Source organism: Callorhinus ursinus, unplaced genomic scaffold (assembly GCF_003265705.2).
Source record: "Callorhinus ursinus isolate GAN/ISIS: 27379988/994484 unplaced genomic scaffold, GSC_fseal_2.0 scaffold41, whole genome shotgun sequence".
NCBI classification, from domain to species: Eukaryota; Metazoa; Chordata; class Mammalia; order Carnivora; family Otariidae; genus Callorhinus; species Callorhinus ursinus.
The window spans coordinates 1,235,188-1,371,797 of record NW_027397103.1 but is presented as its reverse complement, the minus strand read 5'-3'; the positions used below and the strand labels follow the sequence as shown (position 1 = coordinate 1,371,797).

General features: G+C 50.2%; 1 protein-coding gene and 1 long non-coding RNA gene across 11 annotated transcripts in view; both read right to left on the bottom strand.

The window, feature by feature from the left end:
* LOC141370634 (uncharacterized) overlaps window positions 1–7,884 on the bottom strand; it is a 38,039-nt gene extending 30,155 nt beyond the window's left edge. The window contains exon 1 of the long non-coding RNA XR_012374831.1: window positions 7,795–7,884. This is a non-coding gene — a long non-coding RNA (uncharacterized lncRNA). The remainder of the gene's footprint in view (window positions 1–7,794) is intronic.
* An 8,822-nt stretch (window positions 7,885–16,706) lies between these two features.
* Window positions 16,707–76,974, bottom strand: CMKLR1 (chemerin chemokine-like receptor 1). Of its 10 annotated transcripts, none has more exons than XM_025889309.1 (5): window positions 66,173–66,504; window positions 60,309–60,413; window positions 45,106–45,224; window positions 22,937–23,012; window positions 16,707–22,405 (listed from the first exon to the last, which is right to left on the bottom strand). In XM_025889309.1, the coding sequence occupies exon 5, from the start codon at window positions 22,400–22,402 to the stop codon at window positions 21,308–21,310; it is 1,095 nt and encodes a 364-aa protein (XP_025745094.1). In that variant the 5' UTR covers window positions 22,403–22,405; window positions 22,937–23,012; window positions 45,106–45,224; window positions 60,309–60,413; window positions 66,173–66,504; the 3' UTR covers window positions 16,707–21,307. The 10 variants fall into 10 exon arrangements, with proteins under 10 accessions (XP_025745094.1, XP_073737095.1, XP_025745099.1 ...); XM_073880994.1 differs by lacking the exon at window positions 66,173–66,504 and adding an exon at window positions 61,567–61,790; XM_025889314.1 differs by lacking the exons at window positions 45,106–45,224; window positions 60,309–60,413 and adding an exon at window positions 64,160–64,249.
* Window positions 76,975–136,610: the final 59,636 nt, after the last annotated feature.

Here is a 136,610-nt window from a genome sequence, read left to right as displayed (position 1 = left end):
AAAAAAACAGCAAATAAAGCCTAAACCCAGCAGGAGAAGAGAAATAATAAAGATCAGAGCAGAAATCAATGAAATAGAAACCAAAAGAACAGTAGGACAACGAAACTAGGAGCTGGTTGTTTGAGAGAATTAAGAAGATTGATAAACCCCTGGCCAGACTGATCAAAAAGAAACATGACCCAAATCAACAAAATCATGAATGAAAGAGGAGAGATCACAACCAAAGAAATACAAACAATTATAAGAACATAGTATGAGCAACTCTATGCCAGCAAATTAGATAGCCTGGAAGAAATGGGTGCATTCCTAGAGATGTATCAACTACCAAAACTGAACCAGGAAGAAATAGAAGACCTGAACAGACCTATAACCACTAAGGAAATTGAAGCAGTCCTCAAAAATCTCCCAACAAACAAAAGCCCGGAGCCAGATGGCTTCCCAGGGGAATTCTACCAAACATTTAAAGAAGAATTAATACCTGTTCTCCTGAAACTGTTCCAAAAAATAGAAATGGAAGGAAAACTTCCAAACTCATTTTATGAGGCCAGCATTCCCTTGATCCCAAAACCAGACAAAGACCCCATCAAAAAGGAGAATTACAGACCAATATCCTTGATGAACATGGATGCAAAAATTCTCACCAAAATACTAGCCAATAGGATCCAACAGTACATTAAAAGGATTATTCACCACGACCAAGTGGGATTTATCCCTGGGCTGCAAGGTTGGTTCAACATCCACAAAAATCAACGTGATACAATACATTAACAAAAGAAAGAACAAGAATCATATGATCCTCTCAATAGATGCAGAAAAAGCATTTGACAAGGTACAGCATCCTTTCTTGATCAAAACTCTTCAGAGTATAGGGATAGAGGGTACATACCTCACTATCATAAAAGCCATCTATGAAAAACCTACAGCGAATATCATTCTCAATGGGGAAAAGCTGAGCGCTTTCCCCCTAAGGTCAGGAATGCGGCAGGGATGTCCACTGTCACCACTGCTATTCAACATAGTATTAGAAGTCCTAGCCACAGCGATCAGACAACAGAAAGATATCAAAGGCATCCAAATCGGCAAAGAAGAAGTCAAACTCTGTTTGCAGATGATATGATACTTTATGTGGAAAACCCAAAAGACTCCACCCCAAAACGGCTAGAACTCATACAGGAATTCAGTAAAGTGGCAGGATATAAAATCAATGCACAGAAATCAGTGGCATTCCTATACACCACCACCAAGACAGAAGAAAGAGATATAAAGGAGTCGATCCCATTTACAATTGCACCCAAAACCATAAGATACCTAGGAATAAATCTAACCAAAGAGGCAAAGGATCTGTACTCAGAAAACCATAAAATACTCATGAAAGAAATTGAGGAAGACATAAAGAAATGGGAAAACGTTCCATGTTCATGGATTGGAAGAACAAACATTGTGAAGATGTCAATGCTACCTAGAGCAATCTACACATTCAATGCAATCCCCATCAAAATATCATCTGCTTTTTTCAAAGAAATGGAACAAATAATCCTAAAATTTGTATGCAACCAGAAGAGACCCCAGATAGCCAGAGGAATGTTGAAAAAGAAAAGCAAAGCTGGCGGCATCACAATTCCGGACTTCCAGCTCTATTACAAAGCTGTCATCATCAAGACAGTATGGTACTGGCACAAAAACAGACACACAGACCAATGGAACAGAATCGAGAGCCCAGAAATGGACCCTCAACTCTATGGTCAACTCATCTTTGACAAAGCAGGAAGGAATGTCCAATGGAAAAAAGACAGTCTCTTCAACAAATGGTGCTGGGAAAATTGGACAGCCACATGCAGAAGAATGAAACTGCACCACTTCCTTACCCCACACACAAAAATAGACTCCAAATGGTTGAAAGACTTAAATGCGAGACAGGAGTCCATCAAAATCCTGAAGGAGATCACAGGCAGCAACCCCTTCGACCTCAGCCGCAGCAAGTTCTTCCTAGAAACATCACCAAAGGCAAGGGAAGCAAGGGCAAAAATGAACTATCGGGATTTCATCAAGATAAAAAGCTTTTGCACAGCAAAAGAAACAGTCCACAAAACCAAAAGACAACTGAAGAATGGGAGAAGATATTTGCAAATGACATATCAGATAAAGGGCTAGTATCCAAAATCTATAAAGAACTTATCAAACTCAACACCCAAAGAACAAATGATCCAATCAAGAAATGGGCAGAAGACATGAAGAGACATTTTTCCAAGAAGACATCCAAATGCCCAACAGACGCATGAAAAAGTGCTCAACATCGCTCGGCATCAGGGAAATCCAAATCAAAATCTCAATGAGATACCACCTCACACCCGTCAGAATGGCTAAAATTGACAAGTCAGGAAACAACAGATGTTGGCGGGGATGCGGAGAAAGGGGAACCCTCCTACACTGTTGGTGGGAATGCAAGCTGGTGCAAACCCTCTGAAAAACAGTGTGGAGGTTCCTCAAAAAGTTGAAAATAGAGCCAACATACGATCCAGCAGTTGCACTACTGGGTATTTACCCCAAAGATACAAATGTAGGGATCTGAAGGGGTACGTGCTCCCCAATGTTTATAGCAGCAATGTCCACAATAGCCAAACTGTGGAAAGAGCCAAGATGTCCATCGACAGATGAATGGATAAAGAAGATGTGGGGTATACACACACATACACACATACACACATACACACACACACACACACACACACACACACAAATGGAATATTATGCAGCCATCAAAAGGAATGAGATCTTGCCATTTGCAACAATGTGGATGGAGCTGGAGGGTGTTATGCTGAGTGAAATAAGTCAATCAGAGAAAGACATGTATCATATGACCTCACTGATAGGAGGAATTCTAATCTCAGGAAACAAACTGAGGGTTGCTGGAGTGGGGTGGGGTGGGAGGGATGGGGTGGCTGGGTGATAGACATTGGGGAGGGTATGTGCTATGGTGAGCGCTGTGAATTGTGCAAGATTGTTGAATCACAGATCTGTACCTCTGATACAAATAATGCAATATATGTTACGAAAAAAAAGAAGAAGATAGCAGGAGGGGAAGAATGAAGGGGGGAAATCGGAGGGGGAGACGAACCATGACAGATGATGGACTCTGAAAAACATACTGAGGGTTCTAGAGGGGAGGAGGTAGGGGGATGGGTTAGCCTGATGATGGGTATTAAAGAGGGCACGTTCTGCATGGAGCACTGGGTGTTATGCACAATGAATCATGGAACACTACATCACAAACTAATGATGTAATGTATGGTGATTAACATATCAATAAAAAAATTTTAAAGAAAAAAAATTGCAAAAAAATAAATAAAATCAGGAGGATTCTCAGAGACCACATGTGTTACATTATTTAAGATTTCATTTATTAGACAGAAAGAGCAAGCGAGCAAGCAAGCTTGCAAGCAGGGGGAGGGGCAAAGGAGAGGGAGAATCTCAAGCAGACTCCACACTGGGCACAGAGCCTGATGCAGGGCTTGATCCCAGGACCCTGAGATCACGACCTGAGCCAAAATTCAAGAGTTAGGACGCTTAACTGACTAAGCTACCTAGGCTCCTCTGTGTTATTTTTTTTAACGCCATAGTTTTTCACCTCTCCTTATACATGTCACCACGTGACTTTGAAGCACCCTCCCACTCTGACTCTGGGCTTAGCCACGTAATTTGCTTTGGTCAAAGAGATGTTAGTAAATATGATGTAACCAGAGGTGGGAAATGTACTTGCATAGACTTGACCTCCCTCTTGCATGTCTGCCACCCCTGCTGAAGGATGCGAGCAAAGCTTAGTGACCCCAAATGCCCAAGCATAGGCCATCCCAGATCAACCAGCCATCAGCCATCCCCACGTATGTGAGTGAACCCAACCAAGATCAGCAGAACTGCCCAGCCAACCAGCTCAGAGGAGTGAGCAACAAACCCTGATTGTTATACGCACTGAAATTTGAGGTTGTTAGACAGCATTATGGTAGTAGGTAACAGAATGGTAGTACCATTCTAAGGGTTTGAAAATAGGGTTCCTTAGAGTTCTAAAGGTCTATAGAAGTGTCCAGAGGGAGGTGAGTATCAGGGGGTAGTACAAACCCCCAATTTAGTTTTAACTAGAATACTATTAGTTTTCTGTTTTACATATTGAAGTTTTGTGTAGGGTTTCATATGACAAAACAATTCCTTGCTCTATCAGTTTGGAATGCTTTGGACAGTAAGTACTAGACTATATCTCATAGTGTGTGTATTATAGTAATATATAGCTTTATATGCCTATCTGTATCCTATATGACATATTTAAAAGGCAAGAAAAATCTTATAGAGCTAACTGCCTCAAGCTGCTACCTAACTTATTTCTAGGAATTTGGTGATCCTCATTGGTAATGATGCCTTTTACTATATTTGTCATTGCTCTCTTTAGCTCAGTTATCATAGAATCCTTCTGAGCTTTCCTACTTCCCATATAGTTCACTTCAAATATGCCGAGATATTTGATGATTCACAGCAGCTCTACAAGGGAAGTGTTATTCTTATCCCATCTTACAGACTGGAAATGAAAAACCTAACGCCCAGGTGGAGGAGGGAGACTTGCCCAAAGTCACACAGCTTAGAGGTACAAGGAATTCAGCCTTGGTCTGCCTGACTCCAAAGCCTAGATTTGTAGTACTTTATACAGTAACTATTATCCCATTTAACAAGAGGGTTGGAGGTAGAGTGTTCCAGGCCCAATTCAATGTCTCAATAATGACACCAAGGATCTTTTTTTTTTTTTTTGCCATTCTTACTGTGTTCATCTTTTGATGAACTCATGCATGTTGCCTCATGGCCTCAAGATGGCTGCCACAGCCCAAAGCATAAATGCCTGCATTTGGGGCAGGAAGAAAGTGGAGAGGGGCTGCCAGCCAACTCTTCCTACTCTCATGCCTGTCCCTTTTAATTAGAAAACAAACGATCTTACTCAGAACCACACTGCCCTGTCCCTGCAAACTTCCCCTTATCCTCTATTGGCCAGAACTGGACTCAGGTAAACCACTGCTGGCTGTGAAGGAGGCTGAAAAAAGTAAATATGTGGTACAGGAAAAGGGGAGAGGCATGAGAGGCTTAATAGAGTCAGGAAGCATCCCAGGGGCTGGTCATGTTGCTGTCCCAAACAAAACCAGAGTTTTGTCAGCAAGGAAGAGGTTAAGAACGGCCATGGGGTAGTGAGGACACTGGAATCTGCTGCCTCCCCTTCAATATACTCCTTCAATAAAGGCCTTGACCTCAGTGGTCAACCTCTTTAAGGACTGATTCAGCAGCAGAGAGCCTCCTCGCCCAAGGCCACGCATCCCCTTCCCGGGGCAGCCCACACCCAACAACTGACTGCCATAGGGTTTAAAGGCTTGAACACCTCAGGCCAACTTGGGACAACCCCCAAAGGCCATCTTATTTCTCTATGGGGTCAGCTGGCTGTCATCAAGCCTGGCTTTGCAGATCAACTTCTACTTCCTTCCCCACCCTCCCCAAGGGCGTGCCCTAAAGCATGTCCTGCACATTCAGCTCCATCTCAGAGCCTGCTTCTCTGAAAATCTGATGTGCAACGAGAGGCAACTAAAAATGTCCCCTCCATCAGCTAATAAAAGTCTGCAACGCACTGGAGATCAGTAAACATTTTATGTCAATGGTCAGATAGCAAATATTTTAGGCTTTGTGGCCATAAGGTCTCTGTTGAGACTGCTCACCTCAATCTTTGTGGCAGGGAAGCTGCCAGACAGTATGTAAAGAAGGGGCGTGGTCGTGGGTCAACAAAACTGCACGGGTCCACTTAGACGTAGATTTTTTTTTTTTTAACAGCACAGTACTGTAGATTTAATTTCTCTGATGATTTCCCTAGTAATATTTTCTTTTCTCTAGCTTCCTTTATTGTGAGAATACAGGGTATAATGCATAGAACACACAAATATGTGTGAATCACTGTTTATATTACCACTAAGCCTTCCAATCCTATTAGAAGTTACTTTCTGGGGAGCCAAAAGTTACATGCGGAGTTTCGACCCTGCACCCCAAACCCCTGATGTTTTATATTTGCAAAAATAGGCTGTGTGCCAACCCCTGGACTAGATCAGTGATCCCATTTTATAGTTGAGCAAACTGAGCCCGCAGAGAGGAAAGAACTAACATTTGCTGAGTGGTAACCAGCTGCTAGACAGTGGGCTTTTTGGTATAAATTAACTTCATATCTGCATATCGGGCTAAGCATGTCAATGAAAATCACATTTAAGGCACTTAGATACCCTGGACACAGGTATGTTCAAATTGTGGTAATATGTTTAATGAGCACTTACAATGAGCAGGTGTGTGCTCAGTCCTGTATCCCCCTTTTTCACTTAGGCCTCATAGCAGAGCCCCAATTCACAGAGAAGGTCAGAAGCACAGTGGGGCACCTGGGTGGCTCAGTTGGTTAAAGGCTCGACTTTTGGTTTCGGCTCAGGTCATGGTGTCAGGGTCGTGAGGTCCAGCCCCCGCACTGGGCTCCGCACTGGGCGTGCAGCCTGCTTAGGATTCCCTCCACCTCTCATTGCTCTCTCTCTCCTTCTCTAAAAAACAAACACATTTTCAACCAGAGAAATGGTGCTGGGATTTTCCTATAGAACATCCTCCATGCCGGATTCCTGCATTAACAAAACCCACCGCATGTGTCTCAGGACACACATCTCCAGGAGTTAATATAGTCAGGCTGAGACGGGGCCCAGGACAGACTGTACCGTGCCAGGAAAAGCCAGTAAACGGGTGCCCAGCCCAGCAATCACTCATGACCACCACTTATCAGAGGAAACGAATGGGGGAGTTGCTGCTTCCTGGAGCATCCATTTTACTAGAATCTAAGAAGACTCTTCAGGGAGGGGACTGTGATTTTTGGTTCTAGATAGTTTTGCCAAATGCATCTTTGCCATAAACGTTTTCACTACGTAACTCCTTAGCAGTAAGGCAATTTGGCTGTAAAAAGTTAAAAAAAAAAAATCTGGTTGACTGTTGACTTCACTTCTCCACCAACACAGTGCTCCCATTTGTATATTCTATAAATCTTAGCCCTCCTAATGGTCTACACGCTGGCGCAGAGTTTGGAACCCACATTTCCCACGGAACTTTAAAAGGTCTATCAGGGAACATGGGAAAACGTGCCAAGAACAAACAACGGTCTAGATGGCTTTCACGACGCAGATGAAGCTCAGTTACAAATACGCATCCTGGTATTTGGAAGAGGATAGATACCTCTCTTAACAAAGGAAGAAATTTTAGTGAAAAAAGTTAAAGTGTGATGTGGAATGAGACGAACCAAGAAAAAAAGTATAATGCTATGAATGAAAGACTTTGAAGTCAAGTGCTTAGGTACAGCCCCCCAAATAAAATCCATTGTTTCCATAGCATTGCCGTGAATCTACACACACTTAAGATGCACTCACATATTTTGTTATTTTGCAATAGATCCGTTTTAATTTTGTTATTCATTTTTTATGTTTCACGATGTCCTTCTTAAGAATGCCCTCTTTTATTTCTCGTGATTTTATCTTTTACTGCAAAATTGAGCTATGGCCAATTAGTTATATGGCAAAAAATATATATATATATATATGCTTGCAGTGAAAACACACGACACGGTTCTTTTTTATATCATAAAAGGCTCGAACGCAGCGCATAGTCAAATGCAAATCAGCCGTAGAGGTTCAAGATAAAATAAAGCAATGTCAAACTACAAGCATCCCTGGCCCACCTCCCCTGCCAGACGCCCCCACATACCTGCACCCCCTCCTCCCAGTGGGCTCACGAGAAGGCGGGTTTTGAGGTCAGACTGGCTCCAGAGCTGGGCCCCATCAACCCTCTGGCCTCTTGCTGTTCAAGGCGTGGTCCTCTGAACAGTGTCCTAGCGTCACCTGGGAGCCGATCAGAAACGTGAACTCAATCTCAGGCTCCACCTCGGACCCATGGAATCAGAATCTACATTCTAACAAGAAAATCGCCCGGATTTGCACATGCAGTCAAGTCTGGGATGCATGATTGCAGGCAACTCCTATTCATTCCTCAAGACCCACCTGGAAGCTGTGAAAAGTGAAATAAAGTGGGGTCACTTATGTCAAGGGATTTTTAAAACAGAGCCGGGAGGCCATAAGGAGGTGGGCCTCATGCACGTCCTCCCCCGGTGGATCCATGAACCAGGCCAAACCACAACACCTGCAACTTGCTACAGCTAAAGAGACTTTGCTTTAAAACCGATTATATTCAGCCAAGATGAGTTTTCTGCCACCGACACCAATCAGAATTCTTTGTGAACAACATACACAAAAACCAGTGTTCCCTTTCATCTTTAAAAAGCCTTGACTTTTGTTCTGGAGGTGGGTGGAGAGAAACACTATTTGGGTTGCTGCCCAAATCTGCGCTCCCCGAATCCCAATTGTGAGACCCCAAAGAAATGCTTTTTTTGCTTTAGCTCTCTTCTCTCGGTCCACAAAGCTGTCCCCTGGACCCCCTAGGCTGGGTTAGGTGGCCCTCTATTTAGCAAGAGTCATACCCTCGGGCGGCTGCTTCTTTCCTTGGCTGGTGACAGCAGGGACTGTGATCCCTCCCTCATCCTGACTCTGGTGAGCAGAGGCTACCGTTTTCGTGAACCTTTTCAGTAGCAGGTCATTTACCAGCGTGTAATTCTCACACTAACCTTGCAGGATATAAACCAGCACGATCCCCTCTTACAACTGAGGAGATTGGGCTGACAGGATTCAACGCATTGCTCAAGATGAACATAGAACAGGCAGGGTAGGACTTGAACTTCAGGACGTCTGAGACCAAGCCGGAGGGTGGCAGCACCTGGCACAGGGCACACAGCAGGTGGGGAAGGACGCGTGGGAGGGGAGGACCTGTGCCACGTTATGGAACAAGGCACGGACGGACGCAAACATGCCAGCACACAGTTCCTGAGAAGGAAATCAGCGCCTTGTGCAGAGTGCTCGGGAGGTCCAAGGAAGCAGAAAATCTGAAACCTGAGTCCTTTTTTCTCTAGCTCTTCCACGGTTTAGCAGTCCCCAAGCCAAGGCTTCCCTTAATCCAATTAAAACGGACTTATTTATGCTTATCAGCTCTTTATTTGGTTTGTTAGAAACGTGCAAATCACCCAGAAGCCTCTTTGTCCCCTGAACCAAAAGGCATCAATAAAACTATTAAGTTAAATCCAATTAAATGCAGCTGCTGGAGCTGGAGTGTGGCAGAGCAGAACAGAAACGAGGGAGGGGTGGGCCTCCTGGCTTATGTGGCTCCTCTCAAGCATCCCCTCGAATGTGGGCAGGGAAAGGGCAGAGAGAGCCACTACCTAACTGTGAGCCTGAGAGTGGACTTGTAGCAGATCCTATAATTATTCCAGTAACTCCTCAAGGTGGACCCTATGGACCCCTTTTGCAGATGAACGAACTGAGGCTCAGAGAGGTGAGGCAATTTGTCCAGAACGTCACAGCTGGGAAGTGGCAGAGGCAGGGTTTGAACCCTGATCTGTCTAAACCCTCTGCCTGGAATCTTGGAAACCCAGATCTTATGGGGTCCTCAGAGGCTGTCCTGTCCAAGAGCAAGGCTCTGCAAACACACAGACCTGAGTCTCTGCACCTGTAAAATGTGCAGAACCATGCCGGGCGGCTGACCAGGGCTTGGGGAGGGGGTCTGTGAAATGCTGTGTGTCTTAAGCACCTTAGGCACATAGTAGGTACTTGTTATACGCTAACTTCTGATAACCGCACTCTTGTCAAAACCCATCATCTCCCACTCCTCAGAAGGGAAGGCGGATACCCAGAAAGGGAACGAGACCTCAAGGTTACACAGAGACCCTGTAACAGAGCTGGGACTCAAACACGAGTCTCTTGCCCCCTGATTTGGCATCTCGTTTCAGATCCCAAACTGCCTCTCCATTTTGCAGATGAGACAACTGAGGCACACAGAGCAGCAGGCACTCAGTGGCCAAGGTCACCCAGTAGGGTGCTGAGCACAGGAGCTCCACAGCCACCGTGCCCCGGACTCAGGTCTTGGCACCCACTGTTCTTCAGCATTGCTTGGGCACATACCTTGACCTCCCTGAGCCTCTGGTTCGTCCTCTTTAAAAGTGGGGCCCATCAGGCCATCCCAGTGGACCTCCAGCGTGGTGTGAGGTCAACAGGTGGTGTGAAAGCCCCGTGGTAGACAACACAACTGCCCACAGGCAGCACTGCACGTGGAATGTTTAGAGGACGGCTTGAGCGTCTGTTCCTGTAGCTGCAAAGGCCCAGGGTGGGTTCCTCATTCCTGGTAACCCTCAGACCCAAGGGCCACAGGCCGCTCAGGAAGGGAGGGCAGACGCCCAGGATTCCAGGCAACCCTAATCCTATTACAGATACATTATGAACCTTAGGGGATCGCACGAAGCACCACCCTCCCCACGGAGCTTTTCCAACCCCGTTGCTGGCCCATCCCCAGCTTCCCAGAAGTCTGGTGAACAACTCGACATCAGCGAGGAGAAACAGGGCGTGCAACTGGGCACAGGAGCTGCTCACAGCCGTGCCGACGCCCCGCCGGGCTGCCACGGCACAGCCTTCGAGGTGCAAAGAGAAGCCCTCTGAAGTCAAAGGTGGCTTCCACGCCCGTCTCCACCGCAGGTCCCAGCCGGGTCACCTTAGGCGGGTGACTCACCTCCTCCCCATCTGCGAAGCATGGAATCCTCATCAGTAACCACTGAAGGGTTGTTAATCCTCATCGTAATAGTATCATTCTGACTTTCTCATTCCAATTTCTAAGCCCCAAAGCCTGTTGGGAACAGCAGAAGGTGTCGAGGAGTAATGGTAATGGGTGGCTTTTCTGGAAATTACGAAGAAGCTGTTCTTGTTAGTGTTCTGATGAGCCCGTGTGCAGGGAAGGAGGTCAGACTCTGTTACAGAAGAGGGAGGGTGGGGGGAAGGAGGATGCTCTGCACTGGGGGGCTATGAGGGGTTGGGCCGCAAAGCTATGGACTCAAGTCAGGCCACTGTCTTGAGGGAGGATTTTCCAATTTCCTTTATTCTCCTTCTCCGACACACAAAAGCCGTGCCTGGAAGCCCAGCTCCCGGATTCTGCCCGGGCAAGCAGCAGACCCCCTTCCCTGTACAACTCTGAGGCTGACCACTGGATGATGGGAACACAGAGCGCAGGCAGAGGAGAAGAAAAGCTGCTTCTTTCCCAGAACCAGGATTTGTAGAAGGGGAGAGGGATTCTGGAGAGAGGATTGGCCAGGCATTTGCTTGGTACACGAAGGATGTACCTGGTACACGAAGGATGCTCATCCCCATCCCAGCTGGGAGGACGGCAGAGCCCTGGGGCATCAGGGCTGGGGCGTTTGCATGGGGTGGGGGGTGGAGGGGAGCAAAGGGGAAACTAGTCAGCCACGCCCAGGGCCAGATCCTCTTTCCACGAGTTTCCACCTGCACGTGCAGGACACCTCTCTGCACCAGGAGGCAGAGGACCCTGGGGACCTCCATGCTCTGCGAGGCTCCAGAGACATCAGAGCAAACCCTGCCCGCCACGTGCCGCAACAAGCCCAGGAGAAAGGCAGGGGAGGGCAGCGCCTGGGAGAGAATGAGTATGTTTATCCAAGGGAGACTTAGCTCAGGAACCTCAGGAACCTGTAAAGAACCTCAAGAAGCTCAGGAACCTGTAAAATTAACATTTGAACGAAAATGCTAGAACTGGCTATTTCAGTTTGCTAGGGCTGCTATCACAAAGCACCACAGAGCGGAGGGCTTAAACAACAGGAACGTAAGGTCTCACAGTTCTGGAGGCTGGGAGTCCAAGGTCAAGGTGCCGGCAGTGTTGGCTCCTTCTGAGGCTCCTCTCCTTGGCTTGTCGATGGCCTTCTTCTGCCAGTATCTCTTCATATCACCTCCCTGTACGTGTCTGCACTCAAATATCCCCCTTTTCTAAGGACACCCGTCATACAGGACCCACTCTAATGATCCGATTTTAACTCGATGACGTCCGTAAAGGGTCTCTCCAAAGCAAGTCACATTCTGAGGTGCTGGGAGTGAGGACGTCAACACACGAATTTCAGGGGGGCCCAATTTGACCCATAACATGGGTGAAGCTTAATTTTTTGTTTTCTGGTTTTTGTTTTGTTTTCTGCCAATGTGGGGTCGGGGGTGGGAGGGGTTGGGAGAGACGTCATAAGTCAGACCACGAGGGCTACAAAGAAATTACATTTTTTTTCACACAGCCAAATAGTAGCAAGCATTCAATGTGCAACCCCAATATATAATTTAGGCAGATTTGCACAGTCTCCTGAATCACTGGCCTGGATTAGGCCTGGCCCCCAGAGATAACAAAACAAATGCAGTCTTGTAGCCCTGGTAAGAGGGAAAACTGGAATCGAACATTACAAAAGCAAGCTCTAGCAACTTTTTAAGCACCTAATATTTTTCAGGTGCCGTGATAAGCTCTTTACATGGATTATTTTATGGAATCCTCCTGCAGCCCTACAAGGCTTTTTCTATTACACTCCCGATCTCACAGATGGGTAAACTGGGACTCATAGAGCGACAGGGTATTTGCCCCGATCAACCTGGCCCGAGTCCAGAGCCTGTATGTGAGGTCACTGCCCACCCCGCCGACCCCTCTTTCCTGAGCCGGCTGACATCTTAAAGCCTCAAGAACTCTCCCCTCCACTCTGAGGGGAGATGAGAGTGCAGGGACCCCAGAGGCTGGGCTGGTGGGCAGAAAGCTCAGCGTAAAGAAAAACAGACTAGACTGTAGATGCTAGTAATGATGATAACTGGGTGATCTCTGGGATCGTAAGTGATTTTCCTTTTCTTTTTGCTCGTTCATATATTTTAAGTTTTTTTGCCAAAGATTATGCTTTACTTAATATAAAGAACAGGAAGGAATCATTAGTCTCAAGGGATAAAGCATGCTGTTTCCTAAGAAATAAGTTCTTAATTTCTAAGGGCTGCCCCCCCCCGACCCCCACGCCCCTCTGTAGTTTTAAAACGCTCCCATCTGAGAATTTCTGTTTCCCCAGGAGAAGAAGGCAAATCTGCAGGCTGAGCAACTTAGAACTCCTGCCTCCTCTGTAGCAGACACCGCTGGACGCCTGTCCCTAAACCCCTCCCCTTCTTCGGGGTAGAGCCCTGATTGTGTTCCAATGTCCACTCCCCTCGCCTGTGGTTCCTGGGTGGATCCTGATTGGTCTAAGCCATCTCCTTTGCCTGCCAGTGATTGGTTCAAGAGTAGCATGTGACCCAATTCTGGCCAATGAGATGAGGGGGGAGCTTGCTGGGGGCTCTTGCAACATTCTGAAACCATCTCTCCCTTCTGCTTGATGTCACATACGTGGAAACTGTCTTATGACCCCGGGGGCATGCCATCCCGGGGACAAACCCTAACCTCTGAAGATCACAGAGCAGAGAGAAGAGAACACTCTGGGCCCTTGACATCATCACCCAGCTGCTGAATTCCCAACCTACAGGCATTCTTATCGGGTGAAGGAATGTGCTTTCCTTGTTGCGTCAGACACTTTGAGTTGCGGTTTCTGTTACTTGCAGCCAAATGCATCCTGATTGCTGTAATCTTATGTCTTTCAGGCTTCACTTGGTTTATTTCACATGGTGAGTCCAAAGATGAATGCCAACCGGCACGGATTATTAGGACTCTTACTTGTGTTATTTATATTGCGGGCCTTGGAAGATACACTGATTGTCTGTTTCTCTGCTTCTCAAGTTTACACGGATTGATGTGTCCGAACCAGAATGTGACAAAAGACCGAGCCGTTGAAGGGCGCCAATGATCACATGCAAGAGCTGGGAACAAGATCACTGGGCATGGGGACCTCTGGATTCCTGTCCTGGCTCACCTCTGATGGATTGTGGGACTAACCTTCCTCCCCTGGACAGGGCTTTGACTGGACTGACCATAAGGACCTGGTCATCTGACATTAAGACTGAACAAGCCATTTCCATCGATCTATCCGCATCCTTGACGATGCTGCGGCCAGGAGATCAGGACGAGGCTTACAATCCGGGATCTAGAAAAGGTGACATTTCAGATGAAAACCCTATTGATCCTATAGTGAGCCTGGGAGGGGACCGTGGAAGCCATTCCATTCCCAATTTCATGTTCTGTCAGTCTGCCCCAGTTCCTGCAAGTCCAGCTGGAGCATGCCATTCTCTTGGGTTAAGTGGTGCTATCTCCCTGCTGGTCTTTCAAAGGAGGGAAAGAGCTGGGGGATCAATCACTGTCCTATTTTGAGGAGTCAGGGAGGGAAGAGCAGTTGCTGACAGTGGCTTCCTGGTTCCCAGAATCGATCTCAGTTCCCAGCCAAGATGTGAGTTTTCTCTCTCTAACTCCCGAGAGGTTTCAGGCGTTGCAACAGAAAGCTTTTCTCTCCACTCCGTACCGATTCCTCTGTACCTAGGTTCTGCAACTCAAGAAACAGCGTGCCTAGTGGAGGAGTAGAAGAAGCCACAAAGCTACCCAGACGTGGGTTCAAATCCCAGCTTTTGTACATACTAACATGTCGTGAGATTCATGAACGTTAGGGCAGTGCCTGCTCAGGTGTCCCCAGAGCCCAGCACAGTCTGGGGCACATAATAGGTGCTCAACAAAAAAATCAATGGGTGGCTATCAGTGTGGTTCTGGGAAACGTCCTTGACCCCTTTGAACTTCAGCGTCTTCACCTCTGAAGGGAAGGTGGTTTTTTGCCAGCAGGTTTTTAATGAGGATGAGATGAGATGATGAATGTGGCATTGCCTCTGGTTGCTTGTCATGGTGCCTGAAATGCCATCAAGAGTCAGCTCTTCCCAGTCAAGCACCAGGGTCTCAGCCGTGGCCTGGGCATCATATTAGCTGCCTTCCATCAACCAGGGGCTCACCAGCTATTACCACCCACCAGCCACAGTGGAGAGCCCCCTTTTCCACCTCCCCGTGTGTGTGTGTGTGTGTGTGTGTGTGTCTGTCCTTCCTCCACAGCTCCAACGTCTGGGCGCCAACCAGAAACTCATTCAATCATCCCGATATTTGCTGCACGGACGCCAAACAGCTGCATGGTGGAAACCAGGGAAAAGAAGATCCTGGGGTCCACCTCTGGGCTCCAAGGGTCCTTGAGCATCAGGTGTCTAGCTGGACTTTCTGCCGTAGCTTCGCCCAGTGCCCACCACAGACCTGGCACCCAGCTGATTGCTTCATCCATGATTTCTAAAGGGAAGGATAAACACAGGAAGTTTGTGGTCACGGTAGTACCAGCCAAATCCTTAACAGAGTCCTGGTCCGGAAAAGAACTACAAAACAATGCAAGGGGTGGGGGGTGTGGTGGGTGGGAGGGGAGGCATCTGGTTCCTTTATTTTCAGGCTGCAATTAATCAGACAAAGGGGAAAGGAAAAGGCCAGGGGAGATAAAAGCACTGAATGGAAACCTCCTTGGTTTGGGAGCACTCCTGATGGTACCGGGGCAAGACCTCCATGCTGGCTTCTCCACTTCTGAACCAAGCGACCCTGGGTTGGGGCAGGGAGGGCTCAGTATCCACGTCTGTGAAATGGGCGATAGTCCCCTCCCGCAACTTTCCTTGGGATAGGAAAAGAAAAAAGTGAAAACACTTTGGAAACAGCGTATTGTAATAGTGATCGTCTTGAAACTCGATGATGGTGATGATTTGATCAAAGGAACGTCCACTTATGGTTATTTCCCCACTTGTACAGCAAAGGATCGTGAGCACGTTTCCTGGGCTGAGCTCCGCTCTGGGTGCCAAGGATACAGAGGCGCACCAGACAGACAAGGGCTCCTCCGCCCAGCAGAGGGACAGACTAAAGGCAGCTAAACACAAATATATAAACTTCCAGATGGCAGGAAGTAGCGTCAGGGATGGAAAACAGGGGATCTGATAGTGAATAGGGATGGGGCTGCTTTACCCGCGGGGAGGGGTCAGAGGGATCAGGAAGGGCCTCGCTCAGGAGAGGCTGGGGCAGGAAGGAGGAGGGGGGCCCAGTCATGCCATCAGTGGTCTGGGAACAGCAAATACAAAGGCAGGGAGGGACGCCTGGATGGGGAGCAGCACGAGCTGAAGATGGAGGAGGTAGTGTCAATCCTCTAGGACTTCGCAAGCCCCTGTAAGGGGTTTGGATTGCTGGGCTCCATGATGGAAGCTCACTCCCGCTGCTTCATGGAGGGTGGATTGTGGGGGGCAAGGCCGGGAGCACGGAGACCAGGGAGGAGGCTGACGTGCTTCCAGATGAAAGTGGGTGGCGTATGCAAGCCCGGCACCTGCTAAGTGCTTCTGTGTGACATCTTGAATCCTTACGGCAACCCCGTGAGCTGCAGATTCTTCTTATACCCATTTTACAGATGAGAAAACTGAAGATTTGGAGATGTTGAGCTGCTTGTCCAAGTCATAGAGCCTTAACCGAAGCCCTAACCCTAGCCGATGTCAATGGTGGAACTGGGATTCAAGCCTGAGCATTCTGACACCTGAGCCCACATGACCCTGTCGTAGCCCTCAAAGGCTATGGGGACAGGGCTGGGGTGACCCCTGGGAAGGCTCAGTCCTTCCTGAGATGCTGCCTCCCTGGATGGACCCTGCTGAGACTACATAGTCTCCCCCTGACTTGCTCTCTTGAATCTGATTCTGTTCAGAGTGCCAAAGGGAGTGGGGAGTCCCTCCTGAAGGCACCATGAATTAGTTCATAAATTTTACATTTTAAAATTTATTTTTCAAAATACTTTTATTGAGGCCTAACTTACTACAGTAAAGTGCAATAATCATATATGTATAGACAAATGACGGATGTTTGATGAAGATAGCCACGTACCTACCACCTAGATCCAGATAGAGCGCATCGTCACCCCTATGCAGGACACCTGTGAGGGATAACAAACATGGCCTGTCTCTGCCCTGTACCAGGGTTTCCCAAGGTCCCCTGCTTTCCCTTTATAGGATTCCACTGGAAATGCCCCAATGACGCCCCCCCCCCCCCCCCCCAGATCCCGAGCAGGGGTCCTTCGGGGCCGCTCAGCACCAAAGCCCTGACTGACAAACTGGCAGCTCGGTGAACGCCCAGGTCTGTTCTAGAACAGCGGTGCTCAGAAAAGTGGCTCACGTGGGCATTTTCCCATGCAGCTCATGTCCCAACAGTCAGGGAGGTGGGAGGTCCCATTCTGATCTGCAAAGAACCTCAGTTTCACTGTCTGTAAAAGGAGGGGGGGGATGGGAAGGGATGTGGTTTTTAAGATTCCTAGGGCTGTGAGGAAATGACAAGCCCATCCAGACACCATTTCCTTCCTCCGAGAGGAAAAAGCAATCCGTCAGATCCCCCCCACCCCTGGTTTCCACCTCCTTAAAATCTGACACTGGACAGAGAGCGTATGCTTGCCTACCTCTCTCCAGGGAGGAGTCTTGTTAGAGGACAGTCTGTGTTTCCAAGTTGCTTTCGAGTCAAACACACTTGGGTTGGAATCCTAGCTCTGTCACTTATTAGCTGTGTGACGCTGGGCAAGACACTGCACCTCTCTGAACCTTCATTTCCTCACGGCGAATGGGGCTAGGAATGGCTGCTACCACAAAGTTTGTCGTAAGGATTCAATGAGATAATGAGACCAAAGCACTTGGAGGATACCCAAACCCCGGGCATGCTCAATTAATATGACCTACTATTATTATTAGGGGTCGTGCTTTCTTGAAGCTTTGGGCACAAGATAAGCGTCCAATGCACCTGTGCTTCCTGCACCCTTGACTACCTGTCTCCTTGCCTGCACCTGCCCATTGACCAGGCCTTTGGGCAGTAACTGGCTGCCCCCCCGGGGGGAGAGACTTCCGGAAGCTCCCCGGGACAGAGCTCGGGTGACCTCCAAAGTCAAACCCTAGTCCAAGCACTTAGCGTCTTGTCTGCCTAAATTCACCCCAGCCGCCGCCCACAAGTGCACATTAATATGCCTCTGTTCCTCTTAGGTTAATATATGTATTATTTATAGGGCTTTATTATGTGCTCAGAGGGCTCCCCTGAGAAATGTAATTGTGCACTGGGAGGTAAATTTGAATAATATTTACAATTAATTTCCATCAATAAAGCAATGCTCCGAGGTCTCTGTGCAGCTGAAATGGGCCCTGGGTTGGCTTCCCGCTCACGGCTCCCCTGAGAGAGCTTGGGTAGCTTTTAGGTATCTCTTGAATAGTCCACTTCTCTGGAGCTCTACCTCTGCTCCCATCCTCCCGGCTTCCCCTTCGGCCCTTCCCATCCTGCCCTGCCCAGAGCAGCCCCGGGCATTGGGCATCATGGCAAGATGCAGATCGGAGCGTGGCCTGCCCTGCCCACGGGCCCCCCTGCTCTCTTCTCCATCCTATCTGCTCTGGGCTCATTCTACTCCCTGGGCGGCAGCCCCCATCCCCTTCAGTCCCTCGCCATCACTCTCTCCTCCCGTGCTGTTCCGGCCACCTGGAGCACCCTCTCCCACTCCCCCCCCTCCACTCCTGCCACCGAATCAGCACCTACCCATCCTACACGTCGCAACTCAAGCGTCTCTTCCCCGAGGAGGTTTCCCTGGTCTTTGGACAGGCTCAGATCTCTCTCTAATAGGTGTGTAGCGCTTAGCGTGGCAGTTTTCTATTAAGGGTGCGGTTTTTAAAAAACTATTGGCTGTCTCTCCCACTAACCAATGGAGGAGCTCCTGAGGACAGAGGCTGTGTATGCCCTGCTCACCCTTGCATTCCCGGTGCCTACCACAGCAGTGGCAAAGAGAAGGTGGTAAATAGATTTTTAGGGCATGGATGAATGGGTGGGTTTAGAAATGGTTATGTAAATGACTGGCTGGGTGGGTGTGGTTATGTAAATGGCTGGCTGGGTGGGTGGGTGGGGGCTATCTTGAGTCAGTTACTAACAACCTACTGTCCTTGGCTGCTAAGAAATTGAAATAAGTGGAGGGAATGCTTTTCAAAATGCAGATTCTTTGAAGTCCTAAATTTGGGGACTGGTAGGGAGGTTCAGGCTTCCTCCTGCTGCTGCCTCCCAGCACTGCTATGTGACTTTGGACAGCACGCTGCACTTCTCTGAGCCTGGCCTGCTGTTCTGACGTAGAGGAGGATGGCAAAGGGGTTTGGGGGGCAGGAACGTCCAGCTCAGCGCCCCACTCTCACCTCAGTCTCTTTATTCAAAAGCAACTTTGTCCTTAACAAGGACAAGATGCAGGAGGATGTCATGGTTGCATTTCAGGATTTAATGAGAAACTCCTGGTGGGGCAGCCAGGAAGCGGCCTGACCCTAAGGAGGAAACAGCTGGTTTGAATTTTACTCCTGTTCATCAGCTTTTCCAAGGACAAAATGAGTTCCTGGCTCCCTGGCCCGGCCCGGCCAGCATGCAGCCCAGGAGGAGCGAGGGCCCCAGCCCGAGCAAGCAGCACCTGGGGTTCAGAGCCTGGGTGGTTGAGGACCGTCTCTGGGGCCTGACGTCCCATGCAGTCTCGTGCCTTAGCCACTTCACCTGTGCCGCTGCGGTGGGAGGTGACAAGAAGCACTGGGCAAGCTTTCAAGCTCCGTTTTTTGCTCTCCGATGGCCCAAGTTTAGATTTCTTGAAGCCACCGGACGCCCAGACTTGGGGTCAATTCCGAGCTGCCTCATCATAAGCGCAATGACCCACGGAGGGAAGGAACAGTCTGTCTCTTAATGAGGTGTGATTTCCAAACAGCCCATGGCCTCGGGAACCTGCCCAGCGCTGTGTAGACATCACATCTGTTCCTTGCATCTTGTCAGGGAATTGGCTTCACAACGACAACACGTGGAAGACAAGAGAATGTGGACACTGGGAGGCCAGAGGGCCTCGGGCCCACCAGAGACTGCCTCCGGCCCAGCTTTTGTACCCCCGCCGCCTTCCCTGGAGGTCTCGGGGGGTGCAGCAGATGGGAAACATGGTGGGCACGAGTGGACGGGCATCAGGGGACTGGAGGCCGAGTGTACTTTCTTTGCCATGTTGGGTCACTGTGGAAAACTGTTTGCAAGGCTGGCTTATGGGTTATTAAGAGGTTTATATTAATCTGCCGAGGAATCAATATTTATGGTCAAAACCCCAAGTCTCTCTCCAAACCCTGATTCTGCAGCTTTCTTTGAGCCAGGCCGACCTAGTTTCAAATCCAGGTTCTGGCAGAGACCTGCTGGATGCCCTCAGGGAAGTTACTTAACCTCTCTGAGCTTCAGCTATCCCTCCTATGTAGAAGGGCAGTACTAACGTGTACCGAACTCAGGCCTGCCAGGGGGAATACACGAGATAATACATGGACAGTGTTTAGGGTAAAGGGTGCTAATAAATGCAGGCTATCATGAGAGTCTAGAATATTCTCAATGGATACAATCGTCATTAAAAAAAAAACCAGAGGATCTGGAGCCAGACAGAGCTGGGTTCACATCTTAACTCTGCTTCTGGCTAGCTGCGCGTCGCTGGGTGAGTTACTCCCCGCCCCACCCCCACGGAGCCTCGGCTTTGTCATCTCTAAGTGGGACGATGACACTGTAGCACAGGAAGGTGTCAGTCCTCGTTGAGAAAAGGCAACAGGGCTGCACGTGGAGGGGTTCCACGCCTGTGGCGTCCCCACGGCCTGCATCTCAGAGGCACACGACAAGGGCCCAGGCTGCAGGCTCTGCTGAGTTCAGTGACTGAGCCCTTGGACCTTCTCTTCAACCTGCAGGATGCTCCCAGGTTGCTTCCTGAAGCTGATTTTGGCAAGGCTTTGAGGAAGCTGAGGAGGACAGGCCCTCCTTCCCTGGCCCCCTGACCTGGTGTGCTTAATTCTGAGCACCGGCAGTCAGAGCCAGTGGGCCAGGGAAGGAAGGGACAGTCCCCGGGGACGGGGTGGAAGCTGTGGGTGGCGCTGCCCGCCATGGCCCGGACCTCCGGCAACAAAGGCAAGGGGAGAGCGGGGGCCTGGGGCGAGGGGCTGGCACCACCCTCATCCCCCAAATAGCTGTGGCCCCCAAAGCACCATCACCCTGGGAAGTTCGAGGGTGAGCACCTTCAGGCTGCCTCCTTTGAGGGCCTTAGCTCTTCTCCCTCCCCCGCCTCCCCCAGGCCCCAGGTCCTCACAGAGAGAGTCCAAGGTTGAGAGGACACGGCATGCCCTGTCCACCGGGCCACTCAAAGAAAGGAGTTCCAGGCCCTGGACTCCCAGCTCAAAACGCAGGTCAGCACCGTGCAGACTACAGCGGGCATCAGTGGGTCCTGAAGAGGTTTCTGCCATGGTCTTGAGAAGGCAGAGCTCGGGGCCTCCAAGGCCGGAGTGTCTGTCCATCGGGCCTTCCCAGATGAGCCTCAAAGCATGCTGGTCTCCCTCTCGTTCATCGACGACATCTTGGTAAAGCTCCTGTGGCTGGGGTAGGAGGAGTGGCCCGTGTCCTCACTCAGAGCGTTGACCAGGCGGGAAAAGAGGGCCACCTTGAACTTTCTGAAGTCCTGGCCCATGAAGACGTACAGAATGGGGTTCATGCAGCTGTTGGCAATGGCGATGGCCGTGGCCAGGGGCAGACCCAGGCTGAAGACGGAGCCGGGCACGGCGGCGTGGTGGAGCTCCAGCAGGTAGAGCGTGTGGTAGGGACACCAACAGAGGAAGAAAGTGATGATGATGGTCACGATGATCTTGAAGGGCTTCTTGGTCTTGGCCAGGCGGTTGCGCCGCAGCTTGCAGACGATGGTGAAGTAGCAGGCCGTGATGATGAGCACGGGGACCAGGAATCCACAGAGGAAGCGGGTCACGGTCACCACCATGTGCCGGCCGAAGCCCACGGGGTCCAGGCGGGTGTGAGTGGGCCACGGGGCAGAGCCGGCCGCGGACAGGCTGAAGTTGTTAAAGCAGGATATTTTCCCATGCACGTGGGCCGTGTCCCGGAAGACCAGGGACGGAGAGCTCAGGAAGAAAGCCAGCACCCAGATGACCATGCAGGCCACGTAGGCCAGCCGCACGCTGCGGTGGTTCTGCGACCAGACGGGGAAGAGCACAGAGATGCAGCGGTCGAAGCTGATGACGGTCAGCAGGAAGACGCTGGTGTACATGTTGTGGATGAGCAGGAAGTTGCTGATCTTGCACATGGCCGTCCCGAAGACCCAGTGGTAGTCCATGGCGGCGTAGGCGATGTGGATCGGGAGGAAGATGTTGAACAGGAAGTCCGCCACGGCCAGGTTGAGGAACCAGACGGTGTTCACCGTCTTCTTCATCTTGAAGGTGGCGATGATGATCACCAGCCCGTTGCCCAGGATCCCGAGGAAGCAGACGATGCTGTAGACCACCACCAGGAAGATCCTGGCCACCTTGCCTTCCAGGGGAGAAGACTCCTCCAAGACCATAATGGGGTCAAAATCATCCGAGTAGTCATCATAGGCGAGGGAGGTGTTGTAATCCTCGTCGCCCATTCTCTGTGAAGGGAGACAGGGGTCAGTAGAGGACGCGTGAGGGGACTGGCTCTAAGAGCTTGGCCAACTCCAGCAAGGCCGACAGGGTTCTGCCTGACTCTGAGCCAGGCCAGTTTGGTATCTTGACGGCTCAAGTACTTACTTAACTACAACCCCCATTTTACAGACAGGGAAGCTGAGGTGGAGACAGCCTGAGTCACTTGCCCGAGGTTATACAACGGAGAAGAGGCGGAGCCGGGAGCCACACCCCTCCTTCAGAGTCTGTTCTCGCGACAACCCTGTTTTGCTGCCTCTCTGGGACCCTCCCCTTCCCCTTACAGTCTAGTGAGGGAAACGAACATTCATCAGATTCCTCAATTCATGGTAAAATCGCAATGATGGTGCAATGAAGGAGGGGTGCGGTAGTGCTGGGAACTTGGTTCCAGCCATGTTTCCCAAACCCCGTGCTGGCATTCTCCAAGTGCTTCCACCTCGTCACGGGTCCCCCACCAGTGCCCTTTGGAGACATTTGTTCAGACCACAGAAGACCCTCACCGTTCACTGTTGGGGTGTCCAAGGCTCTCCGACGGGGGTCCTTGGCCAGTCAGTCCCTGGGCACAGCCAGAAACACCTGCAGGAAAGGACAGAGAGGTAGCGGTTCGATCCAGGGATAGAGCCAGAGATCGGATCTGTTGTCACTGCTCCCAGTTTACAGAGGAGGAAGCAGAGGCTCAGAAAGGCTAAGTGATACTGGGTATTTACCACAAAGATACAAATGTAGGGACCCGAAAGGGTATGTGCACCCCGATGTTTATAGCAGCAATGTCCACAATAGCCAAACTGTGGAAAGAGCCAAGATGTCCATCGACAGATGAATGGATAAAGAAGAGGTGGTATATATACACAATGGAATATTATGCAGCCATCAAAAGGAATGAGATCTTGCCATTTGCAACGACGTGGATGGAACTGGAGGGTGTTATGCTGGGTGAAATAAGTCAATCAGAGAAAGACATGTATCATATGACCTCACTGATAGGAGGAATTCTTAAATCTCAGGAAACAAACTGAGGGTTGCTGGAGTGGTGGGGGGTGGGAGGGATGGGGTGGCTGGGTGATGGACATTGGGGAGGGTATGTGCTATGGTGAGCGCTGTGAATTGTGCAAGACTGTTGAATCACAGATCTGTACTTCTGAAACAAATAATGCAACATATTTTAAGAAAAAAGAAAAAGAAGATAGCAGGAGAGGAAGAATGAAGGGGAGTAAGTCAGAGGGGGAGACGAACCATGAGAGACGATGGACTCTGAAAAACAAACTGAGGGTTCTAGAGGGGAGGGGGTGGGGGGATGGGTTAGCCTGGTGATGGGTATTAAAGAGGGCACATTCTGCGTGGAGCACTGGGTGTTATGCACAAACAATGAATCATGGAACACTACATCACAAACTAATGATGTAATGTATGGTGATTAACATAACAATAAAAAATTAAAAAAAAAAAAGAAAGGCTAAGTGATGCCCAAGGGCGGAGGCTGGGGAGTGGTGGAGCCCCTCAAACCCAGATGAACTGCCGGCGCCTTCACCCCAACGCCTGCCCCACCCAAGCACATCCACAGAGGAGGGCCTGCATCAGGGGCAGGGGTAGGGGAAGGCACGGGGGGAAGGGGGTGTGGGGCGGGGCGGGAGTGTGCGGAGAGCTCCATGCAAGTCTGCTGCCAGGACAGCCCCAGAAAGCACCATTCCAGTCACTGGGAAGACAGAAGAGGAATGGCCCTGAACACCCACTACTCCCCTCGTCTTGTCTTCCCAGGGCCTCTTTGAGGCAGGTGTGGTGACTCCCGTTTTGGATCTGGGGAACCGAGGCCCAGAGAGAGAAGCCTCCTTCCCCCTGGGTGTTGCCCGGGCCCTGTGGGGGCTGTGGATCACACGCAGACCCGCCGGCGCGACAGCCTGGGGAGGAGACGGACATGAATACATTCACCGAGCACCTACCATGTGCCAGGCAACTTAAGTGGTACTTGGGCCAATTCCCAGAGCAACCTTGTTGGGGATTTTCCCAATCTAAGGAGGAATGCACTGAGATTCCGGGGAGTTGGCAAGCTTGGGAGGTCTTGGAGGCGCGCCTGCGGGCATGGTTCAAACCCAACCTCAACCACCTGCCAGCTATGTGGCTTTGGATCCATGACTCCTCTCTGAGCCTTTGCTTCCTCATCAGTAAAATGGGGATACTCACTCCTTTGCAGAATGGATGTAAAAATCGCAGGCCCCGGGAATATGGCGCATCAGTTCGGTGCTGGCGCACAATAAACCCTCAAAAAATATTAGTGATTCCGTTACGGCCCGGGTTGGGGAGAGGGGCAGAAACCACTGAATTCCAAGATGGGATTTGAACACGGGGCTCTGACAGCCCCACGCCCAGGCACCTCCCACCACCCAAGCTCTTCCCATCCTGACACATGGCCTCCAAACCAGATGTTCAGCTCCCGAGACTGCTGATCGATGCTTCATTATAAATAACTCAACTTCCACTGTGGAAATGCCCTGCTGGTCCTTAATGGCCTTGAGGTTGTATTTTATGGCAGAAAAGTCATCTTTTGCTTTTATTAAATAAAAGCCACTTGGACAAGCCCCTTGAGCATCATTCTGGGTTCAAGGGACTCAGAATTCAAGTGTCACCCCACTTGGGTATCATCCTACTTCTGCAGGCTGGGAAGATAGTCCAGATGTGCCCAGTGAGGGGTCCCCCGGGGCTTCCTGTGACCCCTGGAATGCAGAGAGCAGATGGGAACAGTGTGCCCCACCCCCATAACTGGGGGGAAATATGATTGGTGGTCATGACCAGGTCTGCGGAACAAGGGCTCTCACCAACCCTACATGCTGCCCCTGAAATCATGGTTCAATGACAGTCACCAAGCGTCTCCTTGAGAACAAGATGACTATGTCCTCATTCCCTACGCCGGGCCGTGCAGGCTGCAGGGATGAGGAAATGGCTTCCCGAGGGTCCCTTCCCACAGGAGCTCACAGCCAGTCACAAGGCACAGGACAGAGGTGCCCTGGGGCCGGAGCAAGGCCAGGAAGCCCGGAGCGGGCTGGAGGGGGTGTCCCCCGGCCTGGGCATCAGTCCTACGCTTCTTGGGGCAGGCAGGATCGTCTCCCTGGGCCCAGCATGCCTCCTTCATTGGCTGTCGGTGGTGGCGATGGGCGGCGGGGGGGGGGCGCGTCTGAGCCCCGAGAGGAGAGTGAAGAGGAGTGGGGATCCAGCACTTTGCACAGCATCTGTAGAGATGCCCTAGACACAAATAACGTCACGTCTGGCTCTCTGGCTGGGCCGGGAGCAGCTCGGGGTCAGAGGCCATGTCTTCTCATCTGTGAGCAGGGCGGGGGGCGGGCAGGCTGAGGCGGCACAAGGTGGCGCTGACATCCTCTGGGCATGTCCATCCGTCTACCCCCTCGGCCAACTAGGAATCGAGTGAGTCAGTGTCCCCAGTTGGCTTGTGCCCTCCCCCCGAGCCCCCTGGCCCTCCCGGGAGAGTGTTTCATCACATACCCGCCCTCGGCCTGTCCCGACCCACATCCCTCCTGCCTGAGCCCATTTCTGCGCTAGCCCTGGCGGTACAGCGGAGGGGTCAAGGACACAGACGCTGGGGCCTGGCCAGGCTGCCAGCTCCCAAATCCTGGGTCTGCACGAACCTCCTGTGAGCACGGGCAAGTCAGTTAGCTTCTCTGCACCTCAGTTATCTTATCTGGAAAACGGGTGTGATCCTCACAGTCTCTTAACTCATGGATGGCTGTGAGGCTTGAAAGTCACGCGTAAAGTTCTTAGAACAGGGCAAGCACCGCGCTGTTCCCGTGGTTGCTATGCCCCAGGATTCTACTCTTAAGGCCCTCCTAAAATGAACTTGGCCTGGGAAGGGAGGAGGGGCCGGGAAGGCCGCAGGACCAGCTGAGTCCTGCCCACTTATCTCCCACTTCTGGGTTCAAGGGCGGATCAAGGGTGACACAGGCGAGGATTTTGCTTCTCTAAGCTGCTCTGACCTCTTCGCCTCTCAAATAGGGGTAAGAATGCCTCCCTCGTGTTGTTGGGAAGGGTCAGGTAAAGCGACAACGAACCCTTGGCCGGCTGTCAATTAAAAGGAAGTATAAAGTTCTAGTTATTTGTGTTCCTTAAACAAGGAAACAGGAAGCTCCTGAAGAAAGTATAACTGTAGACCCATTCTATGTGTATATACACATAGCCAACATTTATTTGAGGGCTCAGTCCATGCCCAGCACTGCTCCGCCAGGCTCCAGGCAATGCTCCCGACAGCCCTGAAGGGGTAACTTTAACTTGCAGGTGCACAAAGTGGAGGTTCAGAGAGGTGAAGCAACTTGCCCAAGGCCACACAGGTGGGAAGTTTGGACCTCCAAGGACCCCAAGTGAGCAGTGTCTTGGGGTCCCCCTGCTTCCCTGAGGGATTAAGCGGTCCCCAGTCCCGCCACTCACCCCTTGGAGCTCTCTAAGCCTTAGCTTTGAAGCCGGAGAGCTCAGACCTTCGTCATATTCTTGATGCTCCTACAGAGCTGCCTTCCCTGAGCCACCCTGCCAGGTTCCCCTTCATCTTTCCTTCAAGATGCCTAGACTCGGCTCCACGTGAAAATCATACCTGCGATGCCGTGTGTATCCCGGCCCATGAGCCACGGCCCACCCACTGCCTCTCTCCGGTGCCCTTTGTGAAGCCCCCTGCTCAGTGAGAAATGCCCAGGAGAATTCAGGGTAAAGAACAACATTGCTTCCCCTGAGGCACTGGGCTGTTTCCTCATTCTTAATAATTCAAGTTCAACAACTGATCACATTTCCCTTTTTGACGTGGCCACAAGGAAGCTCAGAGTCACATTTGCAGGTCAAAGGCAGCAATGGAGTCCACCCTGCTGCCCCCCCCCCCACCCCGCCAGCCTTCTGCACTGGTTCCGGCTGCTTCTTAGGTCTGCAGCGAGTTATACTTTCCAATGGTTTTAATTCCGGGTGATAAATAATAATTGATTGGGTGCACACAAGAGCCCAAACGCTATATAAATACTTTCACTGCATTAGCTCACACGTTCCCAGGAAGCCCCGGGAGTGGTGCTGCTGTGACCCCTCCCCCCCATGTGAAGGCGAGGGAGTGAGGCTATTGTCGAGGCTGGTGACCAATTCACACCCAGGATCATCAGACCTTGAGCCCTGCTCTTAACCACTGTGCTTTCCAGAAGGCGGAGCACCTCTTGCTACATCTGTTCTCAGGCCTCCTCATGCACTAGGGCGTCCAGCTCCATCTTCCCGGGCACCTACTCATTGCTCTCCTTTTCCTAGCCCCTCAAGGAGTCCGCCTTCCCCGGTTCTCAGGACCAGTGAACCCTGAACTTACACCCATTTGGAACGGGGCCTTGAGCTGGGCTGCTCTGAGGCCGCTAGGACAGACTGCCCAGGCCACGGAGACAGCACCCTGCCTCGGTGCCCCCTCCTCCCTGGCATCCCCTCCCGGAGACCTACAGGAAGCGCATGAAGGAAAGGATGGCTTTCTATTCCTTTATGGCCTCAGCTCACCCTCCCAGCTGCCCTGAGAAGCAGGCAGGACAAGTGTTCTTATCATCCCCATTTGGCAGGTCCCGAAACGGAGGCCCAGAGAGGAGAAGCAACTTGTTCAGGTGTGGTCTTGGACCTCGCAGCCTCCAGAACTGTGAGAATGAAGGTTTGTTGCTTCAGCCCCACAGTCTCGGGCATCCTGCTACAGCAGCCTGGACGGGGGCTGAGCCCTCTCAGGGGCTCCACTGCGATCCCAGCGCAGCGGGGCGGATCCCGAGGACTAACCCCCGGGCTGCTGCGAGGCTTGAGTAGGTGGGGTGTGTTTTGGGGCACTTGGGCGCTGCCTGGGGCACGAAAGCTCAGCACTGTAACTAACAGAGCACCTCCCGCGTGCTGGACAGCGGGCCACACGCTTCACACCCCCCCTTACGACAGCCCTCCGGGGCCGGGACATGAGCGTACCCATTTACAGATGGGGATACGGAGGCACAGGGAGGCAAAGTAAGGTCTGTGAAGCACTGTACACACACCCTGTAGAGCCTAAGGCCACTGTTGTCTTTGTCACTGTTGCTGGTGTTTGTGGCATGGGGGTGGGGGCGGCCAGAATCAGCATCCTCTAGAGTTTTCTACTGGTACCCATTTCTGACCCCACCGGTCCCTTCATCTCCACTCTGGCCAGCGCCCAGTCCTCTCCTTGCGATGCCGCCCACGTCCTACCCACTGCCCCCCAGCACCCCGAAAAGGCCTGCCGGACGTCAGACGCTCATTCTTCACCAGTCCCCAGCTCCGTGCCTGGCACAGCGCAAGTGCTTAAGAGGTACGTGTGGTATTCATTACCGGCTTCGTCATTTACCGGACACTTCTGTGTGGCAGGGGCCAAGCCCATTAGAATTGCTGTCCCGGGCAACAGTCCTGCAAGGAGGCAGGTGCCCTTCCCCCTGAGGATTTGGGAACGTGGCGCGTCATGCCTACTGTAGCAGTCGGCTCGGGCTGCTGTAACGAAGGACCCCAGGCTGGACGGTTCAGACAACAGATGTTCATCTCCTTACAGTTCTGGGGGCTCTCAGTCCAGGATCGAGGTGTTGGCAGGATTGGTTTCCCCAAGGGTCCCTCTCCCTGGCTCATACACAGCTACCTCCTCCCTGCGTCCTATATGGTCTTTGCTCTGTATGGGTCTGCATCCCGATCTCTTCTTATAAGGAGCCCAGTCAGGAGGGATTGGGGTCCACCCTAATGACCTCATTTTACCCTACAACCACCTCTTTAGAGGCCCTGTCTCCAAATACAGTCACATGCTGAGATATTGGAGGTTAGGACGTCAAGATATGAATTTGGTGGGGGGGGATACAATTCAATCTATAACACCTACATGTTGGCATTATCGTTATAACCTAGCATTGCTATTTGTGGTTCCTCCAGATGGCTCACACTGAGTGTGGGGGATCTTATCCCCAGCTCTCTGCCTCATGGCCTCACCCATGCTGGGGCCCAAGTCCCATCCTTACAATGGGTTACACACACACACACACACACACACACACACACACACACACACAGGCCCTGCCTCCAGGGCTGCCTGCCTCCCTGGTATTTATAATTTCCAAACCCATCAAGGGATTGTCATCTACAATGTATAAGAAACTCCTTCCTTCAAATCCAAAAAGAGAGCAATCCCAACAGAACAAAGGTCAAATGATATGAACAGGTAATTTACCAGAGGGAAACTTCCAAATGTCAGCATATGACAAATTCATGCTCGAAGACATGCAAATGAGAACCACAGCCAGATGACACTTTGTGCCCACTGGACTATGGCACGAATACAAAGCTGGCATGTCTACCCCTCAGGCTGGCAGGGTGGGGGCGCACGGGCTCTCCTGCCACACGGTGGGTACCCGTGAACCCCTGTGCACCTTCCAGCCCCGGGAGGCACCCAACACCAGGACGCTCATGGGCAGTGTTGCGGGGGCTGGGGGGGGGGGGTGCGGCACATGACTTAGCTTCGGCTCTCCAGAAGCAAACCCCAAGTGAGGATCCCTGCAAAAGTGATTTATCAAGGAAATGTTCCAGGAAAAATCAGTAAGGGAGTGGAGAAATAAGATCCGGAAGGGGAGGAGGCTGGGCAAGGGTGCAGAAGGTGCCCTTGGCTTTTGCTTGTGCTCAGGGAACAATGGAGGTCATGGTCCAGGAGGCTGAGTATTTGTATCCCTCTGCCCTGCCCATGTGCATTCCCAGGCACTCCCAGCCCCTGAGGTCAATCCTCCAACAAAGAGCGAAGGTCTGGCTGTCAGGGGCAAGAGACCACGGGGAGACCATGTGCACAAAAACAATCAAGATTCCGGGGCGGGGGGGGGGGGCGCTGGGGGGGGGCAAGCACACAGAGGCGTCCACTGATGGCTGGAAGCTGGAGGCCCCTGAATGTCCATTGTGGGAGAGGGGACCAGTGAATGCCGTGCAGCTGGTAAAAGCAACAGATCATCCAGTGTATACACAGCAGCGGTATTCGGGGCATCTTAAAACCACCTAACCGTAACAGCACTTAAGTGCACTGAAAACACACACGCAAAAGCAGCGATGCACACAAAACAGTAACAAACATTTTGCAAGAACACCGCCAAATAACAAGAGGCACATGGAACAGATTATGATGGCCCCGTGGGAGCAGCGGTGGGAGGGAGACGGAGAGAAAACGGGGCTAGGAGGAAATGAACGCCGTGAAGAAAGAGAGGTCAAGTGCGGGGGCTTCCGGAGGCCGGCGATGTGAGCGAGGATGGATGCAGGGGTGTCATTGTGTCAGCCCTCTCTCGTCTCCTGAGGTCCAGGAAAACCCAGAGCAAACAAACGGACACCCTAAATCCTTGGCTGGTGTTCATGTTCGGGCAGTGCCCAGCCCACGCCTGCATCCCTGAATCCCCGATGAAGCCACGCTTGGCCGGCTGAGGACGAAGTGAGCAGCCTTGGCCCTGCCCAGGGCCCTTCGGTGCCCTACCCTGAAGCCTCCTCTCAGACTGGGAATGAACTCGGATGCGCCGCGGGATGCCCTGGCCCAGTGTAAGCCGGCTCTGTGGCACCCAAGGCCTCGTACCTCCTTGGCAAGCCCAGCTCCTGCCCAGGACGGATGCGGGCTCGAGTTCACATCTGATTCCTTCTGCCACAGAGAGCAAAAACCTCAGGTGGATGTTACTGGCTTCGTTTTTATTAAGCAAACATGTATTTAGCCCTCACTACATTCTAGGCACCGTCCTAGGCACTGTGACGAAGAGGAAACTGAAGCCCAGAGAGGGTGAGTAATGTGTCCAAGGTCACACAGATCGCTCAGGTAAGCAAGGTAGGTCAAGTGAGGTACTGTGGATGGAGGAGGAAGCTTCAGGCAGGTAGGTGTCGTGTTGGGCTTCAAACTCAGCCTGCCGAACTGCCAAACCCACTCTCTTTCCTTGTCTACCACCTCGCCTGCCCAGAACATTCTGGAATTCTCTGGTCTTTGCTCCAGTGGAACCGCCTAAGAGCCCCCACAAGGGTCAGTTTGGCAGGGTTCATGGTGTGCGTTTTATAGATGGCGCAAAACGAGGTTCCAGGTTCCCCGCGAGTTTTCTGCTGGGCCCCTCTGCCTCTAGTGAATGGTCTGAACGGGAATGTGTCATGATCCCAGGTGCTGCAGGAAAAGTCTTTTGGAGATGTGGGTGCCTTCGTGCATCCATCCTGCAGGTATGTGTGGAGGCTGCTGCCCCCGGCCCGGGCTTGGAGGCTGGGATGCCCCACTGAGGCCTTTCCCCACCTGGACCTCCCCCTAACACTGCAAGGGTGGCTGTCACCAATCCTGCTTTCTCAAGGGGACGGCTGAGGCCAGAGGGGGTGGGGGTGGGGTTGCCTGCCTGAAGTCACACATCTGGCGAGCGGCAGCGCAGGGATTTGAATCTGGTCCGTCCGAGTCCAAGGCCCCACCTTCTCCAGCTACTGCCTGCTGGCCTGTGTCCCCACGGGCTCAGGGGACAGCAGAGCCGGGAGGCATCTGGGCAGCAGCCGTGTGCCTTCAGCTTCCCCTCTGTGTCTTCGTTCACGCCCCTCGGCTAAACGGGCGCCCTAAGCCTGCAAAGGACTCAGCTCCCTTTCCGTCTGTGTCCGTCGGTCGGGGTCTCCCCCTGCTTGCTCGTCCTTCAGCCCCTCTCTCTCTTTCTCCTCAGCTGTGCGTGTGCGTCTCCCTGTCTCTCTCTCCTGGTCTCTCTCTCCTCCGTGTCGTCTCCCTGTCTTCTGTCTACCCCCGCCGGCCCCCGTCCCTCCCCCGTGAGAGGCTCAGCCGGCCCCCACTCACCTCTGCGCCGACCCGGCCCCCCACTAACCAGCGGCCCCTCGCTCTCCCACCCCACTGCCTCTCCAGCCACAGCCGGCCTGCCACTAACCTCCTGGCCACGGGCCCAAGGCAGGAAGCGCTTCCCTTGGAGGGGAAGGTCTGGCCTGGCTGACGTCCTCCTCTGCCACCTCCCCCACGGCCCACCCTGACGGGCCTGACGGGCCAGACGGGCAGCCCTGGAGGCCTCTCCTCCAGCTCCCTGCAACCTTGGGAAGGGGGATGCCTCTCCCTCAGCGGGCACCCCGTTTCGTGGCTGGAGAAACTGGGGTCCAGACCAAGCAAGTGACCCTCCCTAAGCCACAGGGAAGAAGAGGGGCTCAGTCTGTCCTGTGTGTAGCGTGTCCCCGGAGCCCAGAACTCTGCCTGGCCCATCACAAGCCCCTCACGCCTCACCCCTCTGGAGCCTCCCTGCAGAGATCTGCAAACGGAGGCTCACTCAGAGAGGTGAAGTGGCCGAGCCGGGCTCCCGTGACCTTTAAGCCTCAGCCTAGGATTTGAACCAAGGATGCTCTGACCCCCAAATCTTTGCTATTTCTCCTTGCCCAAGATCACAGCCTTGGCCCGCAGCTGAAGTGTAATGAGGCCTTCCACGCACCACTCCTTCACAAAAGGCCCTCCTCAGCTGCATCCTCGCCTCCCATCGGCTCCGACAGCCTCTGTAGGTTCTGACGTCTGTCTGCTGCAGAGTTCCCTGGCTGCACCCGCCCCGCCCGCCGCCAGTTGCCCACCTCCCAACAGATCGGTCTCCAAGAGACACCTTAGGGGTTACAGCTCAGAGGGACTCGGGAACCTCGAAACCACACTGCACTGCAGATATTCCCACCGCAGGCTGGCCCGCCAGCCCCGGGACAGAATTAGCTCTGTGTCGGGAGAGAATTTCCTCCCTGGTCCCACGCCCACACTTAGGAGCTCACGCTGAGTCACTGCAGTGAAGCTAGAAAGTGCTGGCTGCCTAACAGCCTGTCCCATTTTCTTTTGGTTTGAATGGGGCCCTGTTTGAGCTTAGGACCCTGTAGGGGCGGGCCACAGCGTGGAGCTTACAGCCCTGGACCTGGATGAGCCCCTTGCTCAGAGACCAGAGGCCCCAGGAAACCTCCAACAGTGATGAGGGCCCAGAAGCAGGAGACCCCCAAAATATCCACCCCACTGCCTGGTATCCCCCCCATTGGAGTGCCCCCTTTCTTCCCCAGTGTGCTCTGTCTGTCCCCAGATCCACTCCCCCACCCCCCGCTCTGTGTCCTAGGGTCCCCCATGACATCACAAGGCTCTTTGCCCTCGGACCTCTAGTTGAGTTTGAGCCACAAGAGACCCAGCTGGGGGAAGAGGGAAGAGGGGGTCAGCCTCCCTCCCTGCAGTGTCTCCTGAGTCAGCCACAGTTATACAACCTGGATGGAAGTACAGATCCCTCCTCTGACCCCCGGCCTGGGGCAACGAGGTCCCCTGGCAGGGCTGCACCTTGGTCTGCTGCATGTCCCTTATACTGTCCCCCCACGCACCCCCCGCGCCCTCCCTGCCCAGGCTGTCCTCAGTCTTCCCTGTTTGAGCTGGTCATCCGTTTCCTGCTACGACCCTAACCAGACTCTCCCGGCCTGCCTCCCACGTCTGTCAGATCCTACCCATTTTGTTCCCGAACAGCTCCCGAATCTGCCCATGACTTCTGCCCACCAGACGCTGCCCTGGCCGGATGATGAAGCGTGGCCACTGCCTAACCAGCCTCTTGTTTCAACTGTGATTTCGTTTTCTACCTGGTGGCCAGGGAGAGCTCTTCAAAACTCAAACCGTATCGCAACACTCTGCTTAAAAGCCCGCCTTAAAAGCAGCACCAAGTACTTCCCGGAAGTCCCCCAGGCCCCTGCCTACCCTGGGACTGAGCCTGGGCTGGATCCCCAGCCCCAGATGAGAGCCTGACTTGGTATCAGGTTCCGGGGCCCAGGGAGAGCACAGACACTTCCTTGCAAACCCGGTCTCCACTCTTGGACGGCAGACCTAGCAGCGGTGCCTGGCCGCAGAAGGCCCCTAGTGACAGTGTTTGGATGGACGTCCCTCCTTCCAAGCTCAGAAGCCACTCCGGCCCCATTAGTGGGTTCGATGCACAAACACTGCATGTCCTCGCAAGCACTCAGCTCGTGTCCAAAGCCCCCAGGCAGATAGCCTGCGCCTCTTCCCATAAATACTGCCCCAGCCCCTGGAGGTGGCCTGTAAACAAATTCCCCCCTGCCTAGGTCCCCCGAGACTACGAGGCCCAGCACTCGACCCACCTAATCCCTGACTTCAGAGTCAGCCTTGAGTCCGCTCACGCAAGCAATCCCCGAGCTATGTACATAGCTTATCCGGAAGGCCTCAGGCTCTGGGGGCGTTGACAGGAGCTGCTCAGGATGTGGTCTGAGAGGGCTGCCAACGGTGGTAGCCATCTCCCCAGGCCAGGCGCCGGCTGGTGACATATGCTCAGGGTCGTCCTGCTCACAGCGTGGGCTTGGAGCCCAGACTCCCAGGGGCTCTTGGGTGCTCCTCAAGAAGTCATCATCTCAGCCCCTGCCCCTCACCCCCTGCCCCTCGTCCAGGCCAGCACAGCTCAGCTTCAGCCCCGAGAGCCAGACCGCATCAGCCCCAAGCGTAGCTTCTCCCCCGCCTCCTTGAGACCCCTGGGAGCTGGCAGCCAAAGGAACTTTCTCCATCAGCAGGGCCCCAACCTGCTGTGGGAGAGAAGAACAAGAAAGATGAGCCCCAGGCTCCTGCTTCTGGAGCCCTTGTTTTCAACCCCCAGGCTCTGGTCCCTCCTTCCTTCTTTAGAGCTCCATTGGATGCATGAGAACTGGACCTTACCAGGCCCCTGAAACTCACACCAGGGCCCCAGGCTGGGTATCTGAGACCAAGCAGACCATCCCGGTAAGGAGCTCTGGAGCCCAGAACATCAGGGCTATTATTAAATAGTATTAATAATCATCAAAATAACAATATTTTATTGAGCACCTACTATGTGTGCCAGGATGCTGAGAGGCACTTACGTACATCCCCTCACACAAACCCCATGGGATGGCAGGCATTATTATGGCCATTTTAAAGTTGAAGAAGCAGAGGCCCAGCGAGGTTGAGTCTTACCCAAGGTCACAGGGCTACTGAGAGGCAGAGGTCTTTATACTTTCACAGGCTCTGCGTGGCACATGTCCTTGGATAAATCCCGGACACTTTGGGGGCCTTAGTTTCCCCATCTGTAAAACAAGGAGGCTGGAGTTGATGGTGTCAAAGCCTCCCTTCCAACTTTAAAAAAAAAAAATGCCATAGTTGAATGGGCCATGTGTCTGTCTATTGCCAATCCTGTACCGGCAAAAAGACAGTGTGGCTCAGCTCCATGCTGTGTGACCCTGAGCAAATTGCTTTACCTCTCTGAGGAGCCGTGCTTGAGGTGCCTATGAAATGGCAATACTAAAACCTTCCCTTCAGGGGTGCCTGGGTGGTGCAGTCGGTTAAGTGTCTGACTTCGCTTCGGTTCAGGTCCTGATCTCAGGGTTGTGGGACTGAGCCCCGTGTCTGGCTCTGCGCTCAGCATGGAGTCTGCTTAAGACTCTCTCTCCCTCCCTCTCCCCGCTCCCCACCACATTGTCTCTCTCAAATAAATAAATCTTAAAAACAAAAATAAAATAAAACCTACCCTTCAGAAAATCAGGGCGTCTGGATAAAGTGATCTCTTGCGACCCCTTGCAGTTCTCAGATTTCTGGCCCAGGGATTGAAGGCCTCTCACCCCACAACCCGTGAGCAAGTCTGGGGTCCTTCTTCACTGTGACAAGGTGGTCTCCCGAGCTACCCAGTGGCTAAGCCAGCAGGTTCAAAGGCCCTTCCTAGTTAAGCAACCAGGAACAAATTCTCTCTTTTCCAAGGCTCAGTGTTCCCATCTGTAAAATGGGGCTGATATTACGACCTCCCTCCTACGGTTCTCATGAGCGGGTCACGAAGCAATGACGTGGGCGGGCACAGTGCCCCCCGCACAGTAGGTGCTCAGCAAACGTTGATGGTGACTTATCTGGGAGAACCAGCAGCATCCCTGTCCCCGGGTGAGGAGAAAGCTGGGGGGCATCCAGCTAGCAGATTCTGAACCAAAGCAAAGAAACCAGCGGAACTCGAAGACGAGCCTGGAATGTGTCTGGGGGCAGAGGAGGGATGGAAGCCAGGCCTCAGCCAGGGGTTCCTCTGAGCCTCCTCCCCCCAGACCAGACGCTGCCCTGGCCACGGCCATCCCCGCCCTCAGCTTGGCCCCACCTCCCTTCCCGCAACCCCACGTCCTCTGCAGGAGCCTTTGCAAAGCAGTCTTCCACTTAGTGAAATCCCTCAGCTGAACTCAGGCTGCGGCCCCGCCTCCATCCACACAGAGCCGCACGGTGTCACCAGGAGGTGGCCCCAGCTGTCAGGGTTCGGACCCACTCCCCACATCTCTGACCCTCCATTTTTGCTTCTGGGATGTGGGGATCGCCCAGCGGGCGATGAAGATCAAGAAGGACCGACCGGATGCACCTAGCAGAACGGCCAGCCTCTCAAAGGGTCTCACGCGATGCCAATTCCCCCTTATTCCCACTTGACAGATGGGGAAGCTGAAATTCAAACCAGTTTCATGATCTTTCCCCAGGTTACCCCCACCAGTGAGCCAAGGGTAGAATTCGCCTTCTCTTCCGATTTTTCCCGGAACGCGGTTCCCTACCACTTAGAGCTAGGACTGAATCCCAGCTCCGGCACTTGCAGGCTGCGGGACCTGGTGCGGGTTACTTCACCTCTCTGAGCCTCAGGCTCCTCATCCCTAGCATCTGCCCCCCGGGGCTGTGAGCGTTCAGCGCAACACGGTTGACGCAGCCCTGGGCAGAGTGCCTGTCACAACCACGAGGACTTACGGATATTACCGTCAAGGGGGAGAACCTGGGAAATGCATTCCCACTGCTCCCTCGGCAGAGCTACTCTTTGAGGGTCCACGGAGTTGGCAGGGCGCGGGCCTTCTCTGGAACCCCTCAGTACAGGGTCAGATGATGGGGAGTGTGGCTACATGGGAGACACCGGCAGGCCACAGCGTCAGAAGCCGGGCCCCTCTCCGGCCTTCTCCTCATGTCCTGTCTGCTTGTCCCCCTGAGCCGCGCTGAGGCTCTCAGCACATCTGGCTGAGGACAACCCTGCCCGGCCCCTCCCTGGCCGCCCAACAGCCCCGTTCTCTCCAGGCCACCTTGTTTCCGAGACTTCCTGCCTCCGGCCTGGAACGTTCTCCCCCGTGGTCTCGTCACAGGAGGAAGTGTGCTCAGCATGGGCCTGGGGTTCCAGGAGTACGGTTTGGCACCTTTGCCTGGGAGAGGTCAGAAAACAGAGGCCCTATTGGAGGGTGAGGGAGGGCGAGGGAGGGCGAGGGAGGCTGGGCCGGGGCCTCTCCCAGACAGGCTGACTCAAACCCTCAGGGAGGCTGAGAAACTTCCGGCAAGATGGCCTTGACATTGGGCTAACGGAAAGCTCTGAAGGCCAGGGATTCCCTCCAGTTCTCTGATCCTCCCATCTCCTTTGCTCTCCCCTTCCAAGAAATAGTTATTAAACATCTATTAGGCCCCAGGTCTGGATCTGGGAACTGAGGGGGCTGGCGTTCTCCAGGGGTGGGGGAAGATAGGAACAAACAGATAAAGAAAGGCGTAAAGAGAGGCGAGAGGAATAAGGCCATCACCGCTGGAGCCAGACAGCCTGGGTTTGAGTCCCTGCGCTGCCACGCACCAGACGTGTGACCTCAGGCAAGTCACCACACCTCTTTGTGCTTCAGCTTCCTCATCTGAAAAACAGCAGGGACAGTAGCTCCTCCCTCACAGGGCGGTTTGAAGGATCAAATGAGTTCACATTGCTGATGTTTTAGAAGCATGCCTGGTTCATTGGAAGCACTATGTAAATGCTGGGAAAATAAAATGATTACAGTGGCAGGTGGTGGGATGTGCCACAGATAAAATATAAAGAGGAACGGGGCATAGAGATGGGGGAGGGGGTCTTATTTTAGGTTGAGTGCCCAGAGAAGGCCTCTCTGAGAAGGTGACCTTTCAGCAGGGAAGAGGGAGACACGTGACTATCTGACTGAAGGCAGCACGGAGAGCAAGTGCAAAGGCCCTGTGGCAGGAGCACGTTTGACAGGTTCAGGGAACAGCACAGACCTGTGCCTTCAAACATCTATTCAGAACGCCACTAGCAAACACCTTCTAAGTGCCACACTCCCTGCTAGAAGCTGTGGGTGTGAGATGGCCCAGTCTCTGCCCTTATGTAGGGGAGGCGGGTGCCGGGGCATGGTCGATGCTCCTCAGAGCACCTGAAGTCCAGACTTCCAGCGAACCAGCCATATGGGCCTGCATTACAAACAGGATGGGGTTATCTGCCGTCTCCACCTCTCCCTAATAGTCCCTGGACTGTGCGGCCATGAGTCAGGGGCAGTTCACCACAGAGCGTGCCCTGGGTCCTGCTGGTGTAGAAATCAGAGCGATCTGGTAAGAAAGATGGGCCAAGTCATTCTCACTTTTAGCTGTAACGAGAGAGTGCAGATCTCTTTGCAGAAGTGACGACATAGTCCCTACATTACTCACTGTGTCCCCTTCCTGGCCACTGGCAGCCGAGTTTGTGACCCTGGCTCTGTACAAAGCAAAGAGAAGCTGGTTGGAGAAATCAGGGGCATCTTCTTGGTGGAGGTGACATTTGGGCTGAGCCTTGGAGGGTGCAAAGCCTTTGCTAAGTGGAGCCATGGAAGGAGGAGGCATCCATGCAGAGAGAACTGTGTGCCAAGGCACAGAGGCTTGATCAAGTGTGGTGAAAGTGTGTGTGGAATGGGATGGCAGGAGACAGGGCTGTAAGAAGAAGACCCCCGCAAGGCACCGACTTTCCTCTGGGGGCAATAGGGAGCCATGGGTGGTTTTTGAGCAGAGGGGTGTCCATCTTTCTGAAATGACCCCAGTTCTAACTCATATGGCTGAAATGGGGGCTGTGTTGGAGGAGGAGAGACTGAAGGCAGGAGATGGGCAAGGGGCCGTGTGAGCTGGGTGAGGATCCGTCTGCCGGTTCCAGGTCCATTCAGAAGCAGCAGTCTTTGGAGGCTCCAGGAATTGGGGCCCCCTCAGCAAGCTGGGGAATCTGGCAATCTCCCCATTTTCTTGAGGAATTTTTCCACAGCCCAAGTGGGCCATTTTGCCTCAAGAGCTGTTTCTATGGCAACTGCCAATGCTCTAAGAGAGGTCTCAGATGGGCAGACAAGTGGGGACCAGAGATACCCAGATGAGGCTTCATGGGAGAAGCCAGGTCACGGAGAGGGGCCATACTGGCCAGTGCCAGGGACTGCGACTCATCTACTGCTCCCAGAGCCCCTGAAGCCACAGATGAAGTCTGGTTGCCATGACAATGCTGATTCCTCATCTCTGGGTCTCACTGACCTGGGGCCTTTCAGCATGGGGGGCAGGGGGAGAGAGAGAGAGAGAGAGAGGCAAGGCCAAGGGGCAACCAGAACCAGCAACTTATAGAATATGCACATCCTAGGACAGGTGTGCAAGGCAGGTAAGTCTGAAGACCCCCAGGAGATGAGCAGGGATGCAGCTAAAGGAGCCGCCTCTGGGTCTGATTTTTGGATTCCAGAAAGGCATCCTCTAACCTCCCCAAACTGATGCCTGGTAAACCCTGCTGCTATGCCTTGAATTCCACCATAAGAGTTCTACTTTCTATCCCCTTCCCCCAATTAATTGCAGTAAAAGTAGTAATGATAACGAGTGGCGTGAACTGTGTCCCCCCCTCAAATTCCTATGTTGGAGCCTCATGGAAAGCTTGGGGTTTGCGGAAGGCTACCAGGAAGGGGTGCTGGCCCAGGAATGGGATGAGTGCTTTCATAAGAGACCCCACAGAGAGATCCCCAGCTCCACCGTCTGCAGAAACATGACGAGAAGACAGCCATCGATGAACCAGGCAGCAGGCCCTCACCAGCCACCACATCTGCCAGCACCCTGATCTTGGACTTCCCGGCCTCCAGAACTGCGAGAAGTCAACTTCTGTTGTTTATAAGCCACCAGTTTATATTTTTGTTATAGCCACCAAGACAGACTGAAACAATGACTACCATTCACTGGAAGTTTACAATGCACCAGATGTTGTCCTAAGTACTTCAACCCGTTAGCTCATATAATCCAGACCGGAACAGCGCAGCGGGTATTACTGCTCCCATTTTAAGATGAAGAAGCTGAAGCGCAGAGAGGTCAAGCAAGCTGCCTGAGGCCACGTAGTTAGGAAGGGGCGGAGCGGGATTGGGAAGTGGGCATCCACTCTCTTCCTCCTTGCTTACCTCTCGGAGTTTCCTTCCAAAACCCATGCTTGCTTCCGGCGTCATGAAGCACACGGAGCTTAGCCCAGCGTGTGGCACAGAATAGGGGCCCAGCGACGTCTGTTCCCTTCTTCCTTCCTGGTGTATGATCCCAGAAAGGAATCCAAATATAAATCACTCCCTCAACAACAGAAATGCTGGCCTTCTCTCCAGAAGCACCCCTTCCTGGTAGCCTTCCGCAAACCCCAAGCTTTCCATGAGCAGCCCCAGGAATCCAGAGACACCTTCTGGACTTCCACTTGCTCCCAGGTGGGGTGCATTCATGTGTCCCTCTGGGGAGTGGCCTGAACATCTCTTCTTTGTGGAAAGCCAACCCTCCCCTCCCTCGTCAGGCTGCAGGGCTTAGAAGGAGATGACCTCGCCCCTGCTCTGAGCCTGGCCAATGAAAATACCCCATCCCCCTGGCCACCGATGACCGCTTCAGGAATTGGGCACAGGGGCCTGAAGTGGGCCAATGAGAGCCTTCCCCGAGACTCCTGCCACCACTTGGGCAGATTCTAACAGAGAATGAGACCAACAGGAAGGAAGCAGACCTCAGAGATGGAGCGAGACCAGCCATGCCTGAAGCCCTTGCTGGACAGATGAGTTCCCCCCAGCCAATGAATTTCCTTTCCTGCTTTAGCCAGTTTGAGTAGGGAGCATGTCCCCTGCAACTGAGGGAACCCTGCCTCACACGGAGCTGTTCCAGCTCTGCTATCCCAACGGTGAGGAGGGACCTCACCGCAACAGTGCTCGGGGCCGTCCAAAATGGCAGCAGCTTGGGAGAGAGAGAGGGAGGCTGAGGCCCCCAGACTTGCTTGCCTGACCTTACAAGGTCCACTGCTGAAGGAAGGGGCTCCCTCAGGTGCAATAAACTCTCCAGGGAAATCAGGACCACCAAGGGAATCCCCAAATCGGAGAGCTGCCCTTCCCTTCACCAGCAAGACCAGGCCCTGAGTTGGCTGTCTGACGCGGAGATGAATTAGACACCATCCCCATCCTTGCGGGGAGGCGGGAAAAGCAGTCATGCAAATAGATCCCTAAATCAGAGCTGACATTTACTGAGGGCGGAGGCTGTGGCCTGTTCTGGTCACTGCTGCACCCCAACCCCTTGAATCGTGTGCGACAAACGGTGGGCGCTCTATAAAAAATTTGTTCAATAAATGTGAAAGCTTCTTATGTGTGTGGCGTTTACCTGTTATTAGCTCAGTCTCCACGTCAGTCTCGGGAGGTTAGAACTATTATTAGCCCCATTTACAGATGAAGAAGGAGAAGCTCAGTGAGGTTAAGTGACTTGCCCGAGGCTGCACAGCCAGGAAGCTGCAGAAAGGGGATTAGAATGAGGGCAGTTTGGACCTTACAGGGCTTGCGGCAGACATCTGTATGGAGCACTTCCAGCTGGGGGGGAAATCGCAGAGGGCATTCCAGGGGACAGCAGGAGGGAAGGCAGGGAGGCGGGACCCAGGGAGATGTGGGAGCTCCGCGGGCAGGGAGTGCTGACCTGACAAAGCTCCAGGGAAGGGGCGCCGAGGGGGGCCAGGCAGCACAGAACAGGAGACCAGGTACAGAAAAGCCACAAAGAGAGGAAGAGGGGGTCCCTGAATGTGCGACCGGTATCTGTTCCCCTTGGCCAGCCTGGGCAATGTCAGCAACCGAGGGCCACTGACCCAGGACAGGGCTGCAGGGCCCAGGGTCAAGGAGGGCTACCGGGAGAGTGGGGAGGGATCGCGGAGCCCAAGTCCTTCCAAACCCACCTGCTCCCTTGTGCACTGGGAGCCCAGTGCCCCCTGGCACGGTGTTCAAGGCCTCTGGGGCCCTTACCCAGGTGGATCCCTCTGCCTGGGGTGGCCCTGTCTCGTTCCCGCTGCTCCTCCCAGCCCCACTGGGCACTGTGTAGGAATCCGGGAAGAACAGCCAGCAGTGATAAGGAGAAGAAAGAGAACACTCATGCTGGGACGGCCAGGCGTCTGGCTGGGCCTGGCCTTCCTTATCTCCCCGTCTCCAGACAAGGCCCCCAGAGGAGGGGGGGATTACTATCCCCACTTAACAGGTGTTGAAACTGGGACTCTGGAAGGAACCGGATCGGGATCACCAGCTGCGCCTGAAACTCAGGTCTGTTCTAACGGACCCCAGCCGCAATCCACAAGGCTGGCTAACATGTCCCTCTGTCCTGTCACAGCACGTCCAAGCATGTGGAGGGGCAGACGGCCCTTCCACTGCAGGGCTGTGACGAGCCCTTCCTGTCCGTCCGACTTGCCTCGCGTCTCACTAGCAAGCTTCTCCGCGGGGACTCAGAAGCCCTCTCCTGTCTCCGGGGCTCGGGGCACAGCCCTGGGCCAAGAGTAACAGAAACCAAGAGGCTGGCGTGACACCATTAACTCCCACGTCTCAGGTGCCAACTGGGTACCCAGTGCCTCCACTCAGAACAACCCGTCCGGGTGGGCTTTTTCATTCCCATCTTGCAGATATGAAAAACTGAGGCACAAAGAAGCAAGACCACTCACCCAAGATCCCGTAGCGAGGAAGGGACAGAGATGGGGTTTGAACTTGGGCTGCCCTGACACGAGGCTCACATTTCGGGTCCCTGTGACTGTCCCTGCTGTTCTGTGACTTGCCTGTTGGAGACTCCTCTGGGCACAGAGCCCTGTGTTCTTATGCCTGCTGACCTGCATCCGGGCCCGGGGCTGGCAGGGTCACCGCATCTCACACGTCCCCAACCCCACCTCCAAGAGCCCTCGGTGACAGTACTCACCCACCTCTGGACAACAGTTGCCACTCATCAGGTTCCTGGGCAGGCAGGGGCTGGAGAGGCCCATCCAGCTGACTGGCGCCCTCTGAGATCCCGGAGCCCTGAGCCACCCAGCGGCACTCTGCCCAGGCCGCCAGCCCCGGACACAGGGGCCCTGGGGCATCTAGGCAGGTTCTGGCCCCTTGGAATTCCCTGGCTCCAGCCCAGGCAGCTGACCAAAGAGCCGGGCGCCGCTGCCGGCAGCCAGGACGGTGGAGTATGAGATCCCACCCTGTTCCCAGGCGTGGGGGGAGGAGGAATGGGCTGCCCTCCCCCTCGACCCCGTCACTGCACTGTCACCTTTCCCAAGGCAAAGCTCAAGCCTTGCCCTAAGGAAGGGTCTTGCTGGGAAAACTGCCCCTCCACCCTCAACGGAAAAAACAGCTGGTTGAAGCCCAGAGGAAATTCCAGGCTCTCCGAAGCCGTTGCTGGAGAGGCTTTAGGATGGAGGGGTCTGCCACCCTCAGGTTACAGCTTAAGCCCCACCGGGGGGGCGGGGGGGAAGGGGGCAGCAAAGCCAGATGCCCAGGCCAGCCTGGCCCCGCGCCCGCCCTGCAACCTCCGGCCACGGAGCCATCTCCTCCTCTGCAAGGTCTGTTGATGCAAAAACTACGTGGGATCCCCAGTGCAGGGTGTAGAGGGGCCCAGTCATCCAGTTTGGGGGTGTCCTGTGAGGCGGGACTTCCAAAACATTCCAGGCAAATCGGGATGGGTCGGTCGGCCTCCGTAGGTAAAGATCCTGGCCCCAACACACGTGCCCCTGGGCTGTTCTGTTTACAGAGAGCTACTTCTGGAGGCAGATAATACTGAGTTGGAATTCTAGCCCCACCACCAGAAGCTGTTTTCTTCATTCGATTACTGTGACAAATCTCTGCGGTGTGCCGGGCGCCGGGCTAGGTGTGGGAATGCCGCAGAGAGCATGGGGCGCCAAGACTCGTGTCTGGCAGAGCTCACCTTGCGGGGGTACGAGAGGGGCAGAAGGAACCAGCGCACAGGCAATGTCGTGCAGGAGTGCCCTGCGGCCGGTCACGTTGCCTGAGTCTTAGCGTTGACCTTCCCTCGGGCATTCCCTGGGCCCTCAGGTCCACGCTCAGGAATAAGAGAATCAGAAATAAACCCGCCCTGGGTTCTGCCATGTTCCAGAGCTGGTCACTCCTCTTTCTCCTCCCCACCCCCACCCCCTGGCAGACCTTCTAGAAAAACCCATCGAGTCATTAGAAAATTGCCTTTTTTGACTAAACTGAACTCTGAACAATCTGCCATATTCACCTCAAGCCTGGTTCAGCCCCCCAGGGTCACACAGGATAAGCGGCCACCTCCTTCCCACCCGCCCCCCAACAAGGGCCACTTCCTCACTTCTAATGTGGGCCAGTACTTCCTCTGCATCGTTCTTAACCCCTTGCCTTCTGGCCCCCACCAGCTGGGACTGTTCTCTCTCCAGGCAGAAGGAGGAGTGCTACAGGATGTTTTTGCTCGCAGGTTTGTCTGTTCATTTGCTTATATTTTGACTTGGTCCAGAAGGGAGGGGAAAAAAAAAAAAATCTCAAAAGACTCACGTATACAGGGGAACATAAATTAAAAAGTGAGAGTGTAAGGAGGAAGGGAACGTGGGTGGAGACAGAAAGCAGAGCCAGGGCTGAGGGGAAAAATGCAGACGATAAGTAATGTCCTACATGCTGAGCTTGGGTGGGCCGTACCACGGACTCCCAGACTTACAGTCTCGGAAAGGAAAACTGGTCCCAGCGGTCACGTGCCCCTGGCTAAAAACAAACCCCCTCCAGGGGATGGCAAGCCTTCCTGTGGCCAGGGGGCAGAAGGACTTTCTCCAGAGGTACCTGCAGAGAGGACAAGGTGTGATGTGGTGATCACTGTCCTCATGGACGCCCTGACTGTGGACACAGCCTCGAGGTTCTGTGCATTTTAGGACAGGCATCGAAATGCTTACGGCCTGAATACGGCGCCCTTCCCTCTAAGCTGGTGGCCTTGCCCCGAAATGCAGTTCGGTAAGAGCCCCTTTCCCCGGCCGGGCCTGGGAAGGAGCGTCTAGACATCCAGGTTTATGCATTGCTGGCTTCCTCTGAAGACATTTCTAGGATATTTGGGAGCAGGCCTGAACTGGGTGGCCTTCAGAGCATCCTCTCTGATCCTGTTTCTCCCAGGGAGAAAATGCTAGACCCCAACCATGCTCCCTACCAGCTGGAGGCAGGCCCGGGGTGTGACTCTGCTCACTCTCCGCTGCTTGCTTGCCTGTGACCATGCCCAGGATGCTGACAAGGACACTCGCGAAGCCTACGTAGTGTCCCTACATCCTGGCTTGTGCCTCTTACCTCAACAGGCTTATTAAGAGTGCTGCTTTTACTCTCAAAGTGCCCCAGTTTGGACAATGTGGATTTCCTACTCACAAATCACCCCCCCTCACCCCTGCCCCAGAGGGAGGAGGACCAGAAGCTTCTGAGGGCTGACCTTGCCTGCCCACCTGTGCTGGGCCCTGTGCACTTACCTGGGTCCTCACAGTCCCATGACCCCCACTTGGCAGACAAGAAAACAGAGGTTCGGAGAGGCGGGGCTACCATGTAAAAAGGTACGTGCCAGGCGCCTGTACCCAGAATATTCCGGGGTTTAAGGTACCCATTGGCTCTGCACAGGGATGGCTACTCCCACCACCTCCACAGATGTAGAGACTGAGGCTTGGCTCAGAGACAGAAGGGGGCCTGCCGGGGGCCCTGCAGTCTCAGCCTGAAAGCCTGGATTTGAGAGGCCGCTCTCTTTAGTCCAGGCTCGCAAGCTGTGGGCCCTGGGGCAAGGGACTTGGCCTCTCTGAGCCCTGGCTTATCTCCTCTGCAAAAATGGGAAGGAATCTGGCAACTACCTTCTGTTGTTGCAGGACAACCGCTTGGAGGGAGCGCCCTGGAAGCTGGGGGCACGTCCGGGTGTGGTTACTGGCGGGCGGATGAGGAGCAGTGGCTCGCCCAGAAACTGGACCCTCCCAGGAAGGCCACGCCCCTCAGCCCAGGCCACGTACCTTGCGGGGCCCTGTGCAAAGTGAGCACGCAGGCCCCTTATTCAAAAAGGACTAAGGATTTTAAGATGGCAACTTCGGGGTGTTAAACCAAGCTCAGGCCCTTCTGAGGCCCGTGTGGCTGCCCTGGTGGCCCACCCATGAAGCTGGCCCTGCCCTGCTGCTCTGGGGGGCAGGAGTGCGAGAAGAGTCCTCTCCACTGCAGGCCCAGCAGGGCGGGGGTTTTGTGGGCCCCCCCCCCCCGGCAATCTCAGTGGGGAGGAGGGAGCAGGGGATGATACCGTGGTGGACACAGGAGATGGGAGGAGGGCAGGGCAGCCAAGTAAACCCAGAGGGAAGAAGACACAGGTGAACAGGGGGGAGAGGGACAGGGAGAGACAGGAATAGGGAGACAGAGTCGGCAGAGAGGGCAATGGAAGCAGCTAAAAGGTGAGAGCAGGGAGAAAGACTAAGACAGGGCAAATACAGAGATTCAGAGTCAGACAAAAGGGGAAAAGGCTGAAAGCCACCTCTCTGCCCAACTCCTGAGAAGGTCCAGGAAGGCCCTACAGACCCTCCCACCCCCCCACCCAGAGTGGGCTGAGGAGGGGCCCCACGAACAGCCATCCTTCTGGGGGGTGGTCCAAAGCAGCTCGGAGAGTAGAGGGCATGTGGGCATATTCTGTTGTATTTAGGCACATGCTTAAGAGTATAATAAGGCAGCCTTGGGCTATTTCCAAAATTCCCAAAGATCAGAGAGCTAGGAGCAAGGTGTGAGCCCCATAGAAACGTGAGGGGCCTCTGCTCTGGGACGGAAAGCTGGAGCCACTTGGCAACCGGGGACCACATGCTGATCAGAATATGCAATGGGAGCTCGTCCATGTCTTCGGCTAATTTTACCAGGAAACAGCAAGTACCATTTAACACACAGGCTGTTTGGTGGTGGGGTGGGAGCGGTGTTTGGGGAGGTCCTGGCAGAGACTGGCTAAAAGCCCTATCAGGTTGTTTTCTCAACTGAGTATAGGGGTTTTCAGTCATTATCTTCTCTAGAGAGTCTCTCTGTCCATTGGATATTAGCATCAGGGAGGGCCCACAAGGACACATTTTTTTCCTATAAACATTTCACCAAGGGTTTAAGAGTTCAAGGGTTCTCTTGGAATGAGACAAGCAAGTCTCCTGACTCGACCACGGCCACAGGGGGCCACCAAGATGACGTGGACGTTAGAGGGACGGGTGGGCCCTGCATAAAACCCAAATAGGACCCTCTCAGGCTAGGTTCAAAGTGAGCCAGAAGAACCCTCTCCTTGGGACACTGAGGAAGCTGGAGTCAGGTTAAGCTAGGTTTAAAACCCCACATGTGTTCATATGATGGTCAAGGGGGTAATGGTGGTAAAAAGTCACCAGCATTACAGTTTAAATAATACTTCATAATAACTCTTATTATTAGTCTAACGGGCATTTGTGCACGATTCTCACTTGGCTTCTGTAACTCAAATTTTTGACTTGGCAACACAACTCCCATCTAATTGGTGCCGTTCAAAACCCTCTGAAATTATTAAAAAGTTAGGATGCAAATCCTTGCTCCCACCCTGCCCGGTCCCTTCTGTACCTATCAGCTTTACTTTTGTTTCTCCTATCCCCTTCCACGGTTTCTTTGGGTCAATACGAATGTATATTCTAATTTCTCTCCCGTTTCGCGTGAAAGGTAGTATACTACACACACTACTTTGCAATTTGTCTTTCTTACCCGACAATACACCTTGGAGATAGTTTCACATCAGTATGTAGAAAAAGTACCTATCCTTTTTTGATGGCTGCATAGTATTCCATTTTGGGATTTACCGTTATTTACTGATTCAGTCTCCCAGGCTTGAGCATTTGACTTGTTTCTAGTCTCCTACTACTATAGTTCATTATTGTATGTGTGTTACAATATTGTAATCAATCATGTTGTGTGTGTATCATTTCCTACTCGTTCCTAATACTGTCTGGGGCTCTCCAGCCCTTGTCTTTTATGATGAGCAAACAAGACTTCAGCCCTCCCTTTGCACTGGCTGGGCTGTGTTTTAATCCGTCAAGAAGATGCTTCAGAGCCACTCAGACTGTCAGTCCACAGAGAGCCCAAGCCATGTCTGGGGTAGGAGGTGTCACAGGACGTCGGAGAGTCTCCGTTTTTATCCCAACCGTCCCAGCTGTTCGAGCTTCTGGTCCTCAGTTTCCAGATTTATCAGAGGGAGAGAGCAGTCATGCACAGGGCCATCGTGGGGGTCAGGGATGGGGAACGGGTCGGCAGCTGTATGAAACCCTCTACGGTATGAAAGAGACAGATATGTGCCCAAAGCCCCCTTGCCAGCTCCACGGGGTCGATCTGGACCCTGTGGGTTCCCAGAGAAGGAGCCAGTCAGGCTGGAGGAGGCAGGTTCCCCAGAGAACCGGGCAGTGACGGGCCCAACTGGCACTTTTTCCAGAGCTGTCTCCATCTCAGAGGCTGGAGCCTGAGCTCCTGAGGAGTCATGTTCTGGACCTGGCTGGGCAGCCATGAGCAGCCCCAAGCCACGATCTACTGAAAGTTGTTTTCTGTTTTTATTCCATTTTGAAATAAATCAGTGATCACCTTCCCGGGGTGCAGAGAAAGCTCTCCCCTCTGTGGACTGGCCCTAGCCTTCCTATCCCCTCAGGAGAGAATCCAGGGTGATTTTCCACCCATTGCTCATGAACAACAAACAAATCCTGGCAGGCAACATGGTACCCGTCCCACTTCCAGGCTGGAGTCCTTATCTCCCTCTGTGGAGCTCTCACTTCTTCCCAACTCACCTCCCAGAGGGAGGGCCCCAAGTGGCTGACAGAGGGGTCTTGGTCTCCCTGCTCCTTGCTGCCTCACCCGTCGACCAAGAACCCTGGCAATGGCTCCACCGGTGCCGGTTTCCAAGGGCCCCCGCAGTGCATAGCTACAAGCAAGCCGTGGGAACCACCAGTCAGCCCTCAGGATCCTTCCCATCCTTTACTTTGTTCCAGCCTTCCAACGGCCCTGATTCCCACCCCCATCTCACAGTTGAGGGAACAGAAGCTCAGAGGGGCCAAGCAACTCGCCTAAGGTCACGCAGCTACAATATGGAGGAGCCAGGACTTGAACCCAAACCCATGCTCCACACACCACGGGGAAGGGAGCGGGCTCTGCAGCCAGAACACCTGAGTTCAAATTCCAGCTCTGCCACTCACCACATGAGAACTCTTCGTGGCTTAAATGGCCCGTGCCTCACTTTTCCTATCTGTAAAATGGAGCAGTAACAGTGCATACCTCATAGTGGTGGTATGAGGATTAAATAAGAGGAGTATGTTATTGAATAGGATTATGATCTTATGATTACATGACATATGATTATACTGCCCCAGATCTGAACGTGGTATAGTCAGTCATAAGGGAGTCTGATGATAAAAAAACAAAACAAAACAAAACTCCTCCCAGAGCTTCTTTCACACTAAGGTATAAATATCTGAGGACAGACGACACATTTCTCTTTTATACGTTCAATAAACCTTACTGAGCACGCTTGATCCGCCAGGCACCAGGCAAAGAGCTGGGGGATACAAAGATACAGTTTCCACTCCTCAGAAACCCCGAGAAGCCAGGCAGGGGAGGCACACAGTGAGGGAAGCACGAGGCAGAGAGCCCCGCGTGCTGGCAGAACACGCGGGCATGTCTCCCACCGCAGCTGCCAGGTCAGGCAAGGCTACCTGGGAGAAGAGAAACTGGAAGGACGAGTGAGGGTGGCCGAAGCAGAGCAGATGTCCAGGCTCAGCGGACGAGAGTTCTGCACGTCCAAGGAACACAGCTGGAGTAGGCGGGTGCAGATCGAGTTCAGATTTAAAACTTTGACGGTGTACACGCAGGCACTGTGTGCAGCAGAAGCCGAATTTGAGCAAGAACATATGGACCCTGGTGTCACCTTAAAAATCCCAAAGGGGGGGCACCTGAGTGGCTCAGTCGTTAAGCATCTGCCTTCGGCTCAGGTCATGATCCCCGGGTCCTGGGATCGAGCCCCGCATCGGGCTCCCTGCTCGGCGGGAAGCCTGCTTCTCCCTCTCCCACTCCCCCTGCTTGTGTTCCCTCTCTCGCTGTGTTTCTGTCAAATAAATAAATAAAAAATCTTAAAAAAAAAAAAAATCCCAAAGGGAAGGTGGGGGCCGGGGGCCCCCCCCCCGCCGCCCCCCCCCCCCCCCCCCGAGGCCTGGGATGCATGTCACACTTGGTTGGTGGCACTTTCTCCTGAGTTCCACCAAGAAGCCCAGCTGTCTCCAGGGCCCTGGGACTCAGGACTAAATATCCCAGGCCTGGAGAGCCTACCATTCCTTCAGCTTTCCAGTTTAGGAAGAGGACCCTCACTACATGCCCGCCTACCCGGGGGCAAAGCCCTCTCCTTCCTCCTGTCTTCTTCCTCCCCCCTCTGCTTTTCCTTCCTTAGCCAGGATCACAGACACCTAACCCGCTTGGGCTTTCCCGTCCCCTGCTCCCCCCCTCCCAGGAAAGGAGCCCGCATCTGAGATGGGCCATGCCCACATCCACACCAGCTCCGCCCACCTTCCCGTCCCCAACCCAGGATGCCCTTCCCGCTCCAGAGCATTCACACATTCATCCAGTCTGTAACAGGAATAGAACTGGGTCCTGGAAGCTTCAGCATACTCAGAGCCAAAGAAACACAGTCCAACAGCCAAAAGCACTTATACATGATTCAATTTTTTTTTTTTTTTTACTGCCATCCCTCAAAGAAAAACAGACTATTGTGGTAGATGTTGGTGCCCGGCTCAGATCCCCTTTCCTGGCTGAGGGCACCCGTCCCATAGCTACAAACAATACCAGATGCTCACAGCTGGTCCTTTCTGAGAACTGCCCAGAGCTAAGCAGGGGCTGCCTCTCCCCAGCTGACATGGAGTACAATTCAGGCTCCAGAGCGCCCCATGGGACCAGGCTGAAACTAGTCTCCACCTGAGACCACCTCCTTGCTGAGTTCCTCCCCTGCTCTGTCCTTGAACGCAAATTTCAGATTGTGCTCCCAAATTCACTAATCAAAATAAATAATATTTTAGTTCCATATTTTTAAAATTTGTTTATTTTAGAGGGAGAGGGAGAAGGCATGCGAGTGGCGGGGGCGGGGGCGGGTGCGGGTGGGGGCGGGCAGAGGGAGAGGAGAGAGAAAATCCCAAGCAGGCTCCACGCCCAGCTCAGCTCAGAGCTGGAAGCAGGTCTCCATCTCAAAATCCCGTGATCGTGACCTGAGCCAAAACCAAAAGGTCAGACGCTTAACCGACTGAGCCACCCAGGTGTGCCTAGTTCCGTATTTTTTTAAAAATCGAAACTAATGCGTAAAATGCACGATGAACAAAATATCACAGTTTTAAACAAAGATGGACCCCAACTTTGAACTTGCATGACTCTGTCTCACTCACCTCCCCCTAATCTCAACCCTGCCTGAGAGAACTTACTCGGTACCTCACATTTACCTAAATCCTTGCCTCAGGCTCTGCTTTGGGGAAACAGATATCCAACTCAGAACCCAGTCTTCTCTCTCCCCGCCCACTGCCCTGACTCTGAGTTGTTGTGTGCTGAACGATCATGGGCAACTACAATGTGCCAGGTGCATTCGCTGCTCTGCAGTCCCGCTCTGGCTCTAGCTGCTGGAACCTTCCCCTCCATGCCCAGGGCCCAGTCTTTTCCAATCGTGTGGCCTCCTCAGCCACACCTGTGCCTACCTCTCTCTCTCAAATAAATCTTTAAAAACAAAAACAAAAATTTTGACCACGTACAGGTTCCAGTGGGCTAGGGTTGTCAGTCTCTCTGTTTGACATCAGGGGAAACTGAGACCTTTCAAAGAGCCGCTCTGTCTTTCCCGTCCAAACCCTGAGCCTTGAATGTTGCCTTGGGGAAACTGAGGAATGAACAAGGTGCTGTGGGAGGTAGGCGACATGGCTTCTAGACCCACTCTGCTCCTAATTTTCTTAGAACCTACACAAAAGCCTTTCCTTCTCCGAGCCATGAGCATGTGGATCTTCCAGGCGACCCTGAGCTAGAAGGCACCCTCTGGTCCAGCAGGGAAGACTCAGCCCAAGCTGGGTTCAGGGCATAGGCCCTGCCTGAGCAAATGAGCCAACACGGCTGGAGAAACAGGACCAGACACCAGGCTTCTTTCTCTGACACCATGTTTGGGCCTCAGTTTCCTCTTCTGGAAATGAGTTCTCAGATCCTTGCCAACTCACAGTTGGCTCACAGAGAGTGGCACCGGAGCCAAGGGCTAGACACTTGGCAAAAGCCAAACCACCTGGAGAGAGAGGCTGGCCAAGTGCCTCAGACGAAAGGCACACAGGCTATTTCCTCTAGAGGGACCCAGCCCAGACCAGAGGTCCAGGACTCCAGCTGGGGAATCCTAAAGTTTGCATCTTTGTGCAAAACCTTCCCTGTGCCCGGTGGGAGGGTCCTCGCGGCCCAGGTGCTAGCTGGGTTCTTAGTGGTTCTTCCGTCTGGGAGCTGACTGTGACCAGAGGCGATGCCCTGGAAGGAAGTGGGTCTCAGTTGTCCAGGAAACTGCCCCAGCTGCCCAGCCCCAGCTAGGCAGCAGGGTAGAGGGGAACAGGACTCACCCAAGTGGCATCTTTGCAAGTGTTGCGGTTAAAGCTGTCTGGCTTCTGGCTTCAAACTCCAGCTCTGCTGCTTACCAGCTGTGTGACTCTGAGCAGGTCACTTAACCTCTCTGTGCCTATTTCTTCAATACACAGTGGAGAGATGGGGGGGTAGGGAAGAAGACTCAATTGTCAGTGTCCCCCTCAAACCTGACAATCCATGCATTTCCTATCCCAAATTTCTCTGAATGAGCCACAGAGACAGAAAGCCAGAACACAGATGAAGGTCCCCTCCGCGGAGCTGACCCAAAGATTTCTGAGGGCCGCAATTTCTGTCTTTAAATGCAGGGGAATATTATGGCGCTGAATGCAAAATTCCCATGCTTTTTTTCTTTTTTAAACAAAGCGTACGCCCTCAAAATAATTTTACATTTTAAAAATAGGCACACAACCTCAAAATAACGTCAGTGAGGATTTGGTTTTCCCGAAGGGAAGGAAGGGATCTTCAGGAGATGCTCCAGATCCTGGTCTCCAGAGTGTGTGGGCGTGCCCCTCTGCTGTTGGGGCTCACCTGGGCATCCCCTCACTAACAGCTGTGGGTTGCCCACGATGTGCAGGGCGCAAGGTTGTGGGGTGCCCGGGGCAGGTTTCCTGGACAACTGAGGCCCACACCTTTTTATCATGGCATCTTATCTCAGCCAACTCCCAGAGAGAAGAAGCCACCGAGAGAGGCCAGCCAGCACCTGGAGCCTCGGGGACCCTCTCTCACCTCGAGGTAAGTGCTTGCTTTTGCTCAAAGAGGCTCCACTCAACCTCTGGAAGACTTAGAACACTGGCTACAGAAGAAAGGAGAGAGGAGAGGGGAGGAGGGAGAGTGAGAAGGGATATACACCGAGAAGACAGGGGCCAGCCAGACTTGCCCCAGCTCCTCACAGTGGCCTGGCTCTGCACCCCACGTCTGGGGACAGAGCCCAGAACCCCACGAGTTTCAGAGCCCCCTCAGGAACTGGAATGTCCCGAGATGCCTGCAGCATTTCCATATGACACCGAGGAGAGAAACTAGCCAGCCCCCACCACCCCTGGAGGAGCCAGATGATCCCCAGAAAGATGGTTTCAGATGGTTCCAGAAGCATATCGCTGCCCTGGAGCCAGGAGCTCTTTCGACTTCACCCCTGCACCCTCTCAACGCCCCTTGCAATGCACCCCGAGTTTTTGAGAACATGGCTTTCAACGAGGTGAAGCAACTTGCCCAAAGCCCCTCCGCAAGAAAAAAGAAAGGGGCAGAGCTTCCTACCAAAGCCCCCCATCACTAGGGACACAGACTGGACCGGGCCAGCCTGCTAGTGGCAAAACTGCAAACACTTGTGCATGTATTGAGCACCAGGCCACAGATCTGTGTGCACCCAGTGTGTGGACGCCCCATTCCAGATTCTTGCCTTTAAACAGCTGCCTGTGGCAAATACCAAAAAAAAAAAAAAAAAAAAAGATAAAACACAAAAGTGTCCTCCCCTACATCCACCTCCCCACCCCAAAAACCCTATGAGGCAGTGTCATCCTCGCCCCCATTTTACAGATAAGGAAATCAAGGCCGCATAGCTAGGAAGTCAAGGAATGTGAAATCAGGCAGTGGGATTCCAGAAATGCCACCGGCCAGGCCCCTCTGCCTCTCCAGACACATCTGGACCACGCGGGCTTCGCCCCACACTGGCCCAGCCGGCACCGCCCGGCCTCTCCCCGCTCCCTGCTCCCCGCCAATGCCCGCACAGGGGAAGACAGTTTTCCTAGTTCAGTGAAGGGTGACAGGGACACCAGACTCCTCATCCAGGAGCCAGGACACGGCCATGGCAAGCACCTCTGCCCCCAGGCTCTGGTAGATATGATGTGTGCCAAGATTGTGACGCTTGTCCCCACGGCCTCCCAGGCCAGCCCTGTTTCTCCAAGCTATGCTAAAGTGCAGCTTCGTCACATTAAGAAAAAAAAAAAAAAAGCAACTCAATTCCAACCCCTCCATCTACAAGAAAAAGAACAGAGAAGCCCTCTCTGGTGGAGGTGTGAGGAAGTTAGAAATACACACTTCTATGGAATTGACTCTAACCGCCTGTCCTCGGGTCTCTGGAGCAGGACGGGCCTGCCGCTGGCTTGCCTCTGGGAAGATCCCTGGCCGAGAAGCTCCCCTCACCTTGTGTCCACAGCGCCTGGATGTCCACCAGCACAGACATTCTCTGCTGATTTAAGCCATTGTGCTCACAAAGCCCTGCTCCCGCGAGCTGTCATCAGCTGCAAATACCTCAGTGTGAAAGAGTTGATTGCTTTGGTTTTCAACTGGACATTTGGACGAAAACCGGCTTCTGATGGAATGGGGCATTTGATTAAAAAAGAAAAAAAGGAAGAAGAGATAAGAGATAGACCTAATTGGAATAGGGAGGGTCTGAGGCAGAGGTAAGGCAGAAAGGCCTAGAAATCACAAAGGAGGAGGGTATGTAGACTCTGGACAAAGGGGCCAGGAAAATAGGAAGAAGAGCCATGCGGGGTGCGGGGTGCAGTCACGGGCGCAGGCAGGTAGAGGAGTTGGTGTCAGGGGCCCGTCTCCCTTGGCTAGCAGCTGTGTGACCTTAGGCAGCCGACCAACCTCTCTGAGCCTCACCCTGGACAGAAAAGTATGGCTGCAAACAGGCTGGGGTTTGCCTACTGGCCCCAGAAGACAATCTGAAAGACGGGAAGTGGGACAGGGCAGAAGCCCAGCAGGGACTCAGCCAGTGGAAGCCACCTGTCCCCCAGGGCAGGGGACAGAGCCCAAGAAACTCTTAGAAGGAGGAACTTTGCGTGATGTTGGCTTCCCGGCAAACGCGAGATGCCAGCTCTGGGAGAGGGCTGAGAACGTGGAGCGAACAGAGAGCATGGAGCTGGGGCCAGCCGGGCGGGATGGGGAGGAGGCCCGGGGCCCCAGCCGGTGCAGCGGCCTCACCGTCAGGCCCGCCAGGAATCGGTGAGGGCGAGGTGAGAGGCATCGCCCAGCCAGGCTCCGGGCAGCCGCCCTGCCCTTCCCCAGAGCCCTGTTCCTGATTTCCTTCATGGCTGAGGTTTTTCACGGGTGGTGGTGGTGCGGGGGTACCAGAAAAAGAGAGGCCCACTGAGGCCAGACAGGCCCCGCATCCCCCAGGAGAAGAGAGGCTGACGATTCAAGGTCCCCATCCAGTCCTGCCATGTTTTCGGGCCAAGGCAGAAAGCGGAGGGGAAAGCGTGGGGCAAAGCATGACCCTGGCATGGTCCACACTTGGCACTTCCCAGCCCCTCCTGGCTCGGGACTTCTGGTCCCCCCACCCCCCACCATTCTGCGCCACTGGAGCCAAGCCCCCTCATGCAGAGGCCACAGTGCTTTTCAGCCCCACCTCTGGGCCACACATGATCTCATGTAAGCCGTGTAACACCCTGGTGAGCCCCAATTTACAGTGGGGGAAACTGAGGCACAGAGCAGTTACGTGATCTTTTCTGGGTTTCACAGCCAGTGAGCAGCAGAAATGGGTTTCAAAACAGGTCTGTGAGCGGGCAGAGTTTCTGCTTCTACCCATCAGGTGGCCGTCCCATTCTGACTCAAGGGACGCCCTTTTTCTTCGTGACCCAAATCCCTGACAGTTGGAGAAGCCCCCTGTGAGTCAATTCTGCCATAAAAGAGGCTGCAAATTGCCGGCACTCCCCGAAGACTCTCTCTTGACGCCAGTCAGCTCGACCTCCCCTGCTGCTGGGAGGCCTGTGGACTCCTCAGTGCCCAGCCCGGCTCAGTCTGGCTCCAACGGGGCATTGGCAAAGTCTCCCTGCAGTAAACAAGTCCCAGGCTGACCACAGGTGCCAGCCTAAATCAACTTTCTTCAGCCCTGGAGGAAACACCTCATTCTCCCCAAGCTCTGCGCCTAACATCGGTCAGCAAGTCCTAGGCACGGGAGGAGAGGGTATCCATCATTCAGTCCCAAAAGCCACCAGTGCAAAGAAATACTCTCTTCTCCGAGCTGGTTTCTGGACCAGACAACCCAGGAGATTAGAGCCACAAACCGACAGGCCCTCTGCCAAGCTGGAATCTCAAACTCAATTAGCTTGGGATTGTCTGGAATCTTCAATTGTTCTAATGTTCGAGCTTAAAGCAACTGAGTTTGGAGAGAGTGAGCCTCAGGACAACAGGATGCTGCTCTGGTGAAACAGGGCAGCCTTGGACCACCCAGAAAATTGGGTGGGATCTTCAAGACCCCGCAGAGCGTCCAGACTCCCTCCGGCCACTCCCCGCTTCCGCCCACCACACTAGACACCCCTGGCTCATCAAGCCTCCAAATCTCTGCTCATGCTGCTCTCGCCACCTGAAATATCTTTTATTTCTGGCCAACTTCTGCTCCAGCCAACTAGAGGCCTTCTCCAAAGCCAACTCATCCTTGGAGCCAGCTCAAATCCGCACTTTCTTCTCGAGGTGCTATTTCCGGACTTCCCCAGCAAAGCTCTTTACCCCTGTAGTACTTTGCACACTGAATGTATTTAACGATACACTTTCAGGGCGCCTGGGTGGCTCAGTTGGTTGAGTGCTCAGCTCTTGGTATCGGCTCAGGTTGTGGGATTGAGCCCCAAGTCAGGCTCCGTGCTCAGCGCAGAGTCTGCTTGTCCCTCTCTCTCTGTTCCTCTCCCCATTAGTGCTCTCTCTCAAAAAGATAAATAAATAAAATTTGTAAAAACACAAAAAAACAAAAAACCCCCCGACAATATGCTTTCAATCAAACGGCCAGGGTTCACCTACTGTAATGAACGGATGATGGAGGAAAATGTCTTGGGTGATCATGACCCAGAAGCAATTGGGCCCGTGTGCCCGGCCATTAAAGCCAACTTTCCAGCTAGAGGGACCCCCACTCTGTTGACACACTTGTCTTCCCACGTGACTGGGAGCCCCCTGAGGGCAGGGCTGGTCTCTCCCTGGATCCCACACTCCTGGCACACAGTAGGTGCTCAGTAATTCCTGGTGGGGGGGGCACGGAGGCTCTGTCTTGACTCTCTCACTACCTTCATGGGCTCCTTTAGACAAGTCCCTCTCCCTTTCTCAAGCTTGTTTCTCCATCTGAGAAGTGAAAGGGTGGACTAACCCATACTCAGAGCTATGGTCAGAATGTTTGTGCCCCCCCTGCACCCCAATTCATATGTTGATGTCCTAATTCCCAATGTGACAGTGTTGGGAGGCGGGGTCTTTGGGAGGTGAGGTCATGAGGGTGGAGCCTTCACGAGTGGAATTAGTGCTCTTATAAAAGAGACCCAAGGGCGCCTGGGTGGCTCGTCGTTAAGCGTCTGCCTTCGGCTCAGGTCATGATCCCAGGGTCCTGGGATCGAGCCCCGCATCGGGCTCCCTGCTCCGCGGGAAGCCTGCTTCTCCCTCTCTCACTCCCCCTGCTTGTGTTCCCTCTCTCGCTGTCTCTGTCTGTCAAATAAATAAATAAAACCTTTAAAAAATAAATAAATAAATAAATAAATAATAAAAGAGACCCAAGAGAGCTCCCTAACCCCTTCCACTGTTGTGAAGACACAGCGAGAGGTCAGCCATCTGCAGCCCAGAAGAACCTGAGCATGTCTGCGCCCTGACCCTGGACTTCCAGCCTCCAGAACTATGAATGAGGAGTTTCTGCCATTTACAAGCCACCCAGTCTCTGGTAGTTTGTGAGAGCAGCCCCAACAGACTAAGACACTCAGGAATGACACATGATTATCTCAGATGACCATTGTCATCCATTGAATTTTAAGGTCAAATGTGGTCGATAGCTTGTCATCACTGATGGGCCCTAATATCACCTCCTTCCCACAGATGCACGTCACTCCCCCCATCAAGAGGTGGACTCTCTTGCTTTTCCCTTTGAGTCTGGGCTGGGCTGGTAACATGCTGTGACCAACGGAATGTGGCAGAAGTGATGCTTGCTAACCCCAGGCCTAGATCTCAAGAGGCCTGGTCACTCTCCCAGAGCCCTGGGCCTCCAGGGAGAGAAGTCCAGGGAGTGCTGCCACGTGGGGAGAGGCAGCGTGCGTGCCAGCAAGACATGAGGCCATCTTAACTGGCCCCGCCCTGGTCAAGCTCCTTGCTGAATGCAGCCCATGAGTGATCTGACGGATACCACGTGGAACAAACATGGACCATCTCTGCAGAACTCTGCCCGGCTACAGAAATGTGAACAAAGAAGTCATTTCAAGCCACCACATTTTGGAGTGGTTTGAACCACAGAGATAAATATTTGAAACAGATTCCTGTCTGCCGTGGCTTGTGAGTGAGGAGTGTTGGAGCTCCATCCCTGGACTAGACAATGTCAAGTTCAATGTCAATTCGATTCAATGTCAGTTCAAGATTTTTCTTGGGTCTACTGGATAGGAAGGTACCAGACTGAGAGGGGATTAATCTATCAGAAGAAAGCAGAACCCCACTGGGACTAAATGAATCCAGTGGGCCCACTTGGGCTGTTTCAAAAGACAACTCAGAGAGGGTGGAGCAATCAGGAGCAGAGCTAGAAACAGAAACAGACAGAATTGGAGGAAACAGCCCCATGGTAGAACAGGGAGCTGCAGGGTCTTGCAGCAAGGGGATGAGATAGCCCCTCCCTGGAGCCATCTCAGAGCCTGAGAACCTTCTAGTTGAACACAAGTCTGGCTGGGCATCTGGTACCACCCTCCCACAACTCAAGTGTGAGTTGGCACACACATTCCCAACAATGAACCCCCTTTCTTTGAGGGTACCCACAGCCCATGAGCCAGGCTAGCACTTCTCCCCAGCACGGGGCAGAAACAGAAGGGTTCTCCTGTCTAAAAATCACCAGGGCCTGATGTAGAGGCCCAACCACCAGGAGGATCACTAGTTCATGTTGAGTCCTTTACCAGGTTCTAGACACCATGCTCTACACTCAACTTGGGCACCTTCATTTCTTCCTAACCACCACCCTTATCAAAGGCAGATTGCCATCCCATTTCACAGATGAGAAGACTCACTTGCTCAGAGCCACAGGGTTTGTGGGTAGTGGAGCAGGAATTTGAATGCAGCCTGAATGACGCCAAAGCCCAGAGACTCGGTCAGGCTTGATGGTCACCCATACACCCCAGGACAGTCTCGTGGGTGGCTGACACTCACATTGGTTCTGACTGGTCAAATGCCCTGCTGAGCCAGCTGTCACTACGATGGCAGCCATCTGAACTCTCAATTTCCAAACTCAGGAAACAGACACAGATCAGTGTTCGAGATGTCTCCTACTGTGGTAGGCAGAATAATGCCTGCCCATGTCCTAACCCCCAGAACCTGAGAATACGTTACCTGACATGGCAAAACGGACGCTGCAGCTGGGATTGAGTCAAGGGTCTTGAGATGGGGGATATTATCCCAGATTATCCAGGTGGGCCCAGCATCCTCACATGGGTCCTTGTCAATGAAAGAGGAAACCAGGAAAGTCAGAGCGATCCCATGTGAGAAGGACTCATCCCACTGCTGCTGGCTTTGGAGATGGAGAAAGGGACCGTGGATCCAGCAGTGTGAACAGTCTTTTTTTTTTTTTTTCCCAGATTTTATTTATTTATTTGACAGAGAGAGACACAGCAAGAGAGGGAACACAAGCAGGGGGAGTGGGAGAGGGAGAAGTAGGTTTCCTGTTGAGCAGGGAGTCCGATGCGGGGCTCGATCCCAGGACCCTGGGATTATGATCTGAGCCGAAGGCAGACGCTTAACGACAAAGCCACCCAGGTGCCCCTGAACAGCCTTTTGAAGCTGGAAAAGGCGAGGGGGTGGATTCTCCCCTGGAGCCTCTGAAAGGAGGCTCATACTCAAGAATTCATAGATTCTGACAACCGTTCAAACAAATCCGGATAACAAGGGATGGGTGTATGCTGAACGTTCCCCTGCCCTTCATCGTCACCCCTGATCATTTCCTGAGTGCTGCAGATGGGCTCTCCACAACGCTGAGACAGGGGAGCAACTGAGGCTCAAGAGGTATGGGCTGACCTGAGCTCACCCAGGTGGCTGGCGCCAAACCCAGCTCTCTTGTCTTCCGGCCCCAGGCTCCCAGAGGGAAAACCTGAACATGCTAGCCATGGTCTCTTGCCCCATTTGCCCTAACCAACCATCTCCTTGCATAAGATCCGTCCTCAGGGCTGGGATCAGAGGACCCGAGTCATGAACCTTAAGAAAGCAGAACTGATTCTGACATGCTGCCTGCGTAGCCACTAACCCCCCTGCTGAGTCAGCTGCTGGTACTTCCATGCTTGCAGAGTGGCCACGAGGGATGGGACAAGGCCTGAGCCTCCCCCACCACCCCCAGCCCAGGACTCTCCACAGGGCGAAGCATGAAGCCAAGAGACGCGCCAAAATGACTTTTTCCCACCTGGGGACCCAAAATCATGAGGTGCCAGACTGCCGTAGGGACCCAGATGCGCAAAGGCAGACTTCCATGCCTGCTTTCCTAAGAATAAAATTAGAAATGTCTTCACTGGGCTGACCATGTGCCGTGCCATGCTTTATGTATATTAACTCACGTTATTCCCTAATGATGCCAGGAAGGAGGCATTAAGAGCGCACCCACCTTACAGAGGAGGACATGAGGTGACAGGAGATTCGGAGGCAGAGATGGGCTCCAAACGCTAGAGCAAGCGGCTGTGGAGTCTGTGACCACGTATATCTTTCCTTCTTGGATAGCGCTGGGTAGAATTACCACCTCTCCATTCCACCCAGCAGGGCAAGAAATTCTACTTTCTCGATCCTGTTGTGCCCATCACTGCAAAACTCCAGAAGTTCCAAAAGAGAAGCAAATTAACGGGTTTCCTAATTTTACCGGAAACCAGCCTGTCCCGAGGTCCACAGGCAGCACAAAGTGACAGCCAACTCAGCGGGCGCCTTCCCTGCCTCCCAGACCTGGTCCAGGGGAACAAGGATGAGTTCTGGAATAAGACCTAGGAGCCCAGATCCTTACCCCCCCCCTCCCTTTCTTCTGGTCAGTGGCTGTCATACTTGGATATACTGAGCTCCCCCAGGCTAGGACAACCACCCAACTGCCTTATGACCGGCAAGCTCGGCCCACGCTAAGGGTATGGACACTGATTCCTGCACCTCTACCTTCCTCATGCCCAGCCCTGGGGGAATACCGCCCAAGGAAACCCCCTACCCTAACCACACACATGCGTGCGCACACACGCACGCATGCACACACATGCACGCATATGGGCTTACACACACACATCCAACGTGCGATGCCACCCTAAGACAGGACTAGGATTTTCTGAGTTCAAATCCCAGCTCTTTTGCTTATGAGATATGTGACCTTGGGCAAGTCCCTTTACCTCTCTGATCCTCATTCTCTTCATCTATGAAATGGGGATGATAATCATGGAGCCTTTCTAGGTAGGGCTGTAGGGCGATACTGGATATGAAAGCCTTGGGCTCAGGAAGTGTGCTGTGCTCAATAAAATTGTTGTGCTTGTTCCAGGAGGGAAAGAGAATGGCAGTTGCCTAAGTTCCAGGGAAACCCATGGTGATGGGTCTGGAACATGGGCATTTACTCAGTATATCTTATGGAGATTATCTTGAGGTGAGGAAAGTATTTGTGGATCCAACATCACCTTGTTAACACCATGTTAATGAAAATTTAGACTTAAAATCATGAGAAGGGGAGACCCAAGAGGATACCAAATTTGTGGCAGAGACAACTAGCTGTCCACAAAAATCCATTCTCCCCTTCCACAGCATATAGCAGACATTGGGAGAGAGCCAGCCAGCCAGGAACTCCATTTCTCAGCCTCCTTTGCGACTAGACTGGCCACAGGACTAGTTCTCCCATGTGGCAGAAGGCAGTGAAGAAGCAAACGTGCCACACTTCCATGCTTTCTTTCATTAGGAGCGATGTCCAAGGGGACAGTAGGGACACACATGGAAGAGCACCTCCCCCCATGCAGAAACACCTGCCTTCTCCTAAACGAGTGTTTTGTTTGAGCCATTATACATGTTTGGGGCTATTTGTTACTGCAGCTACTACCCTGACTAATACAACCTTCAACCTCCTTGTTCACAAATGAGATGTTTATGGCCACAGAGTGAGAAGACCTTGCCTAAGCTCACGTAGCAAATTCCACAAAGCTCCAAAAGTTTGGTCTTTTATCAGTCTGGAGTAGATCTGCCATTTTCAACTTGCCCCACCAAGCTCTAAGAGTGAGGTTCTGTGAACGGCGGCCCAGAGTCCTCCACCTCTGTTTCAACTAGAATAACATGCCTTGTATCCATTTTCCAGTCGCCATCCTCCCTATATTTTCATTGGACAAAAGAGTTCTGCTTCTTAAAATAATTCCAAAGCCCACACACTGGGTGACGGCTAGCACACTCTGAATTTCTGTGGTGCTACAAGATAAAGTTTCACTTCTGCACCAGGCCTCCTGGCCTCAACTGCTGACACAGGACATGCAGACTCACAGAAGTACATAGATATTTGCTTAGAAAGGAAAAAAAATCAACCTCTGTGTGCAATAAGCAACCCAGAAACCTGGACAAAAGGCAAACAGAAAAGATGTTCACATCCTCTAGCTCAGCGGCCCTCAAGTTTTGGGGTGCATCCGAACCATCTGGGGAGCTGGCGCCACATGCAGACTCGCACGCCTCGCCCTCGGGGATTCTGATGGCACAAACTGAAGCCTTAGGAAATACTCATGATTATTCGGCATGAATGATATTATTCATGATGGTTCCGATGCCAGCATTCCCACGATAGCACTTTGGGAAGCCCTGAGTCTACTCTGCAGCCTTGAAACTGGCAGGGATTACTGGCAGTAATAATCACGCTCATGCAGTGTAGCTCAAAGCGAGTGAGACAGGCGTTGAGGGGTTTTTTTGTACCCTGATGGGAACCTGAGCATTAATAACCCACTGGTAAAGAAATCAATAATAATTTCTATTTGGCTCGGATGGGTGTCAAAGGTATAGATGGCAGGTGGTATAGGAACAATCAGAGAATCACAGCTAATGTTTCTGGAGCTCCTTACGACACGACAGGCCCTCTGCTAAGTGTTCCACGTGCGTGATCTCATTTAGTCTTTATGATAGTCCCATTTTACAGGTGAGGAAACTGGAGCATACAGATACTTTGTTCCATGTCACTCAACTGGCAGGGGGCAGACCAGGTTCAAACTTACCCAAACGAACTCACTCTGCAGCCACGATGGTCTAGTGCCTCTCGTGGACGTCTAACTTCGGAACCCCTCCCCAGGCCTCAGTCTCCTCATCTGTAAAATGGGCATGTTAATAATATCTCTATCATGCAGCCATGGTGAGGATTCAAGAAAATCATGGCAGTAAAGTGGTTTGCCAACTGAGAGGAGTTAATTAAGGAAACATCTAAGGGATGAGACTTTGTCCGACTCACCCATCCCATTTTACAGATGGCAAAACCAAGGCCTGATTATTTATTCAATGAACATTTACCAAGCACCCACTGAGGATACAGAGAGGAGAGTAAGTACCCCAAGTCTGGCCTCAAGGAGCTCCCAGGCCAGCAGGAGAGACAGATGTGACTGGGAACGGAGACAGGGACCTCTCAGAAGGGGTCAAGCCAGAGAGGGGCGTGACTTGCCCGAAGTCAACTTTACCTATTCCCTGAAGTTTTGGCAGAGTCCAGAGAAGGTCCCTGGGTACCAAGAAAGAACTCCTCCCGTGGGCTTCTCAGTGCCTGACACCCCACCGCCTGAGCATCCCTGGTTTAAGTTAAGCCTTCTTTCTTGAGAAAATGCCAAGTAGCCCTCCTCCCACCACTGGAGTTTGGAGGAAGGAAGAGAGACAGCAAGAACCACAGGGAAGATCACTCTTCGAAAGGAAGCAGGGGCTGCCAATAGGGAGGCTGGGGATCAGGCCTCTTACTGGAAAAAGAAGACAGACCCCAAACCTGGCCACCTCCTCACTGGCCTATCTGAACCACAAGCTGGTCTGAGTGATCACACTTATCTAAAGCAGCAGTTACTGGATTATGATGTGCTGTGTATAACTTCGCTCAAGGCTAGCCTTTACGGTGTACTCATTTAAACGGTAGGACAGTGCCCAGGTGCTAGCCGGAAGCAGAAGGGAGTGCGGGGTATGTTCAACAGCTAGCACTGCCAAAGGGCTCCCATCCTTCCTATATAAAGAACTCTTAAAAATCAACAAAAGATAAACATACCAACAGAAAAAACGTGGGAGTGGATTTGAACAGTAGAATCATAAAAGAAAAATGAACAACGAGTTTGCAAGGGATGATCAGCATTAATAAAGAAATGTAGAGGGAAACAGCCAGACGCCTCACAAACCTTAAGAACAGGCACACTTTTGACTCCGCGATTTGGCCTTTGGAAAAGTATCCATAGGTCAGACATGCAAAGATAATGTGTAAGAGCGGTTCGTCACAGCACATTTGTAATCATGGGGGGGAAAAAAAGGAAGAAGAAGAAGAAGAAGGTGGCAACCACAATGAGGAATGGTTACATAAATCCCAAGATAGCCTTTCCATGCAGCTATTAAAACGTATCCAGGAGGAACAGAGATGGGAGTCCACAGTCTGCAGCGCAAGACAAGGGAGGCTGCCAAACAAGATGTTGGAAGCGGGAGTCCACACCTACATACTTAGATGTGTCTTCTCCATCTGTAGGCACTCAAGAAACATCAGAGATAAACTGGTGGGCGAGCAAGTGTGGGGGCGACGGAGAGAGCCCCCCCAAAAGGCCACCTCTGGGTGAGGACCTCCCCCTGAGGCTCTGTACAGAGATACAGCCCAGGGGCCAAAGCAGTGGGCTGTGAGCTTCGTTCCAACCTCAACCTCCCCTCACCGCCACCCCCCACACCCCCCGGCCTACTGTCTCTGCAGCTCCGAGCTACTGCCTTGCCCTCTCTGAGCCCTGGTTCACTCCCCTGTAAAACGAGGACACCTGGGAGAGGGAAACAACCTGCCTCGTAGCTGTGAGCGTGGGTGGAGTCATGAAGGAAAACACGGAGCTCGCCGCTTTTAAAAATAGGGTGACCCTGCTGCTTTTTACAATTACCATGCATTACTTCGGAAATCTGAAAAATCATGTTTTCATTTTGACCAACATTAAATGTTACACGGAACCACAGGCCTCCTCTCTCTACGAGTATCCCCCTTTCCCGGCCCCTCCAGACGATGTCAAAGCCAAGCGCAATACCTTGTGGCTGGTCTCTGCCTGGGTCTTCCCAAGGGTTCCCCTGGACTTCTGGGGAGTCCTTCAGGCCACTGGAGGCTGTGCAGGGGACCCGTGTGGCCCCACTTCTTTCTCTCGGCCACACTGTGCTCTGGCTGTGGCTGTGTGCCCAGAAGGCAGTCCGTCCATTCATTCAAGATGCTCCGGAACCCGTCGGATTGCAGCCTCCCCCCCAAGAACAGCCTCAGCCCTCAGGAGGCTCTTCGGGAGACCTCGTGCTGTCCTGAGCTCCTCACTCGCTGGGGCTGCTGTCCTGAATGGGACAGAAGTCTGCCAGAGAAACAGCTGGAGGGAGGAGAGAGAGAGAGAGAGAGAGAGAGAGAGAGGCCGGGGGGGGGGGGGGGGGGGGGAAGGGAGGGGCAGGAAACTGGGCTGGCCAAGGGCGGGGGCGGCCAGCTGCGTGGAGCGGGGGCCGCCAGAGGAGGCTACCCCTGCCTGCCAGCCAGGGACCCAGCTTGTGGGTGGTGGCTGGTGGCAAGGCCCGCTGGGGACGACCCGCCCCTCTGGCGGCCGGAGCCCAGCTGGGAGTGGTGCCCACCCCCACTGAGCGCAAACCAGGAGCACGTGCGAGCCCCAGGCAGCTGTGGCAAAGGTGGCCGCTCCCTGCAAGGGCCTCAGGAGCTGCCGGGTATCCCACCAGCCTGGGCCACCTCTCTCCACCGGGGTGCCCGTCCTGGCCCCCTAGTTGTGCTCCCTTTTCCTGATTTTATTTTTTTGCAAATTAAAACAGCAATGAGATTTTTTAATAAAGTATCAAATGAACAAAGATGAAAATGTTTCATAATGTTCGGTTTTAGTAAATGTCACCGGGAAGCAAAAATCTTCTGCATAATTGGAATATACATTGATAGACCATTTCTGGAGAGCTGACAAAATACATCAAAACCTTTAACTACATTCAGGCCCTGTGTTGCTTAAATATAAATCCTGCTTTCATCCCAAACCCTGCTCCCCAGAGAGCAATATCATTAACACTTTGGTATGAACATACACACATATATTCTATAGCTAAATGGAAAATGGCTCAGTCATACTCCGCATCCCATCCTGTAACCTGCTTTCTCCTTCAGTGATGGGGGTGTGCGCGTGTGTGTGTACACACACCTTACCCTGTTTTAACAGCTGCTCATTATTTCATTGAATTGATGCACTGGTTTGTTTATTTATTTATTTAATTATTCATTGAACTTCTGTTTCCCTAATGGATGCAGTTTATTACTTACATAGGCAGCAAGGACTGGTTTATTGAATCGACACTTTCTGGGTGACTGCTTAAGTTCTTTTCAACTTTTTGACTATAATAAACACCCCATTTCACGCTCATCCAATTACTTTCTTATACAAAATTCCTATGAACATATGTTTTATTATTCAGAGGATCGCCTGCTCCCTTTTCAAGTCTCAGCTTGGGGACCACCTCCCCAGAAGCCTTCCCCACCCCCTGCCGCTGGAGGGGGGGCCCTGCTCTCGGTTCCCCACCGGGGTTCCCCTACCATCACAGCGGCAGGGGTGCCCCTTCCTGTTAGAGTCTCTCTCACTCCCTTACCCTGGAAACTCAGCTGGGGAAGGGACTGTACTCTGTCCCCTGCTCTGGCCCCGGGGCGAAGCACGGTGCCAGGCTCGCTGTCCGCGCGATTGCATCACCGGCAGAATAAACACAAGAGCGGACACCCAGACAGGGTGCCGGCCGGCCACTTGCTCCTTCATCCTCAGGAGGTACTATTTCTGCAAAGCCAGTACTATTTCTGCCCTCATTGTACCAATGAGGAAATTGGGACCCAGAAAGGTCAGGTCACTTGCCGTGGGCCACACAGCCCATAGGCAGGAGGGCTGGGATTCCACCCAGACTATCGGGCTCCAGAGCCTGGCCCTCGGCCTCCAGACTGAAGAACTAACCGAAGGGCCCACTGTGTGCATCGCCCCGTGCCGGGGGGGGGGGGGGCTTCCCACGGAATGAGTCACGTGACCCTCCCCCACATCAGAGGAGGTGTCCTTCACCTGTTCTACAGATGAGGGGAGACGTTCTTTTGCCAAGGGCACCCAGATGGGGCCGACAGAGGCCCGACTGAACCCAGGTCTGGTTCATTCCAAAGCTAAGGCTGCCCACAGTAGCTTGTGTAGAGAGGAAGGGGGGGGGGGGAAAAAAGGGGGGGGGGGGAGAGAGAGAGAGAGAGAGAGGGAGAGGAGGGTGGGCGAAGAAGGGAGAAGAGAAAATGGAGGGGGGATGGGGGGAGGGTCACTTGCTCTTCTTTAGACCTAAGGGCTTGGGTGGGTGTGGGAACATGTCCTTCACCATCTGACCAGCCTTAGAACCTCTCCTTTTCCCCACCATCCTCAACTGTTAGTCCAGTGAGATGGACACTTAGAAACTATCATCTCTTTCATTTCCTAGATACTAACTGGAAGCACAGAGAGGTTAAGTCACTGCCCGAGGTCACACAGCTCCCTAGAGTCAGAAGTCATACCCAGCCTGACTCTAAAGCTCTCTCCTCCCCACGCTGCCAGCCTTGCCCAGGGGACCAAGAGCATCTCATCCATGCCCTTACTGTACAGATGGGAACACTGGACCCAGAGAAGGCAAGGGACATCCCAGGGCACCGTTAGCAGCCGGACAGCAGCCCCAGAGCATCCTGGTCCAAAGGTGAGGATATTTCCACAATGCGATAGAAACCCTGCGCATCATGAACATCACCATCTAAATGTCTGTCATTAACTGAGACCAGTGGTTCTCAAAGTGCGGGTTCTGGACCAGCCGCTGACACCTTGCTGGGGAGCTTCTTAGAAATTCAAGCTCTTAAGCCAGGTCCGTCTACAGACCTTGGGAACCAGACCTCTGCAGGCGGGGCCCGGTGAGCTGTGTGTTCAAAAGTCGCCAGGGGATTCTGATGCTCGCTCAAGTTTGAAAGCCACAGATACAGACATTTCCATTAGGAATAAATCCTGGATCCTGGAACAAATTGCCTTGTCAGTCCACGGAATAGTGGTCAAGAGCTGGGGGCTCTGACATCAGACAGAGTCGATTTGACCGAATCCCTGTCTCCGCTACTGTGAGCTGTGTGACTGATGACTGAGGCAAGTCCTCCCGCCTCTCTGAGCCAGTTTCCTTGTCTGCCAGGGGCTGAGGGGGACTGTAGTGGGGGAGGGGGGGAGGAGGGGGGAGGGGAGGAGGGGGAAGGAAGAGGAGGGGAGGAGGGACAGGAGACAGAGAGGTAAGCTCTGAGGAAGGTCTTGCACACTCGGGATATCCTGGAAGGGGAGACTAGCGAGGTAAATCCAGCGTCTAGATGGACTTATGGAGATTTCCTCTTCCTCCTTCATTGGATGTTGGATACCATTAATGCAGGTCTCCTGGAGGCCCCCCACCCCACTCCCAGCCTCCAAAGCCAACCCAAGACTGTAATGAGGTTTGGGTTTTATCAGCTAGGAGATCTGACAGAGTGAGGACTCCAGGCCCCAGGCCAGCAGGGCCCCTGGATTGCCCAAGGTCGAGGTCAGAGCACACAGCCCCAGTGAGGAAGAGCAAGAATCCGGCTGCCCCAGCCAATCAAAAGCCAGAGGTCTTTGGTCACCATTCTGAACATGGCTGAGAAGTTTGGCTTTTTCTTCCTTGGAATAAAAGGCTTGCAGGTGGGGTGGGAAAGTTGTTTGTTGTTGTTTTCAAATAGGATTCTGAAACCTGAGGCCTAACACTGGAATACTGGGACCTGCAAGAGAGGTGGTGGCAAAGAAGACTCTTGTTTATTCCCTCGAGAATGCTATGTAGTTCCAAGATGGCGAATCAAGCTTTCTCTTATACCCAAATCTAGCTGGTTGGCTCTGGAACCCTGGAGCTCTGTGTTAAAGGAAATCTGAGGCCGCATCCAGGTCGGGCTGGAAAGAGCACAGCGACCCATGAGCAATGCCTGCCTTGGACCTAAAGGAGGAGCCTTGCCTCTCTCTTTCCACTCTGTCCTCCAACAAAAGTCCAACCCATTGGCCTAGGAGGCTGGGGGGCCGGTGCCAGCTCTGCTTCATCCTGTACCATGGATTGGCCAACCCTAGTGTACATAAACTTATAACTCCCACACCCCTTGGTATATGTCTGGATATATATGGTATATCAGTGTTTACGGATCCCCAACACTCTGGTTAAAGCAAATGGTTCCCTCATTCTCCCTGATTATCAGTTGCGAAACTAGGTTCACCAGAGAGGCTCTTAAACCACAGGAAGCCTGGGAAGATACTTTCTGTGACATGAAGGATTCCCTATAAATCCAAACTGTGCCCACTTCGGACTTGGTTTAAGATGTGGACAGACTGCACTGGAATGAGAGCTTCATTTCAGCCGCTGACCGGCTGTGCGGCCTTGGGCAAGTCATTTCTCATCTCTGGTTCATTCGATGCTCATGTGATTAAGTTATGGATGTGATGAAATTGTGCCTCTTGAGATGGGGAAATTATCCCGGATTATCCAGGTGAGCCCAGGATAATCCAAGGGTCCTCAGAAGGGGAAGGCAAGGACTTGGGGGCGGTGGGGGCAGAAGGCAGTAGGATGAGGAAGGAAGCAGACATTTGTGATGTGGCCATAAGTGAAGGAAGACAAACAGCCTCCACCCTTGGAAGGTGCAAGGAATGGATTCTCCCTGAAGCCTCCAGCAGGAACCAGCCTTGCCGACGACGTCCTGATGTTAGCCCCTTCAGACTCATTTTGGACTTCTCAGCTCCAGAACTGTAGGACTGTAAATATGTATTGTTTTAAGCCACAATATTTGTGATTTGTAGAGCAGAAGTAGGAAATTAACACAAGGGCTGTTCTAGAGACCAGAACACTGGCCTTGGTGGCAGACAGATCTGGGTTTGAGTCCCTGCTCCACCTGCTAGCTGTGTAACCTTGCAGAATTTCCTAACCTCTCTGAGTCTCAGAGAGGGAAACTTTCTTTCTCCTCCGCGCACAACAGTAACAAAAGACCTACCTCAAACCATTGTTGGAAAGATGAAAGAAGTTGACAACCACAGCGTGCTCGGAACAGAGTCTGGCACACTGCACTCAATGAACGTTGGATCACTTTCCTGTCCTGTGGGGCATTAAAAGGTCGGCATTCCCCAATGCAGGCCCTCTAACCATCCCTGGGGCACTACTAGAGGCACCTTCCTGATGTTCCATTGTGTTCAAGGTGACACCACTGCTCAACAACATTCCATGGCTCCCTAGTACATAACCTCATCTGCCAGGAAGGAAAAAGTTAAAGGGCTGGCAAAGCTGAAAGAGGGGCTGGAGGACCCAAACCTTCCCAGGTTGACTGAAATGTCACTTTCTTTGCACTCCCAAGCTAGGTCAGTGCCCCTATCATTCATCCCCATGGCACCCCTTCCTGCGCTATAGCACTGACCTCATTTGTAATGCAATGATCATTCGCATTGTGAATATACCATCCATCCCCGTATCCACACATAAAGCTCCCCGGGGGTCGGGATTGCTGCTAGGCCCATAGTACCTGTTCCATAAATATTTGTTAAATGGATGAACAGATGGATGACCAACCTCCTTGGACCAGCTGGGCCACGTTCCCAAAGACTTCTTCCTGACGGCCAAGTTCTCACTCTTCGCCACGGAGAGGCCTGCAGGGTTACCAAGATGGGAGAATGGAACACTGTGCCAAGCGTCCTCAGACACTTGTAACTCCTGCAGCCAAAAATGTTATTGGAAACATGATGTGTGTCTGTGAGGTATGTGTTCAGGTAGCGGTGAGACTTAATTCCCCCCACCCTCCCAGCACCATCCCGTAGACCAGGCTCAGGGAGGGAGGGGAAGGGGGATTCTGAGGTGGAGGGAAGGAGTACAGAGGTGAGAAGTCGACTTTTGAGGACTGAGAAGGAGGAGGTAGGAGGCAGGAGGGTGCTGACAGCCCAGTCGATTTTGTCTGCTTGGCAAGAATCCAGGCCCCTGGGCTCTGGTCCCGGCTGGGAAGGGTTAACAGCACTGAGAGGGAGGGTTGGGAGGGCGAGACCGGGAGTGAGGAAGCCCTGACAGGGGACGGGACTTCCTGGTGGGGGTGGATGAGGCCCATTGCTCCCCCACCCCCCCCCACGCCCCCCGTGAGCAGAACCCTGCCCATCCAGCCCAGCTCCTCCCACTGGAACAGAGAGATTTGCAGGGGTAGGGGGAGACCACCCTGGATGCCTGAGAGGAGTGGGGGTACCAGCAGGGTTGCTCCGGCCTATTGTTCCAGGATGGGGATGGGAGGAGCTTGGAGCATGTTTGAGACCCCTTCTCAAACCCAAGCTGGCTGTTCCTGGGTCTGGGAAAGCTTCCATGGTCCAGAACAGAGGCCCAGAGAGGGTTAGCAGCTGCTCAAAGCCACACAGCAAGTCCTGAGCAGTCAATCCTTCCGGTTCCCGGAGAACTCCTCCTCTCCTGCTACACACATACACACACACACACACACACACACACACACACACACACACACACACACAGATGTATTCAGTGCAGTGAGCCTTCTAGGGCTGCCTGTCCTCTTTCCACCTACCTGGGAAGGTTGATCTGCCTGGGGGGTCTGTACTTGGCCAACACATTCATCCTTTCTCAAATCACACTGCCTCTTCATTTTGTCACATACACATCTGTCTCCACCCCTGGACTGCTGTTGTACCAGCTACCAGCACTGGACCTGACCCATACTGGAAAAGTTGGATGAACTGAGCCAGCCTCCATGCCTGCACCTCCCTTCCCAGGGCCAGCTGTTACTGTGAACTCCTGGAAACAGATCAGAAGCACCAAAGCCATTGCATTTTAGGGCAGTGTAGTCTAATGGTCAAGAACACAGACTTTTGCATCCAACTTTGGCTCAGGTCATGATCCCTGGGTCCTGGGATCGAGCCCTGTGTTGGGCTCCCTGCTCAGCGGGGAGTCTGCTTCTCCCTCTCCCTCTGCCCATTTTTCCTGGCTCGTGTGCTCTCTCTCTCTCACTCAAATAAATAAATAAAATCTTAAAACAACAACAACAACACAGACTTTCAAGGTCAGAAAAACTTGGGTTTGAATCCCAGCCCTGCCACTTTCTTGCTGTGTGACCTTGAGTAAGATACTTGCCCTCTCTGGGCTTCCCTTACCCTTTCTGCAAAATGGAGATGCTAATTTCATTTTTTAAAAAATATTTTATTTATTTATTTATTTGAGAGAGAGAATGAGATAGAGAGAGAGAGCATGAGGGGGGGGGAGGGTCAGAGGGAGAAGCAGACTCCCTGCTCGGCAGGGAGCCCGATGTGGGACGCGATCCTGGGACTCCAGGATCATGACCTGAGCCAGAGGCAGTCGCTTAACCAACTGAGCCACCCAGGCGCCCTGGAGATGCTAATTTCAACCTTGCAGAGCTGCTTTGCAGGATTCTCTGAGATGATGCATGTAGGGTGTATGACACAAGGCTCAGAGTAAGTGCTTAATATACGGTGTTGCCCTAACTCTGTGGGTCATTTCTGAAAGCCCATGGCTCCCCACCCTGCCTCCTGGCTCTGGCCGTGCATCATTCACCGATGTCCCTGTTCTGGCTGCGTTGTTAACATGAAGTAAGTTAAGCCCCACTAAACAGGTGCCCAGATGGGCATCCCAGCTCTGCCACTGCGCTGGCTGTGTGACCTCTGAGAAAGCGACTTCACTTCTCTGAGTTTCCGTTTCTTCCTCCGTAGCAAGCAGATAGCAACAGTACCTGCCCAGCAGGGTATCATAGAATTAGCGTTTGTGCTTGTAAAGCTCCGAGGGCAGCAGGGGGCAAATGCTGAGTGCTGGCTTGCAAGGCGCTCATCGGAAGACTCCAATTCGCCATCTGGGACACTTCTTCCTCCACCCTCTTTCTCCTCCCACTGCCCACCTCCCGCTCCTGCCCCACCCACCAATTTACAACCAGGGACTTGGCCTCTTTTGCCTTCGCTGTTAGAAAAACCCAAGGCCTCCAAGATCAATGGACTTGGGAGTCTTTAGATTCCATGGCCACATGTCTTTAGCTTCCATTTTAGAAGACCCATTTCTTCCAGCAGGATCTGTAGGGATCCCCAAAATATAAAGGCATATGAAAAAACACCTGCTCATCTAGAGAGGATGAGGGAACATGATGCCACACCCCTTAAGCCCCTGGGGCACCTGCTGCCCTCCCAGGCTCTGCAAACTTCCCATTAATCCACTGACCCCTCACCCACCACCACCACCACCTTAGATGGAGGGAGAACGTTTTCTTTTTTCATTTTGATATCATTTTAAACTCACAGAAAGGTAGCAACCATAGGACAAGGAACTTCTTAAACTGTCACCCAAAGTCACTGATTATTGCTATTTTGTCCCATTTGCTCTATCATCCTTTCCTCTCCGCCCCTCCCCTTTCTGCATGCTTCTTCCTAAACGGCTCCCATTTTGCATACAGGAAAACTGAGGCCCAGAACCTGCAGTCCACAAGCTCGTCAAAGGCCTCCGGAGATATTTGGAACCTGAAATCGCAAGCAAACCGACCCCAGAACACGGAGAGGCAGCTGAAAACTCAAAATAAATAAGTGTCTGATGAACTGTCTACAGTACACTGGTGAGTCAGCTGCTAGTCCACAGTGCTCGTGTGTTTAGAAATAGAAAAGCCCAAATCACAAGAACACGCTGAATAATTTATTCTTAAAAAAAAACAACAAAAAAACCCTGGTGGTATGGATTCTTTTAAAACCTTTTCAGATATTTTTATAAGAAATGCATATGTGTAATGGGATCTGTAAGGACATTTTGAGGTTTGCAACGATGTGGGTGGGGTCCCCCGAATGTCAGAGATCCCGGAGCCTTCAAAGGCTTTATGACGAGCTCTCTTGGCCCCAAAGTCCCTTGAATCTCACTCAGATCAGGCATAAGATGGAGATTTTTCCATGTATTTTTATAAGGAGGCTGTATGTACCTTTTTATGTGGGTCATAAAAAAAATGTAAAAAATTTCAAAAACACGGAGCAACACAAGAAATTCGTCATAGCAACAGAGCTGCCTCTCCTATTTTTGAAAAGTGAGCTGCTCTCTCTTAGTACAGAAAGTTTATTTTCCTGCTGGGGCCTCTGACTCAGAGGCGAGCCCAGAACTCAGTCAGCCGCCCCTGAAGAGAGACGGGAGGCGTGGGGGTCATGGCCCCAGGCGAGGGCGGGTGACGCGCAAGGGTCCCAAGCTTCTGATCCCCCTCAACTGAAATGTCCTCCAGGCACCCTGGTGCCCCTGGCGTTTCTGGTCACCACACGGGCCACCCACTCTGTGCTCACCCACATATTCCCACCCGACATGCCTCTTCAGAACAGCCCCACCTTACAGGGGCCTAGCTGGGGCACTCAGACCAGCCCTGTAAATATCTAACCAGCTGGTAAACCCCAACTAAACAAGACTCTCTCCTAGGACCATGCCATGATCCAGGGTCTAACGGGGTAACAACCGACAAGTAGGGGACCCAGGAGTCTGATTCAGGACTGCTTCCTAATCAGGGACGTCCTGTCAGATGATAAAGGCGGTATTACCGCAGCCCATGGGCTTCAACATAGCAACTGGAGGTGGCTGTGGTGGGGGTGGTTTTGAGAGCACAGTGTGGGTTCGAATCCTGCCCCACCACTTACCAGCTGTGTGACCTAAGGCAAGCGCCTTAACCCTTCTGTGCCTCAGCTCCCTATCATAAGTATTATTAGTAACCATGAGTTGTGGTGGGCATGACTAGTGTTAACCCATATGAGGCACTTCTCATAGTCCCTGGCCCAGAGCAGAATCTCAATAAAGGTTTATCCTCATCTCCTATCCCCAGTCCTTCGTAACACTTTTGGTGACCATCTTATGTGATCAAAACAATGAAATTGGAATCCAGGTTCCATCAATTACCAGCTGAGTAACCTTGGGCAAGTCACAAAACGTCCCTAATGCTGAGTTCTCATCTGTAAAATGTGGATAATAATACAGACACATAGCTCAGCTCCGGGCTCGTGGTAAGTGTTCCTAAACACTGACTGTTATTATTACCAGGGGTAGGAAAACGATAGCCCATGAGCCAAATCTGGCCCACTGCTTGTTTTTGTATATAAAGTTTTATTGGAACACAGCCATGCCCATTCATTTACGTATTGGCTGTGACTGCTTTCTTGCTACAGCGGCAGGGCTGAGGAGTTTTGATGAGTCACTGTGCGGCTCACAAAGCCTAAAATATTGACTATCTGGCCGTTTAAGAGAAAGTTTGCCTGGTTTTTATCATTTTGACCTTTTAATGGCAATAATTGCAGTACAGAGACATTTCATCTCCCTCAGGAGGCCACACAAGTTAAGATTTGCTTTCCAGGAAGCCCTAGCAACCCACAGTTGAGCTCCAATGGTCTCAAAGCTTCCTCAAATGATTCATGATAATAGTGTGCAGAGAGGGGGTCTGTAGCCTTCCTTGGCTTCCCAGAGGCACCCGGGACCCATGAGAAGTCCACAAGCGCAGGAACATAAACCCTGGAGGAGCAGGCCTACACCCAAATCAGTGCCCTCCGCCGTTTTCCTGGTCTTGCTGGTTCTCTCAGACAGTCCCACTCCAGGGCCCCCAGACACTGAGGGGTCATTGATGAGCTTTCTCTCCATGCTGCTTTAGCACCCAGGCCTAGCAGCTGGCTGCCTCCCGGTGCGGGACGCTTCACATTCTTTTTGTGTGATGTTGGGGAGAGAGAAAGGCCATGGGGGTAGGGGTGTGCCCAAGAGCTTATCGGGAATTCAGCAAGGGAAACGTGTGAATTATTCACCCCAGAAAGATGTCTTCCCATCTGGTCCTCTCCCTCCTTTGGCAGGAGAATCTGCGCTGGCTTATTGGCCTAATGGGATTTGGGTTGTGGGGACACAACACAACACAGAAAGGTATTTGTGGACCTCCCAGATCCTAAGGATCCTGGTGGCCACGCTCCTTGGCTTTGTCCCATGGTTTCCACTATTCCAGGAGTATTGGTTCCCAAAACCCAAACTGGGCCTTGACATCCCCTAAAAGACCAGGCTGGACTCAGCCACCCACAGTCCCTGTCTTGACTGGTGACGTCCAGGGACCCTAATATCACCATCGCCTGCCCTGTCTCTTCAGTTCGTTCACTCTTGTTTCTTCCCGACACGCCGTCAGGGAGATCCGGGCCGGATCAGGTGAGGACAGGAGTTCCTCCCTGGATTGCAAGCTCCATGAGGGCTGCGACCAGGACTGTCAGGCTCTCTGCTGAACCTGCAAATCTCCAAACAGCCCACACAGAGGAAGTGATGCGCAAACGTCAAAGTCTACAAATGCAGCTGTGGGAGGAAGGAAATCCTGTTAGGAGTCGAGCTCCAAAGTGTTATGAAATTGTAATGACGCAAACATGAGGATGGCATCTTTCATTTGTTAGAATATGCAATGATTCTGAGGCCCCGCCCCCAGGAAATCCACTGATGGTCTGTGAGCAAGCTATAAACACAGGACATTATACATGTGAGTGCACAAGGTTTTCTGGGGAGGGGGTCCAACATTTTCATCAGATTTCCAAACGACCTCCAGAACCTCAAATGGTTTCTAAACATGAGACCCCAAATCTGATCCCTATCTGTGTCCCCAGTGCCTAGTACAATGGTGGGTACGTGAGAGGTTCTCAAGAAAGGTTTGCTGGATGAATCGATCACTGAATTTGAAGCTACAAACCGCCAAGCTGCCTGATGATCAGCTTTCCTGGACGGCTGAAACGCACTCATCTGGAATTTGGGGATAATGTGAATGGATTCTTTTTTTTTTCCTGTCAGCAGGAAGGGAGTGGTACATGAATGGTTCAAACAAGAATGAGCGGCCACCAGCCGTGGAGGGTATCCACGATGGCCAGCAGTGGCCTTTCCTGCTGTGGGCACCGAAGCAGCCTCCCCAAGGAACCGCACGGAGGAGAGGTTTTCTTCTCCCATACCGCTGTTGTCTGGACCCAAAAGGACTGAAACTGCTTTTCCTGGAAGATATTCTGGGATTCCTTCTACCTGGACTTCCTGCTCACAGACCTTAAAATGCTCTCCCCAGACAAGCAGAGCAGAGCCCAGACCAGCTAGAAAACACACACATCTCACAATTCAGTGACATTCAGTGACTTCAATAAAGGAGTTTTCCTTCGTAAATAATAGCACCAGAGGACACAGTGAACAGGCACTTAAATGCACTTTGGGGAGGGTGGTGGGGAGAGGGCACAAGGCGGGCAGGAGTTTTTGGAAAGCAAACTGCCCAAGAGTCATAAAAGCACTCACTTGTGCAGAGTAGTTACACTTCTAGAAGTCTGTCCTAAGGAGACCACAAGAATTGTGCACAAAGATTTATTCCTACAGATATATAGCTTCACATGATGGATAATAGCAAAGAAGCTGAAAACAATTCGAGGGTTCAACAACAGGTATTAGGTAAGAAACTCATGGCACACCCATATGAAACATTAAATCATACCATAAAATCATTCCTTGAAGATAGTCTTGAAACTTCATAAACATTTTAAAAAGTTTGTGCTTCAAAGGGTATCATCAAGAAAGTGAAAAGACAACCCACAGAATGGGAGAAAAGATTTGCAAGTCACATCTCTGATGAGGGGCTTGTATCTAGAATATAAAAAGAACTTGTGTAACTCAATATAAAAAAAGCAATTCAATAACTCATTTAAAAGTAGGCAAATGACAAAAAAAAAAAAAAAGGTGGGCAAATGAGGGGCACCGCGGTGGCTCAGTTGGTTAAGCATCTGACTCTAGATTTTGGCTCAGGTCATGATCTCAGGGTCCTGGGATTGAGCCCCATGCTGGGCTCCGTGCTCCATGGGGAGTCTGCTTGAGTATTCTCTCTCCCTCTCCCTCCGCCCCTCCCCCTGCTCATGCTCTCTTTCTCCCTCTCTCAAATAAATAAATAAATCTTTAAAAAAAAATTTAAAGCAGGCAAATGATCTAAACAGACATTTCTCCAAAGAAGATATACACATGGCCAGTAAGCACATGAAAAGATGCTCAACATCATTTGTCATTAGGGAAATGCAAATCAAAACCACAGTGAAATACACTTCACACCCACTAGGACGGCTGTAATAGCAAGTGTCAGAGAGGATGTGGAGCAATAAGAGCCCTTACACACTGCTGGCAGGAATGTAAAATGACGCAGCCACTCTGGAAAAACAGTCTGGCAGTTCCTCAAAAGAAGCAAACAGAGTTACCATACGACCCAGCATTCCACTCTGAGTACACACCCGAGAGAAATGAAAATACATGTCCACGCAAAAACGTATACGCCAATGTTCACAGCACCATTACTCAGAGTGGCCGAGAAGTAGAATAAACAAAATTTGGTACAGTCATGTAACAGATTATTTGGCTATAGAAAAGAAAAGAAGGGCGCCTGGGTGGCTCAGTCAGTTAAGCATTTGCCTTCGGCTCAGGTCATGATCTCGGGGTCGTGGAATCGAGCTTCACATCAGGCTCCCTGCTCAGTGGGAAGCCTGCTTCTCCCTCTCCCTCTGCCCCTCCCCCAGCTTGTGTGCTCTCTCTCTCTCTCTCTCTCTCGCTCTCTCTCATTCTCTCTCAAATAAATATATAAAATCTTAAAAAAAAAAAAAAGAAAAGAAGTACTGACACAAACTCCAACGAGGGTGAACCTTGAAAACACGATGCTGAGAGAAGCCAGACACAAAAGACCACATATTGTATAATTCCATTTATATGGATGATCAAGAAGCAGCAAATCTACAGAGACAGAAAAATAGATTCGTGGTTGTCCGGGATTGGAAGGAAACGAAGAGTGGCTGCTGATGCGTACGGGATTTATTTTTGAGGCAAAGAAAATGCTCTAAAATTGGTTGTGCTGATAGTTGCACACTTTTGAGGACATATTAAAAGCCAGGGAAATGTACACTTTAAATAGGTGAATTGTATGGTGTATATGTCAAAAAGCTATTATATATATATTATTATAGAACAAATGTTATATAAGTATATTATATATAAATACATAATATATGTATATATTAAGTATAAATATGTGTAACATGTTACATATATTGTGCGTATATACTGTCATATATGTTATATATAATAGATCTATATAATAAATGATGCCCAATGAGTATTATATTTTAAAAATCTCTCAGAACAGACTAATCCTTCTCATACCTACCCACTAAATGGTAAAGAATGAATGCGTAACTCTGAGGGTCTGGGATGGAGACTAAACCATGAGTGACATTTTTCTCTGAAGCTTCAGGCTTTAGTTACAAAACTCGGGCACATTTTGCCTTCCATTTCAAAATAGGGCCGTGTTAATTTTAATATAAAAAGATTTATTTCTCCAAATCCATGAATTAAATTGATGCTCTAAGAAAAAAGAAGAAAAAAGAAAAAAACTATTTACTAACTTGGGGAAATGGCCATAACATAATAGTAAGTGGATATAACATAATGATAAGCAGGTATAAAGCTCTGTTTGCAGGATGTGAGTCTACCAGGGGGTGGGGCAAGGAAAGGAAATAACATATATACGCAGCGCAAAAAGACTAAAGGGTTATATGCCAAGAGATTATCAGTGGTTATCTTTAGGTTGTGGGATTGTGATTTTTTAACTGCTCGATGCTTTTTTTCCTTTTCCATATTTTTAAAGAATGTTGCATAATATTAAAGAATAAACATTTTTTGGTCCAACAGAGGAGAGCCAGGAGGGAAGACATTGGGCAGTGTTTTTCTGGAGATGACTTAGCGCGGCCTTCCCTGTGGTGTGAGCATGCTCACGTCCCTGGGATCACAGCTGGGCCCTAAGTGGAAGGCCATGTGCGCACACGGAGGCTCCCAGCATCCCCTGCTTTCTGTGGGTGCTGGTGGAGAATGTAGATTTATCCCCAGAGGGGTGATGAGGCCAGAGGCTTGGCAAAGTTGCAGGAAGAAAGACAAGCGGATCATCACTATATGACAACAGCGAATAAGAACTGGATATGACATGGGGGATAGGGCTCTGGACTGGAGGGCCATCAGGAGACGTGGGCTCAAGCCTCTGCTTTGCTCCCAAGCCAGCAGGATGACCTTAGTCAAATCACACCCTTTCTCAGGCATTAGCTTCCCCCTCCGAAATGAGGGCACTCAGTCCTTCTACTCCTGATGGTTTTTGATTCTGTGATCTCACATCTGCTGCCTTTGTTTCCACCATCCATGTAACAGTTTGTAGCTCTTCATACTGACCGCCAACACAGCCATTCTGCCCAAAAGTAATGTCGAAATTGACATGTGACACTTTTCGACCCACCTAATCAGAGAAGACTTTCTGAAGAAGGCAGTGTGAGCAAACAGCATTCCCAACCTCTGCACCCCTGAACCTGGTCGAGCGTGAGAATATTTACTGAGCACTGACCAGGGACCAGCCACTCATATCGTGGTACAAGTAATACACTGTCCTGCTTTCTCGGAGCTTACGGGATCAACAATAACTACTAATACAGACCACCTGTCCTGTTTGACAGGGGAATTCACATACACTACTTTTTTTAAAAAAAAAGATTTTGTTTATTTATTTCAGAGAGAGCGAGAGAGCACGCACGAGTGGGGTATGTGGCAGAGGGAGAGGGAGAAGCAGTCTTCCCGCCTGACACGGGGCTTGATCCCAGGACCGCGGGATCATGACCTGAGCCGAAGGCAGATGCTTAACCAACTGAGCCACCCAGGCGCCCCTACATTACTTTTTTATAAGCCACACCTCAGTACTTTAAGGCTGATGCCATTATTCACATTTTACAGCTGAGAAATTGTAGACTAAGAGAAGTAGCTACCCAAGGTCACAGAGCAAACAAGTGGTAAAATCGGGATTCCAGCCCCCATCAGTGACTCTTCCAAGTCACCTGTGATTTGTCAGTGGTTCTTAACTTTACAGTTTAGACACAACAAAAGACCTCAAGATCCACCCAATTTCTACCCTTTTTGATTTGTCTGTAAGAAAGAACTGTAGAAAAACAAAATTCAGTTGTTGTAAACTCGATACTGAAACATCAGACTTGACATTGACTTTATAAGAGCAAGCCCCATATCGGGCTCAGTGCTCAGTCTGCTTCTCCTTTTCACTCTCCCTCTATGCTCCCTCTCTCTCTCAAATAAAAAAATAAAATCTTAAAAAAAAAAAAGAAATGTACATGACGAGCCAACTTGTTTTGCAAGGAACTTGATGCGCTCATACAAATGAATTTATATAAAATAATACCCTTTAATATGGACAAGACACTGTATATGTAATGAGTCACAACATGAGAAAATTATTCTCTTTTCAATTTTTTTCCCAATCCTTCTAATTTCACCCAAGAAAAGGTCTTGATTTGGTGCTAACAGATCTTTACCACGTTCTCCAATACTTGCAGATCTTCCTTTATAACAAAGAAAGAGCAAGCATCAGGCTCAGAGCCTCAGTATTTAGCTAACAGCATCCGGCTAATATTTAATAAATTGTTTATTTTCATTGCTTATTGGGAGTGGCGTTTGGTGGGTATATTCTATTTGAGGAAAGTGAAAACTGATTTCCTATTTACTGTGGTCATGTAAATTTTCCTTTTGAGCTACATTTACTGATATTTAAGGAGTACATTTACTGACATTTTTAATGAGTAGATTTCAAGAAAAATGTTAAATTCATGACACCATAGAGGTGGTATATAAACAGGGCAAAAAAAAAAAAAAAGTGGCGCTGGAATGACCAAGCCTTGAGAAATGCTGCCCGATGAAATTAAAAATAACCCAGCCATGTAATTATATTGTTCTGGAAGTATATTGCAAGTTACCTAAATAGCACACATTCACAGTCGACCATCACTATTAAAGCGCATTTTTGAGGGTTTACGTATGCAGTTACTTTAGCAACAGAGATATAACTGAATCATATTTGAACCACAAGACATACGTGCCTGAAGGTCTAATTATTGGAAAATTACAAACCTAAGAAATACAGCTATGCCTCAGTGCACACTACAGGGCTGACAGAACACCTCACGGTAATGGGATTTAAACCACGTCTACACAGAAGATGTGTGGACAGGAAGAACCTTTCCCCACCTGTGGCACCCTCAACCACATGTGAATGCAGAATTGCATATATTCATCCGTTCACACATTCAATCATTCCGATGTTTATTTTATGGAGCACGGTCACCCACGTGCACTGGACATACAATGGACTCCGGCGGCCACCAGTCCAGAAGGGGGCGCCAGACATCATGCCCAACCTCATGGCCAATTGCCTGTCAACTGGGCTCTGGGAAAAGCACCATTCTTTGAAAACTCCTAACAAAGCAACCTGCCTACCTGGGGGTGGTCAGAGAAAGCTTCCCGGAGGAAGTGACCATCAAGTTTGAGAGCTAAATTAATAAAAGGAATTAAGCAGAGGAGGTAAAAAGGCAGGGACATCCACCCACCTAGGTAGATGGGCTCTCACGTCTCGTGACCTCTCATAAAGTGAGCCACCCTGGTGCCACCACCCAAGTGTGATCTTTGCGTTCAAAACTACATATTTCATATGTCTTGGTCCCTAAATGCAAGCCAGCACGGGTATCCATTCTTCAATGGATATACAGCTATCCAGTCCCAACATTGAGGGAAAACAGATGGTGGGTGAGTCTCCAACATCAGCCTCCCGTGGGATTTGAAAGACTGATTTTGACCATTAGCTTTTGTCATAGGCACCAACATAGAGGTCCTCAGCCAGGGACCACACTTAGGACTCTGGGGAGCTTTCGAGCCTCAATGTCCAGGCTGCACCAAGACCACAACCAACCATGAAGTTAGGCTCTCTGGAGGTGGGGCTGGTGACTAGTCATGTTTAAAGCTCCTCAGAGGAGTGCAATGTATGGCCAAGGCTGGGAACTACATAAGGAGTCTAACCCTGGTGGAATACTCAAGTCTACAAAAACTTACTGAGCACCTACTCTGCGCCAGGCAGCAGGCTTGGGGCAGGTGTGGTGAGCCTAAGATCCCACCATCATTTAAGAATCACTACAGAAGGCTGCACCCGCTCTCAATGAATGTATTGGAGCCCAGGTAAAGATGAAAAGTGCTATGGTCCCATGAATTGCCTGGGGGATCTCAGCAGGTCTGGATGGATACTCAAGAGTCTGCATTTCTAATGAGCTCTCAGTGTCAGTGCAGGGCCAAGATTTGCCTGTGGATGGCAAAGTACTGCAGGAAGCCTCTTAGACCAGGGCTTCTCCTTCCCACCGTTTCCCCACCCCTCTGACAGTCCCGAGCATCGCCCGGAGGTGATAACAAAGTGTAAGGAAAGAACAAAATGCACCCTGGCAGCCAGCCAGGTGTGCACCTGTGTTTCCCCCAGGCTCCAAAGCCCCAGGGCAGGGCCCCCGTTCCCACCCTACACACACCGATAGAGCATGGAGCAGATCTCAGGAAGAAAGCGAAGGGGCTGGGATGGAAGATGGGGTGCTGGGTAGGTGGTTGTCATAAATAGCAAACCATCTGCACGTCCCCGCTGCCTAAGGAGTCCCCCATCTGGGGCCAGAACAAAGGCAGCAAAATTCAAGAGGCATCAGAGATCAAAAAGGCCTCTGAGGCCCTCCTGCAGCGAGTCTTCACTTCTAATTAATCACTCGTCCTTGGCAAATCAATTACACCTGTGTTAAAATCTATGCTCCAAGGGCAAGGGAGAGGGTGGCAGTTGGAGGCAAGAAAAGTCTTTGGAGCTGACGCTCAGGGCGGTGAATTCTTGGGGAGGGGACACTAAGGCCAGCCCTGACCTGTTCACCAGGGCCAGGAAGAGAACAGATCAGGAGACACAAATGCTTGCAGAGGCCAGGCTGCTCACAGGAACTGATGAGAACTGATGAGAACATGGGTAGACAACTTCCCAAACACAAGGGAGGAGTGCCTGAAGCCCTCCGGAAATCCCAAGGGAAGATATTAAAAGGGGAGTAGGTTCTACAAGTAGAGGCTGACAGTGTGTGTGTCCCTGAAGCCCCATGTACATAATGCCAGAGGCATTCACTCCAATTACATCTTAATAGCCCTTATCGAGCATGTACTATATGCTGGTACGGTGCTAAGTACTTTATGTGTATTAACTCATTTAATCCTTGCAACAACCCTGTGGGGTGTTACTATTACCCTATGACCCCCGTTTTACAGATGAGGAAACTGACCTGGGCAGTCTGGCTCCAGAACCCATTCTCTTCATTGCATACAGCCCTGCCTCTCTTAATTCCCACAATGCCTTTCACAGAGCTCGGCACAGAGCAGGTGCTCCAGAAATGTCTGCTATGTTGAAACAAAGCCTCTGTGAATTAGATCCACTAGAATCTGATGCTATGATTTCAACCGATTTGGGGTGTTCTTTCAAGAACTGGCTCATGGTTTCTGCTGGGGCTGCATCCTCACCCAGGTAATGTCCTCATCATCGTGTTCAACGCTAAATCACCCAGGTACTGTCTGCAAAGAGAAGGAGCCCCCAGCGCCTGCTCCCCTTCCTCCCGGGACTCTGCAGCTTCCGGCTTTGGTCTGTCTGGTTGCCTTCTGTCCTTGCCCAGCTCTCCGGCTCATGCGTCCCTCCTGGGACCTATTTCAGAACCTGTCTTAGTGTTACAGCCCTCAGAGGACCGTCTCCTGCAATGCGGTGCACCTGGAAGGGGAGGACGGGGTTATCCCCCCAAAGCTAAGCCCTGTGGGGGACTGTTTAACCTTTCCCCGTCCTGGGACTTGTAAAGCCCCTAGAAGAAAATTCCCACTGTCTGGAAGGCAGAACTCGTTACCCTGTGGGAATTCCAGTTCCCACCAGCTCCTTGTTACCCTGTGGGAAGCTCACGAAACGGGACAGGCTCAGCAGCCAGTTTTGCTAACAGCGGAAACTGGCGGCTGAGCCGAATGCCGGCTTGAAGTCACCTGGTTTGAGCTCCAGATCTGCTGATAAACATTCATTCATTCATTCGACAAATATGTATTGCATGTGTTATGTTCTCAACACCGACATGGGTGCCAGAGAATCAGCGCAAAGCTGAGGGGTCCCTGTGAAATCCCTGTGGGACCGTCAGGAGGTCAGGTGTCCTCTCTGAACCTCAACCTCTTTCTCTTGTATGAAGATGCAAGATCCCCTGCGAAGTCCTAATCCCCACCTCTAGCTGAAAGGCATCCTGGATGGGGCTCCTGGGTGGCTCAGTCGGTTAAGCGTCTGCCTGCAGCTCAGGTCTTGATCCCAGGGTCCTGGGATAGAGCCCCGCGTCGGGCTCCCTGCTCAGTGGAGAGTCTGCTTCTCCCTCTCCCTCTGCTCCTCCCCCACTTTGTGCTCTCTCCCCCAGCCCCACTCTCTCTCTCAAATAAATAAATAAAATCTTTTAAAAAAATGAGAGAGAGAAAGAAAGGCATCCTGGAGCCACAAAATGAGCACTGGAAAGAGAGTCAGGATGTGGCCTTGGGCTGAGTGCCCCTGATGAGGTCATTTCTCTGGGCCTAATTTCTTGGTCGGGAGGCTGAGAGGGCTGCTCTGCAGGATTTCAAGACCTGTCTAAACTCTGTGACTCTCCAGTTCACATATTCTATTCTATGATTCCAGCATGAGAATAGCCTGTGACTCCAGGAATGGACATCCTCCCGTTCTGGGGGCAAATCTCCTCCTTCTGGGATGCTTTCCATGGCACAAAGCAGCAGAGAGGAGCTCGCTTCTTGCCAGGTGAGCATGGAAGGCTATGGGGCGCCTCCCGGGAGCTGCTCCCCCAGGATTTCCAGAATCACTCCATTTACCCTCCCCATCATGCTCTTAATCTCTGCAAATTTAGTGGCATGACCAGAAGCTGCCTAGAGAACATAGCTGACCCATCACCAATAAATCAGAAGCTCTCGGTGATGCCTCTGAATAAACGGTGGTCCCTCAGATCGGTTGGCAGGCGGGCTGAGGATGTTGAAGTTGTCTTGGGAGAGGTTTAAACCCGCATCGTGCTTGGGTGGGGAGACATTGCAGAGAGGACAGGGAGCGTGGTGAGATCAAGAAGCCCCCAGAGTCACCCCTGGGTGTTTGGGCAGAACCAGACCTTAGCCTTTCCAGTCAGGGCTGGCTCTGACTTGCCTGAAAGGAAGACATTCTCCAGAGGGAGGGAAGAAAAGATGTCCCAGGGTTAAAGAAAGAGATGCCAAACCTCAATTAGAATCCCTGTTCTTTTAGGGGCGCCTGGGTGGCTCAGTGGTTAAGCGTCTGCCTTTGGCTAATGTCATGATCCCGGGGTCCTGGGATCGAGCCCCACATCGGGCTCTCTGTGGGCTCTCTGCTTGGCAGGAAGCCTGCTTCTCCCTCTGTTTGTGTTCTCTCTCTTGCTGCCTCTCTCTCTCTGTGTCAAGTAGAAAAAAAATCTTTAAAAAAGAATCCCTGCTCTTTTGAAAATCCCCTGCTTGGCCAGTTTTCCCATCTATAAAATGGGGATCCCAGTAAATCGGGACATGCCCTACTCCCTTTTTTTTTAAAGTAAGCTCTATGTCCAGCGTGGAGCTCAGTAATGCAGGGCTTGAACTCATGACCCTGGGATCAAGACCTGAGCCGAGGTCAGAGTCAGATGCTTAACCAGCTGGGCCAGCCAGGTGCCCCCACATGTCCGACTCTTGACCTTGCACTTTTTGGACCCTATTTCCTTTTCTGGCCCCATTTCATACAGAAAAGGAAATAGGCTCAAAACAGTGAAGTGACTTGCCTGAGAGGTCTTGTAGAGAATAGGGGTTCAGTCCAAGGCCTCATCCCCCAACTCTGGGCCTTCTTCCCTGTAGTGGGAACCCTGGGTCCTATCTGGCTGCCTTTCCACTTTGGGGAGCTGAAACCCACAAGGAGAGCCCCGCTGCACCCCACATCCGGGTGCCTCTGAGAGCCAGTGGCAGTGGGACGGTGTGAGGCCCGTGGTCTTCCTACACACCCCCAGGCTCTGCATTCCATCCCCTTTGGCAACTCTGAGAAACAGGCAGGTGGTCAGCCCCAGGCCAGGCTGAAGATCCTTTGGAGTCAGTTTCTAGTGGGTACCATGTCCAAGGACAACCCACACCCTGCCAGGAGCTGTTGGGAAATTCTAGCCCACCCTGGGTCATGGGAAGCAGGCTCTGCTTGGACAGAGGTGAGGAATTGCAGTTAGGGACTACTCATACTGGGCCTTTCACTGACGTGGGGTCTCTGAGAGCTTCTAAGCCTATTAGGCTCCCGACCGCTCTGCCTCGGAAGTCAGGGGTCCCATGTCCTAGGAGACACAGATAGCCACCTCTGAGCTTTCACAACACTCTGCCCAGAGCCCAGGGTCTCCTTCATGCCTCCCATAAGGGCAAAATCATCGGTCCTTAGAGCTAAAAAGATGACCCAGTGTGATGGATTTTCAATATTTAAAAATGGTTTTTAAGACATCAAAGCCTTTCTTCAAACAAAATCTTACTCAAATTCCCAATTATGCAGAATAGATAAAGGGAGAACACAGTTGATGACGATCCCAGTCCATACCCACCTGTCTGCCTCCTGCCTCCCAAGGCAGCCCCAGGGCCTGCCACAGAACCCTGGGCCCCAAGGAACCCAGTTGGCAAACCACTGCTTAGTCAGATGGGGAAATGGGCCCAGAAGGGAAAATGCATGGCCAGGGTTACACAAGGACATAGTGCAAGGGTGAGGCCCTTCCAGGAACGCTGCTGAAAGCCCAAACAGGAGGCAGACACAGCCCTTTCCCTCAGCCAAGTCAGAATCTGCTTCTGTGGACTTGCTCCAAACCAGTGTATTTCGGTTGCTTTTTTAATTAGCGGTTATTTGATTGGTTAGTTGGTCTGTGTTTTGGCTGGGTGATTTATTAGTTGCTCACTGAATGGTTGAGTAGTTAGTTGGCTGGTCGATTGGGTAGTAGATGAGCTGGCTAGTTGGGATTATTAGTTGGTTAGTCGGTTGGTTCATGGTTAGTTGGTATTCAGTTACTTGACTGAGTGGTTAGTTGGCTAGTTGGATGGCCAGTTCACTGACTGGCTTGCTAGTCAATTACATGGTTCATTGTTTCTTAACACGCTGGTTGAACAAATGAGTGAGTGGTTGCATTAGTGATTGCCTACAGTAGTGCTTTGGAGAAGGCTCTGAGACATGAGGCACACATCTGATGGAAAAGGCACCAAGCAGATGGCAAGACATGGAGGGAAGAGTAAGATGCACTCACAGACCTCTGTAAAAGTAGCAAAGTTGCTGTCTCCAGAGCTGGTTCGTCCACTTCTTGACCTGGGAGGTGAGCGGCTGAGCCAATGAATATGAGTGTCCTATATAAACTATAAAGCCCAGTACACAGGTCAGCAGGCCCCTTCCACTCTCTCAGGGCTCCCAGTGCCCCCTGGTTTCCTCCACCCCCTCCACAGCTTTACCCCCAAGCAACCCTGCTCTTCAATCCTTTACTACCCTGCGGTGTCGGTGATGGGTAACAGCTCAGTGTGTTTGAATATATATATTTTTGAGAGAAGGAGCATTCACGGGAGTATTTCAGCCATCCTACAGCAGATGGCATTGGGATTGGAAGGAAAGATTCTTCTAGGACTCGGTGGTCACATCTCATGAACAGCACTTACTCAAACGAAAGATAATGCTATAGGTCATGTAACCTTCATGGTAAACTTCCATCCTAAGCATCACTATAATCTCCATTTCAAAGATGAAGAACCTGAGACTCAGAGAGGGGCAGTGACCTAAGTTCCAACAGGTGGAGAGTGGGGGGCCCGGACTTGAACCCTGCCCCCCAAGGACAAGCACCACACTCTTTTACAGCTCCAAGATCGCTCAGGTATTGGAACCATAATGGGTCCTCCGCAGCCTGCCCTTCTCCAGCCCCACAGCTCCTTCTCTCTCCCCTTGGGGTTCTGGATGCCCATCCAGGTGCCAGTGGGGAGCCCCGAGCATCCCCCCATCATCAGGCCAGGCGCAGCAGGCTACGCGTGCCACCAGATGACCACCACCACAAAACCAGCACAGTGGGTCCACGGCTCCCAGCCCTGCCTAATGAGCTCTCAATTCAGTTCTGAGGCCTCCATCAGTTAATAGGAAAACTCCCGGCTGGGGCCACTCTGTGCATTTATTTGTAAGATTAATGGCAAATACAAAATTGCTTCTTCACCTTGGGACAGTCAGGGAAATCTGGAGACACCTGTGTGACAGTCCTATAAATATTCCTCGAGGTCACTCCTGCCTTGTGCTACACCTTTTGTGACCAGAATGCGGTGTCTTCCTGCCCGTGCTTTGCAAGGCCAAGGGGAACAGGCCCGTGGACAGGCCCGATTGTAGAGTTAAGAGGAATTTCAGTCCCTCCCTCCTCCCCTCTCCATTTGTCCTTCCCAGGGATGTGGGAAGAGAAGATACTTCAGGGGGGCCACAGGTCCATTTCTTCAGAGACCAGCTTTAAAGATTTAATAAATTAATAATAATAATAATACCTTAAGTCACCTATATTGGGGGCTCCCTAAGAGCCACACCCTTCACTCATCTCACTTCATCTTGGCATCAGCCCTAGGAGCATGGAACGGTTATTGTCCCCATTTTGCAGACGAGAAAGCTGAGGCACGAGATCCCATAGCAATTTAGTGGAGAAGCCTGGACTTGAACCAGCACTGTCTGACACCAGAGCCTGAACTCTTCACCACAGTCCCCATAACAGGTGCTCCACGAACCTGACTGACCCCTCCTTAGGGGAGGTACAAGATGGTCCGTGGTCGACTCTAAATGAGGAAAGTAGGCCTTGGGAGTCTCCAGGGCCTGAACCCTTTGAAACATTCGCTGCCTGTGGGGCTCCCCATTCCCATTCGAGCGCCTGTCTCAGCTGCCCGGTGGTGGAGAGCTCAAACTCCGGGTCAGGCAGGAGGTTTCAGCGTCAGGCCCCCCCAGTTTCCAGCACTATGACCTTGGACCTTCTCTAAGCCTGTTTCTCCTCTATAAAAATGTCAAGCAAGGTGTGCTTGTTTTCATGTTCTGCTAAGTCATAAATGCTCATGATTTAAAAAAAAAAAAAAAAAGTTCCAAACACACAGAAGAGGAAAGCCTTTCTCAAAGCCCTGTCCTCACCATCTTCCACGTTCTCCTCCCCAGATGTAACCACTCTTACCAGTTCCTTATGCATCCCTCTCCAGCAGCCCAAATGGAACTTTCCAATGATGGAGACATTTCACACCTGTGATCTCCAAAACCCTGGCTACGGAGCACTTGAAATGTGGTTAATGGGATGAAGAACTAAATTCTGGGTTTTGCTGGATTTGAGTTCATTTACATTCACATAGTGGCACGTGGCTAGTTGGCTGCCATATTGGAGATCACAAGTCTAAAAACCCTGATAACTAACATTCATGGAGCAATGACTATGTGGCCCTATCCTAACCACATCCATGTATTGTTAACTCCTAGTTTTGTGTAAGAACCCCACGAGGAGGTATTATATCAACTTTTTTCTCTCTGGAGACACTGAGGCACAAGATTAAGTTCTCAAGAGGTCACTCTCCCAGGACTTGGAAGAGCTAGGATCTGAGCCCAGGCTGTCTGACTCCAGAGCCGAGGATCTTAGCTACTGTAACTCGGGAGCCGTTATAACCACATAAGCAGCTTAAATGAGACTGTGTGCAATGAGCTTACCATGTTGCCAGGCACAGAACAGGTCTTAGGAACCTACGCCAGCCTACCCTAAATCAGGTTTATTTTCTCCCTGCTCTCTGTTTAGGCCCGACTCACCCCCACCCGTGGGCCCTCGCTCATGCTGAGCCCCCTTTCTAGAATGCTCCCTTCAATCTTTCCACTTAGCCAAATCCCACCCAGTGATCAGGCACCGAGGTTGGGATATAGAGAATCAGAGGCATGAATTGGCCTGGGCAAGACCTGAAGAAGCCAGGGGTGTGGGGGAACTGGTCACAGACCTCAGAGTGGACTGTGGAACAGTCCTGCTGCTGGCCGAGCCACCACCCAGCAGAACAGCAAGCAGACAGACATCAGTAGGGTGTAAGCTGCATCTTGGAGAGCGGTGGGAAAGGAGATTAGGTGAGCAGGGCTGGGACAGGATGTAAGAGTTTTGACTACCATATTAGATCTGATTTAATAAGTGGTAAGAGGCTGATGTTGATACAGTCATGCGTTTAGCGAACATTTATTAAGTACCTACTTAACTGGTCAATAATCACTGGGGTCCACCCATGGGACTGTCCTAAAGACAAACTGGACTTTCTGGTCCACCTCCTCAGTGTCGCCTTTTCTGAGCAGGAGAACACACAAGGGGCAAATCTTTAAGTTTTTTACCTTTGTCCTGTTAACAGATTCTTTGTACATGAATCTACTCAACACCCCATAAAAAAAAAGTTAAAAACAGTATCAGAATCCCATTTCACAGATGGCCAAGCAGAGGCTGGGGACGTGGAGACAATTTGTCCAAGGTCACTTGACCTGTTAGTGGATGCGCTGGAATGAGCACGCAGGCCCCAGTCTGGATCTCTTTACCCTGTGTTAACTATTCCCTTGCAGGGCACACAGGTCTGTAAATTCCATCTGCCGGGAGGAGGCTTGCCAGCCAGAGACATCTGGCATCTCTGGCACCAGCTCAAAGGGCTGCCTCCCCGCTATGGTGGGAAGGAATCCTTTTGCTTGGCATTCCACCTGCCATTTTCCACCTGGGTGGGTTTTAATCTTGCAGACAACAGATATCTAAGCATCCCACCACCCTGGGGAAAACAAAAGCTCAAAGTGGCCCAGGAAGAAGGGGCTGAGGGCTATGCTCTGTGCCTGGGCACAAAGGGGCTGTCATGCTCAGGATCCAAGTGACCGAGAGACACAGCATCCCGCACAGAGCCTCTGGGGGGTGGGGAGCAGCAGAAGCAGAGAGGACAGTTCCTGGATCCCGTCTGTTTGCCCACTGGAGAAGGAGGGTGGGTCATCCCTAGGCACCTGGGAAGAACCTCCTGCTGTCTTGCTTCCCACTGGGCCTGTCTGTCCTCCTAACGGTGCCTCTTCCTTCCCTGCCTCAGCTCTGCGTCTCAGGGGTTATGTTCCTCAGGCTTCTGGGTCAGCTGGATTCTGTCTGGATGCCACCAATGAGAGCTTGGGCAGGAGATCTGCAGATGTGGGGCAAAGGGAGGAGCCAGGGCATTTCTCCCCTGTCCCCTGATTTGGGTGTGAGTCTGACAGTGTTGGACTCCTTGATGGCATCAGTTTCTCCTGAATAAACCCACTTAATTCCAACTCCTGCCAGATGCCCCCAGGCCTCGGGTGCTCATAACACCACACCCTCCCTTGTTTCTCCAGCTCCAGGGGAGATAGCAGCTTCCTGCTCTTGCTAATCTCTGGGGTATCTCCTGTCCTTGTTTGGGTTACCCTCAAGGCAGATCCTGAGACAAAGACTGAGGTGTACGCAGTTTATTTGGGAGGTGGTTCCGGGAAAACAAGTAGGGGAGGGAGTGGGGAAGTGAGATGGGGAAGGGATACAAGCTAAGAAAGGGTGTGTGAATGACCTTGACGGGCAACTGGGCTCAGGACCACTGGAGCTTTTCTGAGAATCCTTGGGAAACTTACCTCAGAGTGAACGCACTGGAGGAATGAATAAGAAGCTCTGTCATTTATCTACTTGATTCCATCTCCCTTGTTTGAGGGGTGTCCCTGGGGTTTTAACTCTCTCACACCTCCAGACTGCACCTGCAAGCTCCCAAGTCTGGGAGGAAGATCTCCCTCAGAGGAGCAGAGTTGCGTGGGCTGCAGGTGGAATGGAAAAGATACCACAAAAGAGAATGGACAAAGGGCCAACGAACACGTGAAAGATGCTCAACAGCATTAGCCGCACACCAATAAAACCACAATGAGAGAACGCGGCCTACCCGCCAGAATGGCTAAAGCGGAGTAGGCTGATAATGCCAAGTGTTAGTGAGGACGTGGGATGACTGGAACTCTTATCCACTCCTGTTGTGAGAATGGTACAACCACTTTGCGAAAATATTGGTCTGTTTCTTATCAAACTAATCAAGCACTTCCTCTAAGGTGCAGCCGTCGCTCTCTTCGGTATATACTCAAGAAATAGAAAAACACGTCCACATGAAGACTGGTACGCAAACGTTTGTAGCGGCTCTGTTTATACCAGACAGAGACTGAAGACATCCCAGATGTCCTTCAGCAGGGGAATGGATAAAGAAATGGTGGCATATTCATATTCAACGGGACACTACTCAACCATAAAAATGAACAAATGATTAATACATGCGACAACGCAGATGAATCTCAAAAAACGAAGAATGCTCCTGGAAGAAGCCAGACACCAACTGGATGATTCCATCTATGGGAAACTCTGGGGAAGACACAACTAATCCACGACGCTGGAGGTCAGGATAGGCATTGACTGGGAGCAGAGATGGTACTGGCTGGAAAGGGAAATGAAGGGGAAAACTTCCAGATTAGGAACGTTTCATATCTTGATCTGAGTGATTGGTCTCACCATGCTCACAAAGGTAAAAATTCATACGCTTAAGATTTTGTGCCTTTTATGTAAAGTACACACCTTCTAAAAATATAAAATAATACGAATGAGGAGCTCGATTCTTAAAAGCTCTGCTTCAAGCCCTGAGCTGGCCGCCAAGGATGACTCTGCAGCTGGGGTCTCCGGCCTCATTAGGGGAAGGGGCGGGAAGGCCCAGGCCGGGCTGAGCCTCTGGAGTGCCAGTGCAGAAAAAAACACTCGCTCCCGTCAGTGACTTATGATTAAGAATTTTCCTCCTGGCCTCTGAGTGTTTTACTGGCTCATCCATCAATCTGTCAGGGCGGCCGTCAAGGCAAGAACAGCAGAAAACTAACAGCTCACACCCAAACAGCCTGAATAATTCAATGCCCGCCACAGTCTCTGGACACTGGGAGCGTGAAGCTAAATTTTTTTATTTCTCAGGCTCTGCAGTTTATTTTCGTGCCCCTGGAGGCTCCGAGAGTGGGCATGGGACTTCCGTGGATCAAGAGAGGAGGGGCCAAAGCCACAGAGCTGGGGTATCCCACCCTGATGTCTGGGGCAGGACAACAGACCCAAAGCAGGGGTGAGGCCAAGTGGGGGGCCTCTAAACAGTGGGGAGAAAGAGTGGGCACTGGAGTCGCAAGGCTTAAGATCTGGGTGAGCCACTTCTCCGCTGGGTGGTCCTGAGCAAGTCATTCACATCTGTAAGCCTCAGTTTCCCTGGCTACAAGATGTCATGCGGATAGGACACTTACATGGTACTTACTTTGTGCCCAGTCCTGTTCTGATCACTTACATATTTTAAGTCATTTAATACCCAAACGCCTCTATGTAGTACGACATCGCCCCCATCATACAGATGAAAGAACTGAGGCCCAGAGCTTTTCCCAAGGAATCAAAGCACCTGTCTCATAGGATGAGGATTTGAGGAGATAGATCTCACAGATCCCTGGCATGCAGGAGGTGCTCAGGAAAACATAGCTTCTGCTATTGTTATTATTAAAATATCTCTCAGGGTCATTATCGGGTTTGAGTAAGACAACAAACACATGGGGTTGATGGCACTGTGTAATCATAGTTGAGGAGACTGAGGCACAGACAGGTAAAGTGGCTTGGCCAAGGCCATACACATTTACCTGAAAGACACTGCTCAGGGGGCGTCTGGAGGGCTCAGTCGGTTCAACACCTGACTCTGAGTTCAGGTCATGATCTTAAGGTCATGAGATCGAGCCCCACATTGGGCTCTGTGCTCAACAGGGAGTCTGTTTAAGATTCTCTCTCCCTCTGCCCCTCCCCACCCTGCTCTCTCTCTTTTTCAAATAAATAAATTAATTCATTAATATCTTAAAAAAAAAAAAAAAGACACCGGGGCGCCTGGGTGGCTCAGTTGGTTAATCGTCTGTCTTTCACTCAGGTCATGATCCCAGGGTCCTGGGGTCGAGCCCCCTGCTACTCTTTCTCCCTCCATCCCTGCTCATGCTCTCTCTCGCTCTCTCTCTCTCTCTCAAATAAATAAATAAAATATTTAAAATAAATAAATAAAAATAATACATTTTAAAAAATAGAAAGGAGATTAAAAAAAAAAGACACTGCTCTGTCTTCAGACCCACCTCAGCTCCCTTTATAAAGCTGTTGAGACTGAGTCCCATATCCTATGGGCCAAACAGACCCCCCCAAACACAGACTTTCCTTTCGAAAGAATGACCTGGATTCAAATCCCCTCTCTGCCACTCCCCAGTTATGTGATTGGAACAGGGTCCTTCACCTCAGCTTCCTTGGCTGTGAAATAGGATGAAATGATCAATTACATGGGGATCAAGAGCAAACTTGGGTGACAGAGTGACCCTAGACTGCCACTTACCAGCTGCAGAACCTTGGACATGCTGACTTATCTGAGCCTCAGTTTCCCCATCTGTAAAATGGGGGACTCATAGTCCCAACCTCATAGGGTGGTGCTGAGGATCCCATGAGGTAATATAGGAAAGGGCCTGAGCCCAGGGCCAGGCACCTGAATAAGGGCTGCCATTAGCATCAGTCCCAGAAGTTCCTGTCTGCCACCATCATGTTTGCAAAGGATCTTGGAAGATGAAGAGCTGGCCTGAGAAATAGGGAGGTCTGCCCAGCTCCCTTCTCCCCAACCTAGGCAAGATTTGTGACCTCCAGGAAGGGGTGAGCTGCCACCATCAACCCTCTGGGCTCTTTGGAGGTGGAAAACAGTGGGAAACTCCTTGATTTATGCAACACTGAAAGGCCCTGAGGGATGCTCACCCAGTCCTGGCAATGTGTCACATGAGTGGATGATGCACTGGGTGGCACTTTCAGGATTTCTGAGTCAGAAGCCATTCTGATAGGGGACAAATATCCTTGTGGTTGTAGCCCCCTGAGCTCCCAGGGCTGGTCTATTCCCCCTGTATCCATTAGCTCCTTATTGAACATTGAGGGTGAGCCAGACCCAGGACAAGTCAGACAAGGAAGTTCCCAGCCACCACGGACTCAGGCATGGGCTTCTTTTGTTCAGAAGCTAATCACTTTGGGGCTCCTGAGTGGCTCAGAAGGTTAAGTGTCCGACTCTTGATTTTGGCTCAGGTCATGATCCATGACCTCAGGGTCCTGGGATTGAGCCCCGCATTGGGCTCTGCACGCGGCAAGGAGTCTGCTTGTTCCTCTTCTGCTCCTCCCCACCCCCTGCTCATGCTCTCTCTCTAAAATAAATAAAGTAAATCTTTAAAAAAAGAAGAAGCTAATCACTTTGGGGAAACCAAGGCAGCTCAGTGGCTCTAAGGCTTCTGTCTCAGGACCAGGTGGAGAAAGCTAAGACTCCCAGTGATCTCCTGGGAAGAAAGGGTCCAGAATGATCAAACCCTCCCGCCTCGGGAAATACCAGATAATTTCTCATTACTAGCGCCTCATCTCCCTAGCAGAAAGTTCTGGTGAGGACTAAAAGGAAGGAAGCTCTAGATCAATGGTTCTCAAACCTGAATAAACATCAGAATCGCATGGAGGGCTTTGTAAAACACAGACTGCCCGGTCCACCTCAGAGTTTCTGATTCAATAAGTGTGGGGAAGCACCTGAAAATGTGCATTTCCAACAAGTTCCTAGTGATGTTGTTGCTCTGGTGACCCCACCTTGAGAACAACAAATGTGGATGAAAGACAAGAAAAACAGGTTAAAATTATAGCCTTGCCATTTCCTGGCAGCGTGACCTTACAAGATCTCCTGGGCCTCTCTGACACCCAGTTTCTTCATTTTAAAATGGGGTAAATAATGTCCACTTGGCAGAGTTAAGATCAGGAGCAATAAACACTGATACTTAGTAGGTCCTCAATAGAAGGACACCCCAGGTGACAGTTTCCTCAAGATAGATTTTTTTTTAGAGAGAGCACAAACCGGGGGTGGGTGGAGGGGTAGAGGGAGAGAGAGAATCTTAAGCAGATTTCACACTCCAGCGTGGACACGGGGCTCAGTCTCACAACCCTGAGAGCATGACCCGCGCTGAAATCAAGAGTTGGACGTTCAGTCGACTGAGCCACCCAGGCGCCCCCTCCAAGATAGATTAAAATTTTTTCATTGAAAAATGAAGACCACCACCAACAAAACAGCCTCCTGGAATTCATTTTTCTGAACCAATGGTTTCACAGAGCAGTGTTCCATGAAGTCAGAAGTGAGAGCCAGGGACTGCAGAACTCACAGGAAACTCTCCGACATCACACTAAGCAGAATGGATGCCCAAATTTGTCTATGCACACAAAACAGTGTTAACCTAAAGAATCAATTAACTCCCTGGCAAACAGGCCATCTAACCCCAGGGCACCCAGCGAGGGCCTGCCTACCCCAACTGCCCTGAGCGCTGTGGGAGCAAATCTTCTAAGTCCTTTTCTTTCTAATGCCGGCGTGATTAAGGACAAGATGTGTCACAGAGCTTCTCAATCAGGGGGTAACTCCATTAACAATCCTCAGATGGCAAAACGTCATTGGCCATGTTTTCCTGGGCAGGGAGGGCCCCAGGTAAATAACACCTGCACTTCATAAGCTGCAGGTAAATGATGTTCTGTTGCAAGGTCATCTTTTATTACAATGGCAAACCCGAGCTCTGGGCCTCAGTTTGATCTTCCCACTCTGATGTTGTATAATGCTAATTACAACAGTCTGAGGCGAAATCAGGAACAGGGCTCAAAATGGGATCAAGAAAGGCTGGGATTTGGACAAGCTGTAGGGACCGAGCTAGGAGGGCAGGTCCACTTCAGCACCACAGACAGCGCCAAGCAGCCCTGCTTCTTTGGGGGAAAATTACTTGAATCTGTGTGAGGACGAAGGTATATATTAATAGTAACATTCACATTGTAGTCTAAGTCAGGCTTCCCCAACCTTGGCACTATTGACATTTTGGGCCAGATAATTGTGGAGGGCTGTCCTGCACAATGTAAGGTGTTTAGAAGCATCCCTGGGCTCTACCCACTCCACCCCCAAGTTGTGACAATAAAAAATATCACCAGCCATTGCCCGATGTCCACAAGGGGGACAAACTCATCCCTCTTGAGAACCACTGATCTAAGTGAACAGCACTCCCTGGAGTTGTACAGTGTACCTCCATGTACCTCTGAGACATAGTCCCAATCCTCAAACTGCCTCAAACAGGACTTAAAGAGCCCTCTTCTCTCTTCTGGTAGGAAGTGGTAAATGGGTTAAAAAACAGGTAAGCAAAAAGAAGAAGATAGCAGGAGAGGAAGAATGAAGGGGAGTAAGTCAGAGGGGGAGACGAATCGGAGAGATGATGGACTCTGAAAAACAAACTGAGGTTTCTAGAGGGGAGGAGGGTAGGGGGATGGGTTAGCCTGGTGATGGGTATTAAAGAGGGCACATTCTGCATGGAGCACTGGGTGTTATGAACAAACAATGAATCATGGAACACTACACCAAAACAAATTATGTAATATATGGTGATTAACATAACAATAAAAAATTTAAAAAAACAGGTAAGCAAGTAAAATAAGTAAATAAAATAAAGACTGTAATAAGTGCCATGAAAAAAAAAAACAGGGGGTGTAATCAAAAGATAATGAGAGAACATGTGCATTAGACAAGGGAAGCCTCTTACACTGTCGGTGGGAAAGCAACCTGGTGCAGCCACTGTGGCAAACAGTCTGGAGGTTCCTCAAAAAAATTAAAAAGAGCTACCACATGACCCAGCAATTCCACTCCTGGATATTTATCCAAAGAAAGTGAAAACACTAACTTGAAAAGATATACACACCCCCATGTTCACTGCAGCATTATTTACAAGAGCCAAGACATGGAAGTAACCTAGGGGTCCATCAATGGATGCATAGATAATAAAATGTGGATAAGAAAATTTTATATGTATAAATAAAATAAATTATTATTCAGCCATTAAAAGGAGTGAAATCTTGTCATTTGCGACTGCATGATGGACCTTGGGGGTATAATACTAAGTGAGGGTATAATACTAAGAGACACCGAATGACAAACATTGTGTGGTCTCACTTATATATGGAGTCTAAAAACAAAACAAAAAATAAGTTCATGGATACAGAGAATAGATGGGTGATTGCCAGAGATGGGGGGTGGAGGGTGGTAGAAGAAATGAGTGAATACAGGGGGTCAAAATGTACAAACTCCCAGTCATGAAATAAAGTCATGGGGATGTGATATACAGCATCATGACTATAGTTAATAAAACTGTATTGTGTGTTCAAAAGTTGCTAAGAGAGTAGATCCTTAAAGTTATCATGAGAAAGAAAAAGATAATGGGAGAACATGTATCACTTTAAATAAGGTGGTTGGGAGGGGCTTCTCTGAGGAAGTGACACCTGAACTGACATCTGAAGGATGAGAAGGAACCACCTGTAGGACTACGTGGAGAAGTGCATTCCAGGCAAAGGAAACAGAAAAACCAACAGCTCAGATGTTGGAAAGAGCCTGTCATGTTTGGGAAATTGTAAGGAAGCCAGTGTGGTTGGAGCAGTGTGAGGAGTGTGAGGTGAGGGGAATAGGAGGTAATGAGGCATGAGCAGGAGACAAGGATCTGACCATTCAGAGTCTTGGCAAGCAGGTTGTATTTTAAACTAAATCCTTGGGGAAAAAAAACTAAGTTTCTAATGAAAGTCTCCCCCACCTGCCCCTGTGTCCTAAAACTCATGGACATAAACCTCAGGCTTTCTCCACTGTGGACAGCTGCAAGAGCCATAGGCCCAGCCCACACTTGCAGCTGAAGGTGAGGCCAGTATCTGTTGGACTGCTCTTCAGGCTTTTATTCCCCCTCTTCTTTTCTGAAAACTAGCAGTGTTTCTTTTTTTTTTTTTTTCTTTTAAAAGATTTTATTTATTTACTTGACACACACACACACACACACACACACAGAGAGAGAGAGAGAGAGAGAGCACAAGCAGGGGGAGCAGGAAAGGGAAAAGCAGGCTCCCCACTGAGCAGGGAGCCCGACATGGGGCTCGATCCCAGGACCCTGAGATCATGACCTGAGCCGAAAGCAGACTCTTAACTGGCTGAGCCACCCAGATGCCCCACTAGTAGTGTTTCTACCACTTATGAAAGGTCCCCATATTTCTAGATCAAGGAGATGCAGCACATTCCACAACATCCAGGGAACAAGATTTGCCCACCCTTAAGCATATATCTTGCCGTAGATTCTAAGTTGCTAGTAAGCTTTTGAGAGCATCTTGTAACTTAGTAAGATGGTAGGGTGTGGGGAAGGAGACATAAAATAATAATTTCCTGAGAGTAAATCCTAACATAATCTAGTTTTCCTGCCTGGATCTTTGTCTCTTCCCCCAGTGGCAAACTGTGCTAGCCACTCTCCAAGATGGCTCTTGTGTCATCCTCTCCTATGCTGAATAGGGCTGGCCTGTGTAACCACCAGGATACTGCAGAAATGACAATGTACGAGTTCTAAGTTTAGGCCATTTAAAAAAATGCAGTTTCCACCTTGCTCTCTCCTAGGTCACTCTTGGGGGAAGGCAATCTATTCTGTGGCAAGGGTCCTGAGGGGATCCTGTGGAGAAGTCCCAACGGCAAGGAGCTGAGGTCTTCTGCCAACTGCCAACACCAACTTGCCAGGGACATGAATGAGCCATTTTGGAACTAAACCCTCCTGCCCCAGTCAAGCCTTCAGATGACTACCAGCCCCAGCTAACATCATGACTGCAACCTCATGAGAGACCCCAATCCAGAACCACCCAGCTAAACTGCTCCTAAATTTCCAACCCACAAAAGCTGCAAGATAATAAATGTTTATCATCATTTTTCAAAAGATTTTATTTATTTTTTTGAGCAAGAGAGCATGAGTGGGGGAGGGGCAGAGGGAGAGGGAAACAAGCAGACTCCCCACTGAGCAGGGAGTCCAACATGGGGCTCAATCTCAGGGCCCTGAGATCATGACCTGAGCCAAAGTCAGACACTTAACTGATGGAGCCACCCAGGTGCCCCAATGTTTATCATTATTTTAAGGCTAAGTTTTGGGATAATTTATGGAATGGCAATAGAGAACTAATACAAATTTCCCAAAGCATGTAACCCATTTCTTGGAACAAACTGAGGCTTAATAAAATAAATACCTGATGTTATTATTACTAGAAAGGAGCTTTGCCCTTGAACAATACAAGACGAATCATCCTCCTCTTGCACATTACTATAAGCATCAAGAAGAAATAGGTGTCATCTGCAACATTCTGCCTGGAAATCTCCTTATCTAGATCACCCAGTAGATTACATGCATTATCCAATTTCCATGTTACCCCAGGGGAAAACATCATACTAAACTCTCTGCTACTGTAAGAAGCACCCCCTTCCCTCTGACTTATCATTTATTCATGCATGCACTCACTCATCAAATCATTAACACTGTTCCTGGCAGAGGGAACAGCACATGCAAAAACCTTGAGGTGACAGTGGGCAAAGCTTAGTGAAAGTGAAGACACTCTGCCTGAATCAGAGAGCATAAGGGGCTGCACAGAGGCGGAGAGAGGAGGAGCCAGATCCTGAAGAGCCTCGTAGACCTTTAGTAGAAGTCTGGGCTTTATCCGGGGCAGTGGGGAGGCATAGAAGAGACTAAACAGAGGAGAGATAGATGCGCATCTTAGGAAGACCACACTGGCAGCAGTGTGGAGCACGGTTGGGGGCGGGGAGGAACAGTACAGACCCAGCATGATCACGTAAATGTGGTCAGCTTGGAAGGGTGAATGGCTGGAACAGTATGGCAAGGTGGACAGAGGTTCCTGCCTTCAACAGCCATGGAGAATCAATTAAATTCTTGGCTGTAATTGTTTTTATAAATGAAGGCATAAGCAAAGGGGAGGTTGGAACTGGGGACTTTGGCCTTATGTCGATTTTCTTGTGTTCCCCCTCCTCCCAGGGCTCTGCCTGGAGAGGCCCAGGGGACAGGCTGGCCTGGGTCACCCAACTCCCTCCAGCCACATGGCCAGGAAATAATTGCATTCACCTGCTTCCCAAGGCAGCCGACCCAGATGAGGAAGACCCAGAGGCGGGGCAGCCCCAGTGGCTAGAGGTGCTCCTGAGTTAATTGAGAGCACACGGGATGAGCCACTGCTCTGTTTTCATCTCGATGGATCTAATTAGACAAGCAGCAATCATGCTAAATGGACTGGCCCGGCAGACCGAGGCCACAGCTGGATGCCTGGGGACCCAAGCACGAGGCAGATCAATCTCTGCCAAGATAATTGTCTTTCTTGAAAGAGACCGGGGCAGGGGTAGGGTGGCTGGGGCTTGTTGGGCACATGCAACCGGGAGAAATCGGATTTCCACGGACTCAGTTACAAAGTCATACCATAGTTCACCAAGATCTACGGAGTCTTTCCAGAGCTCCCACTGGGGGCCAGGCACTATGCCTGGTGCTGGGGACACAGCCTATAAGACAGACATGTCCCTGCCCTCCTGGAGATCACATTCTAGCAGAGTGACAGACGTCACAGCCAAAGGATCACACATGAGATGAAATAATCATGGCCAAGCGGCGAGGGAGATTTCCCAGGGCCGTGAGGAGGAGACCGACTGCCTAGTATGCACACATTTTAACTTATTCAATCATTACAACAACCCCATGTGGCAGGTTTTATTATTGGCAGTTCCATTTTGCAGATGAGGAAACTGAGGCCCAGAGAAAGGAAGTGATTTCTTCAAGGTCACCCAGCAGGGAAGTGGCAGAGCAGGGATTTAAAGCCGATGCTCTGGCTCTAGTATCCAGATGCCTAGCCACCGCCTGGCAGAGGGCTGTACAAAGGCCCTGCGGTGGGAAGGAAGGTGAGTGGTAGAAGAACTGCCAGGAGACAGGGGACTGGAGGGCAGAGATGGGGGGAGGGGCAGGATACAAGCTGATGCTAGGAGGAGAGCTGGTGGAAGTTGGGGCCAGACCACTCAGGCTCTGTGGGTTGTGTCAGGGACATATGTCTTTATTTTGAGGGCAACAGGGAGCCACAGAAGGGTTTTCAGCAAGGGAGGGATGTAACCAACTTTGATTCTTACCCAACCCAGCAGAAACAGAAGGTCCAGAGCAGGACACACATTTGACAGATGAGGAACCTGAGGCCAAAGAGATAGGCTGACTCAGGATGGGAGGATTTGGAGGGACCACACCAACTGGGTGACCTTGGGCAAGCTCCTTGACCCCTCTGGGCCTCCACTTCCCTATCTGTAAAATTGGGACATAGGGTGATCATCAAAGACCATTTTAGCTCTGACCTGCTAAAATCACTTGGCTTCTTTCTTTCTCTTTGCGTTCTTCCTTCTATCTAACGGCATACAAAATCCCCACTAAGTGCTAGGCACTGTGCCGATTCCAGCCCCATCACTGACCATCACCTGCTTCTTTCATGTCCCTGCATTGTGCCCCGAATACAGGGGGTACCCTGCACCTGCCAAACTCACCCAGGACTCCCACCTAATGCCAGCCCCGTGCCACCCGCTCCAACAGCTGTGGCCACAGCAGGCCTTCCGTCTCCACTCTGGGATCATTTTTCCCTCTGATGAAAACAGATGGAGAGACTGGAAGGAAACATAGCCCAGACCCCACCCTGGGATGGGAGGAGAGCCAGAGCTAATTCCAACACCAGCTGCCTCATTTGGGCTCCAGGTTCTAAGGCCAGCTCCCCGGAGACTTTTCCTGCCTCTCCGCAGGCCATGGGAGCTCAGATTTCATTTCCTTGAGCTCTGATTGCTCCAAGCCCGGCTCCTCCTTTTGCTGGCACAGCACCATCCCCCTGGCAGGTGCACGGAGAAGCCTCGACTCAGCTCTTTCTCTAAGGACTTCAAGATATGGACAAGGCCCAGCTGCCCTCCCCTCCCGCAGACCTCCATCCGCCCCAAGATCCAGGAACCACGGCCTCCACTTCCTCTGCAGACCCAGTTCAGAACTAACGCTGCTCAGAGGACAATTTGGGACAGGAATTGAGAAACAATTATAAACAGTTTAGAAATGTACAAGCTCCTCATCCCAGGAACATCTTTTCCAGAAATGTCTCTCACAGAAATATTTGCCCTTGTATAATCATGTATCTGTAACTCAAAAATCCAAGAGGCTTTGAAAACTGAACATGTTTCCGTAAGTTTGGAGCCAACACTTGGCTTGACAGCAAAACAGGCCCTGAACTAACGGGAGGCTATCTACAGTGCTCACTGTATCCCACTTAGTGGGGATATTTATGGGTTTCACTGAATAATTTATTAGTGTGTTTGATTCTAAGGTGCCGCCCCAAGCCCTGCTAGTGGTATCACGTAGTGTGTGTGCTATACGTACCCTGTAATTTGTCTGAAATCCAAAACTCCTGAGTCCCAAAGCACGGGTAGCCCCGGACGGTTTGGATAAGGGATTTGGACCTGCATTGGCAAAGAGTGGAGACAATCTAGAAATCCACCCACGGGGCACAAACAAACACCTTGGTGTCTGGACAGTGGAATAGCAGTAACAACAGCAAGATCACAGCAAAACTTTCAGACAGGACCTGTCATTACCCCCATTTTGCAGATGAGAATACCGAGGCTCAGTGAGGATAGGTCACTTTCTCAAGGAAAAGGACTCTGCTCTGGAAAGAACAAGGTGGTGCTGGCGTGGAAAGAAAGCGGAGATACGGCCAAACCGCCTTGTTGATTTTTTTTTTTTTTTTTTACGAAGGCAGGTTGTCTGACAATACAGTAAATCCATTACATATGTGTGCGCACATAATCCTATACATATACAATATTGTGATATACGAGAGCAGTTTTCTGGGTCAGTTTGGCCAGGCTACACTACCTCGTTATTCAAAACCAAACCTGGCAGTGGTCCACGTGCTCTTGTGAAGGCATTCGCTTGTTTTATTTTTCTCCTTACTCTATTTATCCATAACAAAATAAGGGCTCTGAGAATAATTATTTTTTCTTTTAGCAGCAGAACTCTTTTTCATTTGTTTGTTGCTCCACATTTAATCTTATGTGGAACGCCGTGTCGGCCTTTGTTTTTCAAAATGGTTCTCCCCATTTTAGATCTTGTGGGGAGCGTGTCAATCAAGAGACCTTCCCCTCCCTAGGCTCCAGGGTGGCAGGTGTCCCAAGCTCAGTCTGTTGCTAGGAAGGTATTTTGTAGATGTCACTGAAGTTCATAGTCAGTTGATTTTAAGTAAAGGGGATTAGCCTACATAGTCTAGATGGGCCTGATTCAATGAACTGAAAGGTTTTCAGAGGAGAACTGAGGTTTCCCAGAAGAAGAAATTCTACCCATGGATGGCCACTTCAGCTCTTTCTGGAGGGTTCCAGCCTGCTCTTCCCAATGGCCTGCTCTATGGAGTTCAGACTCACCTAGCCAGTCCCCACAATCACATGACCAATTCGTTGCAATAAAGCCCTTGTTGGAGATCTCCCACTGGCTCTGTTTCTCTGGTTGAACCCTGACAGATACTCTGTGTGACTGAACATTTGCCTCTGTGTCTCAACTCCTCCCACCCGTGGAGTATATCCTGCCCCTTGGAAAATACTTGAGAGGGTGCGCCCCCATCTGAATGTTATAAGTGGGCAGTCTGTGCAGGGCCCTGTGCCAAGGGTTGTCTCAGTCCCTTCTGACTACCACCCTGTGAGGTGGGTATTATGATTAGTCCCACTTTACAGAGGAGGAAGCTGAGTCTCAGAGATGAGAGGCAATTTCCCCAAGCACACACAGAGACACCTATGACTCTATTCTGCCTGACTTCAACACATGTGCTCTTTAACTGCCAATTCACCAGCTCAGAAACATCTCCTTAGACAAAACAGGGAGGGCAGAGGCGGGGTTTTGACTGCCCCCCTCCAACTAGGTGATTTGTAGACAAGCTGAGAACAAGGCAGATGACCAGGGCTTGTATTTCAAGGTGGGGGCAGTAGCTACATTCATCAACTAGCTTTGTCTCCTGCCTGCCCTGTCCCTCAGCCTCCAAAGAGGGCCATGCTAGTGGCCATGTGTCCAGAATCCTGAAACTGACCCCTCTCCCCAGACATCCAGCAGCAATGACAACACAAATGAATTGGCAATGCTCCATACAGCACCAGCCTCCGATGGATTAGTGAAGGGTCAGGAGCCCTTGCATGGGAGAAAGAAAGCTGGACGAGGACCCAGGACATCTAGCTTCTAGCCTGATTCCACCCCAAAAGAGTTGTGTGACCTTGGTCATGTCACCGGACCTCTCAGAGGCCAAGACTGGGAGAAAGCAAGAAGGAAGCACTTTTATACTACTGAATCTTAAGACTCTACCATCTCTATCTCACAAATGAAGAATTGGGCTGGGAGGTCCCATGACTTGTTCTCCTCACACAGCCAGTAATTGGCAAAGCTGAAATGCTAACCTCAAGTCTCTGACTCCAGAGCCCAAGGTTACAGGGCCCCTGTGCAATTCCATGGGCCCCAGAGGAACTTCAAGGCAGCAGGAATTCTGGGCATATGTGAGTCAGCTTGGCTCATTTCCCTCTGAGTGGAGGGTTTATTGATCTCATTGCAGCTACAGAATGGTCCACAGTTGGAGAATTACTAAACAAGAAAGCACAGCAGCTTCTGATTTATGAGATGCATGGAACCATACCAGGCAAGCCAATCAACTGGCAGACATTTGCATATTAATAAAAACCTCATAAATAATGCAGAAGATGACAAGCAGGGTTGATGCTTGCCACCAGGCAGCAAGCAAGTTCTGGCCCTTGGAGCAGGGGTTCTCAAACTTGAGTGTGGGAATCGCCTGTAGAACTTTTTATGATGACACCTTCAGGGTGTCCATTCAGGAAGTCTGGGGTAACACTCAAAAAGTCACATTTCTAACCAGTTCCCAGGTGGTATTGATGCTGCTGCTGGTCCAGGAACCACATTTTGGGAACCACTATTCTAACGTACTGCTGCTGACCCCTCCTTCCCTCCCCATCAGGAAGGGACTGACCCCCACCCCCAAACCCTGCGATGCCAGGTGGAATCCTAGATCTGCTGCCCACAAGCTGAGTGACTCCAGGCAAGTTCTTGAAGTCTTTGGTCCTTAGTCTCTTTGTCTGTGAAATGGGACAATAGTGCCCACTCCAAGGAGCTTCTGTGAGAACAGAAGGAGAAGAGGTACAGAAAGTGCTAGCCCAGGGCCTGGAATGTAATAAGAATAAAAAAACAAAAAATGACAGCTTTTACAAAGGAAATGTCCAGCTATGACTCACAGTTTTTTGACTATTATATTACTGTTTTAAGTTTAGAAAAATAATAATTCCAGACATACAGAACAATTGCAAAAATAGCACCTAGCACTTTTGTGTACTCGGCAGACACCAAGTGCTCAACATTAATTTAGGGACAAGTCAGCATCATGTATGTCCTGATATGATGTACTGAGAAGGATACAATGTCGTTCTATGATATTTTCCCCCCAAAACGTACAACAACTTGAGTCTAATCACAAGGGAACAACAGACAAATCCACCCAGAGGGACATTATGCAAAGTAACTGGCCTGAAATCTTCCAAAATGTCAAGGTCACGAAAGACTGAGAAACTGCACCAGACTGAAGGAGCCCAAAGAAGCATCAGGAAAGTAATATTGTACACAGGGGCGCCTGCGTGGCTCACTTGGTTCAGTGTCTGACTCTTGATCTCAGCTCCGGTCTTGATCTCAGGGTCATGAGTTCAGGCCCTGTGTTGGGGCCTTTAAAAAAAAAAAAGTAAAGTAATACTGTACATATGTGTATATTTACATATACATGTATACCTTTAGAGAGAGAGAGAGTGATACATGTATACCTTTAGAGAGAGAGAGAGTGATACATGTATACCTTTAGAGAGAGAGAGAGAGTGATTACATGTATACCTTTAGAGAGAGAGAGAGAGTGATACATGTATACCTTTAGAGAGAGAGTGACAAAGCTAGTATGGGAAAATATTAACATTTGGGAATAGCATGGGGAATTTGTCACAAAACACAGTGATGACAAGTTGCCATGGACCTGGAGTTACTATAGAATGAATCCCGAGGTCAAGCAAAGCCAGATGCATGGGAGCCCATGGGTAATGCTCGGCGCTGCTGTCTTTACGGTTCTTTTTAAATTTTTTTTTTAAGACTGATTGATTGATTTTAGAGAGAGCAGGGGGGAGGGGCAGAGGGAGAGGGAGAGAGACAATTCAAGGGGACTCCCTGCTGAGCACGGAGCCCTACGCGGCGCTTGATCTCATAACCTTGAGATCATGACCTGAGCGGAAATCAAGAGTCAGATGCTTCACCCACCCAGCCACCCAGGCACCCCTCACGTCTTTACAGTTCTTATACGTGGGCTATTGCCTCCTGGTATTGTCAGCTCAAACACGGCCGTGACAGCATCTATGCATCTAACACAGCCCCAGATAGGCAGCAAATACTCACTGAAGTCAATTCAATTAAACTGGTATTTATGGAGCAGGTGCGGGCCTGGGTGGTGGGTGAACAATGGTGATGAGGACAGACACTGCACCTCTGTGCACAGCCCATGAGCTAGAGGGGAGCGTCTTCAGCTGATAACCTACCTCTGATCTGGTTAGACTGTGCTCACTCCAGTAACCGGCAAGTTGGAGGGTGGAGTATGTCACTGTTTTCTAAGATTTAAAGGTTCTTTGGATGGGGGTGGAGGGGTGGGGCACAACACACTGACAGTCGGAGAGATGAAAGGCAGAAGTCTTTGTTACTACGTCTCCAAATGGGGAGAAGCTGTCACACACGGCTACATGGGGAGTTGCACCCAGAGGCAGGGTAACAGTAGGCTGGAGCTATAGGAGCTTATGTGTAGCAAGGAGGGTTGAAGGTAGCTAGTTTCCAGGCTCCCTGTGGGTTGTCTGATTTGAATAATTTTGTGGGCTCTGGGGCATAGAGGTGGTCCCTAGTTGTCTGGTACCTGGCCCTGGCATGATCAGTGCAGGTGCATGGTGACCCCAGGGCATGAAGCCCAAAAAGGGAACTGGTCGGAGTGTGAACTTAATTATCTGCTCACAAGGTGAGCTGTTACTCTGAGAGTATCACAGGGCCTGAAGGAACAGCCATGCCCTATCTCTAACCCTTCCTCACCATGGAGCATTTGCTCTGTGAGTGGATTTCAATTTCTTTCTTTCTTTCTCTGTCTCTATGTCTGTCTCCCTCTCTCCCTCCCTTCCTCTCTCCCTCTTCACCCCAATCCACACGTAATGAACACGTGCCATCCAGGCGTCTAGGCACTATTCCTGTTTGAGGAAACACCAAGAAGGGGTGGCTGAGCCACACCCCCCACTATAAAAACTTACAGATGGAGGACAGTTCCCTTCCCACCAGCACACACCTAGAGCATGGTCTCAGGACTAGAGCATGGCCTCGAGACTTGACTTGACGGATCATCTGGCCTTGCCTTGGCTTTGAATCTTGGAAGAGAGGCGCAACTGTCCCAAGGGGCAGTTGGGTCAAGAGCCCATTGGTTGGCATCGTGTATCCATGGTATTTGTGCCACGTGTGGCCCCCACAAACAGGTCATCTCAGTAGCTGATCTTTGGCTGTCCACTATCTCTCTTCTCATCTGGACCTGCAACCTTCCCACCAACTCAGGGAGCAGCCCAATGCCCTTCCAATAAATTTATTTTCTGTTTAAGGTAACAAACGTCAACTTCTGTCTCTTGTAATCAAGATGCCTCGCCTGTCCATACGAAGAGTTGAATTTCTGGAGGTTAAATATATGGAGTGACTCCAGTAAAAGTCATGGAGGAACCCCTCCCTCAAGGTGTTGGGAAGTCTGGGGTGAGGTTTTCTCCACTTTGCCATTTCTCTTCCCATGGAGATACTCGTTCATGAGCCCCATGAGCCAACTACTTTCCAGCTGTTAATAATTATAAGAAACCTTTATTGAGTACTTAATTATGCCAAGCACTGTCATAGTGGATCCTCATTATTCATAGATTCTGTATTTGAGAATTTGCCTACTTGCTAAAATGTATTTGTAGCCCTAAAATCAATATTTGCAGTGCTTCTGTGGTCATGCAGAGTAGCAAAAAATTTGAGTCACCCAACATGCATGCATGTCCCCAGCTGAGTTGAACGAGGCGACACTCTGCCTTCTTGTTTCAGGTCTCGTGTTGCAAACAAGTATCCTTTTCACAGTCTGTTTACTGTGACGTTTTTGCATTGTGCTTTTTGTCGGTGATTTTGCTGTTCCGAATGGCCCTCAAGTGTAGTCTTGAAGTGCTGGGCAGGGTGCCTCAGCGCAAGAAGGTGTGATGTGCCCCAGGAAGAAAACACATGTTAGACAAGCTTCACTCGGGTGTGAGTTATAGTGTTGTTGGTCATGAGTTCAATGTGAATGAATTAACAACATATATTAAATGAGGTATCATTAAACAGAAATACACATAAGAGAAGGTTATGTACTAACTGATTAATGAAAATTTTGTAACCAGGGGCTTGCAGGAACCTAATCCTGTATTTCCTCCAGGAGCAATTGTTCAGTGTCTGAGTGTTCGTAATGATTTACAGAACATAACTACTGTGAATAATGGGAAGTAAGTTCATGAGAGCATATGTTTGAGAAAACCTGAAATGCACAATTCTGACCTCTGGAAGAGATTGAGAAATCTGCACACAATTTAGCGCTTGGCAAGACACCAAGGGAAATAAGTGAGGAGGAAGCCCCAGACTATAGACCATCACCCTCAATAAGGAGACTAGGAAGAACTAAGACCCCTTGAGTCCATGGGGGTATCTGAGTCCCCAAGGAAAGCTCCATCCAGAGGATACATTTGCCACACACATGAACACAAGGAGCTACTGACATTAGGGGTCTGTTTTAACAGCAGCCTCCAGACCAAATGTCCATCTGTGCTCTGTGGTCCGAATGATCCCTAGCACTATCCATACGGCCAGGTCTGTATCCTGGAGCCCTCTAGGGGGAAGATCATTTCTGTGTTTCTCTAGATGCTCCTGACTTTTCTCTCAGCTGCTGGAATACCACTCAGATGCCCATTTCCTACCCCTTGCTAGGTCATTTGCTCTAAAACCCGTAGCAATGGAGTCTTACTGCCAACAGCAAGAATTAGTTCTGACCCTCACCCAAACCACCACATCTTCTTCTAAGCCCTGGTTCATCCAGTTTATGTTGGTTGGATCAGGACCTGGGTTGAACATCTGGCTCTACCCATCAATAGCTGTGTGATCTGAATGAAGACATCTACCTTCTCTTGGCCTCCATGCCTCATCTACAAATTGAGATGGGGTTGGAACAGATACTTTCTAAAGTCATTGCCAGGCGAGTTCTACAACTTGTCTTTTTCCATAAATTCTAGAAGTTACTTAAATACCAATGCAGATGGCCAGTAAATATTGCCCTTCTGTTGAGGAAAGAAACTTTGAGTAGGGCTGGAGAAAAGAGATAACAGGGCTGCTGACATATATTTCATGCCCTCTAAACATTCTTTGGCTGATGGATTGGCCCACTACACAGAAAACTGCAAAACAAGCCCTCTTTATGGCTGACAGTCAGGATGTGGAATGCAAAAGAAGAGGGGGATCATCTAGAATACAAATGTCCTCTTAGATTAGAAGGCAGGAGTCATGTTAGAGTTTCTTGAAATGATGATGAGAATGCAGCTTAATTCAGTTCAATTAGTGCTTAATGTTCTATTTTGTGAGCGAGTCACTTGCATCAACTAATAAATGAAGTAGATCTCTAACTCAAGGTTTTCAAGATCCCAGGACTGATATTGCCTTATGCCAGATTTTGTGACTCAAAAATACCAAATCCCAATAATCCAGGACCAAGCAAAGACTGATGAGTGAATGAGATCAGTCTCATTCCAATTTTGCGATGGGTCATCTGTCTCCCAGTGCATGACCAGAGACAGTAACTTATGGCTTCCTTGTTGCCTCTTTGATCTCTCAATTCCCACCACACTTCAAAGTAGTATGAAGCCCACCTGTATCCAGGGAGGAGAAGGTTTACAACATTGTGGGTAAGCTCTGGAGTCAGACTCCTGATGGGTTTGAGTCCCATCTCTCCTCACTCACTCTGGGGCCTTAGCCATTTTAAGGAACTTTCTTAAGCCTCAGTTTCCTCATCCATAAAATGAGAATAAGAGAGGGAAGCACCTTCCTCTCCGGGGGTGGAGAGTGGTATTTCTCAACTGCACCTGAATCATTTGAGGACCTTGTGAAGTGAAGATTCTAATTCAATAAAGCCCAGAGCTCTCTTTCCGGTGTAGCAGAGCTAGATCTAACCATGCCACAAACAACAACTATAAACTCTGAACCAAATACAAAAGGGCAATTACCTTAGGTCTCTGGAGAGTAGGAGGAAAACAGGGAGATTTCAGAGGGAAGTCCAATCCTGGGGAAAAAAGGGACTAGTATTGGATGAGTTTCTCATTTTTGCTGTTTTTGTCTGAAGGCAGGGCCACAGCTGTGGTCCAGCGCAGGGCAGCTAAAACTCCCATAGAAATCTTGCCAACTTTCTGACCTGAGGGACTGGCAGATGCAGGACAAAGCAGCCAGGGTCATAATGAGGGACAATCCTAGAAAGGAGAGAGCAGAGAAGGGGGACCCCAAGTTCTGAGTATAGGCTCAGTCCGAATCTCTAACGGACCCCCAGATTCTGCAAGCACAAGAGAGACTGATAGCAGCTTATAACCGCTTCTAACGGATCAGCCCTATAGCTGATTTTAACTGCTGTCCACACAGGTGAGATAGTTTGCAGTGTAACACACTTAATTATACCTGCTAAAACAAAAACAGCAGCACTCTTTGGAGCAATATAACAGAATCCATAATCTCACAACAAAATATTCACAACATGCAGGGTAAAATCCAAAATGATTCGACGTGCAGAGAACCAAGAAGATGTGACCCATTTTCAAGGAAGGAGATACTCAATAAAAACCAGCCCTGAGATGACCCAAATATTGGAATGATGTGACAAGGAGGTAAAGCAATTATTATAACTAGGTACTCTCATGTAAAGAAAAATATGCTCATAATGAATGAAAAGTTGGGGGATCTCAGTGGAGAAGTAGGAAATATGAAAAATAACCAAAAGGAAATGTAAAAACTGGAATACACAAAAAAGAGGCAGTGAATTTGAAGATAGATAAACAGAAATTATCCATTCTTAAGAAGAGGGAAAAAAGATAGAAAGAAAATGAACAGCCCTCAGGGACCAGTGGAACAAAATGAAAAGATTTAAAATAAGGGTAATTGGAATCCCAGAGGGAAAAGAAAGAGAAATTAAGACAAGAAAAAAAAATATATATATATATGACAGAATCTCAGCTCTTTCTATAGCTCTACCGAATCACCCATTTGGGAAGAAGAATGGGTGATTCAGTAGAGCTATAGAAAGAGCTGAAATTCTGTCTTTCTAACAGAAAATATCTCCTAGTTGATAGTGATGGTCTGTCCACACTTTGAGTGGACGGGGTCTAAACCTGCACTGTCCAACAGAATGTTCTGCGTTGGTAAGAACATGCTATTTCTTCACTGTCCAATATGGTAGCCACTAGCCACACAGAGCTATTGAAAACTTGAAATGTGACTAGAGTAACTGCAGTACTTAATTTTAATTTTAGTTAATATAATCCTAAGTTTAAAGAGCCACATGTGGCTAATGGCTGCCATATTGAAAGGTACAGGTCTAGAGAATGCAATAGGATGGTACTCATAAAGAACTCACATGATGCCCAGCAACCTCCTCATCATCAAGATCCATCTACTTCACTGCCCAGCTCAGGATCATGTGCTTTCCTCCTAACAGCAGGGGACAGGGCACTGGTCCTCATGGCCCCCAACTCCTTCTACCACCTGGCATAGGTTTGTTTTTGGTTTTGGTTTTGGTTTTGGTTTGGGGTTTTTGTTTCGTTTTGTTTTGTTTTTGTCTCTTCCACTGTTTTCATCTGGTATGGGTTCTGCTTATAAGGTTAGCCCCCTTTGAAGGAGCTGGGACCACTCACTATACATACTCCTTGTACTTTAAAGGACTCTTTAGCCCTTCTGCTGAAATGGCCTGAGGTTGTTATTCTTTGCTTGAAGATCGGTGGAGACATGACTGCACCCGGGCTTTGGGGAGCACTTCTGTTCCATCTCTGCTGCGATCTTGTCAGCTCTCACACCCACTCAGCCTGCACGCTTGCGGGGATCAAGCCTGGATGTGAATGTCTATTAGCTTTATGGGGAGGAGAGAAGATCATCATAATCAAGCCATTTCTGTACAATACTGGAGCAGAACTGCTGGGAGTGCCTCTAATTGGCATGTTCCCACTCCAGCTGGAAAGAGTGCAGAAGGAAGGGGGGAATGCAGAGTAGCAACATTCCCCTTCCCCTAGAGTGGGAAGAGGGGATTATCTGGAGGTTACTTCCTGGATAATATTCCTGATAACATCGACCACAACTAACATTTATTGGAGGCTTATTCTGTACCAGGCATCATGCCAAGCGCTTCATAATCCCTAGCTGCTTTAATCTAAATGGCACCCTCATAAGGGAGGTTCTATTATGAACCTGACTTTATAGACAAAGAAGCTACACCTCAGGGAGTTTAAGACATTTGCCCAAAGGCACACAGCTAGTGAGAGGAAGATCCGAGATTTGAACCCCAAGCTGTCTCCGAGCTCTATATGCATACCCCACTGTGAAAGTCTTCCAAAGGCCCGTGATAAGGCTTCTCTCCTGGAATCTTCCATTTTAGTATGTGGAGGGGGGATCCAGCAGCCTCAAGTGCTAACCCATAACCTGTCCGGGGTTTTCATTCCTGGCTGCACGTTAGAATTACTTGAGGGGACTTTTAAAACATATCAATGCCCCAAGCCGACCACAGGCCAATTAAATTGGAATCTCTGGGGGAGGGACCCCAGATCTCAGTATTTTAAGCTCCCCAAAGCATTTCCCATTTGCAGCCGAGGAAGAGCATCGTTGGCTTACAGCCTGGGCTCTGACTGCTCACGGAGAAGGTACAAAAGGCCAAAGGACCCAGCAGAGAGGCAGCCAACACGAGAGAGGTGTAATGTGTAACTACCAAATGGTAGTTGCCAGCCCAGGCTGACTCCAGAAGCCCCTCTCCCGGGCTCATCAACATCATCATTGTATAATCCCGACGTCTCTTTATTATCCGTGCATAATGGAGCCTGACAAGGATTAAGATGGGGATGTAATAATGGAGGTTAATTGGGAAGAGGATTTCTCTGGGCGTATAATTACAGTCACTAAATGCCCAAGGTTAAAGATCCTTTTCCTGCATCTCATCAAGATGTTTAGGAAACAAAGGGAGAGGGGAAGTCCTAGGTGACAGCTGTAGCCACATTTCCCAGGACTGCCTCTGGCAGAAGTCTAGAAAACCAGCACTCCTCTGTGGGGTGTGGAGCATTCCGTGAAGGAGCCAGAGGGCCTTAGTGGCAAGAGTGGGGGATGGGACAGAGTCTATGTACTCTAACATGGTCATTCTGCAGATGGAGACAATCAGCAATCACTTCCCAAGCTCCTAAAACAGCTGCCCCAGACCCCCAGGGCATCCTGTGCATCCTAGGAAGGCCTCTATGGTGGACTTCTGCTGGGTGTTGCCCAGGTGGCACCTTTCCTCTTCATCTACTACCAGCATCTTCATTTTTTAAAAAGAATTTATTTATTTATTTATTTTGAGGGTGAGTGAGAGAGTACGTGGCATGGGGGGCGGGGAGGGGCAGAGGAAGAGGGAGAATCTCAAGCAGACTCCACAGCAAGCGCGGAGCCTGATGTGGTGCTTGATCTCATGACCCGGAGATCATGACCTGAACTGAAATCAAGAGCTGGACGCTTAACCAAATGAGCCACCCAGGTGCCCCTGCATCTTCATTTTTATACCGGGATCTCTCCCTGCCCCATTCCCAGTGAATGCAGTTCTTTGGGAGCTGTAGATTAAAGTGCCATATCTTCTCTTGGCTGAGCGGCAGGCATGTGACCCAATCTGGACCAGTCAGCCCTCTCGTAGGTATCTGAATCTGAAGCAGAGTGAAGGCACATTGGAAGAAGGTAGAGCTGACACCTAATTACCACCAAGCCCTGTATTGGTTTCTGCTGCTGCCTGGATCCCCTGGGTGCCAAAGCTTTTTTTTTTTTTAATATATTTTTTAAAGATTTATTTATTTTTATTTGAGAGAGAGAACGTGCACGCGAGTGGGGACAGAAACAGACACCCCGCTGAGCACAGAGCCCAAAGTGGGGTTCAATCTCTTGAGCCTGAGATCACAACCAGAGCTGAAACCAAGTCAGACGCTCAAACGACTGAGCCACCCAGGCGCCCCCTCAAAGCTCTTTTCATTCCTGGAAACTGTTGCTCACCTATTGCTTGGTTCTATGAGTTCTTCCTATCATTCAGTTTTGACCCAAGCTAGCCAGGAGCTCGATTATATGGTGTCTAGTATTTCATAAGCCAGAGCCTTCTACCAAAGCCGTAGAGTAGCCAAAAAGGCTTTCTTTCCATTGTCCCACGGCTTTGAACTCATAGCATGTGAGAAGGAGAGGGGGTTTTACTGACCAGCTCCCTCCCTGCTAGATTAATCCTGTAGTACCTGCCAAGTCATCGTCCAGCCTTCTAGTGGCAAGTCCTCGGCCTCCCGATGAAATCTGCTTTAATGGGTTTTGACCAGCTCTGCTGCTTACCAGCTGTGTGATTTTGGACAAACCACTTAACTCCTCTGAGCCTCAGTTTGTGTGCGTTATACTGTGGTGTGTTCTAAATGAGATAATGTATTTACAATGCTTTGCACGTGGTGAGCACACAATTAAACACAGTTACCATAACTTGTATGGAAATGAAATCTACCTAGTCCCAGAGCCACCACTTACGGCCTAGAATCAACAGTCTTTGACAAGGGAGACACTTCTGGCTCTGTATGTAGCTAAGAAGACAGACCCAGAGAGCCTCAAGAAATACCCCCAGATCACACAGCAAACAACTATGGTGCACAGCTTACCTTTCATGGTCTCTTGCTAGCTGGCTGGTCTATGAGCCACACCTCCAATGTTGTCTCTAGGGACCAAAGGAAGCGCCAAAACCACCGAGACAGTCAACAGTCAACAAACAGAGAATTGTTTCTTGTGGCAGGAGAAAGAAAAGAGGAAATTATTTGGTCCAGTGCTCCAGATCCCATCTTGAATGTGTCCATCACCCATCACCTCGCTGGGTAATTGCACACACAAGTTACTAAGTTACAGCTCAAATTAGATGCTGTGCCCTACATTTGGGAAACAAAATAATTCACTCTGCTAAATCTGGCATTGGGATTCTGCATTTATAAATCCAGCCCAGCGTAGGATCCAGAACAAATAAAACTCTATTCCCTGGACAGGTTCAGATGAGGCATCCATTCTTATTAGCAACCCAATTAAAGCTCCCGACCATCACAAGACTTGTGAAGGGGCAGCGAGGCATGTCAGAGATCTCAAACTCAAATGCCAGCAGAGGCCAGGCAAGTAAGAGCATTGAATGAAGACTTCCAGGCGGTACTATAGCAAACCAAAGGGCCCATGCATCCTCTAGAGGAGGTCACTACTCATCAGCCAATAATTGCCACTTGGGGAGGGGGGGCACGTTCTGGGCCCGGGGCTGTCAGTCTCAGCTCCGTCCCTTCCCAGCTGTGTGACCTAAGTCTAGTCACCTAACCTCTCTGTGACTCAACTTTCTCTTCCACAAAATGGAGATGATTGTAATAATGCCTACCTCTTCGGGTGATTATAACAACTAAATGAGTCAATCCATCAAGTACTTAGCACACTACCTATCCCATAGTAAGAACTCAATAAGGTTGGCTGCTAAGATGAAGTCGATGGTTTTAAACAAGAGATTCTTGGGGCGAACAGTGGGAGCAAGAGTATTCAAGCTATTCTCAACATAGAGAGGCTAATGGCACGGAATAAGAGCAGGTTGACGAATGACTTTCTTGTTTTGGCTGGAATGCTGGCAACCCCAAAGGGTCACATTGGCACTTGCTGTCTGATCATAACCTTATTCGACTCTTGCTTATGGCCTTAATTTACTACAATTTGGGCAACTAATTAAATCTTATTGTACACAGTGGATTTACTGAGCAAAATATTTGGGGATGGAGTAGCAGGATTCCTAGTGACAGGAAATTTGGATGCCAGTGTTCTAAGACCAGAATGTAGATCTAGCTGTGATATCAAATAGGCCTAAATCCTGGACTTTGTAACGATATTCAAAAGGAAACTCACTGGTTATGGATGGAAAATGCTGGTGAACAAACTATCCATTGTGGAAACAGAAGATCAAGAGAAAGAAATAAGCATCTATCCTGCTTCTCCTAAAAGAACCGCATCTCACGCTAGCCAAATAACAGATGATACTCCATAGATATATTCCAGATGATAAATGGGCACAGAATTACAGAATTAGAGTATCACCCTTTTGCAACCCCTATAGAATTAATATATCTAGGTACTGAGCATCAATAACTACTATACTCTCTCTCTATCTCACACACACACACACATAACTGCTATGAAGTAGGCTTACAAAAAGAAATGAACATAAATCTGATAAAACCTCTAGATCCAACCACCCAATGCACGGAGAAAACAGAGAGCAGAAGGATACTTTAAAGAACCATAAAAGTACAGTAAAATCAAGACAGAGAGGACCCCGTAGGAAAAAGAACTGAGTTTCTTCAATAATAAACTGCAAGGATTAAAAAAAAAAGTTACAGCAGAGAGATCTATGGATTTAAAAACAACTTAAGAGATGTATCAACCAACCACAATATGTGGACTTTATTCAGACCCTGCAGTGGCAGAATCATGGCCTCCAAAGATGTCCATTTCCTGATCCCTGTGTCCTGTAAATATGTTACCTTATACAGAAAAAGAGGCTCCATAGACGTGATTAAGGCTAAAGCCTTTGAGATGGTGAGAGTAGTCCGGCTTATACAGGTGGGTCCACTCTAATTATGAGTCTTTGAAAGGGGAGTCTTTTCAGGCTATAGTCAGAATGAGATGTGACAACAGGAGAAAGGCATAGAAATAGGCAAGGAAACAGATTCACCCCTAGAGCTTCAGAAAGGAATACAGTTCTGCCAAGGCCTTGATTTTAGACCTGTGAGATCCGTGTCCGACTTCTGACCTCTGGAACTATGAGATAATTAATTTATACTGTTAAACCACCAACTTTACAGTGATTTGTTACAGAAGCAATAAAAAAAAAAAAAACTAATACAGGTTGTTCTGGAGCATGAATTATGTTATAGAAATGGTCCCGCCTAGAGGCAAGGATCCTGGATTTTATTCCCCTGTGTCAGTCTATCATTAGCTATCAACTGTTCCCAGGTGCCAAAGAGGTTCCTATTGGCTGGAGTCAGTTCACCAGAGAATGAGGCGGCCATGAACCATGCAGCCAGCAATCACAGCACCTGGAAGATGGGTTCACCAGCCCATTAAAAGGACCTGAGACGGACAGCAACCCTGCCTATTGCAGTCCACCCCTTTGAACTGTTCTGATTCATTGCGTGTCACATTAAGTTCATTCCATGTAGGCACAGCCTCTATAGAACTCTGGTTGGTCACAATTTGGGAGAAATTTTAACAAGAGTGAGGTTAGCAGGATGAACTAGAGCCCCCACTACCGAAGCTGGTCTCGACACCAAGCTAATACTCACTGTCTCTCTTCTCCACCCTTCGTTCTAGGTTGCCCTCCCCTGTTAGCACTTCTGCTGGGCCGAGTGGCCAACCTAATGGGGTGACACAGACCTTCATCCTGAAGAGTCTGAACCCCTGGTTACCAAGCCCTTAGCAGGCAGTGGCTGCTTACTGCCCATTTTCAATTACAGTTAGGCATGAGGGCATCAAGAGATGCCCCTGGTGATCCAGCCGAGCAACAAGAATATGCTTCACTATGTAGCTGTAGCCCTACCTCCCCATGGTGATCAGGTCAAGCACTTCTGCTGGGATGGTGATTTTGCCTTCTGGTTTGCCCAAAATGCCCAGGTGGCAGACGTTGTTTTATGTTTATTGAGACTCTTACTGTGTCCCCTGATGGAAGCTGACCCCCTCTGGAAACTAGGACCTCTAGAGTCACAGCACCTGGGGACAAATGCACAAATCCTCCAAGTAGATCACTGGGAGTTATGGAGGGTAAGGCAATTCCTATTTTTACCTCTTGATTCTAGACCCATATATTCTACCCCTTAGTGACATAGCAACATATCATGGCCATTGATTTAAGGAATATTCTGCATCCTAAGGATAGTGTGACAACCTTGCCAGGTATCATCTCCACACTGACATATCAGCTATGCCTTCCAGAGCCATTCCACTGCTCTAACAGATACAACCACTGCCGGGTCATGTACAGTATGGTAAGACCAGTGGATTCTGCGCCCACTGCTGCATCATTTTACCCAAAGTTGTATTTTGGAGTATCATATGATGGTACATATATATGAATCCTTAAACAGTGCTGCTGGCTGAGGTCCTGAGAGCAGGGAAGGCAAACACATACCTAGAATATATGTCAATTCCAACCATGATGTCCATGATGTAATGGTCTGATATAATCACTTCGTTACAAAGTGATGTGGTTTATGTCCTGAAGGGATGATACTATACTGGGGACATAGCATCATTCTCTGTTGTGGGCAGGTCCTTGGCAAGAGGAATCTATGCTATTTGGTCTGTGTGCGATCCCTATCTCTGCCACCATGCCTATTCCACTGTGCAAGCATCAGGCAGGCCAGGGATTGAGGAGAGCTGACATCTACTGACTGAGTCACCCTGTCCGTATGATTTTTTTAGTGTCTCTTTTGCAACAGTTAACGTCAACATACAATATAAGAACCCTCAGTGCCTGGTGCCTGCTCTCATACCTCTATCTACATGCCTTATTCATAAAACTCTTTACCCCATTTTCCAAAATTTCTCCTCCTGGGCCCTTGACCAATCAACCAAACTGTTTGTCATTTTCTACGATCCCGTGTATATTCTCCACTTGGGCCAATTCTGTCTTCACCCAGAGTGAATGGCATGGTATATGCCTGAAGATTGCCCACTGGGAGGAGTTCCTCTCACCGGCCTTTTAGAACCAACCCTGAAAATGGTGGTAATGCTGCCAACTGTCCGTTTTTGGCTTGCACACACAGACTAGGTGAACCCATTTGTGAGCTAAGCTTATTCCTCTTCCATCAGCTGGAAGCTCTCCATGAGGTCACAGACAAGAGCTGAGGGACAGGTGCTTGTACAACGGTAGTGGATAAATGGGAGTCCTGGCCACATGCCCATGCAGCTTGTGTTCCCTAGACCTGTGTGAGCCCAATCCAGTATGTACGACCTCCACTTTACAATGAACTGCTGCTGGGTCCACCTAACCTTGGGCCCTTGTGGGTCTGACAGTACCCAGTTCCTGATGAGCCCAGCAGCTTCTAACAGCATGGTCATTTGGTATCATGTGGCCGGACACTCGGTTGTCACCAGAGCCCAGCAGCATGCTAGGCGCTGCTTTGCAAATGGTGTACACTTCCATGTTTTAGATGGAGTACGGGTCTAGATTTTAGATGGTGTATTTGTTTCCAAGGGCTGTCATAACAAAGTACTGCAAAGTGGGGTCTTCAAATAGCAGAAATGTATTCTTTCACTGTTCTGGAAGCTAGGAACCCAAAATCAAGGTGTCAGGACAGTTTGTTCCTTCTGGAGGCTCTGAGGGAAAAACCACTCCTATGTGTCTGCCAGTGTCTGGTGGTTGCTAGTAGTCCTTGGTATTCTTAGGCTTGTAGATGCATCCCTCCAATTTCTGCCTCTGTCTTCACATGGTATTCTCTCCCTGTGTGTTTGTGGGTGTGCCTCCAAATATGCCTCTCCTCATAGGGACACAAGTCATTGGATTTAAGGTGCACCCTAGTCCAATATGATCTCATTTTAACTTGATGACATCTGTAAAGTTCGTATTTCCAAATAAGGTCACATTCACAGGTACCAGGGTTTAGGACTGCAGCATATCTTTTGGAGGGGTCCAGTTCAACCCACTACCAATGGCAAGGCCTTACTCCACACTCCAGCATCCTTCTCTACCAAAGATGCCTGTAGTTCAATGATATCTGCCAGATCATATGGCTCAGACAGCAGGGCTGCTCATACAGCAACCTGGACCAACTCCAGAGCCCTTTCTTGCCCTGGGCTCCCCTTTTAAAAAAACTAGCAGCCTTCTATGTCATGCAATAAATGTGCTGGAGAATTATTTCCCAGGGCAGAATATCCTGTCTTCAAATACCCAAAGAGGCCCACCAAGCACTGTGCTCCTTTTTCAGTGGTAGAAGGTGTAAAGTGCAGTTACTTGTCCTCATCTTATGAGGGAAACTACTGGCCCATTTGGATCACTGGACCCCTGCCTGAAAGCTTCACTGATATGGCAAGCTCCTGAATTTTAATAAGCTTTCTCTCCCACCTTCTGGAGCAAATCTGTCTTACCAAGGCATCCAGGGTATTTACCACTTTTTGCTCATCAGATCAGATGAACTCACCCAAAGTCATCAATATAGTAGACCATTGTAACATTCTGCAGAATTTCTAGGTGTTCCGAGTCCCTTTGGACTATATTGAGGCAGAGAGCTGGAGACTTAATGTAGCTCCAGGGAAAGGAATCTATCTGTTATCTGTCCCATGTTAAGTGGAGACTGCTTCGAATTCTCATTCCTGACAGGTATTGAAAAGAAGGCATTCACCAGATCAACAACTGCACATCACAGCAGAGGCTGGGATACTCTCCTCCAGCAAAGATCCTGCAACCAGCCCAGCAATAAGAGCAGGGCTGCTACTTGACTGCATTTGAGATTATCCAGTCATCTGCCATGACTACCTGGTCTTTGCAGGGGCCAGACTAATTAATTAGAAAAGAATTGATGAGACCCACACTTGTGCTTTCTATAAATCCGTGGGGGCGGTATTTATGGTCATCTTCCCCCTAGATTGGAATATTTTTTACTTACTCTCTTGGCTGGGAGAGAGCAGTTTCAGGTGCCTCCACCTGGCCTTTCCCACTACAATAGCTCTTATTTCACTGGTCAAAAAACCAATGTGAGTGTGAGAATCATGCCAACAATTAAGTACATTCATTCATTGGATTGGATTTCTTTGGATTTCTTTCTGGAGACTCTGGGAATGGATCTGCTTCCAAGCTGATTCAAGTTTTTGGCCAAACTCAGTTCCTTGTGGTTGTACAACTGAGGTCCTATTTACTTGCTGGATGTCATTTGTCACTCCTGGAGGCCACCTACATTTTTTGTCATGCTTTCATGTAGCCCCTTTCTAGCAATGGCAGAAGGGGGCCACATGCTTTGAATCTCTCTGACATTTCCCTCTGCCTTCGCTCCTGCCCCCAGCTAGAGAAAGTTCTCTGCTTTCAAAGGTTTATGTGATTAGTTTGGACCCGCTTGGATAATCCAGGATAATCTCCCTATCTTAAAATCTGGAATCTTAATTACATATTTAAAGTCCTTTTTTTAATGTAATGTAATGTATTCCTAGGATCCAGGGATTATGGCATAGACATCTTTGGGGGGTTGGGGGAGGCCATCATTCTGCCTACCATCCCAGTATACAAATACCTGAGTAAATAGCCACAGGTCATTCTTCTGGGGAAGAACTAGGTAAATCACTACTGTACACACTGCCATGATGTTGCATGTCCTTTCTCAGAGAGACTCTGTCCTCCTTCTCAGTCTATGGGAACTAGTTTGGGAACCAGTTTCAAGCATGGAAATGAGGATCATGGTTTTCCTTGGGGATAACTGACTTCAGTCTTCTGCTCATCCATTCTTGATCTTCTTTGGTTACGAATATATAGCAACACACTTGTTGGCTGACTCTCTGTCCTGCCCAGGAACACCATGCTCCATCAGCCGTCTCCATAGACCCCAAAAGATCAAGCCACCCTGGCTGCCATTCTGGCTTGCTGCCCATGACGGTCATTGTGCCCTCCTTGCTTCTGATGGTTAAATGCTGCCATGTGGCCTCTGCCACACCCAAATCCCATCATTCCCATTTTAACCAGGATACCAGCTGAGGCAGCATCTCTGCCAGCCCCGTTCTCTGAGGACGCCACCACCACAGAGCTTCCCAATGGCACCAGCGCTCCCTCATCAGCATATCCCTTATGGCCTTGGTAAAAGGAGGGTCCACCAGACCTTTCCAAGGAATCTAGTCAGCTGGTGATTTTTCTGGTCTTAAGTAACAGATCCCCTCTAGCACTTCCACTTCTCTGAGCCTCTGGATCCCTTCCTCTAGTCTGTTATCTTTAATTCATTCAACGTAAGCCAGTTTTCTAAGCCTCCCAGCAGCGAACCAGGACTGGCGCCTGAGGCACTTAACAGGAAGTTAGATTCTATGTAACAGGCCGGAAAGAGTGCCCCATACTAACAAACTCTCCTTCTATCTTGCCCCCTTGATCCAGCACCCTCAGGAGCTGCTCCAAACCTCTCTCCCAATTCCAGGTTCTGCAATTCCATTGGAGTTTATTGTCTCTCATCCCTTAGCAGATCCACCAGCACGTCTGTGGTGAAGCCATGCTGGTACTTAACCTTTCTTACAGGTCTGATGACCAAACGCGGAGGAGAGGCACGTGCTGGGAAGGGAATGCATTATTCTACAGTTAGCTGTCTTGTTTGAGTTCTACACAATCTTCAAGCAAAGGAAAGCTGATATCTTCTAGGAAAGGGAGGTGGCTGCTTCTGCAGGCTCAGAGCTCAGGAAAATCAGGGAATTTGAGGCTCTCCAGTGCCTCTTCCCAAATATCCTCACCCCAGTTCCCAGGGTCTCCCACCCTCCCTACCAGGGCACTGACTTTGACGTAGCAGACCTGCCAGTGCTGAGAGGTCACCTTTCTCTGAGGTTCAGTAACTTTCACGAGTGAGTCTTTGGCCTCATCTTCAGCTCGGTCCTTTTAAATGTTCCCAAGGAGCTGCTCTGACTCTCACGTTTGGCTTTAAATTACAATGAATAGATCAGAGCCTGTTGTTTTCTCTGTTCCATGAATCCAGCGATTCAGTGGAACTTATCAATAGCCACTCACCCTTATAATTCTTATAGTTATTTTCCCCGTGTCTTTTTTTTTTTTTTAAGATTTTATTTTTAAGTAATCCCTACACCCAACGTAGGGCTCTAACTCACAACCCCGAGATCAAGAGTCACATGTTCTACCTATTGAGCCAGCCGGGCACCCCTACCCCATGTCTTTCAAATGCCAGGGAACCTCACAAGTTACCGCATCTCCTCCTACCATAACCCATCCCAGGTCACCACAGGTGCATCTTGGCAACTATCCTGCTAGACACCAAGCCAGAAACCATCAATACTCCTCCTACCACCAGTGATGGGTTTCTCTTGTCCCTTAAGGCAGCAAGTGCTCCAAGTCCAGAATCCCATGCTTAGAGTCGGTTTCCTAGGGCCACTTCTAGTCCCAACTATCCTAGAGTGGACTCTTTAGAAGCAGAGCCTGAGCCAGGTATTTGTGCAAGGGATTTGTTAAGGAAGTAAAGGGACTGAGGGAGGCAGCATAGGGCAGGGTGCGGGGGAGTTAAGCAAAGATGTGGTCTCAGCTGGGGAGAGACCACATCTCTCTATCCCACGGGGATAGAGAGCATGAGTTGGTCCCACCTTGATCAGTTCATGACAGGCTGCCAGCTGCCTCCGTGGTCAGAGGCTAACCTCCCAGGGGAGGCAGCTCTCCTCCAACAAAGGCAATTCAGTGGAACATGGGGCAGCTGTGAGCCATCAGCTGCTAACAGTCACAGCGGTTGGGAATGAGTATACCCAGGGAGGCGATGAAAAGGGGTTTACCAGGCAAAGAAGTGGAAGGGGGATAGATATTTCAGGCAGAAGGTAGCTTAAGAATTATCCTGTGTAGCAACTATGTGCCTTTCTTATTTAAAAAAGTATTTTTCATGCCTATTTACTTCATTTGAACCTCACAAAAATAAACCCTGTGAAAGAGTGTTGGCATTATTACACACAGCGGCATGGGTGAATCTCAAATAATTAACGTGGGATGAAAGGAGGCAAACAAAAGAAGTACATACCATATCATCCTATTTACACAGCGTTCTAGAAAATGCAAATCAGTCAACAGTGGCAAAAAGCAAACCAGGTGGCTCCTTGGGAGGAAGTGGGGAGCCCTCCTAGGGAGGGCAAAGAGAGAGGACAAAGGGGCACAAAGACACTTTTGGGGGTGATGGATAGGCTCACTATCTTGGTTGTAGTGATGGATTCGTGGGTGTAAATGTGTCAAAGTTCATGAAATCGTACACCTTAAATATGAGGACTTAATTGTAGGTCGATTATACCTCAATAAATCTGTTCTTGAGATACCCACACTCTCACCCCCTCCTTTGGGGGGGTCAAAGACAGGAATTGCTAAAGAGACTATACTGGTTAGGGCCTCCTCCAGAAGCAAGTCACAAAACCAGTGTTAAGCTCTAAGGGAGTTAACTGGCCCATATGTCCCTCTGGTAGGAAGGGCAGGGGAGGGGCTGCCTTCACGATGCTGACTCCATGCTCACTCTCTCTCTCCCCCCTCCCCCTTCCATCTCTGATTGCCTCTGCACTGACAGTTGAATTTTCTCAGACTGGCTCTCTCCATCACATTCACAGCAAGCCACCAGCAGCTCCTGGGTGCACAGCCCCTGTGGCTGTGAACCATGGAGGGCTAGGTTCTTCTCATCCTTTCCTGCCCCCACACGGTTCCAAGGGAAGAGCTCTGGTTCACTGGCCTGGGTCACGTGCCCACTCCCAGACCGATCATCCGCTGAGGATGGAAGAAGATGACCTCCCCCTCATCAACTCCAACTCAGTGGGTGGAGTCAGGGAGGAGGAGGAACAGAAGCCCCCAGAAACCTCTGTCTGGAGAAAAAGAATGCTAGTCAGACAAAGGAATAAACGTCCGCTACAAGAGGGTGCAGACACCATGGCCAAAGAACCAGACAAAGTTAATGTACCCGGTTGGGCCTCAAACCTCTGATCTTGACTGTATCCCACCTGGTCACCAAATCAATGAACCAACAAGCTAAGCTGCCATGCAAGTGATCTCTCTCTCTCTCTCTCTCTCTGGGCAGGGGGTCCCAGGACCCCATGAGAAGTGGAAGAGAAAGCCCTCGGCTTTGGGTCTTCCAAGAAGCAGATGCTAAGAAAGGATTCAATGTGTGATTATTGAAGGAAATGCCTGTCAAGGCTGAGGGAAGGGAGAGCAAGGCAGACAGGAGAGACTTCTGGCCGAACTCCAGATCCGGTGCCTATTGGAGGAGGCAGGACAGCAAGGACCGGATCAGCAGATGCCTGTGCCAAAACTGTCTCAGCCAGAAAAAAATGGGGAGTCCTTGAGCAAAAGTTGCCCCCTGCAGGGTGTGGGAGACTGAAAAACAGTCCCCCAAAAATGTCCACATCAAATCCCTGGAATCTGTGAACATGATCGTATTTGGAAAAAGGGTCTTTGGAAATGTGATTCAGGATCTTGAGACTGGGTGGGGGGGTTATCCTGGATCTCCAGGGGGGCCGGAAATCCAATGACAAGTGTCCTTATAAGGGAAAGATAGAGGGAGGTTTGAGACAGACAGAAGAGGAGCAGACACAGAAAGAAGAGACAGAGATGTGAAGATGCGGGCAGAGCATGGAGTTATGTGGGCACAAGGAACGCCGACAGCCATCAGAAACCAGAGAGGCAAGAAAGGCTTCTCCCCTAGAGCCTCCTGAGGGAGGATAGCCAACACCTCGCCTTCGGACTTCTGACCTCCAGGATTGTGCGGGAATACATGGTGGGTGTTTGATGCCACCAGTTTGTGGCAATTTGTTGGCAGCCTCAGGAAATGAACGCAGAGCGTCCCATGTTGAGCAGGACTGGCCGGGCTCTATTACTCCGTGTGCTCAGTCTTTGGCTAGGAGCACTGGGGAGAAGCACAGCCTGGCACACACATCATGGTGGACCCACAGACGCAGCAGTGGAAGGCTGTGGGTCAATGGCGCTCCCTCAGAGGGAGGTCTGAGCGGCAAGCCTCTGCAGCCACCACGGGAAGCCCGCACAATGTCTAGCACACAATAGGTACTCAGCTCTATTGTTGGATGTTGACTGTAGACTAAGTGAACACTCATTCTGTCCAGACAGTGCAGGGCAGCCCAGTGGGTGAGAAAAACAGGGAAGCAGATTTTAGCCTGGTGTCATGATAGCAGCCCACACTAGGTAGGAACGATCTGCCATGCACCGTTTTTGCATTTACTTATATGCCATGCACATAAACACACATGTATGTACCCATGAATACGTATGTATATACACACATATGTACACACACACACACAGTTAAATCAGTGTAAACTTCATTTAAACTTCACAGCAGGGGCGCCTGGTGGCACAGTTGGTTAAGCAGCTGACTCTTAATTTCAGCTCAGGTCATGATCTCAGGGTCGTGAGATGGAGCCCCACATCAGGCTCTGCACTCAGCTGGAAGTCTGCTTGAGAATTCTCTCCCTCTCCCTCTGCCCCTCCCCCTGCACGTGTGCACATGCTCTCTTTCCTCCTTACAGACAAGGAAGTCGAAGGGTAGTTGTCTATCATCCTTCCCCCACACAAAGAATCGGGGGCGAAGAGAGGAACCAGTCACTGGGAGAATGTCTTTAGGCTTTAACTCTTACAACACGAGCAGCAGTAGCCTTTCGTGGCCACCTTCCACGTGCCAGCCTCTCTACCAATCACTTCACGTACATCGTCTCCATCTGCACCATACCCTGGGGAACAGACATGAGCACACCCATTCTACAAGTGAGGAAACAGAGAATCTTGGGAGTTTAAGCAACCTGCTTCTACGTGGCAGAGCAGGATTCAAACCTAGATCATCCCAAGTCCGAAGTCTGTGCTCAACCATGATGTCATACTGCCTTCCCGAGGCTGGCAGGAACACGGAGTTCAAAGGAGCAATGCTCTGGTCAGCTTGTGCTAGGCACTTACTTCAGTCACTTTAAGGCCAAGGATCCCCTAATCGGTACCCAGTGTCACCAGGTTTAGGCTCCCGCCCCCCCCCCAAAGCCCCGTGCATCCTTCCTCTCCGTGGTCCCCGAATCCCCTGGCCAAGACTTTGGTGTTGGCTGTCCCTCCTCAGGGGCCTCAGGAATGATTAGGAGGGGGTATTGTGAGGAGAGAAGAAGCAGAGGATTCTCTCTGGAAACTTGAGTCTTATATGTGCGAGAAAAGTAGTCTCTAACAAAGAAGTGGAAAAGGAAGACAGAGACACAATTGTCCTTGATACCGGGGTTGGAGGATGGGCTGTTGCCAGGGCAACAGGGCATCAGACAGCAGAAATCACTGGCTGTGCCACCTATGTTGAGAATCACTGTTCTATAGTGTGATGGGGAAAATCCTGCACTTCGTATACTTACCAAAAGAGAAAGACGGTCACAACACTTTAAGTGAATATCATAGGTTGGAAAAAACGCCATGGATAGTTTATTAGTTAGGATTCATGGGGTAGTTTGTGACCTACCCAGTACCATTCCATCCATCCCCTTCTTCCCTACTCCTTCCTTCCTTACTCTGATTTCGCACTATGGAACAAGTATGTTCGGCTCCAGAGGATGAGATAAGATTTGTCTAAGCCAATCACAGCGTGCCCATTTCCCCTCTTCCAGCGATTGGTCTGGACATGGGCAGGTCGCCCAGATCTGACCAATCAGACATAAGGGAAGTCTGCTGAGAGGCTTTCAGGAAGTAATCTTCCCTCTGCCTCCCAATAAGAGAGGTACATGTGAGAAAAACTCCCTTCCTGCTCTAGTTGTCTCCCCGTCCTGGTTTAGGACACTATCGTCTGAAGATGTGATTCTTGGAGCTGCTGCAGCCATTTTGTAACCATGAGGGGATTTACTGCCCACACTCCAGGGAAGGCAGGAAAAAATATAGTAAATACCTATGCCTTTAATGACAATGAACCACCCCAGAATTACTTTCCCCCAGCCCTCTTGGTAAATAAATAAATGTCTTTATGTTTTAAGTTACTGTTAGATGTCTGGGTTGCTTGTTTGTTTTTTCCTGCCACTTGCTGCAGGATTCTTGGCTGCAAGTAACAGAAACCCTTTCAAGCACTAAAAAAGGTAGGTTTGTCATCAGGATAGTCAGAGAACACAAGGGCACGATAGGCTGGAATATCTGAGTCATCTCCTCTACTCTCTCACTGCAGACCACTCTCAGCTTCCAAGCCTACACCACAGTGCACCTTTGCCCATTCTAGACACCCACCTGCTCCACCTCAGGGACTGGCCAGTTTGAGGCTGGAACTGCTTGACCTCCATTCCGTGTTCCCAGGCAAGGCACTGACTCGGTGTGGGTCAGGTGCCCACGCCTAACTTAATCCATCACAGCGAGGACTGGGGTCATGCTCCCCAGGCAGAGCTTCTGGGAGCCTGCCGTGGAGCAACATGGATAGGAAGATGGCCAGTTGCTAGGATGGGAATGGTACCGCTTGGCAGACAAAAAAAAAAAAAAAAGCCCACTGAAAATTCCAGAAGACTTACACACCAAAACTTAACAGTGTTTTACCTATGTGTGGTTGGGTTATAACTTTTTCTTCTTTACGCTGCAGTTTCTCACGTCCCCACAGCAAGCATGTAAAAGGAACCAGCCAGGTCTGGTTGCACCATTTACCAAGATGCATGACTTCCACTTTCTGAACCTCTGCTTCCTCATCTCTAAAAATGAGCACCATCCTCCCTACGTCAGCAAGTGGCAGGGAGGATTCAAGGGGTTGTATCAGCTCATCAGTCGCATATACTGTAAGGTGGGAGGCGCCTATATATTTGTGTTTATACGCTTAATATATTTGTTTCTCTTATCTCCCCTACTTGCTGCTAGCCCCCGGGGAGCAGGCACCAATCCACACAGCGTTTTCCTCATAGTGCTTGTATTGGGTTGAATAGCGCCCCCCAAATGCCCTGTCCACCCAGCACCCGTGAATGTGTGACCTTATTTGGACATGGGGTCTTTGCAGATGCTGCCAAGTTAAGATGAGGTCACGCTAGGTTACAGTGGGCCCCAAATCCAACAACTGATGTCTTTATAAGGAAAGGGAGATGCAGGAACACAGACGGACAGGAAAGACAGAAGTCGAAACTGGAGGGATGTGGTCACAAACCAAGGAACACCAGCGCCACCAGAAGCTGGAAGAGGCAAGGAAGGACCCTCCCTTCGAGGCTTCAGAGGGGGGCGTGGCCCTATCAACCCCTCGATTTTTGACTTCTGTCCTCCAGAACTGTAAGGAAATAAATTTCTGTTGTTCCAAGCCACCTAGTTTGGGGTGATTTGTTAGCACAGCCCTAGGACACTAATAGAGTGCTAACATGGTACCTTGCCCATGGTCGATTCTCGATAAATGTTTATGAGCGAGTGTGTGAGAGAATGAGTGAAATGAATTAGAAAAGGAGTCTGACAGGGCTTAGCTAAACACCTGTGCCAGCCTCTTTGGCAACCACAGCTAATGTTCAACGTTCTCTCCCAATCCTGATCCACTCATTCGTTCATCATTTAGCATTCATATTTCTTAAGTTCCTAACTTGGGCCAGATACTAGGTAGCAACCCCATTTTAACCAGAGCAAGGATTTGGTAACTGGTCTCTTTTTCAGTCCCCACCTCCCCATGTACCTGTGTTTTGATCGATGACTCCCCAGAAGCCACCCAACCGGGCTTGCACAATAAAAGGAGAGAAGAAAATTTAATAAGATTCCAAATTGCCTTCCCTTGAATTCAAATTGCTTCATATATTATGTTCATGATAACTACTGTAGTCCCTATTTTTTCTTAACACCCCCTCCCAGTTCCTTTCTAATACAAGACAAGTTCTTGTGTTAATGAATTCTAGACTTTCATTTAATAAATGTTGTGTGGGAAGCTTCATTATTTGCAACTTCATCAATCTAAAGCGGACACATAAATGCCCTCTTTCTAAGTACCTGGGATCAATAGAGCATGATTCTCACGTACTTGGGCCCTATGCACTGCCACCAAGAAGGATTCAGTAATTGAAAAGACCTTATAAATCAATACAGCCAAATTGAAAACTCCAAGAGAACTCCACATCATTCACTGAGGCGCTTGTTAAGACTTCTCTTTACTTTCAGAGGGGGACAAAAAACAACACTGGAAAAAGGTTGAAGAGGGGGCAAAAGAAAACAGATATTTCTATTCAATCCTAATCACCTGGCAGAGGCGGTGGAGCTCCTCCTTAGCATGTGGATTTAATTTAGCTTTGATTACTTGTCTTGATTAGCCTTTTTTTTTTTTCTGTCTTTGCCTCTATTCAAACCTAAGGTCTCTCCACTCCCGACCACGTAGGGATGGCTTCTGAGTCTTCTCCAGGGAGGCACTGAGAGAAAGACAGAATTCCAATGCTCACCAGTAAACCTGCCATATAACAGGTACTCAGTAAGTGTTGCGGGGACGCCTGGGTGGCTCAGTCAGTAGAACGTCTGCCTTCGGCTCAGATCACGATCTCAGGGTCCTGGGATCAAGCCCCACATTGGGCTCCCTGCTCAGTGGAGAGTCTGCTTCTCCCTCTCCCTCTGCTCCTCTCCCGCTGCTCATATGCGCATGCTCTCTCTCTCAGATAAATAAATAAAATTTAAAAAAGTGTTGTGCATTTCAGTTGAATGGCATTGAACCAGCGACCACTATCCTACAGTCTTTAAAGAACCAGAATAAAGCAGAACCCCTTTCTCTCTGTTCCCTTGCATACACCCCTCACCTGATAATTCTTTACCATGGCTACAAGAGTTGAACGAAATTTATGTTGAGTGCCCACAATGCAGCTAGGTTGTTCCCCCCCCCCGCCCGCCATTTACTTCCTGATTGTGTGAGAAAATCAACTTTAGTCATTGTAAATTACCCACCCTGCAGGTCAATAATCTGTCAGTTGATGGTGGCGTCTAGATGTTTGGATGTTTCAGAGATGCCTAAAACACAACCTGCACAAACCTAGACTGACCATCTGCATCCCTACTCTGAACCTCCCTCTACCCTTCACTCAGGAAATGGAGCCTCCATTTATCCATGGGGTTGAGCCATTCCCCTGTTCCCCCTCCCCACATCCAATCCACAGCCAAGTCCCATGTCTACTCTCCTTCCCGAACGTCTCTGGATTCCATCCACCTCTCCCCATCTCCATTACCACCACTCCACAGCACACCAGCTCTTTCTTATGTCACTGCCTCCTCCTGGATCCCCCCTCTCCATTCCTGCCCAAGGGATCTCCCTAAAACTCCTGTCGATGTCACATGCCTGTGCTAAAACTGATGATTTCCTATTGATTTTTGGATTAAAGACAAATTCTTTACACTTTATAAAGAAAGATCTGGTCCCTGCCCATCTTTCCTGCCTCATGTTGTTCCATCCCTTACCCCCTCCCCCAACCTTGCTCCTTGCCCTGCAGCCACACTGGCTACCTTTCTGTTTCTCAGACAGCCCCTTCCTCGCTCAGGGCCTTTGCCCTTCCTCCCACACTTCTACTTACTAAGTCCTACTCATCCCTCAGGTCTGTTTCATTGTCCCCTCCTCGGAGGACCCTCCCCTGACCCCAAAGAGCTAGGTTTGACTTTATTATGTATTGTTGAAGACTCCCCCCTTTTCCTGATTTTATAACACTTACCACAAGTATAGGTACAGTAGTCCCCCAACCTTTTTTGCAGTTTCAGCCACCCGCGGTCCACTGTAGTCCAGAAATGGACGATCCTCCTTCTGATGTATGCTCAGAAGGTCCATAGTAGGCTAATGCTATGTCATGGGGCCTACGTCACTCACTTAACTTCATCCCCTCACGGAGCCATGTTATCATCTCATGTACCACAAAAAGGGGGAGCTCAGTACAATAAGACATTTTGAGAGGGTCCTGGGATCGAGCCCCACATCGGGCTCCCTGCTCGGCGGGAAGCCACTTCTCCCTCTCCCACTCCCCCTGCTTGTGTTCCCTCTCTCGCTGTGTCACTCTTTGTCAAATAAATAAATAAAATCTTTTAAAAAAATAAAAAATAAAAATAAAAAGCAGTGGAAGGTACATATAGAAAAAGACTAGAATAATATATACCAAAAGGCCAAAAAATTATCTTCACTTGGGATAGTAGGATTATGGATCATTTTAGTGTATTTTTTGGTTCTTCCTATTTTCTGATTTTCCAGCGATGGACATGTATTATTTCTTTAATAATAAAAATAATAGTTATTTTTGTTCTTTAAAAATCTTTTTTCCTAATCTATCTACCAGTATGTGACGGCACTGGCTGGCAAGCAGTAAGGGTTTATCTACAAGGCTTAGGGCAAACGTTCAACGAGAAAAATATTGACCTTACAGGGGCTTTGGTTTACTCAGACATGAGGGGGTCAAAATATCTTAGCTGGGAATTAAAAGTCTGGGTTCAAGTCCCAATTCCTACCCTTACCTTTTTTTTTTTCCTCTTTAAATTTTTTATTGTTATGTGAATCACCATACATTACATCATTAGTTTTGGATGCAGTGTTCCATGATTCATTGTTTGTGCGTAACACCCAGTGCTCCACGCAGAACGTGCCCGCTCTAACACCCATCAGCAGGCTCCTACCCTTACCTTTCTTGAGCCTCAGTTTCCTCCAGCGTAAGATGAGGACAATGAACCTCCCTCACAGGAGGTCTGTGTGAAATGAAGTAATACAGGTCCAAGTTCATGGCTGGGCTACACAGCACTAGCCAGATGTTAACCTTGAGGTAGGAGGCATTGTTTGTGATGGTTAAGAAGGAGCAAGATGACAGTAGGTGGAGGCCTAGCCCAGCCGCCTGCCAGCTGTGTGGTCATCATCAAAGCAGTTCATCCCTTAAGCCTTTGGTTTTCACATTTATAAATGGGGTGATGCTAGTTCCAACTTCACGGGGTTATGGTGGGGATTAAGTGAGGTCACGCATCTCAGGTCCGCAGTGCTGTGCCTGACACATGTGCATTTTGCATTCTAATGATTATTTCTTATTCATTTCACCGTGTTCCCACCACCATTTCACTCCCACCCATTCCAAGGCAGTGGAACTCACACCCGTAATCCTGACCTATATACCTGTCTTCTGCTTCTGATGGCAAAACCACCAACTCAGGATGTCCCTGGGGCCCTCAAAGCTCTTACCCATTTGCTCTGCCAAACCCACCAGCAGCCAAGCCCCTGGGGAAATCATGAAGGTCAAAGGCCAAAGAACACCACCCACCCTCCTGAGAGCCATCTTCCAACTCACCTCAAATACAGCTCGGAAAGGCACCCAGTCAGTAGCCACAGCTTGGGTTATGCTAACTACACCTTCGGCCTGAGGACTCGGAGCAGGAAAGGAATTGCAGTCAACCAGGCTCTCCCAGACAAAAAGAACCACGGTTTGGGACAGTGGGAGGGAGTGAGATGGTGGGTGGAGTCCAGAAAAAGGAAATGGTTTGGGGAGTTGAAAAAATAAAGGAAATCCAAATTAAAACATCAAAAGGATATCCTTTTCGCTAATCAGATCAGCAAAAA

What these genes read in the sequence shown, in the direction of transcription:
- CMKLR1 (XM_073880996.1), bottom strand. Translation starts at nt 22,402, where the DNA reads ATGGGCGACGAGGATTACAACACCTCCCTCGCCTATGATGACTACTCG.